At 31.2% G+C, this 144,179-nt stretch overlaps 1 protein-coding gene across 1 annotated transcript; it reads right to left on the bottom strand.

Annotated features, from left to right (window-relative positions):
• Window positions 1–15,905: 15,905 nt before the first annotated feature.
• Window positions 15,906–104,742, bottom strand: LOC132753524 (cell adhesion molecule DSCAM-like). The gene is given in 45 exon segments (XM_060744005.1): window positions 15,906–17,538; window positions 18,578–18,636; window positions 20,175–20,278; window positions 20,545–20,690; window positions 21,399–21,549; window positions 21,844–21,933; window positions 22,959–23,114; window positions 24,006–24,140; window positions 24,860–24,962; window positions 25,360–25,499; window positions 25,964–26,200; window positions 26,709–26,870; window positions 27,242–27,362; window positions 28,089–28,264; window positions 28,777–28,962; window positions 29,123–29,221; window positions 33,091–33,108; window positions 34,765–34,919; window positions 35,195–35,309; window positions 36,038–36,188; window positions 36,650–36,789; window positions 37,314–37,469; window positions 37,825–37,971; window positions 39,123–39,375; window positions 39,654–39,724; window positions 40,378–40,545; window positions 40,959–41,090; window positions 42,279–42,430; window positions 43,207–43,354; window positions 46,349–46,528; window positions 47,576–47,695; window positions 52,967–53,093; window positions 53,910–54,064; window positions 54,408–54,468; window positions 54,471–54,565; window positions 55,633–55,743; window positions 57,748–58,044; window positions 58,682–58,954; window positions 59,549–59,839; window positions 60,477–60,623; window positions 62,467–62,625; window positions 82,842–83,007; window positions 85,492–85,655; window positions 95,769–95,918; window positions 104,264–104,742. Coding segments are annotated over 44 exon segments (6,396 nt in total). The 5' UTR covers window positions 95,851–95,918; window positions 104,264–104,742; the 3' UTR covers window positions 15,906–17,441.
• Between the last annotated feature and the right edge of the window lie 39,437 nt (window positions 104,743–144,179).

The raw sequence follows: 144,179 nt of genomic DNA on the forward strand, positions 1-144,179 counted from the left end.
CGTACGTGCGTGTGCGTTACTTCTATTGAGTTTTAAAAGTGACATTTCATATGCCTCTGAAACATATCTTTTCTTTTGAGTATAGGGAATGTCATTTGTATGCATTTTAAACATGTTATTTCTATCAGTTCTAAATATGCGATAAGCAGCAGGTCCAAAGAGTGACATTTTGCTTGTCATCCGAACTTTGCATTTGTATTAAGTATAAAAGCAACATTTGATATGCAATTTCAAGCATTCATTTTTTATTCTGTTTCAAACAGTACAATTTGGTATGTATAATGAATGTTTTAACCTAATTGATTTATGTGATAATTGCAAGACTTGTCTGAGTGAAGTAAAAGATAGTGCTTTGACATATCGTTCATGAATATATATTTTGTATGTTTAAAAATCCAGAACACAAGAATTAACTAATAGAACATAGTGTTAATCAATAAAACACAAGATCATCAATGCTACAACCAGTAAACATGGATGTAAACGGAACTAGTTTGGTTGATTTTTAAAGCTTACAATGTGATTAGGATATTTGATTTATTATTGACAGGAGGAAATATCTCTTTATTTCTTTGCCAAAATATTATTGATTGAAATAATTTGAAGACATAATAATCGCTCAAAATATGTAAGACACATTTCCAACTACTAACATCCCATTGAAGTCCAAATATCATTTGTTTAGAAACCATCCATTTCTTAAATAACGAACAGGAGATAACATGTCTTAGAGCAATGTGTTTCTAATGAATTGCTCTGAATCATAAGGTAAATATTATCATAAAAATCGTCTTGTAGTCCAAAGTCAAGAAAAGTTCACGAAATTTTATATAAATGCCCTTCAATGCTGTTTAATAAAATTAGTATGATTTATATGTGGTCCATGTTTTCTTAACATATGAAACATCATCTTAATAAAAAGATATCATAAATGTCATTCCACTTTTTCTTCTATGTTATCACGTCAGCTAATTAGATAATAGAGTCGGACTGTTTTGTCAAGAAACAATTTGGCTTTTTTAAGAAATCGGTGAAGCGGTGTTTTTCTAATAATTTGTTTTGATCGTAAATGAAAGTGACGTGTCTAAAAGAATTTATCTACATTAATACTGTCGTTTTAACACTCATATTTACCGACTTGTATCCCATTATTTAGAATTTCGAAAAGGATAGGAACCCTTATTAAGCACTGAAACAAAAGCAAAATCTTGGTTTGATGAAGTATGATCATAACAGATAATGCAATATTTCTTACGCCCCATAGCACCGATTTTAGCGATATATAAATTGTGCATGCGAAACTTATGCGCTTAAATTGTGTTCAGAAGTGTTTTATTCACAATATTTTGTCTTATTTGAATAATTATTGCAAAATCTCTATTTTAGGAAGTTCAATGTGACATATAACCTGAATATGAAGAAGAATGAATTAATCAACAGTAAAACAAAACAGCGTTCTAAGAATGAACTTTAAAAAAATTCATAAAATACCAAAATACAAAATAGCATAAACGGGGGATGTTAGTCATTCTGTGAAATTAATTTTTAAAACTGATTTGTAGAGCAAATTATTATCAGCTTTATGTTGCCAGTCCCAATTTCTAAGGGTTTCCGGTCGCATGGCTTGAATCCCGATACAGGGCATGTCATTGTTTCCTTGAGCAAGAATCGTTTGATCCATTGCTTTTTACTGGTTGGTTCTAGGAACGAATTCGAGATTATTTTTACCTTATAGCGTCCTTAACATTCAACTAAAATATAACTAAGTCTATTAAAAACAAAACAGCTGTTTGCAAGAGGATTTTCTATAGTTTGACGTTCTGCCTTTATAACACGTGACGATTTGTGTCATAAAAACACATAATTATAGTCACAAAAAACATACAATAAAAACAGCCATTTGAATACTAGAAGCAAAAACGAATATTTTTGCTTTTGAAATTTAAAATATTTTATTTACAAGTTTTGAAAGCATTATTAAAAGTGGTATAAATTTGAGTTATTGCAAGTCATACGTAGTTAAATTAAGAACGGAGCAAATGTTACAGTCATTGTCGTAATTGGTCTTTTGAACGATAGTAGATAAGTTGATAAGTTTAGTAAATATGCATTAAAGTTTATAAAGATTACAATAATTGGATCAAATTTAATATGGGTTAACTTAGTTTTATTTTTTATTTTTTTAAATATGTTTAACGCTGACGTTTATGTTGTTTGTGGCTTAGGTTTCAATAACTATGTACTTCATGGTCCCTTTACTCTATGCTTTCAAAACTGTGCGTTTGAAAATTCAAAAGATTAATTTAATTTTGGAAACAGATTGCCCCGGCATATTAATATGTAGACCAATTTGGACTTTCCGTAACCAAATGGTTAATCGTAAACCCACGTTGCCACGTCGACTTGACAATAACTTTTAAATGTCATATTGTCAAATACCTTTTAAACTGCATTGCATTTGATAATAGAAACAATTCATTTGATTTGTAATACATTTGTATCAGTATGATTAGGATATTTGGTACACAAAGCATTGAATAGATCGAATAACTACTAAAATATTAAAACGTGTCAGCAGGTTCACAATTATTGTAATTCGCTGATCTAATTTATTTTTTTTGTTTCCTACCTATTGTTATTGATACGATGAGAGTCTATATAATAAAAAAAATCTGAATTATATTGGTCATGAATAATATTCTTCGTTTTAGTTCTCGACACAATGTTCGTTAAGTTAATTGTACCTACTGACATTAGGTTCAAAGAATACCCATGTTCTAATTATACTGGCACCGACTCAATGGATGATTTAGTTCTGAATCAATGGTTTTTTAATAACATTGTGCATTATCATTGTTGTTAGTCATATATTATTTGTTGATGACTTCAAAGCTGCTGACAATATTCAAAGCAGAAATAGACTTCATTGAGAGGACATACGACATTGTCTTCTATAACACTTATAGACTGTTATTTACAGTGACAATATGATTTACTTGGGCTGCAATCAGAAATTGTCGCTCTTGGATTTGTACTGAGTCAATAATTCAGAATTTTATAACAAGCTTAATAAAAAGTAATTTGCAACTCGTTCGTGACAAAATTCCATAAAATAATTCCGTGCATATTTCGTGAATAAACTTTAAACAAACGTTGCACCATTATTCAGTTCTTCAGACAGTCAACTGCACGAGGAACAAGAAGGTGTCACATTTACAAAAGTATTGTGAACTAGGAAAAAGACAAAATCCTTTCAGAGTCACTTTTTGAAACAAAAATCTTGGTTGTTTATAAAATGCAGCTAATAAACAGAGTAAAAGAGGTATGCGATTGCTATTCAAATGGTGCCGCAAGGTGGGTGTATGCATTTATGTGCGTGTGTGTGAAAAGAAACAAAGAGGAAAGACAACTGTCCATTACTTTTCAGAGTGTATATACCCTTACGTATTTCAAGTTTAGCAACTTCTTCCAATATTGACTGTTAAAGCGTATGAAACCTGATAAGTAACATTATCAGAATTATAACATTTTATTATTTTATTTTGATTAAAACAATGAATACACGTTTTCTTGTAAACTGTAAAATAGTCATTAACTTCTGATTCTAATTAAACCACACCATTTTATAGAATAAGATTACTCATAATGTTATAGTTTCAATATTGCTTAACTTTATTGTCATTTATTATCAAAACCTTAATGCTTTGAATAATTAATTACTTTAAAGGGAGACTGAACAATGAGGAAACCTACATAAAACATACTAAAGGTGTACAAAGAACAGTGTGTGAGCGACGTGTTTGGGGCATTTTTTATTGAATCACTAAAGGATTTAGAAATTACGACGGCACAAGGAAAACTCTTCAAGAAAGTGACATATTTTCGCATCCAGAAAAGGTGCAGAAACAATCATAAGAGTACACAAAGAAAGGCTAGCTAGGTGACCATAGTGCAGTGCTTTGCTGAAACCTTTGAGAGACGAATTTGAGTCTTTCTCTGACGGTATGAATCCATTATTGAAAGACACGTCAACATGTATTTAGTCATTGTCTAGAATTAATTGTCATAAGTAACATACGGCGCAAAATTACTAACTTATACTGATGCATTTAGGAATTATACTTATTCATAATCTTTCTGATTATGATATAGAAAGAATGATGACAAGTCAATCTTGAAAAATAAGATAAAATATTTTACCAAATACAGTAATTTATTTGATATCAAATGTCATATCGGAAAATAAAAAAGAACATTTGACAACCGCTAGACTTTGTTTAATTGTTCTGCCATTTCAGAAATAAAACATATTTTTGTCACATGTTCCTCTTACCAATGTTAAACTATTTCAATTTTTTTCGGTCTGAAGGCCGTTTAAGTCAGTTTGACTTCCCGTAAAATTTACAGAAAAGAGCTGAATATAAGTAGAATTTTCATTGGTCATTTTAAAATTACCGATTGAATTCTGGCAATCTCATTGGCTATTCTAAAATAAGAAAAGTAATATAAAGGATCTTTCTAAATGGTTTACGTGCTTCTTGTTTACTCTAAAGGAGTTATTGAAATGAACTTTCTTCTCAGGTTTCTAAGATTTTAAGTTCTTTCACTTTCTAGTTATTATACTTTTTCAGATATCTAAGTCCAGTTTAACCATGTTCCCTCCCAAAAATAATTTTACATTGCTTTTAAAGTATCATTATTGAGTTTAAAACTATATTTTGGACATCCTTGCGATCTTTTATCTGAGTATTCCGGATGAGTAAAAAATTTCGTTCTGAGAGATTTCTCTGCATTGAACATTATTTTCTTAATATGTTGTCCTATACTTTTAACCAACAATTATTTGTTTTATCAATTATTTGTATAGTGATGTTTTTGTTTTTAAATTTGTTAAATATGACCATCTATCTAAACTTGATGGTGGCTTTCTATGCGTCATTTGTCTTAAACAACTGATTTATATGTTTATAATGAAAATATTTCCAGCAAGCGGAAATAATGTAAGATTTTTTTTGCTCAGAGTCTATTCAATGAGAGGATATTTCAGCTTTGAGGTTACCCTAGTTCAGTATTTTAATTGAAACTGTCGTATAAAGTAAAAGAAACATGTACAATAAGGCTCAGTCGACATCGAATTATTTCTTATATTATTGCGAAAATGAGAGATGCATTCAAAATTCAATGAAAGCGAACCTGTCATATATTATTTTGTGCTCTTTTTTTTCTTTCTCTTTTGATAAGGTTTCCTATCAATATATTATATTTATTAATAAATGAGTATCAAAAGTCAGATGGAACTAATACCGTGTTTATATTGGTTTTTTGTGGTAATAAACTCTTCTGTAAACGATATGTAATGTTTTTATGTATCGTTTAATAAAATGTACATGACAAAAGAAAATGTTATTCAAGATATGTCTTAAAGCACTTAATATACTTTGCCCCTGGTTGTTTTATTCTGATGTGGACACTCAACAAGGATATTGCAGAATATAAGACATTTAGTGTAAATTCATTTGCTTCATATATTCTGTAATAAGAATGCACCGTATGCGCATTACTAAGATTGCTTTATAATTATATCCTTGTGATAGGCATGATGTGTTCAATTGTAATTATTCTTGTTTGTTTGTAAAATATACAGACTTCCCTGTAAGCTCTGTGATACTTGTCATTTTTAATTATTTTAATGCCCCTACATATACAGTTATCTTGCAGAGAAGAATTTATCAAATCATAAATCGCTAGTATTAAGTATACATCAAACGTTGTCCACATATATTTTAATACATTGTTCGCAGATGTTATGATACGTTGCCCGCAGATATTTTAATACGTTGTCCGCAGATGTTTCAATACGTTGTACGCATATATTTTAATAAGTTGACAGCAGATATTTCAATACGTTGTCCGCAGATAGTTTAATATATATATTTAATATATAATATCAGACCCATTCCGCATCAAGAAGCCGTAACATAAAGGTACACACAGAAAAGCTATTTAGTTGACCTTAGTGCGGTGTTTTGTTGAAACCTTTGAAAGAAGGCGAATTCAATCTTTTCCTCTTGACTGGATGAATCCAGAATTGAAAGACACTTTCATATGCATTTTTTCTGGGTGATATTACTATAAGACGCAATTAACCGACATATTTATACATCACAACAGTAGGTGGTAGGTGCTGTGTGGCAGCCTTAAGACGTTACCCCGTACTTCACTTCAATGTTGTTATATTTTTATGGTCCTTCGGGATCATTGAGTTCAGCACTTTTAAATGTTGAGAATCGAGTACCGCTTAAACCGGTGCTAGGGGTTGTGAGGGATGTTACACTTTTCATTATCACTCATGTACAGACTCAATGAAACCGAGTCTGCAATTTTTATGTAATTTTCTGTGTTTAATGCTTCAGAGGAATCACTTTATTTCAGAAATTGAGACGTTCATTGATTACAATTATTCGTACTTTTCTTAAAATGATACAAAGAGTAAGGTAGAAATTATTAATAACTACAATAACTACAGCTGTAACTTATTTGATATCAAATGCCATATTTAAAAAAACAAAAGGAATATATTGACAAATGCTACACGATATTTCCTTAGTAAATAGTCAATGAACTGTGCCATTACTAAAATCTTGACATTTTGAAACTAAGTAATAGATATCCGTTACCAACAATGTTACTTCAAGGGGATTACCCTTGAATAATGTATAAAGTGCCGACGGCCCTTTGATCGTGCGGTTAATATTATAGCATCAACTTGACAGAAAAATGAAAAATAACCAAATGTCTTTTGATATAATACTTTATAGATCTGACTGTTTAGTCTGATCTTAAAAGATTTTATTAATTAAATAGTTCATTGACTTATAAGATGGCCATTATCCACAAGACAGATAGACTGATCATGCAGATATCGTACTATTAAGGTTATAATTTTCAATTCAATCTATAATTAATTAATGACTTTACTTACCCAAGTATAAAATACAATCATAAGTATGAACTCACTATTTGCAATACATTAATGTAATTTTTTTACATATAAATTTCGTCAGTCAACGAAAAATAAAAATAGCAGAAATGAATTCACGATATAACGCAAAACAACAACAAAATTTGCTGTAGTCTTTGTTCGATTGACCCTATTTTCGTGACCGTAGATGTAAGACTGCCACGTCCATGCCCCTAGCACCGTCTTTATAAGTATTCAACATTTAAACAGAAAACGTAAGTTGCAATTCTTTAGCAGTACAACAGGAAATATAAGTAATTTAAAAGTTGAAATATATTCAGGCTTTGTTCGATTGAGTCTGTTTATGGACGGTAGTGATAAGTTTCATTCCATATTTTAGCGGTGTACTTATTCAAGTTTAAAAAAATTAAATTATTTTTATATTAATGCCATTTTAGTACTTAATCATAATCCTTGTCACATGTCCCTTTTAGCTTTGTAAAGCAACTTCAAAATTATTTTATAATGAACCGCAATATGAATGATGTCTTATCGTTTATTATCAGGTCAATCAGTATCTGGAAAATAGTGATCCATCGGAAGCATTTAAAACAGCACTATTACATGAAAATTGCAGACAAGCTTTGATTGAATCTGTACATGAGGAATAATATTCACGCCCCCTAGCACCGGCTTGAGCGGTACTCAATTCTCAACACTCAATGCATATTGAATGTACCCGCCAAGTACTAGTATGTTGAATTCTCCTTTGAAATTATTATAGCATGCTGCTGTTGCAGTTGTTAACATAAAGCGAAATTATGCTGTTTTCTCTGTATCTTAAGCTATGCGTCTTTGTCTAATATAACTAACTCAAATGTTTGAAATACACATGTATATTGAAAAAATTTCCAGCATAAAATGTTTTGTTCAGAAACCATTCAATCTAATGAAACCATGACCCCGAGATTACCTCAGTGCAGTATTTTAATTGAAACTTGCGTAGACATAATATAATTATGCTTAATATCTTGCACAAGCAGGAGGGCTATTTTTTATAACAGCCGACCTCAAATTTTCTAACATATTATAAAGATCTGATAAATGCATCGGAAACACACGCTGTACAAAGCTTATACTTAGTTTAAAGAAAATGCTTTTAAATAAAAATAACAAAATGCAGCCTGCCATTTGCAATAATACTGACTTATTACTAGTACCGTCTATTACCAGACAAGTAAGCCTTAAACAATTTCATTTGAATGTTCGTTTTAAGATAATATCTAGTGTATATATTTAAATGAACAACAAATATCAGATGAAACCAATTCTGTGTTTATATTGGTAATTGAAGTATGTAACTTTAAATGATTTCCGATGCTTTTCAATATAGTTTAATATGTAGTTCATAAATGAAAATGTCATTTCGAACATATCTTAAAGCACGTAATACCCTTTGCTAAATCTGACCAAAATTATATGATACAATGATGCAATAATTGCTTAAACCATTTGATGAGGACACTCAACAAGGATATTGCATAATATATCAATAATAATTGTAATAAGTTCAACGTTTCAATATTTGTGGGTTTTTTATTTTTCAATAATAAATTGATTGCGTCCATTAAACAGTAAAAACAAACACGTTAATGTCAAATTAATTCCGCAATTGATACGAAATAAAGAATGATTTTTTTATATGAAAAATAAAATAAGTCTCTCGACGATATATCGTACATATGATATGTTTGTTTAGTTATTTAGGAATTTACTTTATTCTGTCTCACCTTCGTGCATAATTTTCTTGTTAAACGTTGTCAAAAACATACTTATTCATAAGTCTTACTCATTTAGTTTTATAGATTGCATACATCGTGCGAGTTTAAAAGTCAAGGAATGTCTAGCAGATATGATTCTGAACATTGATAAAATTCACGACACGACAAAAACAGCCATTGAAGGATAGAAGATAAACAAACATTCCTGTGTCTTTTGTAGCGAAATATTGTCCTTTATCACATTAACATTGAACACGAATACCGTTCCTAATGATGATATGATGATTAAATCTATTGAGAATCTATTGTGAATTCTATTTTTGGAATGAAACGTGGCAATCATTATGCCACAAAACGTCATAAAGTCGTTTAATTAAAACAAGTTTAATGCGCAAAAACATTTAATACAATGAATTGCATCATCTTTGGGAATCAGTTTCATGTTCATTATTATTCTCGGTTATAGCTTAACCAAATACAAGTTTATTCTTATAATATACTGATTAATAGTTTCCTTTTTATTGATAAGGTTTTCTTGCACTGACAAGCACTGAATCGCAAATACATTTGAAAATTTATAATTTCGGTTACCGCAATCATAATAATAAGTATAAAACTATTACAGTATTGAGTTAATTTAGGTGGAAAGTTACATGAAATATTGGAGACAAAACAGCTCCCAGCATTTACTTAAAATTTGTCTAGTATATGTTTAGTTTCATCAGGTAGCTTAGACCTAAATGCCGTATTCAAAATGTTTCACATGTGTTCGAGGTCCCTATCCGAAGACTGACCAAAGAACCGTAAATTGCGATCATTGCAGAGGCATGGGAATACATACAGAGCGGTGCTTTGCCTACTTTTAACGGTATTTTTACGTACAGGATATACAAATACATCTACCTTTGGAGTATTTACATATTTTCAAACAGACATAAACTGTATTTAAAGCAACATAATCCAATGTGTAATTTATTCATACGTAAAACAACCATAAATCCTTGCTTTACAAATGAATACAAAAATGCTCTCTTTTACCTGAAGTATTGCATAATGAAATATTAAATAATAATACTTGTAGCACACATTGTTTCAGACACTTGAATGCAGTACTAAACCTGAATATTTTCAGGGGGACGATTTTTAGGATTGTTATATTTTTGCGAATCCAAAACTGAAAGCAATATCATAATTTAGTTTTAATTGCCTGGCCTTGTTGCAACATTACTGTCATGTAGTGATGCATTTAGAAATCTGTCACATGCAAACGTTTTCTGGTACTAATACAAACCTTGTGTGTCTAATTGTATGTATAATTAAAATTGAAATCAACCTGAAGTTCGGTTGATATTATAATTTAGAAGAAAAACATCTAACAGTATTGTTTCATCAAGGCGTCAAGACACCGGGCTGATAATGGATTTACATAAAAACCACTTGAAGGTTTACTGAATAGAGTTTGAAGTCATTGCTTTGTTGGGTCTTAAATGAAAATAGTTATAATAACGCGATTATTGTCCTCTTACGGTATATGCCAATTACTTGATAAATGTCAATAATAAGTTTTAAAAAAAGCAACAACAAAAAGCAATTAATATTGACTGTGCAGATTGCGGATTAAACATTAATATATATGATAATTGTTATTTTAACAGATTATTTTCAATTTATTTGTTTGGGTGTACTTTTATTTTAAAAGGCTAACCTTAGAACCAATTCCTTTCACAAAACAAAATCAACTATGGGTTATTCGTATAAACATGATGATACGATTCATTCAGTACAATATACGAAATGAAATTAGCTGTTTAAATTGCAGATTTATAGTATTTTAGTTACTTTTAAACTTTCGTTATGTAAGGCAAATATGTACAGACACTATTGTATTACAAATGCTGCACTGAGAAACTGCTAAAAATTCCAATGGAAATGAAATAAAGTTTAACGTTTTCACTATCTATCGATACATATGTTATAGACCAAAAAAGAATTGGTAACAATATACGCATCGTTTTCAAGAAATAGTTTAGTCGCGTGCAACACATAAACCCATCCGAAAGAATTATTTGAACGCTTCATTTTTAAATATCCTCTTTGACATTTTAAATGGTTTTAAATCATAAACTTATGCTCAAATGAAGAATTATTAATATTGTAAGTTCAAAAAAAGCATTATTTGTAAAGATATTACAGAATTTAACATTTCATGTAAACAAAGGGAGGTAATTAGAAACTTACTTTCGATAAAGTCTAAGCCAGTTCTTTTTTCTTTCTTTTTTTCAATAAAAAATGAAAAATGAATGCATTAATTTCAACGTTTAATTATAATGTTCGCTGTTATATTTATTACAACATACAGGATCTTTAATTTGTAAGGCTGACGTTTACATATATCATTTTGACAAATTTCGTAAAGACCAAATGTCATAATAAAAAGAGTAAACCTTTTAAACGAGAGACTGACTGTGACAGAGGTGTTTTATTTCTTGTAAGATTTCACTGTGATGGGGTTTCAGAAACTTAGATTTTTTTTCATATGATCATAAGTTAACATGACAAGTACAACACTTCTAGGACTTTACCTAAAAGATAAACGTCAGGTAAACAACGTACATAAGAAAACTATTTGTAGAACTAGGTCAACATAGTCAAGAAAACAGTTGGGCATACGCTTTTGTCATGAAAAAGACATTTTTGCAGATCATGCCTATAGTCGCCGCCTTGTCTGACCATCCGTTATGTCCGTCTGTGTGTCCGTATTTTGTCAAGGACATAACTCTGAAACTACAATAGGTATCAACAAGAAACTTTGTAGGTACATAGATCGCTATGAGTAAAAGTGGAGTGCATAAGAACCGTAACTGTGCCTTGCCTAATTTTGGAGTTACTGCCTTTTATTTAATTTTACACTTTGAACTTTGTCCGTGACATAACTCTGAAACTGCAACAGGTATAAAAATGAAAATTTGTAGGTAGATAGATCTCTTTGAGTAGAAGCGCAGAACATAAAAACGGTAACTCTGTTATGTCTAAATTTGGAGTTATTTCCCTGTATTGATTTTTACATTTTGAACTTTGTCCGGGACATAACTCTGAAACTACAAGATGCATCAACAAGAATCTACTTTTCTGTGTCCAAAACTGTCACCCGGTTCGACATTATCTTGTGGTTGAACTCTTTTTTGGCAATGTGTATTCATATCAAGTCTGGAAATCAAATCGAATGATTTATAATAAAGCAAAACAATACGTAGCTGTTTTGTTTAAAAGAAGGTATTATATAACGTATTTTAAATGAAATATCAAATAATATGATTAACAAAATATTGAATAAAATTTTATACAAAAGAAAATTCTTCTTTTCTATCTTTGTATGTCTCGATCATTTCATGTGCATTATTTTGTAGACTTTAATTTTAGTTTTCTTATTGGACGTTAAAGATAATCCATAACATTTCAAGCATTCCATGCCAAAAAAGGTCAATAACATCACCATAGCAACGTTCATAATTAAACCTTGATTAATGTATTATTAACAGAAATAGCCTGAACATTTTGTAATTATTTTCAAATGTTGTTTTTCATTGCATTTCTTGACGATTTTTTTTTCATTTTACACGAAAAAAATCAAAGCGCGTTTCATTCCTTAAGGTGACATTACTGGTCGACTATCCAATAATCTTATTTTATGACAATCTTTAATCGGATATAGTGTGCAAACTATTTCGTGACAAAACATCATAAAAGTATTGGTTGAAAATACATGTTAAATCCACCGTAACATTTAAGTGGGCGATTTGAATCAAACTGAATCAGTTCATTTACAAAAGTTGAAATTAATTTCAAACTCTGTGTAAAGTTTTGCATACTTTGTCAGGAAATGTGTTTATATATAAAGGGCCGTTTTAATTTTGTATACTTTAAAAAAACAAAACAAAACATACCACCAAAAACACTGTGGTCATTAAATCATCGAAAGAATCATTTTAGAAATACTAATAGCACTCAAGCGGTTAAAACAATCATTATCTTGGTAATGCACTAGATGCACAGTCAAATGTAAGTCTTAGCCTCATGGTACTCTTGTGTATTTCTTTCACTTATCAGCTAAAGAAAGCCTCATTTATACGCCACATTGTTATTAATCTTAGCCGTGCTTTAGATAAAATATTTAAGTATAATAACTCCTATAAGTTTTCCAAGGGTTCGGCTTCTCAAAGACTTTTGAAATGTTGATCTTTTATTAATGAAACTATCATTTCTCAAATTTCTCAAATTTCACAAAACTCTTTTCTAGTGAATGTCGTCTTAATGTGTTATTGGCAAGAAAAAAAACAACAAAGACGGAAATAAGCTTTATACATTTAATAGTAATTTGACAAACACGAAATTGTATTCTATGTTACAGATTACACGTATCGGAACTTCATTTGGTGTCACTCGGATACTACCATAGCTTTTTTTAATTTTGATTTGGTACTATCCGAATGTTTTCACACTGTTACAAATTTATCAGCGAAAAAATGATTTATTCTGAAATACTTCCCTTTAAACACTTGTATCATGTTACATGTATAACTTAGAGCTATATGCATACATTGTTATAGCGTTTTTATGTTTCAGAATGAATCATTCGTTCACATGATAAATATAATTAATCAATTAAAAATAAAAGAAATGCATGTATTTAATACTGTGAAATATATACAAAATTTTCCAAGTACAACTTTTATGAGCTCATCTTTGCTTTACTCGGTATAAATATTATTTTTATCATGTTGATATAATTAATCAAGTATAATTGCATATAGGAGAACGTTTATTCGAATGAAAATATAAAATTTAATCAGATTGTATATTTATGTGTGTTCTTATGTAACAATAAATGTATAATTTGCCGTAATACTAATCTTAAGTTACACTTATCTTAGATATGATGTTTTTGGATTCGGAATTCACGTGATACTACCACTACCCTCTTTCTGACGGTAAATCAGAACGTTCAAACATTACGGAAGCTCATTTAGCTAAACAGAGCAATATATTAAATACGCATGTGCCATTTATAAGTTACAGTAAAAGGATTAAAGCATAACCTACAAAACAATCAGCATATAAACTAACATATATATCTTAACAAGGTAATTAGCAGTAAATATGAAGCATATTTCAATCATGAATAATATATAAATAATATAAATAAAAAAAGACTAGAAAGATTAATGTAATGTTAGTGAATTTGATGACGTACTTTCATTAAAGTATGTAATGTGAAAATATGCTCATGGATCATATAATCATTATTAGATGGTGAATTATCCGGGCGTTTACATTTTAAGACAAATTCAATATCACAGTCAATAAATATGATGATATTTTTATATGAATGTCTCTAGAAAAAAAATGTTGTTTTTATCGTTTTCCGCCTTGCTTTACCAGTTAATTTACTTTAAAGAATATATGTTTTATATAAACATGCTGTAAATTCAATAAAGTATTTGATGAAATTGACTTGTAAAAATAGTCAAAGGCAACTTTAAATATTTCAGTTTCCATATTTGAATTTACATTCAAATGTTACACACGTTTTTTTATGTTGTTTCTTTTTCGAGTTTGAATTTTAAAATAACGCTTCACAATAAAAGAATTTAGTTATATTTAAAATATATGTAAGGATTGTATATGTGAAATAAATAGATATATAAATAATAAAAACCCTTACTTCTATCAAGACTGACTAGACAAATGTAAATCAAATAAGGGGAGGTACATATGTTAAGCATTAATATTTTGATTGCACGCCCCTTAAATGGCCTAAGAGACAATTTTTGAAAATCAAAATTCTATATTAAACTATATTTGTAAAAGTTGTAACAATTATCATGAAAGAATTCTATTGTACGCCATTCATGCATAAATATAGAATTAAACTACTGTTTGAACAACAATATATATATATTAAATACATGTATATAAAAACAAGGATATTCGCTGCGTTGGAAGTATATACATGTTAATGTTCTTTGTAATGAACTATTGGGACAAGATTCTCAGTTTTAGGTCTCTCACATTCTGATAAACCTTTATTGTAAAATAGTTTCAGATAGAAAAAAGAAAATCAGCAACCAGATTTAATACGTAACAATATAATGTGCTTAAATTTAAGATTTTAAATTAAATTTTATATATACTACTAACCTACGTCATTTCTTGCTCTGAAATTATAAATAAATTAAGCACACGTATAAATGTTAGTGGTTGGCTCATAATGCTTAGACATACCATTTGCAACTAATTTGTTATGGAAAAAAAATACGTTAACACAGATAAAATATTTTCAAATTAATTATCTATCAATTTTATGATTGCTTCAAAAATATGTGTAATTGTTTTAAAAGTCTAGGTAAATGTTCTTGACAAATGTACTGGTGCTGAAATCAGTAGAGAGACCTAATTTCAAATACAATACCCCTCATTTAATTATGAAAATATTTTTCAAAAACATCTTATATAATTATGATTATCAAACAAATACTGGGGCTACAAAAGTTTATTATGAAAATGAAGTGATAATGTGTTCTAATACTACGAAAACAAAATGTTAAAAACAATTGCATTTCACTAACACTTTCCCCTCGTGTTAAACATATTGCCAAGTAATGCTGCCTTGAACTCGAGTTTTCTCCAACTCGAAAATTGTTTTTTCTTTGGACAGAATCATAATGCTGCCAGTCGGTAAGGCAACTGGGTTGTTTGTGAATAGATGGGTTTAGTTTGCGCTGCCGAAAAATAAGGCATTAAGGTTTTTGTATACAACAACTGGGCTCCATTTTTGCTACCTTGACTTAAGGCATATATGCTTTATTACCGAATTGGTCAAATTGTAAATTGTACTGATTTATATACAGGTATGTTTTCTTTTAAACCAAATCAACTAAAACTGTTTGAACAATACTAGTACTTTTGGTTAAACATCGAAAAAATCCTCACCCGATTTCAGTACACAATTGGCCTTTGGCGCATCACTTTCATACTTAAGTTCTTCTTAACATTTGACAGGACAATTTGCTTTTACAAATAATATACATTTGATAATTCAAACAAATTTGACAATTCCATTTTTGCTTTTTGTAATTAAGGTTATTACATTCTTTTTTTTAAAAAAAACGTATTCGTTTAATACCAATTTCTCCACATGCCCGTGAATTTCTGATATGCATCATTGCAAGAAAACCCAAATTAAAATTGAAATTTATACATAATAAAATATAAAATACATTTCGAAAGTAAAACTTAGTAACAATTTTAGCAGAGAAATAAAGATATAAAATATATCACCGCAATAGTAACAGTTCAGCACATTAAGGTATTAACATAAGTAAAATTTTAATATGATATATATATCTATATACATGGTGTTAAATATTAAAATGTAGTGTGTATGTACAATGCTGTTTTTATAACAATAAAAAATCGATTCCTTTTTCTTGTGAGAAAATTATGTAATGCTTAGAAATAGTGTTGTGGAAAAAGCGTAATTTGCAATTGTGTATCATATTTAAGACCTTGAACGCAATTGTAAAAAATATTGTCGCTTCAGAGCTCACAAAATGGTATAAAATTTATGACAAATTACAATTATATAGAAATCGTTTCTTTATACAGTCTCCATTGACCACGTGTTAATAAATCAATTAAATAAAAACAGAGATTGAAAGAAAAAATACTATAATATTGAAATTCAAAATAACTTGGTACATTGAATAATTATGTTCACAGAAAATAGTCTAGAATGGACTATGAAGTTTTCCGTTCATCATTTATGATTTAAAACTGAAGATATTGTTTTTCATTATTGAAGTAATACTGTTACATGAGATTTTATTTTTTAGAAAACTTTAATACTGAAAGCAGCACGAAGTTCAAAGATTATAACATATCGTTGCAGCCACAGAAGCATATATAGCCTTCAGTTTTATACTCATACCAAAAACAACCACACAATACTGTAGCATACCGTTTATACGTTTTAGTAGAAAACTGCATTTAAATCTCAATCACTGCTATAAAATGTACGATAAATATATCCATAATGTATAGCATAAAACATAATTATCTAACATTCTATTTACATTATACAACCTTTATCGAAATCTAAGAATCTAAACAAAAAAATGTTACACATGTCATACTATTAATTTGTCCATTGGTCTGGTCCTGCATTGATTCCAAAAATATGGATGAAGCGTGTTCACTATTAATATCATAAAATGATGATCAACACATACTTATATCCAATGAAAGCAAATGATGATATTTATAGTTCATTTGTCTAAATTGATGTTACTCAAGCAAAGCTTTTGCGGATTAATTTGCTAATATACGGATCAAAAAAAATTTTGGCCCAAAGCCAAAAGAGCTCACGTGCAAGAAAGCCATGACAATATCAGTCTTCATCATGAACTTTTGAATACACATACATATTTATGTTCAATCAGTGTTGTTTTTGTTTTTGTGTTGTTTTTTTTAATCCGTCTTAACAACAATAACTTGTATCCATGTTGTAGAACATCACCAAAGGTTGTCCTCATTGTCAATCGATACCACATGATACCACATTATCGATGAATGGATACAAAATGCATCAGCATTGAATTACGGTTCAAATAATTTTAGTTTGTCTCAAGCGATATGAGGCCTCATACAACGGTAAAATTTTCAGTATATTCTCCTTCTTCATCATCTTCCATCATCAAAACATCACCACTTCTCCGAGCCGGCACTGGTCGATAATATCTATAAAACAACAAAAAAGTAATAATGTATACTTAAAGGCCCATAAAGTCTTAACATAATGATATTTTTATTTTTCAAAGGATTTTTCATTTTTGATGCTCTGTTACATTTTTCCAAAAATGATCATTTGTCAAGGTCATCTTTTGCTAATCTTGCGTTTGGACAATTACTTATATTGTTTTAATAAAGCTGTCAAATAACAATTGCATTTTGCTACCTTTATCATAAATTGTTGCACATAGAAAACTCTTTTCTTCTTTCAGGTGATATAAGTATCTTTTATGTCCTAAATCAAATATTACAATATTATAAACACACCTGTGCCCTTTTTATAGTGAAGGAAACAATTGTTGATTTCCGAGGCTTTACTTTCCTTTTAAAAGAATTCATCATTAATAAGATACACTTAAAATACAAAAAACGTTATATATCACCACTGGACAGGCCGATAATCACATATTAGAAATTCAGAAGAAATAGAAAATGCAAAACGATCATTAGCAATTAATTTTACCCTTACTCAAAGCAAACCATGGCTTGATATCATTTTTCCCGGGGTTTAAGTCTACATATTTAGTAAGATCTTGGTGCATAACTAAATGTGTAGACTAACGTATGTTACAGTGTAGTTTCTGACAATACGATTTCATGCATTTTGGACAAGAACGTGTTTGTTAAACACAATTAATAATAAAATATTACAAAGGCTGTATAAGAAAATTTAAGATATATCCAACGTGCTGGTTAAGGTTGACTAGAACTTGGAACAAGTCGAAGCTATAGTAATGTAACTTGCCCAGATCATGTACTTTGTGTTGATTAGTAAGTGAGTGAATTATAAAGCCCTCAGTACAGTGTCCGATAGAACTTAAGAAAAATCCAATTTGCCGGTTTAGGTTAACCTCATACGTACGGACGCACTGGCGGATGCCTGGGGACATGGAAATCGCCAGGGAAACACTTTGCTTTACTGATATATCCAAAAGCATAATATTTAAGGCGAATTCAAATAGTAACAAAATATGCATAAAATATGTACCTGTTTAATAGGCTAACAGATTCATCGTCTTCTGGAGAGTCGTCTTTAGGGTTCAACTCCTGGATAAATTAAATAATTTATCATTGACAGACATTTTAAATATTAAGTCACATAATTTACAGATAATTACACTACCTTTAAAAGGCCATTTACGTCTTAGAAATACTTTTATTTTTATTTCTCAAAAGTCTAATTTTTTTTTTTTTTTGTGCACTTCAATTTATAGATTCCAAATAATTACTCATTGGCCAATTACCTGAACCATCTTTTCCTCCTGTTGATTTTGACAAATAGTACAGATATAATGATTTGGAATTTTGCATGAAAGTCAAAATACTACTTTGTTTACATTTCTATGGCGAAAGCTTTTACATTCATCGCTATTTTTGGAGGTATCAAGCATCTATACTATGCTCTAATACCGACTTTTAAATATCATAATGATAATGTTTGCCCTTTCTAATGAAGTAAACAGTTTTATTGGTTTCTTAGGCATAACGTGCCTTTAAACTGCTTTAAAGCTATATAGTATCTGTTGCAAAAAATTGAAAAATAATACTTTCAAAATGCCTATCCGAAAGAAAATTGTTAGTATATTCCTTTAAGAGCAAATGGCGCATATACTAATCATTGCCAAACCCTACTCAAAATGCAGCATGAATTTTTGTATCCAAACATTTTATTCTGTTCACATACAACATTCATGTATGTTAAATAACAGACATGGTCTATGAGAAAGATACATAATTCGAGTATATACCATTAGGTTAAGAAAACAATAGACTCTATAATATTTACTGTTAATACATTTAATACAATGATATTTAATTAAGTATATCTTTAAACCATTCTAATGACAAGTCTATAAGTATTGTATTTGTATATACCTTTATGTACAAATATGTCATGTACCTCTTGTAGTCAAACACTTTGATAACAATATATTTTAGTACAAAACTTCATGAGAATGTTCTAATTCAACGACATATTTTCGAAGGTGCCAGTCAAAAGAGAATGTCCTGAACAAGACTCGTTTGAATTGAACAAGTATATCAAAGAAAGACACATTTGAAACGTGTTAAAACTTTGACATTATGGAAAACCCCTTTAAAAGCAATTATGCAAACTTAGTTTCGTGTTTTCATTCCTATGTCCATAATTTTGTAACCATAACATTTTATTGCCTGGTATAATGGAAAGCCCAATTATCAGCGAGTTTTGATTTTATTGTACTGCAACATTAATTATGAAAGTTTGCATGTATGAGGATAGCAGGAAAATATCTATCACACCAAGTGGTAAATTTTTATTCTGGTTAAAAGCATTTGAGCCGCATCATGACAAAACCAACAGAGTGCGTTTGCGACCAGCATGGATCCAGACCAGCATGCGCATCTGCGCCGTCTGATCAGGATCCATGCTGTTCGCCTACAAACCCTATTACAAGTAGAGAAACTGATAGGGAACAGCATGGATCCTGATCAGGCTGCGCGGATGCGCAGGGTGTGCTGGATCCATGCTGATCTCAAACGCACTATGTTGGTTTTGTTGCTGCGCGGCTCAATTGTGTTTTATCAATGATGATGAAGACGAGTACCTGCGCTGATACCAATGGTTTATTGTCGGCTGCTCCGGGCGTCTGTAGAGTGGTGTCGTACCGTGTCCTGGCGTGCGGGGTTCTACGACCACCTGGTAAATATACTAGCAAATACTTATCGTGATTAGGAAAGTTTTACAAAGTGAAAACACAAATTTTTAAACAGCCAAAATTGACGTTATTCAGCTTAACGTATGTACGGTAAAGACTAAGCAACATGGTATTGTGATATACTAATGTCAAGATTTTCTCTATTTCTAAATGAAACACGAAACAATTTTTGGTTTTCTATGAGTTACATATAAAAATAGTATATGCCATAGATTTTACAAAACTATTTTTATTGGACAGCGTTAAAACATTTGTTTACCTCTTCTCCAAACCGATGAACCTCTGTCTTCACGAGTACAACGCAATTTTTCTTCAAACGATTGTGGTTTTCTTGCTCTACTCGGGGATTCCTCTCCAGTAAATGTATACGTCACTTCCTCTATACAGCGCGGTCTGGTAGTCGTGCTAGAATATTCAATAGAATAGTCTCCCTTGAGTATCAAAGCAATAAAAGTTATAGTCTGGAGTTCCTTCCCCTTATACTACCGTAGTAATGTAGACAGGGAAATAGACTATAAAAGTTATTGCATTCTCTTTCTTGTAATAACTTATACATTAATTTTGCCTACACAAAATTAAAAGTAATAAAATATGATGCATTCTCATTTTCCAATAGATTGTATGGCAATCGAACTTTGTGCGTTTTTTTTTTACAAAAATATATATACATTTTTTCATATTTTTGATTATTCGCGTGCATTGTGCTATTGCATAACCATGTTTGAAAAATCTAAGATAGGAAAGATCCCTCATGAGCAATGAGAAAAAATTGTACATAGTGAAAATGCAGACACGGTTTGTTTGAGGTTAAAGTAAGGTGCAATACGCAATTGTCATAAAGCATACATGTATAAAAAGCAAAAGGATTTAGATCTAGTCATTTTTTTAGAAAACATAAATGACAGTTGAAGTTAAAAATGCAAAGTAATGATAGGAAAACGAAATAAGACACAATTTACGACAATAAAGAAGTTTCGATTCATCACGAAGTTAAGAGCAAACGGATAGAAATTCGATTTCCTTTAATTTTCCTTTGTTTGAAAAATAAAAATTACAATTCAAGGTTGCCAAGAATTATTTAAACTATATTTGTTTTCTATCAAGCTGTCTTACCGACTGATACCATTCCCTCTGTACGCAGATTCTTTATTTTTCTGAACAGAAGGGGGCCTACCACCCCTCCTTGGCGGCGTCCTTGACTCGTGATTATCAGCGGGTTTTGATTCAGCAGTGTGTGGCTCTTTATACTGGCATTCGTCAGGAGCTAAGATAATATTTAAAAGTTAATATTTTAAGGCTTTTGATCAGCAAAGAGCAATAATAAGTATTATGGTAAGGTATGGCAGTTCTGATTTGACCATAATATGCACACATATAACAGTTTTCACATCAATATAAGCATAACAACATTATTTTAATATTAATAAAAAAAACTTAAAATGTTCAGGATCAGAGTATCAAAGGTTTGTTAGAAAAACTGACAGTATCAAATAGAAAACGCGTCGATATAATGATTTATATTGAGTAGCATGAACTTTCAGGAGAAATTAAGTCTTACATTCATATCTGGGAACCTCACAAGAAGCTTCTCGACGTTCATTTGGCTGCGGGGGAGATTCTGTAAACAGGCAAATACCTGGCTCTGTACCTATAATATAAAACTTAACAGTGGAAATTTTATAAAACAAAGATCATGATAATAAAAAATAAAGTTAAAAAAGGACTCAATGCTGTCATCAAATACAGAGTTATTCAGCAGAAAGCTTTCTGTTTTGGTTTTGGAAACTGCAATAAGGAACAAAAACGAAGGTTTTTGAGAGATAAAAATGTTAGCATTTCTGAGGCATCATGGGTCTTCACTGTTTACACCATGTAATTACCACGTCTTTGCACAGTCAAATGTTATATATTAAGGTAAATACATCTCTTTTATTATAAGACCTCTATTCTTCTTCCCCTTTCTCTCCTTACTATAATTATCATCATTATTATTATTATAATCATCCTCGAAATCATCACCTTCTTCATTCATTCATTCATTCATTCATTCATTCATTCATTCATTCATTCATTCATTCATTTATTTATTCATTCATTCATTCATTCATTTATTTTTTTATTTATTCATTCATTTATTCATTCATTCATTCATTCATGCGCTCATGCATTTATTTTAACCATTCATTAAATTAATCATTCTCATTTCCTCATTTGTTCGTTCGTTCATTCATTCATTCATTCATTCATTCATTCATTCATTCATTCATTCATTCATTCATTCATTCATTTATGTACTTAAGATAACCTGCAAAAGGAAAACTAACTTTGAAATAGTGTTCATACTCAACTGTCCTTCAGTGAGGCTTCATCATTCATTTACTTTAGATAACATGCAAATAGTAAAATGAAATTAACTGTGCAAATATAAACAGCCTTCGTACTCGAACTGTCCTTCGGTTGTGATAACGAGTCAGCCTTTGTTCATTCATTTACTTATGATAACATGCAAATAGGAAAACTAACTGTGTAAGTATAAACAGTTTTCGTACTCGAACTGTCCATCAGTTGTGATACCGAGTCAGCCTTCATTCATTCATTCATTCATTCATTCACTTAAACAACATGCAGATAGAAAAATAAGATTAATTATGTAAGTATAAACAGTTTTCGTACTCGAACTGTCCGTCGGTTGTGATAACGAGTCGGCCTCTGTCTCATACACGACTGGCGGCGGCGGATTTCTATTTAGATTCTCAAACGCTTCCATAAGCTCATCCCTGGAGCTGGACACAGTTGTAACACTTGATATAAGACTGTGTCTTTGACTGCCTGCAATGTATTAATTATATCAAGTTATAGACAATTTGACTGATGACGTCACAAGCACCTGCTACCAGAATTTAGCAGATTGTCCGGTTGACAAAAAAGCCGATATTTATATACATTATATAGCAGCAGAATTTTTAAATCCTAGTACCTTTTTTATTTGTGAATGGATTTTTTTAGATTCTTATACGTATTATTTTAAAGTTCTTTAAATTCATATTTTGGGAATATAACCGGATTTCATTTTTTTGCTTTAAAAAAGAAGACACCGCTACTTGTCAACTGTATCTGTGTAAATAATAGAAAACAAATGCTTATGATGAGTTACACTTGATTCTGGCTGAAATAATTTAGAAGTCAAATAAACGAACAATACAATACTAAAAGTTAAGCAATGCTAATGAACTATCATTTTTGTAGGAGAGGGCTTAAAACAATTGAAATAGATGAGTATGATGATGTCAGATATATAGAAAATTTTAATATATAAACCTAACGCAGTCAAAACTTTCTCCCTCTCTTAACTTTTAATTTCATTTAAGGTAAAGGGAGGTAACTAGAAAAGCAATTCGTTATTTCACTATCATGTGCCATTTGACGTTTTATTAGATATTTCTAATAAGACTAAATTGTAAGGCCTAATAATGGGTAAACATAAATAGTTAATGTATTTTTGAGTGAAAAGACAGTTTAGTCAAGCACAAGCATTTTCATCATTTTAAAATTTGTATAATTTTAGATTATTATTATTATTATTATTATTATTATTATTATAATCATCATCATTATTTATCATTATTATTATTATTATTACTATTATTATTATACACATAAAACAATTATCGTATAGTTATTCTTGTTCCATGCATATCAATATAATCAGTAAATGCTTACCTTTCTCACTCGGTGTGCTTCTCGTGCCTTGACTTCTGTTTTTACTGTACGCACTCTGTGGACGCGGAGGGGCCATTTGGAAAAGCGCATGTATTTGATCAGCACTGGCATACTTCCGCGGGCTTAGAACTACGCCTACAAATATTGTTTTAATTTTATACATTGCTTGTTACATATCCCAATGCCTGTTGGTTTAAACACATTTATTTAAGCTCGATTGAGAAACAAGTTCTTGCAACCTATATTACGGTAGTCTTACTCAGAGTCAAATGCTTTCCCGCCAAAAAAATTCTAACATCGGCCAATATCGTAATTAATCGGTCATTTTCGGAATGTATTTTTCACGATTTTCGGTATTCAATAATTATTAACCGTTTATAACTGGAATTAAGTATAAAGCGATAAATGATGAGTGATTGTAAATCACCTGATTCCCAAGATTTTGACGGAAAAAAATCTTCCGATAATAATCGATTTGCTACGATATTGGCCGATGTTAGAACAATTTTTTTGGCGGGAAAGCATTACAGTAAAACTAGCTTAATCACTTTCGAGTCCGCTTCCTGGAACCAACTAGTTATGTATGTTATCCTTATACTAAGATAAATCATAGCATATTACTGAGATAAACAAATGATTCCGTGGAACTATTTTGTATCGCGGTATAAGCAGAAGTGTATGCTTTTAGTTCGTACAATTTCACCAGGACAATGTCTGAAAACGCATACCATCTCTATTCCTGCATTTTTTATCTTTTACTCTCTTTTTTTCAAAGCAGAGGGGTACCGTTGTAATCTATCGAATATGTTTTAAAATGATATTTTGAAAAGAAAACAACTGTATACTCGCCATACCTTGATTGTCGTAGCTGTGTTGCTCCGCCCCTCGTGTTTTATGTGGTATTCGGACATTTTGAACAAATTTGGAATCCTCGGAGCTGTCTGTAGTAGCTTGCATCTGTAATATAAAACATAAGAAACCTTTTAAATATACAAATCTACAAATATCGGTATATTTAAATATACATTGTATAGCTGTATAAAGATTGTGCCTTAAGAATGATATTTAAGTTTTATGTATTAAATAAATATGGTCAAAATATAATAAGAAATCTGTATGTAGCATTTTACAAAGAAAAATGTATTAAATATACAACAATTTATTGTAGATAAACATGTAGCAGCATTAAACATATCATTCAACGCTTGAAGCTTATCATTACCAAAGTGATAAGAAACGAAACCCAAAGAATGATAAAAGAAATAAAGACAAAATGATGTATAATTTCAACACAACAAAATAGCCGAGCTTTCGATAACAAGCGTTATATAACATCTCTTAGTAACAAACATACCGCTTTCTGGGCTTCAGCTTTTTCAAGACTAACCGAATCATCGTCAGAGTCCGGTTCAGCCTTATGGTAGGTTGGGTTTTCATTGAAAACAAGTTTCAACTCATTAAATGTCGCGTATGGGTTAATATTGGCATCCTCCTCTAAAATAACAAACGATGTACAAAAATGATAAAACTAGCATATAACTCTAAGTCGGTTGCACCGGTGTCTAGCGATAATACTTCTGCGACCAGTGCAGACCAAGATAAGCCTACGCATCCGTGCTGCTTAAGCATGTAGTGGTCATTGTTTAGTGCGTAGACATTTTGAAAATGTTCTCTAATCATGATGAATATCAATAACAAACATACACAAAATACCCCTTACTAAGTTAAAAGTGTCATCAAATCTTGGCAATGTTCTTCCTTAAAATGTAACACTATATGAAATATTTCCTCTAATTTACATTGTTTAGATATAAACGCATGTTATTAGTATCAATAATCGATATTAAAATCATTTCAAGCTACTTTTTATCCTTTTTTTCTTTTGTTAATTTACAAAAAAAAACTTTAAAAAAAAATGAAACGGTGTAAAACAAGGGAGGCAAATCTTGTAAACTTACCGTATCGCTCTAAGGAAGCGTTATCGCTCGTTGTTTTGCTGCTGTCATTGAAACACCAGCCGCTGTTATTACCCGACAGGTTTTCGTCTGACGTCAAGGATATCAATAGGTTTACATTACGACAATTAAACCGTGTGTCCTGGGGACTCTCCAGTTCATAATTTATATTTCTTTTGTCGAGGTCGTTCATCAGGGACGTCTCCGCAGTAATATCTCTTCTTATGTTAGAACTCGTCTCTACAAAACAACAAATGAGCCGCGTCACGACAAAACCAACATAATGGGTTTGCGACCAGCATGGATCCAGACCAGCCTGCGCATCCGCGCAGTCTGATCAGGATCCATGCTGTTCGCTATCAGTTTCTCTACTTGTTATAGGGTTTGTAAGCGAACATCATGGATCCTGATCAGACTGCGCGGATGCGCAGGCTGGTCTGGATCCATGCTGGTCGCAAACCCATTATGTTCGTTTTGTCGTGACGCGGCTCAAATTTACTTTGAAATTATTAGTTATGCCAGTGGCATGTAAATTTTGCGCGGGTCTTAATTATACAAATTGATATTTTTCTTCCCGGTTTTCTTTCATTAACCACATCTGTGAAATCCATCATCAAATTATGTTAAAACGACAAAATGCCAACTTTTTTTTAATTTAAAAATTTATAATTTAATCAAGAGAGAAGACCGTTTGGGGATTTAAAGGAAAACGCGTTTGATGTTGATAATATTCAAGATAAGGTCTCACCTTTATATCGCATGACGTGTCTTCGCCTTACACAAAACAACGCCATGCCCACAGACACGGCTATTGACACGACCAGGGCGGCGCATAATGGCAGCATGATGCGGAGATCCTCGTAGAAAACGGCCTCGTCTTTATGGACGACAAACAGGGGTTCGAGTGTACCTAAAGCATAATTGTGAAATACATTAATTAACAAATATGAGCAATAAACACTCAACGACAAATATGTTTCATTATGCAAAGATATTTCACGTACAACACATGGATACAAAATTAATGAAATAACTATTGCTTAGTTGTTTGTTTGTTTGTTTGTTTGTTTGTTTGTTTGTTTTTTCGTTCGTTCGTTCGTTCGTTAAAACGTTCGTTTGTTCGCTCGCTTGTTTGTTTGTTTCTATTTTTTGTCTTTCTAATCCATTTGAACAAATGATACTCAAATTGTTCATTTTTATTCTTCAAAATGGATGTTTCTATCAAAAAGAAGACAGAGGTCAATTAATGACACACGTGTAATTTGAAATCTAACTACTCACTTCCGGAAAATGTTAATGTAGAAAAAGAAAGGACACATTCGCTAGAGCCAGCATCACTGTAAGCAGTGACTAACATCTTGTATCTACTTGCAGGATGAAGACCTTCTACCGGCATCACCGTCTACAAAATAAAAAAAAAACATATTATCTATCTGAAGTACGTATAAAGTACATTAAGTGTCGTTACGTTACGTTACGTTTCAATGTATATATTGATTTGCAAAATAAAATATGATATTACGTAATATTACATTTAAACTATATTGCATGACAATACCTTACATTGCAAAGCATAAACAATTGGCTTATTTTCCTTTCCTCATAAGTTAATAAGACATTGCAAAGCGTCTTAACAAGAGTTTCAAGAGTTTATTTCAAAGTACATTCGGGCAATATGCCCATGCGTACACAGTACGTACAACAAATAAGCATACAATACTGTCAAATGGTCAATGTCAATAACTTTATAAAACAAATGTCATTAAGTTACATAGTATTTTTAGCAGTCAGAAAACGGTCACTATTTATAGAATATACTATCACTTAGTGACATAAGTATCAACATGTCTCGAATTATTTTACTGATAAATAAATAGCTAGGACAGATACCGGAGTGAATAGCAAAACAAAATGGAAATAAATGTATATAAGAAACAGTGATACAGCGTTTAGGACAAACTTTTGACAAACATCTAAGAACAAATTTATTCTTGGACGCTTTTAAGATAAATATAATATTACGGAAAATGACGTTGCCAGCCGAAATCTTACAAGTAAATAAAATGCAGAAAATATTAGATAATTATAAAATGCTTGATTAATAGTAGAATGTGAAAAAAAATCATACTGTATTCCAATTAACAGTGCTCGGCACCTCTTTCCATTGTTTCTTCCCCAGTTTTTGGTATTTTATAGAAAAGAATTTAATTGCGCATACATCCCGTCTCCATGTGCGCAAGTCTAGCTCAACGGAAGTGACGTTTACAGATTTTAATAATTCTGTTTCGAGGGGTGCTATCGGTGCTGAAATAAAAAAAGCACATTGTAACCCTTATAATCTATAATTAAAGTTACTGTTTTATGAATTTTAACAAAGATAGCTTTTAACTAGAACAAAGAAGTGATGAAAAAAGAGTTCTCCACTTTTTCTCTCCCGAGTAACAAGGTATATGTATAACATATTATGACACATATAAACATGACATGGTATATGCCATGACATGATATGATACAATATGATATGATATCGGAATATCATGGCATGCTATGCTATGACTATGACATGATATGATATGGTATGGTATGGTATGGTATGGTTTGGTATGGTATGGTATGGTATGGTATGGTATGGTATGGTATGGTATGGTATGGTTTTGGTATGGTATGGTACGGTACGGTACGGTACGGTATGGTATGGTATGGTGATATTATGATATGATTTATGATATGATATTACATGGAATGATATGACATGACATGACACGATGTGATTTAATGACATGTCATGACTTTTGAAATTTTATTTATATACTTACGTGAGCCGACTGTTTTCTCTTCAACAACATTGCTGCTCTCACTTCTACCAATACTGTTAATGGCGGTGATTGTGTACTTATATGTAGTGCCACATAGTAGGCCGGAAGACGTGTAGGTTCGATTCTTGGGTCCCACTGGAACTTCCTGCCACACGTCGTGCTCTTTCCGGTAACGTAGTAAAAACCCTGACAATAAAAAGATGTCTTTGTTCAATTTGATAACGAAAGTTAAAAGTTATGTCGATTTAAAGATTTATTTTTATGTAAATAGATTTTGTCAGTCTCGCTCTACATACAAAACAACAACTACAACGATTTTTTAAAGTATTTTTATCATATTTATTACCTAAAATTGGACTGCCGCCATTACTGGCCGACAACCAGTTAACTTGTACTGTTGATGACGTAATAGCTGCCAGGGACAGTATAGGTGCTCTAGGCGGAGCTGTAATGAAAATAAATATTATAAATATTATATAAATCAAAACAACGCAAATTCTTAACGCACGTTCACTGTCATCACAGATTTGATAGATACAAATAAATTAAGTATTAATTTAGACTTACACAAATGGCATATTACCGCTAGATATAACAAAAAAAACATTCACAGTTCACAATTATAAAACAATCGTTAATTTTAAAGGCCCGTTATGCCTCAGAAATGCTTTTATTTCTATTTTGCAAACACATTTTTATTTTAAGAATCTTGTTACAATTTCTCATTTGCCATAATTATGCATAAACTATCTTTTGCTGATTTTGTTATTTTGGCATTTGGTTATAATTATAGTAAAATCAGTATTTTGTATGGAAGTCAAAATATTATTTTGTAGATATTTTGCTACTTTTATAATAGAATAATAAATGTCTGTATGTCCAGTACTACTTTCTTCACTTGTTAAACATCTTACATGCTCTTAGCCCATTATCAAAATATTATTTAACACATGCCTGACGTTTCTAAAGAGTTACAAAAGTTTGGATTTCTGAGGCATAATGTGCCTACACATTATAATATAATAATTAATTGGAATACAATAAATAATATGTCTACACTACGTATAAACTACGTACAGCAACTAGTTATTGTCATTCAATGAATTTTATACAAAATGAAAATTAATGATTTTATTATTTTACTGAAAATTCTGATATAAGTTATGTAAATAATTTCTTCTATTACAGTTTTTTCATCAGGCGTTTAACTTGTTACTTAAATTAAACTATTTTAATAAAAAATCAATTTTTATTAACACTGTTTATGTTACATATATGTACAAAACTGGGCATTATATTTCCTTTTAATAGTGGACAGAAAAACGTGTTACCAACAATCAAATGCATTTTCAGTTTCAATATTTTGTATAGCTGTTCTGTAGGGTTATATACTTGAATATCATTATAACTCCTACAATTTACCAAATGTCTTAAATGGACGTGTCAATCGTTCATTCTGGACTAAACCATTTATCATTTTAAGGGAGTATTGACTGAATAGCGAACAGCTTGCAGACGATGATCAGACGACATAACTGTGTCGGCTGCTCTTGTCGTCTGCGCTGGATCAAGCTGCCGTATACATGCTCAGTGCTCAACATGCTCTAAGCACCGTTATTAAAGAATAAGCAACGAAAAGAATAACAAGAGACAAAAAGATTGAAATGATTATGCAATATTGATATGCAAAAATAAAAAACAAAATACAAGTAATTAGAAAACTGGAAACAAATATATGATTATTTTTCCACAACTCGACGTGTTTAAAACTTGGATTTTTAATCATTGCGCCTTCGACTAACTGATCTTTAAGTGACAATGTTGCCAGTTAAGGAAAGTATTCAGCATGACCGGAAGTCGTTGACACAGACAGATGTTGCCTCACCCACTGAGGTATCTTTTTTGAAAGTTTTTTCTAATACCCCGGTCACATATTCACGGAATACGCTCACGGAAGAGCCACGGATTAATTCCGGCATCGTCCGTAGCTACCCGTACTGGTCAGTAGCTCTCCGTAGTGTAACCGTAATCAATCGTAGTAGTCCTTGTATATCCGTAGCGATCCTTGACAATTTTTGAACATGCACAAAAACGGAAAAATCAACCGTAGCGTGTCCCTGCTAGTCCGTATTAAACCGTACTGATACGTACTGGTCCGTATGAAAACCGTACTAGTCCGTACTGATTCGTAGTCCACCAACTTGTCAAGGATTTCCACGGTTTAGTACGGAGAACTACGTATTTGTACGGTTACCCTACGTATAGGCTACGGTTTTAATACGGATTAATACGACATTGTCACGGAAAGCCACGATGGTAATACGTTGTACTACGGAGAGGCACGGATTAGCACGGTCTTATACGGTTTATTGCGTTGCAACACGAAACGGTACGGAATTGTACGGTCCAAGACTGTTTAGTACGGATGAATGTACTTTTTCAAGGGTATAAATACTACATTCTTGTTAAAAAACAGACATATTTGCGGGAACATTCAATAAATGATAATTGCCATTTATTGGCTGCAACTTTATATTGAAATGACTCAGAATGCAGGGGGGCAGTGGTCGAGCTGCTTGATGACATGCATAGAGGTAAAATATAATAATATCGTACTACACTTCATAAGGATTAGAATAACATTTAATGTTACATATTTTACAAACATTGGATCGTGAATTTGGAGTAAATATGTACATAAAACGAAGTGTCTCATAAGCCTGGGACGCTGGCCCTTGAGTTATTATAAGATTAATTAACAAGCTTTTTACATATTTTTAAAACATAAACATTCACGATAATTAATGTAATTGTAAAATGAACAACAAATTTTAAAATTAATAGAGAAGCAGTATTGATCAACATATTTCATTAATGCTTACTAGTCCATATCTAATCAGGTAAAAGAAGACAGACGAGATGGTGGACTAGAGACGGGCTTTTACAAAATACATAAATACAGAATAAGACCACTTCATGTTTAGTATGAGGCTCTCATGGCCGAACTTGTTGAGGATCCAGCGTCCTTTAATCGGACCTGATGTGTCTCGGGGGTCGGAGGCGGTTAGGCCGAATCCTCTCCGCCAAAATCATTGAACTCTGCAATTCGTGTTCTAAGTGTTCTTTGCTTGTGAGGCATTTTGAAAATGAGCATGCAAGAGGTTCTGGATGGATGTATTAGGTCCGTATAGATCCGTGGCAATTCGTTCTTCTCCGTATCAATTCGTCCTTCTCCGTATCAGACCGTACTTATTCGTACTAACCCGTGCTTATACCGTATCAGACCGTAGTGTATCCGTAGTGCGTCCGTCCTGATTCGTGTCGCTCCATATCAAACCGTGTCGGTCCGTAATAGTCCGTGTCTCTCCGGGATCTTTTGGTGGAAAATCCGTCGGACTCCGTACTCATACGGTTGTGTGTCCGTACTGGAACCGTAGCAGACTACGGAATTTCACATTTCCGTAGTAATCCGTGAACAATTAGACCGTAGCTCTTCCGTGGCATTATCCGTGAATATGTGACCGGGGCATAAGGCCGCTATTCCATTGATACGTGATCAGTGGTCCGCGTCCGTCATCCGTGTCCGCTACCTATTCGCTTATCAAAGAAAACGTTGAATCTATTCCTTTTGTCCGTTTACCATCCGCTTCCGCGACGGCATCCGCGACGTTTCGCAGGATGAGCGATTTTTTACGGACGCGGACAGTCACGGACATGTCTCAGCCCTACAAAATGCCTCGAACGAAATTAAATACTTTATCGATTTCGAAAGAAAATACTAAAGAGCTCACCAAAATAGTGTGGGAGAACCTATAAGTTTATGATGCAGCAATGACAGATTAAAAAAAAACCCAACATCTGGTGTTCGGTTGTTAAAGAGATATTTTTTAAAAACCTAACTTGTATTTAATGTTTGTTACCTTATTCGTTGATGTTACAACTTTTTTCGGTATTTGAATGAAATTATATCATATTCTACAAATAATTATCCTCTGTTCGCTATACTTCAATTAAAAATATATAGAAAAATACGTATCTATGGAATAATACCCACGGACATGCCCGGACACGGATCACTGACGCGGGTCACGGATCACGTACCAATGGAATAGCGGCCTAAAGCTTATTCTTTCCTTCCATCTAGTTACATGTATACGTTCTGGATACCGCGACAATATCATAAATGAAAATTTATATGTAATGTACACCATACAAATTGAATGGGGGGTATAAGAAAGATATATTTTCGTGCATTAAAAACACTGTACCACAAGGAGATGCAGACGACAACAAAACAAACATACATATACTTACATTTCGAACTAGCATCAACTATAATAACGGAAACGTTTAAAGAATCGTAATTTGTTAAAACATTTGGAATTGCCTTATTTAAATTATATATGCTTTTCGAATTGAGTGCAATTTTTTTAAAGCGGCCTTCAGATTTATTTTTTTCTGTTAAAAAAACATTTCTATGTTGTTTCAAAGTGAGCATTTCAGTAAACAGTGCATTTTATTACCCCTCACTTTTTTCGTAATGTTAATTTCCCATAGGCCTCTGGGAGTTATTCTTACTGTTAATGCAAGTGTACCACGTGACTACGAATTTTGTACTGTTACATAGGTAACAGTATTTTTTAACAGTATAAAATCTGGTCACGTGGTCTATTTTCTAAATAAAATGAAATAAAATGGCCGCCATTTTTCTCTCGATTCATTCTTATTTTCGACGATAGGGCATCGCCGAAGTAACTATTACTCTGATAAAATTTAGTTCTTTGCACCCTAGAGTCCCTTTCGCGTATTAAATATCTTTTTGTTTAATAGTCAACAGGAAACATCCGTTTTCAACGGAAGTAACTGTAATGTAAATAATTTTGTCAAACTGGAACATGCAGACAATGAAAGCATGCAACAAAGGATAATTTCACAATTTTAACCAGTGAAACGTTACAGATAGAGTTGGTGGACAGACATCTGTAGGATATCATCGTTATTTTCTAAATGCACTTTGTCAAAAACCATGCGAAGAATATTCTGGATGCAGAAGGATCAGATTTCACAGATCATAACCTTATAAATGGGTTAGTGTTTTGTTTTCTGAATAAAACACAGCTTATTTTATGTTTATGACTGGTAGATATCATCACTTGCCTAAAGAATAAAAGGAAAACAGCTTCTCAAGTAGGTCTTCAGTGCACTTAAAACTTGCAAGGTAAGGACAGTTTAGTTATTGCTTCTCTTGGCTTATTTTTGTTACAGTTAGATTTAGTTGACAAATTCAGATCATCACAGTATTTGTTCGGGGTAATAAAATAAATAACACATGGGTTTGTGGGTAACAGTAAAAATATCATCCTTCGTATAAATACTGTTACCCTCGGCTACGCCTCGGGTAACAGTATTTTCCTCGGGATGATATTTTTACTGTTACCCACAAACCCATGTGTTATTTATATAATATCGGTGTTATGCCTTCTTCTTCACACCTGCTATTTAAAACGCGCCCGTGACTTTCATTTCTAAAAATAGAAGATGCTTCACTAGTTTAAATATAGAGAGCGGACCGGTAGATTACAGGTATTGATGAGTTTCCTTATTGTTTATGTATTTTAATGTGGGCAAATTTCGCTCTGCACCTTCATCCTTTTGGTTTAACAATTATATGGAACGATATATGTAAAAATAATAAACCAATGAAAAAAAAAAACTGAAAACCGCTTTAATTATAACCTATTCGTTATATCCGAAATTCAAAAAGGGCTGTTATTTACAATGTGATCTTTTCACATCCTCTAAAAAAATGTGCTTCTAGACCTAGAATTTTATAGATCTATTTATAGACCGATGTTATTGTACCTGCTAATGATTCTACTATAACTTTTCAATACATGTAATTTTGCGAAGACCTGGTTATGTTTAATTTCATTTGCAGAAATAGCAATAAAAATGCAAAGAAGATTTCATTGAATGGTATGAACTTACCTTGCACGCTCAGACTGTAGGTAATGACGTCACTTCCGTACATGTTGTTAGCTTTACAAGTATAGTTGTCGGCATCGGAACCAATCACGGCGATAAGAAACAGGGAACCATTTTGAAGTATTGATAATTTGTCATTGTTTTCCAAGTCACCGTATCTGAAGTGAGATTCACGCATTTAATTATTATAAGCAAAATATTAAGATAAGTAATAAAATTTATTTGATAAATTTACTGAAACTTCCGAACATATGTCAATGTCTTGTGAAAAGTTTGCAACTTTGAAATTCAAATATTTGTATCAAATAAATTTGAAATATTATCTCATCAATGAAGACTTGTTGCTAGCGTGAATCTTTATTAGTGTTTATTCTATTTTAGCATAATTTTACATAATGTCTCTGTCTTCTGACGTCACATCCGTTCAACATACCTTGTCGACCACGTGACTTCCGGTTCAGGATCTCCTACAACAACGCATGACAGCATAACTGTGGCTTGCCATGACACAATAACCTCTTCTGAGAAACTGGAAATCCTTGCTGGGGCTATATATAGAATAGTCACACTTAATAATAATGTATAACTAGATCCAATCTGACTAAAGTTAAAGCTGCATTTTATAAATTTCATAAAACAGAAATAGCTACATTTTTTTTAAAAAAAGGGTTGCACAGCGGCCTCCGTTCTTATGTTGGTGTCCAGACGGAAAAAAAGAGCTTTATCAGCATAAAAGTCTGCATGTTAGAATTCAAATACAAACTTTAGTGTTACCGTGGGGTTTTCCATTTAAAATCATAATTTCTGAACAGTATTTGATAAGATTAACAACAATACTGTTAAAAATGTTTATCAACGTGTAGACTGATTGGTTCTTGGAAGACGTCAAAATATTTCTACATATTTATAAAATGCATATTTAAGATCTACTTAAATTTTTTCTTGTCTATAGCGTAGCATTAATTAGGAGATGATTTTACAGTTTTTACTCAGAATGAATTATATCTCTACTTAATAGTTCGTTTTCAATATTTATTGATGAAAATTTAATTATTGTAATGAAAAACAAAGAAACAACTTGGAATATATAACTGCCAAATACAAGCAAAAATTTCTAGAAAACATAATTTGGGGGATACCAAAAGAAAGTCATAATTAATATGAATAGAAATATTTCTATGTTAGTTCTAAAATATTCATTAACTTTATGTTAACCTGATAAAAAGTTATATTTAAAGGTTTTACGCATCTAAATATAACCTTTCAAGTAATATACCTTTAACTACAGGCATTACTGTTACAATTTGCGTGCTCTCTCCCTCGCCAATCCGGGTATTTGCGCTGACCCTCACCCAGTAGTTCACGTCTGCTTCAAGCTCGCGCAGAACATACGATGATTGGACAGGCGGTACATCTATTTTCATTTCCTGCAAAGAACAAGAGTATGCTTATATCAATAACAAAATCAAATACCATTCCTATAAATAAGGCCGCTTATGGCATTAACAAAATCAAATAACATGTCGTTAAGAAGCAAACACTTTTTCAAGTCAATAAAGCGGCGCTTAAACAACTAATATAGAATATGCTACAGCGTTCCATACATACAGATTGAACTGAAAATTAAATTAGCCCTGGCATGCACTTGTGTTTTACTGTCTTTAAAACTGTAGAAAAAAACTTTACATACTTTACATGTATGTGTATACAATGTAAGTTTCTAGCGCTAGTTCTAATAAATATGTATTAGCGTTTCACAGGTCATTTGTAACATTATAAAATTTGGAGAATTTTCAACAACGTTTTCTGGTCCAAATGTCTAGGTCCCCACTGCTTTCGGGGGATTTGAGCAGAAATTCAAAATGCAATTTGAGGGTTGGCATTTTACCTGCGCACTAGCAGACGTGTTACTGTAGTAAACACTAAATGACGTCAGAATGCCGTTAGGACTTTCCGGATTTTGCCATGATACAATTACACTTGTATTGCTTACGGCCCATGCTTTAATTCCACGAGGTCTTCCGGGAACTGTAAAGGCAAATGTATGATATTAACGAAAATGTTGAAAGTGTAAAATAAATCAACGAAAAGGTGAAGGTTGTTCCATTTGTAAATAAATGAAAACACTGCACAAAGTCTTCAGATTTTGCAGCATTTTTTTTGGACTGTGAAAATATAATTTTCTATGTTAAGAATATATAACATTTCTCATTTGCACATTTACGTCAATAATTCTTCGTTCAAAAATTAGGCTCCTTGCGGGTTTTATTTCAGAGGTAAGTCCAAATACATGCAAATTTTACTAAATAACAGTAATCAGAAAAGAATTTACATAATTATATTTATAAAATTACACCTTACTAGTGTAAAAATTGTATAATTATTATCTACATGAGTGTAATTATAACATTTGCAACACAGAACCATGCTCATCATTATCAACAAATTTTTTACACATCAATGACGCATTGGAATTTGATATTTTTAAAGGAAATTAACTTTGACAAAATATCTCTGTGACATGAAACAGGGTGATTAGTACGGCAAATTACCATCCTCGAGAGTGCGCACGAATATGGGACTACTTCTGACTCCTTCACCCTTGCGTGTATATGCCAATACTTCGATACTGTAATTTGTAAACTTTTCCAAGCCATCTAGTGTTACATCAACTCCTCGGGAAAGTTTTATGTTGGAGTCAGTCTCATCTAGAATTTTAAAAAAAGGTTTTGAAATCAGAAAATGTATATGCGTACAAGTATTGTTATCTCTAGATATATGAACGTTTCTTTAAAGACAAAAATCAGAAAGTTAATACCATTGAATTGTATGATATTTATAAATAAGATGCAACGAATATGATATTGAATGCTTTGGAATACTCTGACGTCATTAATTCATATAAATAATTATGTATCAATTATATCCGCTAGCATATTTGTGTTATTGTCGTTGCTTTTTTATTCTTGTTGTTTTGTTGTTTTTTTTCTTCAAAAAACTAATGTATAAAGCAATAATTAATGAACAAACAAATATATACATGTACCGGAAGTACTTATATACCTTCATCTTTCCTAACTGGTTTGAACAGGACTTTATACCCTTGGAGGACACCGTGCAAGGCGAACAAAGACGGTGCTTTCCATGCCACGTTGATTGCTTGTGACGCAATGGCGTATGCGCGGACGCCCTCTGGTGGCTGACTAGGAACTAAAATAAAATATGAATGATATTGCTTCGAGAGCCCAAAAAATTTATAAAATCGGTGATAGACATTGAATTTCATTTAATTAGAAAATTTCGAGCTAGCTTTGAACTTAAAGAACGAAGATAAATATTCATGAACTTTGAACTTAACAGCCAGCCAAAAGATTTCTAAGTAAAATCAAGTTTAAAATTTAGTTGAATATCATTTACTGTTGCGCTGAAATATTTTCTTAGAAAGAAGTTTCTGTTACAGCTATTGCGATGAAGTAATTTATACATTTGGAACTAATATATTTCAATGCTTTAACCAAATGTACTTATAAGTATCATTTTATCATGAATTGTAACAGTCTCACATCAAAGTGAGTGAACAGGTGAAAGTCAAAATATATTAACATAAAATATACTTCGCATAAATAATAAATAACTCACAGAGCCCATGGAAATTTCTATAAATATTCATCGGAATTTACATGAAACGTTCAATTTATAATAAGAATGGGCAGTCTTTTTATATTTTAGGCAGATTTATAGTTATCTAATCAATATCAACTGTTAGTCAATCAGTCAATCTTTTTAATTATATAGTAAAATCAGCTCAACTTGACAATGAAACATTGAGCATAATGTCACTTTCATAATGATTAATTGATGAATTTATCTTTAGAACCCAAAAAAAAACAATGTGTTGACTTTTTATTCCAATGCAATATGTCATTTGGACATGCTTTTAGATAACACTGGAAATTTGTCAGATTTATATTGCAATGTGATTTTATCAAATTACTAAATTGCGAACGTCAATATCTGTTCGAACGGGTACTTTAAACAAATACTGTTAATCGAGAATCATTATTCAATGTTTAAAGGTCCATTTAGCTCGCTGAAAGATAATACGGAAAAGAAACACAGCTTTGATTTGTTTCGTGATTACAGTTTTATCCTCTGGAGGGAAACATATTAAACTGTTTAAGATATAATCATTTGTTTAACACGTGATATGTTACCAAGGACAGTCTCGTTAATATTGTATCATTTAAAACCATGATTATCATTATATCAAAAACAAATCGTAGAAGACAAATTCATATCTTTCATAAATGCAACAAGCGTGAATGATGAATTAGTAATAATAAAATATCCGAAGCAATTACCATCTTCCAACGTCATTACTTTAACGTCAGTCGATGCAGGCCCCGGACCTTCTTTATTGTAGCTCTTTACGTTGACTAGATATTCTGTAAACTTTTTCAGATTTGAGATGACCACGAATACCTCGTCCTCGGGCTCATCTTTGTCAGGGTCTATATCTTTACTGATGACTTGTCTTTGGGAGGCAATATTCGTCTCTTGGTAGCCGATATAATAGCCGAGAATAACACCGTTACGATGGTCAAGGGCAGGAGGCTGAAAGAGGTGAATGGTATTTATTATTTTGTATGGTGCGCAAAGGAGCAAAATTCTCGTATCTCGTGAAAAATAAACTTTTGGTTAGATATACGTTGTGTAGGTCTAGTTATAAGTAACATAATTATGTAAAATATGATCAACATTTCTTCAATTTCTGGACCAAAAATGAAGCATTTGTTAATATATACATATGTTATTACCCTATGGTGTACAATACGGATCAAATAAACAGTTCGTGCAAATAACGATATGAAATGCATTAAATGTTAACACACCTTCCATGAAACTTTCAGTTTCTGGGAACCAAGAGCTGTGACATCGACCTCTATTGGCGGACCATTTGGCGCTGTAAATACAAAATAATTCGTGAGACAAATGCGTGGTGTTATTTCATACCACTGTCAATATTTGAATTTAATATTTTTTATTTTTTATTCTATTTTGGCCATTTTAATAAAAGTGCTCAATTGTTTAGCTTTAAGCCATGAAATGAATACAACACGGCTCTTATAAACATTGTTGAACAAGTACATTACACAACTACTGTTAATGTCACAAAGACTTTATCACGTGACATTTTGTGATCCGCTAGGAGTAGAAAACCAATATCCCATGAAATATTCCATGTATAGGCTATTCACTAGAATGACCGGGCTTAACAATATATCTGATATAAAATAATGATATATTCACAAAAGTTATAGAAGTAAATACTACATGGAACGTTATTTGTAATATTTTCCTGTCCCTACGTAGACAATCACGGTTCAGAACTGTTCACTATTTAGTGGAGAAGATGTGTAAGCGGCCAGATAGCTCAGTCCTCAGTTGGTAGAGCCGCGGTACGGTATACCGAGGGTCCAGGGTTCGAGTCTCGGTTAGGCTGCACATTTTTCTCACCCTGTGATATATATATAAAAGATACTACGCGTCGTTTTATTAACAATTCTACGGGTCCACAGAAACAAGTGTAATAATCAATAATCAATAATATCTTACGTTCTTCTAACATTTTCGTCGACACTTGGTGACTTGTCAACCCCAGACCGACGGCATTGCGGGCACGTATCCGGATATTATACAGGAAGGACGGGTGTAGGTTATCTACCGTGGCGGTAAGTGCATCAGCGTTGATAGATACATTTCGGACAGCACTCCGTTTTTCTCCTGAAATAGCATGATATTTTGTGTGTGAATGTGGAGTTCTGCTCAAGGTGGGGCTATGAGTGTTTAGGCGGTAGCCTAGCAATTACCACAACCGTCCATGAGCAGGCCTTTTTATGTGTTTGACTTACCTTTTTTTAGGTTTTCTTTTTTTTTAACCTTTTTTTCAGTACTCTTATAACTTTTTTATTCCACTATCTTTATTCGGTTAAAGTTGTGTTGGTGTTTTTGTTTGTCTGTTGTCGTTAATTGTTGTGTTTTTTTTTTGTTGTTCTGTTTTGTTTGTTTGTTTGTGTTTTTGTTGTTGTTGTTGTTTCAGAATTATTTTCAAAAAAATATTTTCAATTATAAACAGTTGTAAAGTTGAACAAAAACCTTTTCATATACAAGAATCATGAAATCTATTCAACGCTTACCCGTCGTATTCTGGTATTCTATAACGTACTCTAAAAGGGGCGAGTTTCCGTCAAAAGGCCGGGTCCATACCAGCACAACATATCGACTGCCCTTTTTGATCAATGTCAAGTTTCCGGGGGCATCCGGCGGCTCTAAAATAACAAATAAAAATTAATGACTATGATTTACTAGATAAGAAATAATCAACAAAGTGTGATTTAATCTGTAAACACAAAACACATTAATATTTTATCTTTTTGCATTAAAGGCACACTATGCCTCAGAAATAAATATGTTTTTACTTTCTTTACAATAGACAAACGTTAAATATAATAATGTTTGAATAATGATTTTAGTTAATGTAGATTCTTGTTACCAGAAGAAAGTAGCGATACATGTGAAATAATTTGTCATAAAAGCACAGATATACATACATATATTAAGCTCCAAGATAAAAGTAGCAAAATGTTAACACTGTAGCATTTTGACTTCCATACAAAATACTTATTTACTATAACTGTACGCATTGCCAGAAAGCCACAGATAGATAACATGGTTCAGGCAGTTAACCAATGATACTATAAAAGTACATCTAAATTAAAAAGCTTTTGAGAAATAAAAATAAAAGCTTTTCTGGGGCATAATGGGTCTTTAAAATTAAAATGTAAACAGTCCTTTTTTGTCAAGTTAAATATTCCAACATTCTGCGTATTTAAACAGGATTGAACCGGATTTAATCTCAAATAAATCATTACAATATAATAAAATCATACCAAAGTACATTCGTGTAATTAGAAAGAATGACGTTTGTAAATTTCTAAGAAAAGCAAATATCGCATTCTCGTGTTAATCTCTAAACTATAATGATTGAAGAAAATGGATATTTTTCAAAGGGAAATTTCATTATATTAACTAAATATGACATTCATGAATAGCTTTTTCTCTTCTAAAATCATATTTTTGAAAAGCGATCATAAATTATGTGTATAAAAAAACGCTCTGATATTATGATAATATAACTGTACATTGTTTTGATAAATATACAGTATGCAGCAATACCTCTGCTGAGCAAAACCCTTACAGAGAGTCTGTTGGGAAGCCTTATTTTAGGATGAATTGATACGGTTGTTGTAAAGGGGTTGTAACTCTAGAGAGTGTCGTTCTGCAGAGGTAACACTTATTTTTCACACGTTTTAAGCTTTATACTTCATTGCGATCGTATTTAATTTAAAAATTAAGATTTAATCATACTTATGATAAACAGTGATTGATATCGATTATATCTCATTGGTGACTGTGTGAAATATAAATGGTATTTTTTGACTGACATTTTAACTTACCTAAAACTGTGAGGTAGGTAGCGGTTGAATCTTGGCCAAACGCGTTGGCCGCTGAACATGTGAACATTGTAGTGTCCACTCTTTGTGCTGGATGAATGGACAGTTGAGACAGTTTGCCACGGTCAGTATTTACATCGGTCACCGTATATTGACTGGAAAAAAATATAATATTAAGTATTATTAAGAAGTACATCTGTATTCCCAAATGAGCCGCATCATGACAAAACCAACATAATGGGTTTGCGACCAGCATGGATCCAGATCAGCCTGCGCATCCGCGCAGTCTGATCAGGATCCATGCTGTTCGCTTACAAACCCTATAACAAGTAGAGAAACTGATAGCGAACAGCATGGATCCTGATCAGACTGCGCGGATGCGCAGGCTGGTCTGGATCCATGCTGGTCGCAAATCCATTATGTTGGTTTTGTCATGGCGTGGCTCAAATGAGATTGTAGGTTTCGTATCTATACCAAGAATGTTTGTTACAGAACTGAACATGTTAAACCGGAGCATGGACGCACCGGTCTCATTTACACACATATGTGAAATTTGATTATTATTTTACAGTAATCTTCATATACGTGAAGTGTACTTCTGTACATAATCTCGCATTTTGCTTCTGGTCTTATTGTAGAACACTTTTTGCACAAAATCACTTAATAATAAAATATTGGTTTATTATTATTATAATTACAATTATCATTATTATTATTATTATTATTTTAATTATTATTATTATTATTATTATTATTATTACTATTATCATCATCATCATCATCATCATCATCATCATCATCATCATCATCATCATCATCATCATCATCATCATCATTATTATTATTAAAAAAGAAGACATGATTGTGTAAGTTCATTTAAAAGGAACAACATTGAACCCAAAATAGTAATAATAACGTCATGTTACGTCACCTTCCAATGTTTCCACTTGCAATTGTCTGGTTATGAAAGTTCCACGACACTGATATTGGTTTATCACCTATGGCCTGACAACTGAGCGTGATATTTTGACCCCTTGAAACGCTTATGTTCTTCCGTGAAGTATCAAATCGAGCAGGTACTGCAAAAAAAAAATCACATGAGACTGACATATGCGGAAATTCCCGATATTTAATGATCGATTCCGAAGAACACAAAAAGCGGGAAAATATGTTAAACTTGATAAAAAGTTGTGTATATTAAATCTATTTTTCGTTTATTTGTTTTTTTTTTTGTTTTTTGTTTTTTTTGTTGTTTTTTTTTTGTGTTCTAAATCTATTATAACAACATATGTCTCCAACAATAACAAACAAACAAACATATAATCAACACGTAGAAATTAGATTAATAGCATCATTTGTTGAATGTATTGGTATCATGAAAACAGAAATGCTAGTAAAAAATAACATTCGTATAACACAAACGCCATGTTAAAAGATACCTCTAGGGAGTATTTCGTTTACAAATGTACAATGCACCTAGAAACCAACATTTATTTTTACGTAATATAGAGCTAATTCGTTGTTGTTTTTTGGCTCTTAGAACAAAACACGATCCCATTAATGAGCTAGACACAACAATATTTCGCATATCACCAATGCGATAGCGTGTATGATTCACAACTAAAATGGCAACTCAAAGGTTCCGCTTAATGAGCTATAACATGAAGTGTTTTTTGTCAATTTTCATATCGCGTAATGGCAATGTGAAACTAGTAACGCGGAGAAAACGGCAAAAAACGGTAGCAATCAGAAAGTGCGACACTCGGATCGCTTATCTTTAAATCATAAAAGCATTGCACGAAAAACAATGATTGCAGAAGTATCTCCCGCTAAAATGTTTTGTTTCGCATTGCTTGTTTCCGATTGTCTATTGAAAGAGGTTTAATAACCATTTTCTCGAGAAATTATTATATTTTCATTAACTACGATCACACAGATAAAGCAAAAGCAATCTTTTGTGTCTCTAATTGAAATTTCTGTCAGAATGAATGAATGATAACGCATGAAACTGTGTGACTGTCACCTTAACTTTTCTATTATAAAATTTAAAGCCTATACCCACTGGATTTGTGTAATGGATATGTCCTGTTTTGTGTTTGGAACCTTCCATTCAAAGATTAAGGGATTTCAATATGACAAATACCAAAAAAAATCACAATGGAAACGCAAGCAGATCTACATAGGCAAAGTACATGTATATCCCAAATCGCAACATTTCGGCATTTTCCGTCAAACAATTTCTGATGTCTAGCGAAATCAGCGATGTTCATGCGCACGTGAAAATGATATTGTCAATGAATGGTCTAAACACACGAGTAAATCATGTCTTTACGTAAGAATCACCTCTGCAGAGCAACACTGTTTGGAAGAACAAGATTTGAGCCGCGTCATGACAAAACCAACATAATGGGTTTGCGACCAGCATGGATCCAGACCAGCCTGTGCATCCGCGCAGTCTGATCAGGATCCATGCTGTTCGTTATCAGTTTCTCTACTTGTAATAGACTTGGTAAGCGGACAGCATGGATTCTGATCAGACTGCGCGGATGCGCAGGCTGGTCTGGATCCCTGCTGGTCGCAAACCCATTATGTTGGTTTTGTCATGACGAGGTTCATTTGGTCGTTTCTTACACATGTTTTCCTAGAGAGGGTAAAATTTATTTTGATTGTTACTCCGGTACTGTTGTCGACAGGATATTGTTCTATAGACGGCCGTTTAGAAGAGGTCGCACTGTATTTACTTTTTATTCAGAGTTCGATAGGTACACGTATCAAAATTTCGTACTAACCTGACCAGATATAAATTTTATTTTTTTTAATTCATTTTTCGCCATGACGTAAATGCATTTAAGCAAAATGGGTCAGATTTCGATCTCCCACAATTCATGGGAAGGAGAAAAAAATTTCTGTCCAAAGCTGCGGGACTCGTGAGAATGTCATTAACGATTTAACATTTCGGAAATGTAACATTATCATTTGAAAACATTTGCACGTGCTGAAAGAATAGCGAACATGATAAAAGCTGTTTGTTTTCGTGTTTCAATAATTGATGAAGGAACGTGCATTGAACGGAAAAAGGCCACGCAACGTAATTAATTAGTACAAGGGACCTTTGAATAAATAATATTACAAAATTTCATTTTGATTAACATCGGGTATTGCAGAAGTTGTATGGTCCCTGCGGCATATGTCATAGCTACTTGTCCATATTTTTTTCATATCAATTATGTTCATGGCATGAACGTAAGGGGCAAATTTGATGGTTTAGTTGTTTTTTTTGTGTTTTATATTTGCTATTTTCATTCCAGTTGCTTAATAGAATATGTGTGTTGATTTTTGTTGTTACAACCGTAGAAACGAGGGAAAAAAAACAACGATAAGACCACTGAAACACTGGAATATATTGCATTGTTTGTGTCGAACATGACACAATGGTCAGTCCATGACCATATAGATCCAGTTAGGTAAACAGTTTTGAAAATTTCGAGCATAATCATACAATTAAGATTTTTTAGAAAACATCTTCGCATGTTTACTTTATTATAATATGCATTATCTTTTATCAACATAGTGGTAATTTTGTGAACATTTAAGTAAATTGTTCACTGATTTACTAAACATACATGTTTCACTAAAAATCATACCATGTTTATTTAGGTAAATGTTCACTGATTTACTACGTTATTATATATTTGTTCCGGTAAAGATTTTACCATGAACATTTAGGTAAATGTTCACTGATTTACTACATTATCAAATATATGTTCAATTAAAGATCATACCATTATCATTTAGGTATAAAATCACTGATTAACGACACTATAACATGTATAAATCATTACATGAACATTTCGGTAAATATTCACTGGTTTATTAAATTATTACACATCTATATACCATTATGATTTTCAAACATGAACATTTAAGTAAATGTTCACTGGTTTACTTAATCATCATACACATTATGTTTTATCAACATAATGAACATAATTATCACTGATATAACGTGATTGTACAATGCAATTTTTACGGTTATATCATGAACAGTTTGACTAACATCAAAAGTTGCATACCATGAACAGTTAGGTAAATAATCTTGCTGATTCCATGCCCGATCCGGTTATCAGCGGTACAGAGATATTTGCCGTCATCCGCTTCCAGCGCGGATATAATCTGTAACGTGCCGTTCTCATACATCCGGTAATGATCGGTCTTACTAAGGTCTAGGGGTTCGTACTGGATCGGAAATCCACCTGCAATTAAGTAAATTAGAATCTGTTAATTACAATGTAATATTTGTCACTGATTTTAAATCTTAAAGACCCATATATTTTATCTCTCAAAAGCTTTTTTTTTATTTTCGGTTTACTTTTATAGTTTCCAAACAGTTACACATTGATCAATTACCCGAACCATCATTTTCTCGTGTTGCGTTTTGGCAATTAGTACAACTATAGTCATAAATTATTTTGTATGGAAGTCAAAATACTAATTTGTTAACATTTTTGCTACTTTCGTGGCAAAAGATTTCACATATAGTGCTGTTTCAGGAAACAAGCATCTAACATGCTCTAAAACAATTATTTTATGTCATAAACCTCGTGTTTCCCCTTTCTTTTAAAATTTATTTATTTTCTGATTCATTATGTGCCTTTAAGAAGTGTTACATACTTTTTATTTCCATGGTTGCGAGGGTAAATGATGTACTAAACTGGACCTGGTATAAGTAATAGGAAGAGCATTGAAACACTAGGTTATCTGATTTGTACGAGAGAGCGAACCCGAGTGTTTTGATGTTCTTTCTACTTTGTATCGTAGGCATAAATAATAACATGTTCCCTGTCGTCACAATATGAAACCTTTAAACAAATAACCAATGTAAGAGCATCTAAATATGACTTTGTCACAATAAGTAATAAACACCATAAAACATGAGCCAGTCAACGAGCATGCTCTATTTTTACTCCCTGCAGACAGTGGAATACATGCAGTCCAGTTAGCAAAATTGCATGTATGGGCTGGCATAATTATTTTCAGTAGAAAGGTCTCCAAACTATGATACAAAAATCATAAAAGAGTAACTTTACATATACTATTCAATCATTCATCGAATTATCCGCAATTGAAACCTTAACTAACTGGAACCAAAAGTCAATATACTTTGGCATCAGTACAGAGCCGGGCACCAGTACACTTTTCTCATCCTAATATATCCCCAAAATTGATAATGGACAGTTCGAAAAATGTAAGATGGACGAGTCTATTTTAGATATTTAGCGTAGTTTAAGGGCATTAATTACCTTTGTTTTCGCTCCATGTAATCTTTGGCTCTGGTATGCCGGTAGCGTGACAGTCTAACAGTATTGAACGTTGTCGGATAACGTACGTATCTTCCGGTTCTACAACCCATCTTGGAGGAACTATGGGAATAAAGACAAAAGTATGCAAAATAAGGCATGATTTATGGAATTGATAATAATCAAGCTAAGAGAACATTTTGTTTTTGTTATTGCTGTTGGTGGTGATGTTTGTTGTAGTGGTGATGGATGTTGTTGTTGCTGTTGTTGTAGTTATTGTTGTTGTCGACGTGGTCGTTGCTTTTGTTGTTGTTGTTGCTGATTATGTTTAGGTTTAATAAATAAGTTTTGGATACGTCCGAAGATAGTATAATATCTCTAGATATCAGTTTTCATCTTTGCAATACTTTACTTTAGGGGTTGTCTGAATTAAGCTATGCATGTATATTGTACAATTTAAATAACGCATGTTCTTTATTTTTAGTGTCCTTTGCTAGTAGGTACAGTACACGGACTGAGTTTGTACCATGTACTTATTTCACGTCATATTAAAATCGTGAGCGGCTCAACAACATAAAATTTATTTGTGGAACTGAAAATACACATTATTACACAATGATATTGTATTTGCATGTGTATGATATTACAGTCAGTGTTTGAAATCAATTAATTAATCAATTAATTAATCAATTAATTAATCAATTAATTAACTAAGAACAATGTTCTTCAAATAAGCCGAAACAATATACTTCACGTATTTACAGTCACAATGATTAATGAAAAATATAATTATAAATGACTTTGAAGCATGAATGCATGAAATCGCTGTTATCCTTAATTAAAAAGAATTTATGGTAAACTGCAAATCACCTTACGGGAGCAGATGAAAAATATGCATACCTGTTTTAAAATTGTCAAGCCAATCAACAATAAAGTTATGTTGAAGCATATTGGTTGGCAATCATTATTTCTTTAGTCAATAATTGTATCGAAACTGAAATACACATTTAATTAGTGTCTAACTAACTAATTTAGTATCCTTTCGTGATAATGTTTACAAACTTATCTAGTGTCCTTTAGTGATAATGTTTACAAACTTATCTAGTGTCATTTCGTGATAATGATAACTTATCTAGTGTCATTTCGTGATAATGATAACTTATCTGGTGTCATTTCGTGATAATGTAAACTTATCTAGTGTCATTTCGTGATAAGGTAAACTTATCTAGTGTCATTTCGTGATAATAATAACTTATCTCATACTCTGGTGTCATTTCGTGATAATGTAAACTTATCTAGTGTCATTTCGTGATAATGTAAACTTATCTAGTGTCATTTCGTGATACGGTAAACTTATCTAGTGTCATTTCGTGATAATAATAACTTATCTGGTGTCATTTCGTGATAATGTAAACATATCTAGCATTATTTTGTTATAATGTAAACATATATAGTGTCCTTTCGTGAAGATGTGAACTTTATCTAGTGTCCTTTCATTATAATGTAAACTTATCTAGTGTCATTTCGTGATAATGTAAACATATCTAGTGTCATTTCGTGATAATGTAAACTTATCTAGTGTCATTTCGTGATAATGTAAACTTATCTAGTGTCATTTCGTGATAAGGTAAACTTATCTAGTGTCATTTCGTGATAATAATAACTTACCTGGTGTCATTTCGTGATAATGTTAACATATCTAGCATTATTTTGTTATAATGTAAACATATATAGTGTCCTTTCGTGAAGATGTGAACTTTATCTAGTGTCCTTTCATTATAATGTAGACTTATCTAGTGCCCTTTCGTGATAATGTAAATTTATCTTGTGTCCTTAACATATCTAATGTCCTTTCGTGATAATGTTAACTTATCTAGTGGCCTTTCGTCATAATGTAAACTTACCTAGTGTCCTGTCGTGAAAATGTAAACTTATCTAGACTGAGTGTAATTACGTTATAATATAAACTTATAAAGTGCCCTTTCGCTAAAATGTAAACTTATCTAGTGTCTGTTCGTGATAATGTAAATTTATCTATTGACCTTCCGTGATAATGGAACTTTATCTAGTGGTCTGAATTATTGTGTTAACTATTATCAAGTGGCATTTGATAACACGATTTTGTTAAGTATGGCGGCGTGTGCGGTCCTTTTGGCACATGTTCTACACAAACCATCTTTTCACAGACTTTGCCGTATCCTGCATTGACAAGCACCTGCTACTTCCGGTCACTGTATCTTTCTCGGAAACTTGCATATTTTTACCTCGTACTTTTCTTGCGAAAATAGAAAAATGACTCGATTATTCACAGTGCACTTTCGGCTGTATCAATATTATTGCGTTTAATTAAAGGAGAAATTTTTTTACTATCTTTAATTACTTTATATGTTTAAATCTCGTGCAGCGTTGATGAAAGCATGAAACTTGAAAAACACGTGCCCTCATTATAGTCAGTAAATTGTGTTTATTGAAGTACACGTGGACAGGGTCTCGTAAACACTGTAATGCAAATTAAATGTTTGCACATGATATTGAGATAAAACAATGATCGCGTGATATGAGTCCAATGTTGTTGTTTTTGTGTTGTTGTTTTTGTGTTGTTGTTTTTTTTGTGGGTTTTTTTCTTGATAAAAAACAGTTATATTTTTTAAAGTATTAAGGCGTAAGAAGAAAAAAAGGTAACTTGTTAGTAAGTGAATGAAGATATTTTGGTAGGTTATGTTAAGAGCCCAAACAGTTGGATATATCAGCTTCACATGTACATTGTACCGTTTAATGCATCGTCAATAGCTAAATTGATTTTAAATAGATTATTGTCAGTTACTCAACAGACACTGCTCCGGTTGTTGCTGTTTGTTGTTGTTGTTGTTGTTGTTGTTAGTGGTGGCTGTATTGTTGTTACTTATGCTGTTGTTGTTGCTGCTGCTGTTATTAGTCGCCGGTAGAAACCGGCGACTATATTTGTTACAGTTTAATATTATACCTATGGTAGGAGAAGGCATTAATTTCTGTAAATAAAAGCATAACAATTACTGAACAATTAAAGACTGCAATTGTTTTCAGTAATCTCAAAAATTCAAACATACAATAATGTTGCTCAATGAAATGAAATATTCATATATTGACATCGTAAAAAGCAACATTACAATTTTTATAAAATGAATTAATGACGTATCCCTATGGATCAGTCATTGAATTTAGGGATGTTTTCCCTTTTTTCAAAGTGTCAAGCGTTGCTATTTTATGATAAATAAGACATGCATGATATTTGAAATGACACTTTTAAATTATCTGGTTGTTTGTATGTTATGAGACTTATTCTATTTTTTTATCTTATTTATCATAAAAGCTTCTCCCAGAATCACGTGACAACACGTTATATGTTACAGTTATAAAATCTATTAATAGTAACAAATGGCTTATAAGACAGAATTACAGGTAACTCGTGAATGGTTGGCAGCTGGTTAAAGTGCAAATCAACGTAATTTTGTATGAAACAGTAAGGGCCGGAATCGTATTGGATACACAGAGAAAACTAATAAATTAACTTTGTGTTGATAGTTTATCGCACTGAAAGGCAAAAAAACGTTAAACTATATCGTATGTAACGACAGGAATATTGAATTCAGCTAAATAATATATTTTTTCGATAGTGCATAAGAATAATTTTTTTATGCAGACACCACTTTTACAGCAGAATTGCATTGTTTTATGCAATAATTAAGCATATATATTTTCATAGTCACTTTGCAAATATTCGAGGATCGGTAATAATTTGTCGGTAATTATTGGATTCTGAAGTAAACCAGTAAACCATACGGAGTTCAAATGTATGGTACAACGGTATATTTACAAGTAGAATTATAATCATATCACTTGCTTTACAAGCCTCGATGACAAGGTGTTAGATTTTAAGTTAGTTTCTAATTGAAGACTGTAGGTTCGATAAAGTGATTTTTTATGTTTTCTTTTATAATACTTTTGTATATCGCAAAACTTGACCTTTTATCAAAATTATGAAATAAAAAGAGTGCCAGAAATGATACACACGATTTATCAACGTTAAAAGATATAATAAAAATCAATTTATGAAAACTACACACAGGATTTGTCCAAGATTCGAACTTGCGCCTACTACATGTAGGTTACAACTTCGTCATACTTACCACTAGGCCATCGAGCAGTATTAATTGATATAATTATACATGTAATTATACTTACAATAAAATCGTTAACATTAATCATAATAAGTTATGTAAGCTAACGAAACAGCTCCCGAAAATTATTGAGTCTCGGGTAAATATTGCCAAACAATACTTGCTTATTTAATAATGATAACAGTTTCTTGACAAAATTGCTAAGCAAGTTTGCTTCAAATATGATGTTTTATTATAACATAACATAAATTTATTGCATAAAACTCTTTTACAAAGTTTATAGCAAGAAAGATATAATTGTGGCAAGTACATGAAAACGTGTTTATGAATAAACATTACTCAACTTATTGTTCCTCTTTTCTTTATACTCGAACCATTAAACTGATATTTTCTTTTATTTATGATAATACAATCATATTTCTATCCGGCGACTTGATGCTTTAGCATCAAAATCTCTACTTGTTGTTGTTGTTATTATTGCTGTTGTTGTTGCTATTGGTAGCTGTATTTTTGTTATTGTTGTTGTTGTTTGTTGTTGTTGTTTTTGTTGTTTTTGTTATAATAAACAGTTTTGATGTAAAATACGGCAGCCGAATGTGAAATTCTCAATTTGTACGTTTTCCTATATTATCCGAATAAAATAACGTTTGTATTGTTTTGAATGAATGGGGATATTGTCCTTTACTATGTCGAGAATCGTGTCTTTGAGCTCTTTATCATACAATATTAATTGTTATCATCATAATGTATTAGATATTTGTAAACGATAAATGTTTCCTATAACTTGAAGGTATAATGAAATAGTTGTGTACAAGTTTGATCAACGTTTTGATGAACACTTTTACTTCTCGTCACGATGACGTCATTCCTTAACACAAAAACAATACAGTAACTAACATGTCACATTTTCTGTTGACAATAAAACATTTGTCACGATATTGCGTGACGTTTGGTTATTTCCTAGAAAGAAGGAAATAGATTTTTAAAGATTTACATCTTAGTGAAAGAAAAACATATCAATATTTAAGATCTTCAGTACATTTTCAAGTCAAAGCGGAGATTTGGCCATGACGTTTAAAACACTATTGATGTGTTAAGTGTTTGAAAGTCAAAAATATGTGTCACAGCGTTCGAAATTATATGGCTACTTAAATTTTAGCTTTGTAATATTAGAACCTTTTCTTTATTAATTTCATAAGTGTTTATTTTTTTAATATCATAATAAAATATAAATTACCGTCAACGTGCAGGAACGCCGTAAAATTTGTACTGGCAGCAGCATTGTGAGCATGGCATGTATAATTTCCGTCATGTACCGGACTGACGTCACCAATCTTTAGCAAGCTGCTATACGGACCTGAAGTCTGAAATCAAACATGAAATAAGAAATAATTAATTTAAAAGTCTTAGTGTCCAACTTTATTTGTCATCCAATGAAATTGCTGTATTTCTTAAAAAATATGTGCGTTAATTTTCATAGAAGAAAAAAAGTCGATACTATATCGAATTCCGTTCATAGTCGACTTCTATTTTTCATAGTACTTCATAGAACCACATAGTGACGTAATAAAGTGAATAATAGTGAGGCCAAATAAAGCTTGACACTAAATATGTTAGTATTCATCCGTAGCTGTTCTACAGAAATTAGAAACATTCTTCTGTCGCTATCGCTCCCGTCGAAGTTTCTTATTTCTGTAGAACAGCACGGATGAACACTAACATATACATAGTGTTGACAGTGATGTAAATGAAGGTGGTGGTATTTCATTATTGTTGTTGTTGCTGCTGCTATTGTTGATGTTGCTGATGTTATTATTGTTGTTGTTGTTGTTGTTGCTGCTGCTGCTGTTGTTATTGTTGATAATCAATTATTTGACTGATGTTTTCATTTATCACACAATAACGAAGAATATATATCAATTAGTGTTTTATTATACATTTCGAATCAAGTTTTCACCAGAGCATAGGAAACGCTTATAAATGAGAACGCAGGGATCAGTACATTTATACAGTAATAGGACGATCGAGAGGTTCCCGGTTCGATTCTTTGCCACGAATATCGTTTATTTCCTGAAGAACCTACGTGTAATTGTATTCTTAAAATGTCTTGTTTTAATGGGATATCCTATGGGGAGGGAATTGCTCCAAGGGAAGGAAGATGGGTCAAATACCAGACTTACCTCGACAAGAACACCTATATCTGGTGGTATTGGAAGGCCGTCTTTGGTCCAGTTTATATAGATAGGCAAGTCCCCACTACTGACGGCACACGACAACGTTACCCTGTCCCCTTGTTTACGTGGCGGAATCCGGAACGGATCGATAACAGGTGGCTCTAAAAGAAGTTAATCATGTAATTTATTTATTTATTTATTTATTTATTTATTTATTTATTTATTTATTTATTTATTTATTTATTTATTAATTTATCTATTTATTTATTTATTTATTATTCATTTATTTATTTATTTATTTATTTATTTATTTAAGTTGTATTTATTATTTTACTTTTTGCTAGCGGTTGAAGGACGGTAACTTATGTATATAAAATATTTATAATATTTGTTCTAATAAAAGAATAAGATTATACAAAAAAAATTAATACATGTACATTTCTGAAAAGTAAGAAGTATGAGTAATAATCAATGCCTTTAGATGAGGAAATACGGAATACTTACCGACTACTGTAACAAATACACTCTCCTGCGTGCCTTTTCCCGCGTTATTTACAGCGACGCACACGTGTACTTTCCTGCATCATTACTCTGTACTTTTAAGATAGTAAGTGTACCATTCAAAACCTGCTGCAGATGATTGAGTGGAAGTTTGCGACTGTCTAAAATTGAAAAATCAGCATTCGTATCAAATTTATAGAAAAAAAAACAAATATATATTGACATGTGAATATGACATCTACGGAAGCATACAGGGGACATTGAAACCTTTCTTTAATATCTCTTGATCACGAGAAAAAAATGTAACTAATATCAAAAATATACTCATCCATATACGAAGATATGTTTTTTGTTGTTTTTTTTTGGTTTATTTACTTTACCCACGAGAAAAAAATCACTAATATCGAAAATGTACCCATCGATATAGTTATAAAAGGGAAAAAATAGTACCTAAATGCCACGAGATAACAGACAGGAAGATAGTTAACTTAGATAAAAAAAAATATCGGATGTTCCCTCTATGTTTCCGTACAATAATGAGAAAAGGTTACCACGTGCAACAGCTGTTGTCTAAAAGGTCATGTAAATCAATCCGATATACGCATATTAAGTGTTGGATATACAATGAAGCAGACAATAAATATACCAATTACATCATAAAACATGAATGTTATACTCTTAAAAACATGAATGTTATACTCTTATATGCATGACAATAGATGAAAGACAAAATGACTTTGATGTGTTTTTATTTTGAATTCCAATACACAAAAAAGCATGAGTGGCCGACGCAAAAAAAATCAAACAAACATTAACATTTCCGATAAAAAATAACCCCGTTTAGTCCAGGCGGTCAATGATTTATATATTATATATTTGACGTATTTGTTGAAATTAGATGTTTTGTCATGGTTATGAATAGCAACACGGAGAATTTTCTAAACAAAAAAGATACTCGGTCGTGAAAAACCCTGGTTTAACCGAAAAGTTTGAGTTCTCCTTCTTGCAGATATATTGCCAATGCTAATAATAGCACACGGATTACCTGTCCGGTAAATACCGGGAAAAGGATTGCGAATAGTCCTTAAATTTACCGGAAGTCAAAGAGAAAATAACCTGTCTTTTTAATGAAATATAATACAAAACATTAAATAACTCTATAGAACATATTTAAAAAAAAATGCTGGCTATTCGATAATGTTATTTAGTTTAAAAAAAGTGTAAGTACCTTGGTACCAAGATATGGATTTGATTGGATATCCGGTCACGTGACATTTGATGAAAAGTTTTTCATTGGCTGTCGCAGTCACATTTCGCATCTTACGAATATAGGGTTCACCTGAAATAAAAAAAGATGTTGCTGGTGAACATTGTTGTTGTGTTGTTGTTGTTGTTGCTGCTGCTGTTTTGTTGTTTACAATACGCACCGTATATAGACATAGCATGAAAAAATCCGTTCCATTTATTAAAGAAAGAAAAGACATTGTCATTTCCTGTTTACTGTAATTTACAGCACAATTCATTTTCCCACATACATCATATAAAATGTGACAAAATATGTGAAAAAAATGTCGCTTTAATCTGTAAGTAAAAAACTGTACAGAGATACAAATAAACAAAACAAAGCAAAAAACAAACAAACAAAAAAACAAACTAGAGTATATTTAGGTACATGTATACAGTGCAATCTCTGTAGAGTGGTCAATAACCTCTCTACAATTCTTCCTAAAGTACGACTTCCCTCTCCAAAGCAACACCTCGCGGCTTCAAATAAATTCTTTATCTACCAAAGGGCATAGGATCTAGGCTATACACTGTTAAGTACTGCATGAATTGCAAATACATGTTTTTATAATACATATATTAAATTCTTTATACATTTTCGAAACCTTTCTTGTTTTTTTGTTACACTTTGGCAGCTAATCTGTAAGCGTGTTGCTTTTGCATGATGTCAAAACAAAGTGAGACAGATATGGCAATGTTTTAATGTAAAATGTTTCAAAGATAACATAATGGACTAATTGACACGAACCCATATCTCAGAGAGAAAAAGAAGCAAGTATTAATTGTGAGGCAGTTTGACTAATTGCTGATAAAGTAACGCATTCAAGATTTCTTAACTGCATCACGTGGTTTAAAAAAAAAAACGCTGCGTTATTTGTCATTTTGTCGTTTGGTCAATAGCAGACCATTATCGCCACAATTATCGTATCGTCTGCTAACGTTGAAATTTGAGTGTTTAATTCTGTTTTGTAATTAGAACTACATGACAAAATCGCCGGAAATATATCTGTTTTTTGCGTGTCAATTAAGGTCCTCTTTGCATGCAGGTTTCTGATGCAAGTAATATAATGTAACGCGATAGTGGCATATTACTTGATTGCTTTCTCGTCGTAGGACGAAATAATTGCACGCGAACAATACTCGAGTTGTGAGAAAATCGAGTCGTTTATGTGTATCTAGTGCCTCTGGAAACTTAAAATGCTTCCGCGAGATCGCTTCCTGAAACACGTCTGTTAAAATTTCAAAACATGAACTAAAATATCGAGCGTTTTTCAGTAAAGAAAAAAAGTTCTAAATCGCTATAAACATTACAATACCCTGAATACATCTGATCAAATTTTAAAACTTCAACTAAAATATCGAACGTTTCAAGTGAAAAGCTGTAAATTACTGTATGTAAACGTTATAATTTCCTGAGTTTGAAGCATTTAGTTTCAATAAACAAAAGAACAGATTGTTTTAAGATATTAAGTAGACTAGAATCGACAAATCATGGAACTTGATATTATGATGACGTCATGGTATATTTTGATATCGATTTAGATAAAGTGTCAAAAGAACATTTATACTTTTAAAGTACATGCTTACATGCTTAGCTCATTAGTACTATAGACCTTTTTACGACGCGGTCCGTTGCTATGAAAAATCAACCGGAATTAGTATTTCCCCGCACAAGCGCGATCTGCGTAGGGCAAAAAAGCATAGTCTAACATAGAAATATAGAAGAAGTTAATAACTGTTTTTTTTGTTGTTTTTTCTTTCAATTGGTAAAATTTTGCAGGTTAAAGTGCATTAAATAGTACTAGTATATAAATATTTAAGCCGTTACACGGTTCGTGTGAACACAATTTTAAAGGTTGTACGCAGCTGAAGTTGTACAGAACAGTATCAGTATTTTCATTTCATTGTTATTGGCACTATGTTTTGCTTTGTTTATCAATTATCTAGACAAACACTTTGAAAGATTTTAGTTAAACTTGCATTCTTGTCACGAAAAATTGTTTATTATTTGCTTTGTATTAAAAGTAATTGATATAATTATATGACAAGAAGCACTAACCATAAACATTCATTCGAGAAATATGCTCCGCCTCCCCGACTATATTTGTTGCAACACATCGATAATCTCCGCCTTCCAATCGCGTCACGCTGCTTATGTTGACGTAACTCACTACGTCACTAGCAGCCGTCACAAAACTTCCTAATCTAAGATGGCTACGTTCCGTGAGGGGCTCATCATCGAGGTACCATTTGATTGTAGGTGTAGGATTGCCGGACGCCACACAACGCACACTTGATCTTTGACCTTTCTGCACATATTGGCTTGAATATCCATTCAAAATGGTTGGAGTTGCAGCTAAAATTATATTTATTAATCACACGGTATCATTATAAGGAGGACTTGATGTTTTACACAAACCAATTTTAATCAAGACAAATGATAATTTTAACATCGTGAATTATTTTATACAAATACAAGGTGCATGGCGAATTGATTAAATTATTTATCAAAATAAATTGCCATGGCTTAACTGACTTGTGACCAAGACTTTTAACATATTACAAAAATGGATATAAAATTACAATTGCGAACAGTTACAAAAAAGCTTAAATTATTTTAAAATAACTCGTAACACGTTTATCCTATAGTTTCTAGATGTTTGCAATTAGATAAAGAATGAGACTAACGAGTGTTGGAGCACCACACTAAATACCATATTCCGGTATATACCGGTCAGGACGCTTGAATGATTAAACGCATAAATATCGCCTTTTCACCCTCCGAAATGCACTTTAACTGTCACATTCAACTGTTCATACCAATACAATAATGAATTAAAAAATGTATGAATCGGCGAAAAAAGCAATATTTTTTAACTTTATGATATCATGATTTCTGCAAGCGTCTAGAGTTATCACTCCAACACTGTAGTGAACTTGAATTAAATCCTTAAATAAATACATCTAAAATAAATCAGCGTAAATCAGGGTACCTCCTAGCAACAGTTGGGCGGTAGCTTGAGTCTCGACGTCACCGTCTAAGGCGAAGCATTGATACATGCCCTGGTCCTGACGTCTTACAGACGTTATCTCTAATAGGGTATCATCAGACTTAAACACATGAAAATTATCCCTAACTAAAGGATGACCATCTTTATACCAGTCCAATCGTGTGATGGGGAAGCCAAGGATCGAACAATTCAGGGTGGCTGGTTTTCCAGAATCGACGACCTGTTTACCAGGGGATACTGCAACCGTTAAAGGTACTGAAATAAAATGAAAAACATATGTTGTTGTTTAATTGTCAACTGACATATGTTATCTATAAAATAGAAAAAAATGGAAAGGTTGATGTGTCATCAATGATAAAAACCTACATGTTCCGAAAAATTGACGTTTTATTCAAACCTGAGGGCCTACTTTGTGGTGTTGTGGCCGCTTGGATAATATGTCAGACTAGGAATCTTAGGATTGTTAGTCACGTAGGTTCAAACTCTGTGTGGTGGAAGCCATTATTTTCTTGTCTTCGTTAATTAGTACTGGTTAGTTCTAGGTATGGGTTAGAGAGTGTGTCTGAAAGCTTACATAACCGAACTTAAATAAATTTTCTGTAAAAACTAAACCTAAAAGTTGTTTTCTTTCTTATTTTATTTATATCTTTTCATAGAACAATTTAAGTATCTATATCAGGCCCTGAGATGTCCGTACATTTCTTTCTTATTCGATTTGATGTCATAAATCTTAACAAAAGCGACAATTTGACTTTTTTTTGATAAATCATATGCAAATTTACATTTTTGGCAAAAAATCTGTTTCTAGTACAATACATATTTCTTATCTACGATGTCACAATTTCATACCTTTGACAATAAGCTTTCTAATTGCCGCCGCAGATCCCCTGGAGTTACTCGCATTACATCTATATTCCCCGCCATCCGACAGCTTCGTCGGCGATATCACAAGATGTCCTCCAAACTGTCGGAAACGTTCGTCCCCTAAATCTAAGGTTTCGCCATTCTTATACCACCGATACATTGGTAACGGCCAGCCGTCGGCAACGCATGGCAGTTGTACACTCTTCCCGACGCCGACGACGGTGTCTTGTATAGGATAGCCGTCAATAGAAGGACTTCTCCCGCCCGCAGGTGGATCTAATCAAATAAAATGTTTCGTTATCATTCTTACTATTAACAAACGTATATACATTCAGTATTAAATTACTAAACGTTTGTAACGTCACTTTTCATTGGATAATCGTGACCTTTATATAGTTTTATATACATGACTGCTATTAATTAAATATTAAGAAATCTCACTTTTTTCTCTAAAAAGGAAGATTGCTGTAGTATACAATCGTTATAAATACTTCTGACATATTATATGACCGTATATAGACTGTCGTTTGCAAAATAACCCTCGCTTATCGAATCGGGTTATATTTCCAAACAACCGATTATATATAAAAGGCCATATAACAGCTATCAAAAATATTTTATAACAAATAATATAAAGTGAACGCTAAAAAACGCATGTAATTTTCATTTTTCTTTGTCTTTTAGTTTGTGCAAAGTCACCATTTTGTTGTTTTAAGCACACATATCTATAGTTAATTAACAGGAAAATGTATGAAATAAAAATACTTAATCATAAATAGACATAAAACGAAAACGGTGTGACCCTGAACCAAAAAAATTTCAAAAAGGTATCGAAATTATCTCAAACATTCGTTATATAGATATCCAACCAAATTTATTGATAATTACATTGTTTACGGGCGTTTATATTTACCATGAATTAATAGCTTTGCTGTTGGACTTGACTTTTCAATATTTGTTACAAAACTGATCCCCGTGCACCGGAAGTCGTTATACCCGTCTGTATCTCTGACGTCACGCAGATGAAGCTCTCCATTTGACGTAATACTAATCCGATCACCTGAAAGAGATTAAAAAAGAAATTCTGAATAACTAAGATCCGAACTAAGCTAAATATTTAGACTTTTAACCAGCTTTGAATTTTTGTAACAGTTTGTGAATTACTGAAGGGGATTTTCATATCAATATGCAAAACTGAACTTCCAACAGTATAGAGCCTTATCAGGCTTAACAGATGAGCAGGCAGGCCTAGGTTTGCCTAGGCAAATCACTTAAGATTCCAGCACGTTGAGGGTAAACGTCATTTTATGGTGCACGCTAATGTTTTAAAGGCCCATTATGCCTCAAACATGCTATCATTTTTATTTCATAAATACTTAAATTTGTTTATCTTGTTTCCAAAAAATACTCATTTACCACATACATGAACTATCTCTGCTTCTTTTGACTTGTTGACAATTGTGAATTAGTATTTTGTATGAAAGTCTAAATACACATTGGTTTACATTGTGCTACATGTACGACACATTTCTGCACATTAACCAGATATAGATTTCTGGAAAAAATAATATGTCTTTAAATATTTTGTTGGAGAATAAAAAAAATTACAATATCACTGTTCAAAAGTATATGACAGGCACTTAAAAAATCAAATATTGACGCTTGAATGCAATCAAAACATCAATTGTGGTGTCACGAGCGATTCAAGATGCTTCTGTCCTTAATTTCGAAATCAAGCCGTAACTTGTCTTCCATACTTTTTAATAGTCGATTTTTATCATACTATGAAAATGACCCCTAATTGATTTTTTATATATATAATGGCGACTAAAAACTACAAAATTACTTTCATTGTATGTACCATAGATTTCTAGTTACCCCTTTGTTCTTATCTATGCTACTGGCAGTTAAAACTACAGTCCATTGTATGTTAAATAAATATATGTTTGGCTTTTATTATTTTTCTTTTTTTTTTTGTTCATTTCTAGAATTCCCGAAGCATTCCGAATGACAAGATCACATGATCAATAACCTGGTAGTTTAATGATTTCCCCCGGGGCAATTAGCACTGTAATCATTAATAATTATCCTAATTCCGCCAGTTCTTCACAATAAAGTGCGCATGAAAAGGCTCTTTAATAATATCCGAATGCTATACCACAATGCCGAGCTATACTATATAACATAAAAGCATGATTCTCTAATACGATTTCACGATTAAATGATAAATAATAAAAATAATGAATATCAAATCAAGGACTATTCATATATCTCTTTTAACATTACTTGACTAGCACGTGATATGACATGAAATGCGCCGTATTTATCGGCGTTGTATTTTAATATACTTTAACAGAGATGCACATAACTGATATACAAATGTACAGTATTTCCAAACAACCGTGACACAGAAGCAAATGTGTCCGACTTTTAATTATTTCTTTTATAACTAAACAAGTATATCCATATAATCTGATTTGACGGACTTTCCATACACTATGGAGCTTTTGTTCTGTATGATAAAATGCTAATTTTAAGTTCGCAATAAAGAAAATTACGATTTATCAGAAAATCTTTGATTCGATTTTTGCTACGTTCAGTATAAGTCATTCGGAATAGAAATATATTAACTGTCACAATGTTTGTTCTTTTTTTAACTTGGACCTATCCATTTTGATTTATACAGAATGTGTTGCCCCTGACAAGGTTTGACCCTTCACGTATAGCGATTACTAGTCCAACGTGTTAACTACTCGGCCATACCGCCACGAAAAGATTCTATATTCAAGCATCAAAATTAAGGTAAGACAGCACGAACAGACAGACAGACGGAGAGCCTGGCTTTATACTGGTGCCACAGTAAGTTCATCCCCCTCTAAGCGTTAAGTGGTCTGGGTACAAACCTGGTGTAATTTTCACGGTCCCTTTCTGCCAAGATGTTATGTTCACATAGTCTTTCCAGAATGGAGGGTTAATCTCACATTTGAACACGGCAGTTCCTCCACGCATGACCCAGACATTGTGTAATTGTACGGTGAATCGCTCCAGTTGTTCTACAATCACTGTCATGAAAAAAAAAATCAACATGAATATTGTTTTATCAAAATTCTAAATTTAAAAATGAAAACAATTTGGATGAATTAAAGAATAATACATGTATATGAGCCGCGTCACGACAAAATCAACAAAGTGCGTTTGCGACCAGCATGGATCCAGACCAGCCTGCGCATCCGCGCAGTCTGATCAGGATCCATGCTGTTCGCTTTCAGACCCTATAACAAGTAAAGAAACTGATAGCGAACAGCATGGATCCTGATCAGACTGCGCGGATGCGCAGGCTGGTCTGGATCCATGCTGGTCGCAAACCCATTATGTTGGTTTTGTCATGACACGGCTCAATTATGTGCAACTAAAATGAGATGATAATGATGACGGTGATAATGAAGACTGATGAAGATAACGACAGATGATAACGGCTGGTAATAATGACTGTTGATGATGATGAAAATTATCATAATTATCAATTTTATAAAGATTTTTACAATTAATATAAATTTTAGAGAAAATGTTGAAGATTCAAAATCGTTAATGAGAATGTTGTTGATTATTATCTTTATTATTATGATTATTATTTTAATATTATCATCATCACCATTATTATTATCATCATCATCATCCTATTCATTATTATTATTATTATTATTTATTATTATCATCATCATTATTACTTTTAATATCATCATTTTTTTAATTAATATAATAATAATAATAATAATAATAATTATGTTTATTATTATTATTATTATTATTATTTTTACTACTACTACTACTACTACTACTACTACTACTATTATTACTACTATTATTATTATTATCATCATTCTTATTATCGTCATTATTATAAATACCAAAGAGATAATGGAATGTAGATAAAGTCCATCGGTAAACCAGTTCAACATTTTCATGTTAAATATCTATTACGACTTAAAAGTACTCGACAGCGTCATCAAGTCATCATACTCCAGACACGAACATGTACTTTTAATAATGTTCATGCAGTTAATTTGCTAATGAATGTTGCTGTTCTGTTATAATTATATTCTTTCATCTGTTTTATTTTTCTGATACTGTATGCTTTTTCTACTATATATATATTTTTTTTTTTGCTTACACGTCAATTTCATCGTTATTAGGTGTCACGTAATAATCAAAAGTCATGAAAATGAGTAATTGTCCATGCCATGTAACACTTTCATTTTTGATTTATATTTGCCATGTAGTACATCAGTATATTTCGTGGATATCTCTTTATGATATGTCATATTATATGTATATATTATTGTATATGTGACTGATGCCTCTAAGAGGCCCAGCATTTTCAATAAACTGTTCAAACTGTTAAAGTAAAGTCAATCGGTTAGGGAGTCTTATTTAGATCCCGATTTTTTGAGTATTTTTTATACACAATGATTTTTTTATTTAATATGAATTATATCTATTTTCATATCCAGCTTTTCTATACTTATTTGCCTGAACTAACCTATCAGTAGTCGTTTTTATAACAAATTTACAGAGCTGTAATTTTTTATCATTTTTAAAATTATTTTAAGCATATTTATTGCTTATTTACAATGATTATGATAAAATTCATTTTATTATCATTAAATTTAAAGTCATTAAAAATACAAACAAAATGGATAAAAGTTAAAAAAAAAGTGCTAAATCAAAGGTAGACAATTATGAAACAAAAGAAAAAAATGATGGGAAAACAAAATTTGAAAAAAAAGGTATTATTGAAATTATCTATTTCTATCTATTGTCACACATACGAGTATTTTCAAATAATTGATTACATTAACATGTATGTGAGTGTTCAAACTAAATCATAACAAAAAGCAGTGTTATTATATTATATTTAAAAGGAAGGCCTGTTATGAATTTATTTCCTTCCAACCAATTTTTCTTTTTCGTGCGCCACTTCCGCTAAAGCCGTAAAAATAGTACCACATTGCATTGCAAATCAATTCCAATTTTCACTTAAATTGGAGAATTTCTACGAGCTGTAGTGTTGTCAATTTCATTTAAACTCAAATGGGATATTTCCCTCTGCTCTTAACAAATGAAATTTTGCCATTAGGGAATTTAATTCGGCAATGTGTCTTTTACTGGGTTTATTTACACATTAAAAAGTTGACGCGCGACCCCGAGCTAAGTTTTTTCTCCGGGAATTACAACCCTTGTCAATTTTTCAACGATCTCGTTGATAAATACCAAATGTATTTCATGAGAAAATATGACAAATTGTCCAAATCAACTTCCATCTTAAGAAAAAAATTCGTTTTGGACACAAGCTAAAATGAAAACGTCAGTCAGCTGAAAAAAATCTTTCATCGTATAATGACGTTGAACAATAGCTATGTTACATTTCTTGTTTAAAAAATTACTGGGGCTTTTACTTCATTATTGTAATGTCTTTTCATTGGATTTTTAAAAAAGTTTCCCTTGAACTTTAAGCGATTATAACAAATGTCTTTAACTCACTGCAACTACTTTAGATCAAGCCAATATTTACAATTTTTTTTTGTCTTTTTGAAACATGAATGCCATATATTTCGGTTAGCACCCACTTTCGGACAGCAGTTTGTTTCACTTTTCATTTTAAACGTTTTAAAACAATTTGGTGCGGGGGAAAACTGGTCAACACATTGTTGCTTGTATTGCACGTTATTCTCGTGCAAGGGCATGATATTGATCATTTCTTAATTACAAAATAATAGCGAAATTCTCTTTCATGTTAAAGCAGACTGCACAATTATGATTAAGTCTCTTACATTGATTTCCTGTATGTTCAATCAGTTGAAACGCTGCCTTATTAAATCTCAATATTCTCTGCCTCATTTAATGGCAATGATGTATACGTCTACTCGTGTTTAATAATTCATGACGTCATTGCACGTGCATCTTCAGACGCTCAAAATTTTCTTTTCGTTTTCAATGAAGCTTCGGTTAAATGTATATACATGTACCTTTGATTCCGATTAAATAGTATTTTTTCTTATTCTATTATAACTATCATTATCATTATTCAAGAATTATCTTTATTGTATTTATTTTTTTTCTTTATTTATTATCATTTTTATTATTATTTTTATATTTCTATTTTTATAATTATTATATTTGTTATTATTATTTATTATTTTATTGTTTTTGATATTATTATTATAAACCTCATCATTATCATCATCATCATCATCAATTATTATTATTATCATTATCAATATTATCATTATTATTATTATTATTATTGTTGTTGTTGTTGTTATTATTATTATTATTATTATTATTAAAATTATTATTATTATTATCATCATTATTATTATTGTTGTTGTTGTTGTTGTTGCTGCTGTTGTTATTATAATTATTATTGTTGTTGTTGTTGTTGTTGTTGTTGTTATCATTATTATTATCATCATCATCATCATTATCACCGGCAACAACATCATTACCATCATTTATCATAATCATTATTTTATTATTTGTTATTGTTTATGTTTTCATTACAATCCCCAATTGTGTTATGACTACCAACATTGCAACGCCGGGAAACGCAATTGTATGATAACCAATTTTCAAAATAAAATTAAAAAAAATGTACACTTTAATTTTTTTCTTTATATGCAAACACATTAAAAGCTTAACAGAGCCGATAGAGGACAATGTTTTGATTGTTTTACTGCTTTGCACTTGATTTAATTTGAACAAAAAATCGTGTTTAAAATAATTTCCCCACATTTAACCACTGGAAACTGCTTTATGATAACATCGCGGAAGGTTATGTTATATAACCTGAATGGGAAAATGAATCTGTTTAAATGACGTACAGCATCTGATAATATCTAACCTTCCATTCTGTGTTTTAAAATGTGTTTTTTAGAATCAAATAATCATTTTATCACGTGATACAGTAATAAATCAGCACCGCTTTTGAATTTCGTCTATCTGCCTGACCAATCTCTTGGATACTAGCCCGTGCTGTGACAGTAACTAAATGGATTTTATATTAAACAATTATATATCATGACATTGCTTTCAATGGCACAAAAGTGGACTTCCTGATTTATAAACGCTGTCTAAATATTGAAACAATCGGTGTTTATAGTGCCCTTTAACGTTTGAACAAACCGAATTAACATTGTTTATTAACAATCGAGTACATGATTTATCGGACTGTGCGCCCATATATTTTGGTCATTAAACGTTGCTTTTCACTTAGTCTTCTGAAAATTAATTCAATTGCCCTCCACGGAGCGATAAATTCCGAAAATATTGGCATTCGCAATGAAAACTTGTTACAATGTTTAAAATTCTGAGCAAGTTTTCAACTGCGTTCTTGCAATTTATAACATTAAGGAGAAGGAAATTTTTAAAATTTCCATTAGTCTTCATTAGAAAGCCACCGTTGTTTTTTTGCACAGAATCTCTAAAGCCAAGACAAAGAAGTTTGGCCTCTCTTTTTTCTTATGGCTGTCAGAATACCACAGACCACTAAATTCCGTGTCTTAAGACATGCGCTTTACACATGCGCAACTTTCAACCGCATGGCTTGCTATTGTTTAGAAAATACTTGTAGTTCAAATTTCAGAAAACGTTGCGTGTCAACGTATATCAAACTCCTCATTTTCAAAATAACTTTTTTTGATGAAATTTGTTCGTTATCACATGTGAAATATTCAAATTAACATGCTTAAAAAACAATTTACAGACTGTTTGAATTTGAATAAATGTGTTTTGTAAATATTGTTTACAGAGCCGTGAACAAGTGTCGTAAACTTTAGCGTAAATACAAAATGCGTTCTTGTTAGTATGTAAATTACGTAAAATATGTTTTAAAAGTACTTAGTATTATAAATATTTACACACACTTAAAAAGTTATTATTCTGGTAATGTGTATTTCATCAAAACATGACATTTTTGTTGTTGTTGTTGTTGTTGTTGTTGTTGTTGGCGCTGTTGTATTGGTGGTGGTGGTGGTGGACGTTACTTTTTGTAAGCTTCATTTTTTTAAGGGCGTCGTTGTGTTTTGTTGTTGTTGTAGTTTGACTTCTTCCATTATGTTTTAATTAAAGTTTGGCGAATGAAGTCTTTGTTTGTTTGTTTGTTTGTTTGTTTGTTTGTTTGTTTGTTTGTTTGTGTCTCCTCTTCTTTCTTTATATTGCATTGGAATGGACGGTGGACGGACGTTTTGGTAGATAAACATTATTATTTCAACGTTGTTTCATAATATTATCAAAGAAGTACAGTATCATTGCGGGCAATGTGTTGATGTAAATGCATTTTTAAAATCATCAGCCGATATCTCATGACAAATTAGAAAATCACTTTAATGGCACAATTAAATAAAAAGACTTTTGCAAAAATTCGCGTTTGAGCAATTTAATACCGTATTGTTGTTTTTAAAAAATATTATTTCAATTTTAACAGCTTAACCTTTGTGACGAACAGAATTCATGACGGCTTTGAAACAATTTCAAATCAATTTTGAATGCATGCATTAGTGTTTCGAGTGTTCCGAACGCTAGGTCCTCTCAAAACAAAACGGTCGATCCCTACGGTATGATATGTCATGTGTGCGGAAGCCGGTTCCTTAATGGATTTCTTCACAATTCAATTTAAAATATCACCCTCATGCTGATTGCATTTTGTTGTGATTACGTTATTTCCCAGGTTCATTTTTTTTTCAAATAAAAAAGCCCCGGAATGCAAGAAATGCTATAAAGGTCAAAGTCGCTCAACTAACAAATAATGATAATTTGATTGATAATTGTAGATTTTTTCTTTTGTACAGAAAAGAAGTAAGAAGTTCTCCATTACAGTTACAAATAAGTATGATATTTCCATATTTCACTTTTGATATACAGGGATATTCGAATAGCGTGTTAAATGTACAGTGATTTCTAAATTGCACTTTTAATAAACGGTGATTTTTAAATAACACTTTTGATTTTGGTATTGACATTTAATTTGCAGTGATTTTCAAATTGCTTTTCAGTTAACAGTGTTTTTCAAATTGCGCTTATAATATAGTGATTTTCAAATTTTACTTTTATTTACCGTTTTTATTTATTTACAATTCAGTTTACAGTGATTTTCAAATGTACTTTCCATTAACAGTAATTTTCAAATGTTCACTTTCATTTACCAGTGATTTTCAAATTGTATTTTCCATTTACAGTAATTGTCAAATAGCACTTTAAGTTTTCAATGATTTTCAAATTGTACTTTCCATTTACAGTAATTTTCAAATACCACTTTAAGTTTTCAATGATTTTCAAATTGTACTTTCCATTTACAGTAATTTTCAAATGTTCACTTTCATTTACCAGTGATTTTCAAATTGTACTTTCCATTTACAGTAATTTTCAAATACCACTTTAAGTTTTCAATGATTTTCAAATTGTACTTTCCATTTACAGTGATTTTCAAATAGCACTTTAAGTTTTCAATGATTTTCAAATTGTACTTTCCATTGACAGTGATTTTCAAATAGCACTTTAAGTTTTCTATGATTTTCAAATTGTAATTTCCATTGACAGTGAATTTCAAATAGCACTTTAAGTTTTCAATGATTTTTAAATTCTACTTTCCATTTACAGTGTTTTTCAAATAGCAATTTAAGTTTTCAATGATTTTCAAATTGTACTTTCCATTTACAGTAATTTTCAAATAGCACTTTAAGTTTTCAGTGATTTTCAAATTAGCACTTTTAGTTTACAGTGCTTTTCTAATTGTACTATCCATTGACAGTAATTTTCAACTGTTCACATTTAGTTACCAGTGATTTTTTAATTGTACGTTCCATTTCCAGTAATTTTCAAATGTTCGCTTTTAGTTTTCAGTGGTTTTCAAATTGTACTTTTCATTTACAGAGTTTTTAAATAACACTTTTAGTTTTCACTGATTTTTAAATTGTACTTTCCATTTACAGTTTGCACTAAAAAAATAGAGCATTTTTAATTTGTGATTTAATGACTGAAAATGCGTTGTTTATTTGCAACTGGTAAAGTTTTCATCTGTCAAATGTCGTATTACAAATTCTCATTACAATCTTGCTATTCTAATGATTATTTATTTATTTTTTATTTATTTATTTATTTAATTATTTATTTATTTATTTATTTTATTTTATTTTATTTTATTTTATTTTAATTTATTTTATTTTATATTATTTTATTTATTTGTTTATTTATTTTATTATTTATTTTTTTATTTATTTATTTATTCTTTAATGCGACTTTTCATTCATCATTTTTGTATATGATTTGTTGTAATTATTATTTGCAATTAAATGTCTTGAATTTTAAATAGTTGACACACTTTTTATCAATTTCTGTATATACTGTATATATTGTTGTTGTTGTTGTTGCTAGACTCCGCACGCATATGAGTACTTGGCAATAAAATGGCGGAAGCCCCCCGGTTAGAATTTTTACAACAGCATTTCAATTTTCATTATTTTCATTAATTATTTTGCTACATTTACAAGATTTATACTTGTCCTCGTTACTAGTTCACTGACCAAACGTCGAGAATTTACGAAACAAATCAGCCACCATACGCTTGATCATCTTGAGATGGCAAGATATTCAATCCCGTCAGCAGTCTTAATAATTAATCGCATATATAACATGTTGAATCGCATATATAACATGTTAAGTAGCATTGTATTTGCAAGTATTTATACATTTCAGAACTCCTTAAGTAGCGATTTTCTTTTCTTTAAGTTTGATTTTTCAACCATTTCGCTCTTTCGAAGTTTTTCTGCGTGTGTGGCTTCAAAGATGAATAAAGAGGTTTAAAACTTCAATTATTAAACGATTTGACTTAAATTTAGTTTAACTATGCGCATTTTAGTAGAAAAAAAGTTAATTTTCACTAAGTGCAGAACAGTAGTTTTAACAGTCACTCACCACGTGACCTTTGTCTCAATAAAAGATTGTACAATTATATCTTTGCCACCTTCTAATCTTAATGTTGATTACGAACAAAGAAAATGAAACGATCCGATGAGCTAAATCGTGTGTATTTTTTTATGTTCGAGCTATAATTCTGTTTCATTTGAATTCCATGAATTCTGTCACTGTAACTTTTCCTCACTTACAACATTTATGTTCTCAGTTTTAACTCCGAAAACGTCTCCCGCGTCATCTGAAACCAATCAAAATTTGAATGCGGAAAAAATTCAAATTGCGATTTTATCCCCAGCGAGAACTCGTTGACAATAAATGACACATTAAACACGTGTGTGTTAAATTAATTCATTTAAAAGAAGTTGCAATTACGTAAAATAGAATTGCGCCGTTTTTCCTTATACCCCCTGAATCATCGCGTGCTAGATCAATAAAACGGGCACGATGTGTTTCTTATAACTCCTCTATTTCTTAGAACTACTTTATGTTCACATTTTTCTGGGGTATAGATATTGCAACACGTTACGGTTCAGTACGACGGTTTACTTAAAGGAACATTATGCCTCAAAAATCCATCTTTATTAAATTCTTCAAAAATGTCAAACCTGTGTTAAATAATGTTTTAATAAAGGATTAAGAGCAATTTAGGTGTTTAACTGCTGAAGAAGGTACTGCTGAATGTAATCAAGTGTTGTAAAGATAGCAAAATGTAAATAAAAGACTTTCATACAAAATACTTATTCACTACAATTATGCCATGACTTGCGTTCTGTTAAAGGCACATTTAGCACAAGAAATGCCTTTATTTCTTATTACTTAAAAGCTTTTAGTTTTTGGTATCCTATTCCAGGTTCCAAAACAAATCCTCATTGGCCATTAACCTGAACCATATTTTGCTTATATTGCTTTTATTGGCAATACGTACAATTACAGTGAATAAATATTTTGTACGGAAGCCAAAACACAAGTTTCACATTCAGCGCGATAAACACTTAACCTTATGTTATAAAACTCATGTTTTAAATTACTTTTGTTAGATAATGCCACAGAAACAAACAAATGTTTACTTCTTTTGAAAGGGCAAACATAGGATTTATAGTGTTTAAATAATGGTTTTAGATAATGCTAGCTATTTGTTACATGAAGAAAGAAGCGATAAATGTAAAATGATTTGTCAAAAAATGTAGTAAAATGTAAACAAAGTAGTATTGTGACTTCAATACAAAATACTTATTCACTATAAATGTGCTTATTGCCATAAAACAACAGAATCAAAAAGATGGTTCAGGTAATTGGTAAATTAGTAACTTTTTGGATACTATCAAAGCATACATGTACTCCAAAATTAAAAAAAAAGCTTTTGGGAAATAAAAATAAAAGAATTTCTGAGGCCTAATGGGCCTTTAAAGAAAGAGTGTTCTTTGCAACCGGTTAACATGTTGTCGCCATGTTTCTTGTTTATGGAATATTTCGATCAGATAAGCATCTTATACAAAAACCGCTTGCATTCGCGATGCATCTGCTATTAAACAAACATCTTTGATGTTCTTTCCCGTCAGCTATTTGTGCAGTACACTTAAAAACCGTAAACAAATAGTCGGTATTTTGAGATCAAAGATTTAAATCACTCTTTTAAAGGAAATGTCTCTTATAGAATGATTCTTTGCGCAAATTGATTCCACCAAGGCCGTCTTTTTATGTTTTGTAGATCACTCGATGACGATGAAAGGATTTTAGATATCGTGTGAAATATTAATAACAGAATTAATGACATGTATACATACAAAACTGCGTTTAAGGTCTCGTTAAAAAACCAAAGACAGCAATGAGAATTCGTGATCTTAAGAAAAAAAGTTTCTACGATCTTACACCGGAAACTCACGATCTTATACCGGAAAAAAACACTATCTCAAATTGAAAACTCACGATCTTACAACAAAAACGCACGATCTCAAATTGAAAACTCATGATCCTACACCGGAAACTCACGATCTAACACCGGAAATAACAAGATCTTATAATGAAAACTCACGATCTTATATTGAAAACTCAAGATCTCACAGTGAAAACTCACGATCTTACAACGCAAACTCACGATCTTACAACATAATAAACACTGTCTTACAGTAAAAACTCACGACCTCACATCGAAAACTCACGACCTCACAGTGAAAACTCACAATCTCTACATTGAAAACTCACGATGATATATTGAAAACTCACAATCTCTACATTGAAAACTTACGATGATATATTGAAAACTCACAATCTCTACATTGAAAACTTACGATGATATATTGAAAACTCACAATCTCTACATTGAAAACGTACGATGATATATTGAAAACTCACAATCTCTACATTGAAAACTCACGATGATATATTGAAAACTCACGATCTTTCAACGAAAGCTCTAGAAAGCTCTAGACTGTGAAATCTAGAAATTTTAATCTTTAAATATGATTTCAATAACCTAACAGTAAATTATTGCAGTGCAAAAGTAAGAAAATGAAAACATACACGATTTTTCAGTGAGGAAACAATATCAGATTGTTCAATGCATTTTAACTACTAACTGGTATTATTGAAAAATGAAATACATTAATATATGCGTGCACTCTTTTAATTAAAAATACTTCTCATTTAAGGAGGCAGTTTATGCAACAGACCGCAAAAAAGTAGAACAACATAATTCAATTAAGGTGTTCATAATCCTTACCGCGGCAATAAATTGAAATCCAAGTACACTTAGAGTAATTTGTTTAGTAATAAACGACAGATCTTTACTTCATTTATTCATGAAGTTTTCTTTCTTAACATTAAACAGATCGATATTTTAAATCAATCATCACGATCGGAACCTTGCTTTTGATCGTTTGACAATCATAGTACATTACGTTTCACCAGCTTGTGATTTTTATTCGTGTAGAAAGAGGGAGAGAGTAAAGAAGCCGGTAGAGTGCGCTTCTAAGTCTGGAACATTGTTATACAATGATTTGTAAATGAATATTTATAGTTGGTTTAAACATACATGTATTTATTAAAGCTCGACTGCGAAACAAATCTTTGCAACTTATATTAATCACTTTCGCGTACGCTTCCTGGAACCAACCAGGACCGGTGTCATATGAAGAAACATGGTTGTGACCCGATTAGGGCTCGATCCCATGATCCCTGGGTTGAGAAGTAGATACCTTAACCATGTAGCCACTGCTCCCCTTTTGTATGAAAATTTTAAAATATTTATATTTATAATATACATGTATATAAACAAAGTCGAACAAAAGATAAATATAAAATAAACAATGACATTATTGCATAGAAGTTTTGTATTCTTTGTTGTGTTTTTGTTGTTGTTTTAGTCGTCGCTTTAGTTGTTGTTTTTGTGTTGCTATGTCTGTTGTTGCTGTTGTTTCTGTATTTGTTTCTGCTTTACAGATTTCATTAAGATTCAGGATGGCTTTGCTTGCCGGTCACATGTCACATGGAAAGCTTACATGCTGTTCTGCTTTTTTCTTATGTACACGTGCATTTTTTCTATATTTAGACAATAAAGATTTGTACAAAAACTATCGAACACAATTCAATATTAAATCTGTAATATCTAAAATCAGTTTCAGATCAAAAGATTCTGTATTTATCTAAAAGCAGAGATGAAATATTAATATATTTTGCCAAAAAAAAACTTTTAAAGAGCCTTTATTTCAGATTCATGTTAAGTTCATTGAAAAGTTTGAAAATGTATTTATAAGTAAAATATTGTGACGTGAACAAAGAAAGTTTTATATATGCAACAAGCAGCACTTTCAGTCCACGTAAATTACTAAAAGGAGGTCAAGATAAGCATGCATAGCCTTTACTGCTTTAGTCACGCAATAGAAATGTGGTGATAAATACTGCAAAATATCACAATCACTAATCAAACACAACATGTATATCAACACTGAATCTTGAATCTGTTTACTTTTCTTTAAACCTTAGTAACTTTTTCTTAAATTTGATTTTCTTCAAATAGTCTGCCACATCTGGAAGCACGTGCACGCTGCTTTAAAATATGTCAAACTTGCTTGTCATGAATGCAAAATAGGTCAAACTTGTTTACTGACATAGTTTCCGCGCGTTTCTCGTATGTTAAATTTATTGTAATGAATAAACCTAATCAAATTTACTTTTTGACGATCAAAATAATTTGATATTTTTATGGATTCCTATTCGCTCACTTCTCCTGTGTATGCTATCGCATAATTTCCATAATTAGCGGGAGATTCGCTTTTTCAAGGGGGTTCCATAGAGCGTCTATCGATCATTGTAGACGCTTTATTTATTACTTCCGATCTTAAAAGCTTCAATCGAATAAAGCATGAATACAGTTCAGTGTTGATAAGGCCTAAATTAGTTAAAAGCAGAAGGCTTGTTAGAACGTATGGCTTTGATTCATCGAAATATAATTGCGTAATAACGTTATAGTTACGGGGTCGTATGTCACAGAGATTGGTTGGTCGTGCAGAATTGATTCTGATTTGATTGAAGTATTTTTGTTTTGGAAACTTTAGGGATATTTGAATAAGCATAAGGTTGATATTTCAGACCGAAGTTTATAATGCGCAAAATAAAACTTTAGAATATGAGCACTTAATTTTTGTCACTCTAAAGTGTAAAAATGTATTAATTTTTGTCATAAATTTGTTATTTGAAAAAATAAATAATGTCCTCATTAAAGGCCCATTCAGCCAAACTAATACTGTCAAAACACTATATCTTTGGTGTTTTGTTTAAATAACCATAAAAAGTACACATTGCCCATATACCTATATGCATGTAGATTAACAATACTTGCTATTTTTGCTTTTCGGCTATAATTAATATTATAGTGATAAAATATTTTGTTTGAAAGTGAAAATACCACTTTGTATACAAATTGCTACCCTTTTTAAACAAATAATTTCACAGCGCATACATGTACATACATACCTCCGATGAGAATCATAAAAACAGCTTTAAATATGTTATTTAAACATCATTTAAGAAATGTTTGCCGATTTTAATAAAAAAACAAAACATTTCTAATGCATACTGTGTCTTTAAATCTGGTATCAGCTTGTCAAAGACGGCATATAGGGCGTTGACTCTATAAAGTGTGTGAATCCATAAATAAATGAAATAAACATACATCCTAAACAAAGACAGGATGTCCTTTGTGTAAACTTAAAACGTATCTGGCCTATAGATGGATAGATTTTTTCCATCTATGATTACCCACAAACCTGTCGCACTGCGATGCATTCCAGATACAGAAATTGATTAAAACAAACAAGGTTTATATTGTTTTGTTTTACTACATTCCATTCTTTATAACCATTTCATATTCAGTGTGTCCATTACAACATCATTCCTCAGTAGTTTTGGTTTTCTTTCATGTTGCACTAGATACCAGACAATACATGTTCAATGAAATGTCATCAGCATCAAATAGTACCCAAATGGCCTCTCCTAAGTGACGTCATTAAAGAACAAGACGGGTGATTATTTTCCTATTTTCCTCATCATTTTCATACTGTTTGTTTGTTATACAATGTATATAATAAACATTTTTCATCATTAATTCAAGGTTGTATAACAAGTTCTCGCCGTATTAATAAATCGCGTACGAGTTATTTAAACGGCGCCATATGACCTAAATTGTGTTGGTACGCCGTACAACCAAACCAAACAAAACTTAACTGGCCAGAAATTGAAGTCATATGGCAAAACGATATGTAATGTCAAACTCAAATGTCAAGTATCTGATTGGTCAGAAATCAGCACGTGATATACACTGTCCAATGAAAATCCTGAGATTTGAGACATAGCTCCGAAAAGTGTTTTATAACATTGGGGTCAGTACTTGCAGAATTAAGTCGTTACCCTAGCAGGGTTTATACCTACAAGCTCTTAGCTGCGAGACCTGTTACAGCACAACTGCCCTTATATGTTGCTACTTTGTCGATTTGTTCCACAATTTGTTTTATAAAATGACAGGCACTCGTTGAAAAAATATCTGTTACTAGTTCGAATACGAAAATCTTCGCTTGGTCATAGCCAGACAACCAGGAAACTTTCTTTCGGTAGCCAAGTACAAACACGTATGAGTTACCTTTTATGGACGATAATTAAATTTATTCACATACAATGCAGCTGCATTTGGATATTTCAGTTCCTAAAATGTAGATATGTAGTTTAAATAGATTGTTTATACGTTTTGGAAAACAATAAAATATTATTCTAATTATAGGTCTAATTAATATTCATTACGCCGTTAAAATATAAAACAGTAGTACGAGTATGCTATGTAAATTAAAACAAAATAATCATTTTACGTTATGTAATTACAAATTTGACTTATTTTTCATCCGGTCTGTCATGCAAATGAACTATCAATACAGATGGTAATCTCACAAAATACTTCCCTAACGAAATACGCAGTTACTAATTATCTTGTAGAAAACAATACTATGCTATGTGTGTTCGGTGTCAGGGTGAACTTTAGCAAGAAATTAACATGAAACTAAAACAGGGAACACGAACAATCTTTTAGGTAGTTAAAACTCGGTCGTTTTAAACTTCAGCAAAAGTCAACATTTATCGGAAAAGGTTGTTTTCACATTAGAGTCATTTTAAACTTTAGAAAGGCAAAACATGTCGCAAAACAAGAAAGAATGAAATATGTTCGGGGTAACTAAAACCACTGCCTGTTTTGATTTAAGTATACAACAAAAATAAATCCTGAACTTTTTTCAGGGTACAAATGTATTTAAATATTTCATTTTGATACTGATGCAGAAACATAAAACTGGACAAAACTCTTTTTATGATAATATGAAACATCCTTGTTGATCGAAGTAAAAAAATAAATTTTGTTGGTTATAATAAATTTGCAAAATCCGCAGGACAATACATTTACCCGGTAGGAGAGAATAAAATAAATATATGTTCATTAAATGTATGTGTACCAACGATTCCCTTTCCAGCACCGGCTTAAGCACTTACGTAAAACGTCGGAAATGTTTACAGCTGTCATAAAATACTTGACACGTGTTGTTATAAACGGATATAGGAATTCTTACTGCACTTTTTAGTGTTTGTCAACAAGATTTCATTCTCCTTGGGGCAATTGGTGTTTGAGGCATCAGAATTGCAGAACTTCGTGATTCTAAGAAGTGACTAAATAGGTTCGAATCACTAGAGTCTATGTATTTCTTAGGTTTGGCAGGAGAAGTGGTTTTAACCCCTTGTGTTGCCTTCAGTGTTACCACCCGAGTTATAATAACAATTTTTATAATGGTCACAACAAAATGTTCCAGTGACATTACCCACTCGGATACAGCGACACGGCCACTATTCCAACATTGTTAAATATGGAACAACAACTGGGCTGTTGTCACCTACTCACATAATCCACGTTTCATCTCTGCGTGACAATTTCTCTCAGACGTCTAGGGTCTTCAACCCGTTCCCTTTTTTTCTGGTCAGAAGTTTGCGAATATGCGAATCAACGGGCGCACACTTAATTGTTACTTTTTCTTTCAAGATGTGAATCAAATATGGCGCATTAAGGTCCAATATATCACTTCTCTCATCCATTTTGTATTTTGACAGTGCTGGCGTATTCAAATTTAGCGGCAATTGTTTGCTGTTCCATTATAGTTTTTGTTTTTGTCTTTAGTTCGTTTAATGTTTACTATGAAGATGTATCTGTTCTGTTTTGCCGGTCTGTTTATTTGTTGTTCCGTTTAGTCCTTGTTTGTTGTTTTGTCAGTCCTGAAATCCGTTAGTTCTTCTATTAACGATCCTCGTTTCCTCTTCCATTTTATGTTTGCTGTCTGTTTCGCGTCCCGCTTTCTGATGTATGTCTGATACTTCTTGATATTGTCATTTTCATTGCCTTTTTTCCTGTCTAGTTTGTTGTTTGTCTTGCTTTGTGTTTTAAGTTCCATGTTTTGCCGTCTAAGCTAGGTCAGTGTTCAGTGTTCGTTAGATCTGTTGTTGTATGTTTCGTTAAACCTTTTCCTTTGTTAGTTCTTTGCTGTCTTTAACGTTGTTTTCTGTCCTGCAATGTACGTTGCTGTATGTTCCGTTGGGTGTTTTCCTACGTAGGTTGTTGTTGTATGTACTGATCTGTCTTTATTTGTTGTTTTGTCGTCTATTTCATTCAGTGTCTTGTAGAATGACCCAGGCCTGGGACCCTTTTGATGGTTTTGTCTCTTTGGGTTCTTTTCCGTTACATTTTTTATTGTATTCAGGTCCGATTAGTCTGTATATGTATGTTTTTGACATTTTTGTCTCTGTATTTATGTTCTGTTCATTACTGTTTTTCCTGTTAAGAACTTGTTCTCTTTTCGGTTGTTGTTAGTCCGTTGTTGCGTAAGTTCTTCTGTACTATTTTTTGTGTTATGTGTTTTCTCTTTTCTTTTTGAAGTATCTATTTGTCTGTCCCATTGTACTTGTTGTATTGACTTTTGGATACTCTTAACGTATATATCTCTTTGTATTACCGTTAGATCTATTTCTGTCTATTTCGTTACAGTATTTCGTTGATTGTTAGGAAGACAGTGTAACCACTAAGCACTGCACCATAGCGCCCGCTGTTTGAAAGTCCTATAAACATTATTACATCAATAGCTTACTATGGGCAGGTATTTCAATTATATTTTAACACCTTTTCGTATGGTAGCCAACCCACGTGACTATATATATCGCTTCGATTTCAGAATTTTTTTTATAGATAACTTTGCTGTTACTTTAAGATATCCTGGAAATTTGGTAGAGCGTACCCGGAACTTTATGTATATCAGACGGTGTGATAATCTTTTTGTAGATTGTTCTTGAAACCGAGAATGAAATCCCAAAATTGCAAGATATACATTGCAATATAGATCAAAGCGCTAAAAGCACTGCAATAGACCTATTATAACTCATATTAAACAAATAAAAGAATCTGACTTGTCATTGCGTCATACTGAATTAGTGTCTTGTACGTCTCTGTCGTTATGTAAATTAAAGGCTCCCTGAAGGTGCTATATTTCATGCTGTTCCGTTAGAAATTTGAAGAATTAGCTTTTTCATACACAAACTTGCTCTTTCACCACAAATTCTGTTTAACATGAATATTTACACAGTACAACTTAACACTTCCCATTTCTCGTTATTCAAATTTGAAAAATTGGTCCATGCAACTTTTAAGTTAAATTTACATTCTTAAATACACCGCAGGTTTCGTCCGTGACGTAAAAACTTAACTGCTTCACGGTGCCTGACAGAACAGCTTGAAACTTTGTGGGCGGTTACGTCTTATTAAAGAGACAAGCAACTCAAGGAGAGATGTGAACTATGGAGGGGAATATCCGCCAAAAGTACATGTATCTTGAACATGCTCACATCTAAATGTTACAATCCATATGTGTTGATTGCATTCTTATTTACACATATTACATTTGTTCATCTTTGTATATTGATTTGCATACAGGAATGCAGGATTTCAAATGCACACAAGCCATTGTAAGGAATAGTGTTGAAAAGTGTTAATGCAGAACTGGAACAATTGCTTTTGATATAAGTTTTGCCGAAGAAGACAATTTACTGTCTAGAATACATGTCTTATAATGGTGTATAGTTATTTCTTGTTTATGTTTATGACATAAGCAAAATGAAAAATGCTTCTATATTTCGTTAATATAAAAGTGTATGTGTGATGATTAAAATCCATATCTTACGAATGTTTTATTAAACGTTTTATTACCCTTTTCAGGCATACATTGCAGGTATTCGTTGGAAAATGGATTATGTTTTCTATTGAGTTTTGCTTTACATGTATATTGTCATTTACACAAATTATGTTAGGCGAGAAGCAATGCGCAATCACGCGATAGCACGCATGCTTTGAGATTATGATTATGTTAAATATATAGAAATGTGTAATGAGGTAATAACGTATACTATACACGTTTTTTAATATATAAAAAAGAAATGGATGTGCAATCAGAGACATAGATAACATGCTTAAATCTCTTGTGCGATGAAGCAATATCATAAAATTAACATCCACAATGCATTCAACATATATAGATTAGTAACATTCAGATATAAACATGTCATCAAGATACATATACTTTTGGCGGACATTCCCCGCCATATGATACACGTTCTTTTGGAGGATATTCCCCGCCATATATAGGAAAACAGTTTCTACTTGGTTTCGTTGCATGATACCACTTTTAAAATGCACTATGCCCTAATGACGTTAACATGTTTCTTTTTTACTTAATTTGTTTCCATAAATGGTCTAACATCTCATTTATTCTTATTCATTACGATTTTTTGTTTGTTTGGATTTTTTCTAATTATTGATCCAAAGTTAACTGCCATGTTTATTTTGAACAGTCAGAATAATTTTGCTTGAAATGATAATTATAAAAATTAAAGTACTTGAAGGCAAAGTAAAACATGTATGGCCATTGCTGAAAATAAAGAAAAACCCTTGATTATAATGATGAATTGTGGTAATAGTAATGATGATCTTATTGTTGTTGTTGTTGTTATTGTTGTTATTATTATTATGGTGATGATTGAAAAATTACATTTTGCGATCTATTTTCTCTTTAATTATTTAATTTACACCAGGCATTTTAATTAATACGTCCCAACATATGATTTCTACGAAAAAACCAAAATATCGAAATATCGTAGAAAATATTTTACAATTTATCTGTCAACTGTGCCCACCAGAGACGTTAGACTGTATTAAACTTTTACACGATGACATCACACATTCTGACATTTTATAAGACTCATCCGATTATGAATTTTGCATGTCATGCTATCAAATTCATTAATTGTATTGGCAAAAAGTCAGGAAGTTGTTTGTCAGTGTAGGGCATTATCACTAAATTCCGTTCTCCGCAGATTCCGGCCATAAACCGTAATTTGTTTAATCGGATTAGAAAGTGTTATCTACAATCTTTAATTAGAGGAGCCGATGCATCATTCATTACAACCCCCCCCCCCCCTTTATTACAATATCACTTTGTTGTAAATACCGCCTCTTATCGTTAAAAGTAAAAGTTTTTATCGTTTCCTTGTATCAGACTTTATTCTTAATGTAGAAAGATAAAGTTTGCTAATGCTTTATAGCAAAAGATGAAACATAAGAACGGTTTCTAATTCTACCTGAAAAACCCTGATTTTGATCTTCTATTACTTTGACTTAAAAGAAAAAGCCTAAAATAGCAACGATGTTACTAACCCGTTTACATCTCAAAAATCCAATGGCCTTATTTGATAAACGTGATATTATAAATATCATAAGTTACAAAAAAAAACATTACTAACAAAGATATGTAAGAAAAAAATGCTAAAAGGCAGTGGATCTTTAATAATTATTGCAAGTTATGAAAACGTTAAGCATACGGTATGCTTATATCATAATGAAGCGATGGCCATGTGAAATAAAATATATTTTTGTAAGTTTTTAAAGCAATGAAAATCAATGTATCAATGTGTGAACGACAACAAATGTTGTTATATTTCCATATTCAAGGACTTAATTTCAATTTCTAATCTAAACTTGTATATTCATGTCACTACATGTGTACATGTATATGTAAATACATTTATATTCAAGTAAATATGTACAGAAAAAAAGTTAGCAAAATAATAATTACGTAGCATGAGATGGGGCACATATTATACCAAAATGATCGGCCCTCCAAAACTACGTGCATTTATTTTAATGATACGTTTCAAAACCATCACATGATATAAGATTATTTTTTTTACATTTCTTATAAGTTCCTAAATTGTATTTAAAAACTGGGATAATGTAACTTTTAAGATACAAAATGTTGTAAGTTATATTTACATTATTTACAAATAACTATTATTTATATTTTTTTTTTTTATTGTCTTCAAATCAAACTTCACATTCTAAATAGTGACAAATAACTCGTTTCAAATGTTCAGGGAATTAGGTCCTATATGTCATTTATCTGGCACAAAAAAAATCATATATCAAATTTCATTTAATTAATAAGTAATACCATATGAGCTTACATTGTGTATAAATCATATTTATTATTCTTTTCCAAAAAAAAAAATATGAAAAAAAAATGATAAAATCTTGAATCATGCTGGGCAGTATGTTTGTCACATATATTTAAGTGTTACGGATAAAAGACGCTGATTTTTGTGGGGATCTTTTTCCAACAAGTTAGCTAAAACATATTAAAAAAATAAAATAAAATAAAAATTGTGCACTACTTTTTACCGAATAACATACCTGCTACAGTGTTTATTTTCCGGCTTATCACTTTGCCAATGCGGTTCCTAGCTACACACCTATATTCTTGCGTATGTATTGCAGGGATTACATTGGATTCGTCAAACGGTTGAAAATACAGGCTCTCATTGTGCAAGACTTCTACGATACCCGGTCGTGTTTCCACCTGTAATTATTTTATAGAAGAGGACGTTATTATACTTATTCATAAAATATTGAGAAATATTGATGAAATGAAATGTGTATTTTCATTTTCCGTATTTTCACTGCAGTGAAGCATATTTTCCGTATATTCACTGCAGGTAAACATATTTCGTATTTGCCTAACTACTTTCTGCTAAATTCAGCTAATATACATGTACAAAATTTAATGGAAAGTTTTTCAAACTGCGCGGTTAAAATAAAAGAGAAAAATGAATATATAATAAACAGAAAATTCAAGTTTTTTCTATAAATACAGGATTTATTTTCATCGTGTGCTATGAAAATGATCATATTTCATACCACTCGATGAAAATAAATCCTGTATTTATAGAAAAAACTTGAATATCCTTTATTTATTTTGGTTTACAAAATATTTTTAAAATAAATATCGCCAATTCAGTACCACAAGTGAGAAGAAAGTATGAATGTATTTCTTTTGTTTGTACATATTTCATCTCAATTGCATCTTATATTAATTATTTTCAAAACCACGTACTGCATGGAACTAACCAGCACTGGTGGCATATGGGTAAACATGGTCACGGCCAAAATAGAGCACGAACCCACAACCACTGATCGTACATTTCAAAGTGGGTGGGGGTGAAAAGTGTAAAATTTTTGTGATTATGAAAGTTTAACGAGTTGGAAATATAGTATAATAACATTCGTGTAAATAATATATATAATAATGTTTTAAGGATAGCTGAGTGAAAAAAAAAACAACAAATGAATGGATCAAAGACTTGCATGTAAGATTTGGAAAATTATTTATCTTTTATGAGAAAAGAATTTGATGCAGTTTTCATATAAGAAAAAAAACTACATTTCTCATGAACAGTTCAAATATGTTTTGTGTTATTTTTTAGTTTCAGTTTGTGTACATACTGATCTAGTAAACAGTCACGATCAGCATGTTTCAAATAATTTTTCACCGATTATCGATGCTAATTTTGTATTCTATGAACATAACGCCCGGAGAAAAATCTCCTTTCAAAACAAATTTATTTACGTTGTTTCCAATCGCGAGACAAAACAAACATTGGGCTCAGCAATACACCGTCAGTCGAATTACTGTTTACAAATACCTTATCAACTTTTATATATTGCGGCGATAAATCCCTCCATTATTGCAATTTGAGAACAAAAATCAATGTTTTGTAAACACAATTCAAACCGCACTTTTGATTCAGGGGCTTTTAAAATTGATCAAACGTTTTTTGCCTAAAAGGCTTTTAACGACAAATTCCATAGAAATATTTAAACTGTTTCTTCACTTTTTATTCACTCGTTATACTTTAAGCATATGTCATAAATTTTTCTACAGAGCAATAATTACGTCCGTGATTTGTCAAAGATCTATTGAAAGTTCGGACGAACTTGCTGACTTTTTCCCCAGAATTTTTTTTTAACATAAGCAAACTAAATATGAGATTTGATGGAGAACTTTGATTTATTATGGTACAAATTGCAAACATTGCAAGTATTGTTACGACACAGTCTTGTAAAACAAACTATTACAGGGGGTGAGGCCCTAGGAGAGGGATTGGGGCTGGAATATACGTACATCATTTGTAAATTGTGTGCCAATGCTATGCTTTTGCGTCAATGTTTTCCATATGAGCAAACTGGCAACAGACGTCAACATACCAAGTTTTCTATAACCAACACATATTTGACTGAATACAAAAATCTTCAATAATGAAAGAATTGGTAACTTAGGCATTTTTCATGAAATGTCGTTGTAAGTTTGCTAAGAAAATGGTTGGTATTCAAATTGAGCAAATTAACTTAAATTTTCAGCAAGGCTTGATGTGAATTACCACTTTAACTCCTCAACAAACTAGTGCTTTCTTTCGAAAGCACTCGAAACAGTTAAAAACTTCAACTGAAAGTTTTGTAATCATTTAAGACATCTTAAGACAACGTTTCAGAATTCATGTCCAATATTCTTCAATAAATATTTGTTAGTGTGTGATTTGATTGGCCAATAGTGGGCAGATTATTACGCTTTGTTGGTCCATGTTGCAACACTTTCTTTCGAGTGTGTATTACTCCATCTTTTTTGCCTAAAGAATTTGTAAAAGATTAGGAATAATTCCTTAAGTTGAATGGGTTTTTTAGATCTTGAAGTGTACAAATTTAACTCTAAAATATTCTTATAACTCATTTTAAGCCTTAAATAAGCATCAGATGTAATTGGTTTTGTTCTGTTGGTTCTATAAAATAGAGAAATACGGAATCCTTATAAAGAACGCCCCAAACGACAAAATTGAAAATGTTGCAGGCTCGGTCTGATTGAGCCTGTTCATGAACGGTAATGGGAAGTGCATGTTACCCTCTACCCATCTCCCCAGCACCGACTTAAGCAGAATTCAAAATTTAAACACGAAATTGGTGAAAGTTTGAATTTAGAAACATCCGCAATTTTTTTTGTTTGTTTAATTACCTCTTCACCGGTTCCGGTAATCCACGTGACTAATGGCGCGGGATTTCCGTAAACACCACAGGGTATAATGGCGCCTTTTGTGTTCGGTATAACCACTGATGTCGGAGGTTCTGACAGGAAGATCGGACCTCGTATTCCGTCGTCGGGAGATTCTGTCGTAGAACCTGAAAGAAGTGTTGATAATTTGTTTTTAACTCAAGGTCATAATTATAAACAAAAGAAGTACTGTTCTTCCCTTTGTACTCTTGAAATATATAAAGTTATTTTTATGATTATTTATATGGTGATGATGAATATTATCATTATCATTATTTTTCTAATCATTATTCTTATTATTATCATTATCATTATTATTATCATTATCATTATTATTATCATTATAATTATAATCATTATTATTATTTTTATTATTACTATTATTATAATTATTATTATTATCATCATCATTATCATCATTATCATGATTCCAAATCATCATCATCATCATCATTATCATTATTCCAAATAATCATATCTTACATTATACATATTCCAAACATAGAAGTCTAGGATCTATTTGTTTATTAGTGTAATACATTACAAAAAAATATATTGTATCAAATGTTCTGTTTACAAAATTATTTAGTAAATCTATTTGCTTTGTCGATCATTGTAGCTCTACTTACAAAAACATGATTAGGAAAACACTTTTTGACACCCCGAATATTTCTTTTTAAAAAATTCAATTTTTAATTTCTTATTTAAAATGCTTATTTCCGGGTGAAGTTGTATAGGTTGATACATGTTTTACTTCATATATCATGTCAAAACCATTTATACATCAAATATATACATGTACATGTGTGTTTAAGTCAACTTTCATTCACACTTTAACTTTTAAATTTTTCTTCGACTCATCGCATAAGCCGCGGAAATGTTTTGCAGATTTATATTGATTTTCGGAACTATTTCTTTTAACAGAATTAATCGGGTGTTTACAGCCTTCGCCACGCTTTATGTTTATCCCCCTAGCACGAGAACTCCGTGCTTGTAAATTTTGATTATTTCTGATCGAGGGAATTGAAATGAAATAAACAACTACTATCTCAGCGTTGAATTCTAATCTTTTTGGTTGTATTTTAACAACTGTGTCCCCATAGACAATAGCTTCGGAGTAATTGTTGTGATTTTTGCAGAAATTCCTGTCATATAATGCAAGTTTATTCTGAGCTTTTTACAATGCATGATTTTAAGTCATACCGGCCTGGCGATTTTGTAGCTTTACGAGCGGATCGACACGACACGTGACTTCCTATATATTAAGCCATGAACGGCCGAGATTTTCCCCCAGTAAAGTGGAAATCGTCCTAAATTGAAAGTTACTGATGGGTTTTAAACACACAGTAAAGTGACCGGCAAGTGATTCGGGGATAGTGACAGAAATGTCACAGAATGATTCAAAACTTAAAGGTATCCCAATATTGCATAACTGATCGACACTTTCCATTGATGACATCAACATCCCGCCGTATTCACTTCCGCTTCCACCGCCCTACGCTCCCAACCCCATACCTTCCACCCCTCAACCCTTTCCCCCAACCAGCACACACAAGACTTTGTCTGCAAGCTTGGTAACTCATGTACATGGACCCTTATATCTTAAGTACTAACGATTATCAATAAATAGAACAATATGACCGGATTATCAACAGAAATATGTCTTGTACGATTTCAAAAATAGCAGCATATGGTCAGTATTGGTAAGGAATCAGCAACAGATAAAGTTCTAAGAAGTGATGTAAACATACTAGGCCGAATGAACTCAAACACGACATAAAAGTTCAAGTGGTTATTCCACAAACAGTGACGTCAAAACATGAAAACAAAACACTGTATTCACAAAATATTCCATTCATATCAAGACAAATGTTACAAAATTTATTTTGATAACAAATTGAATCAATTAGAAAGGTTGAAACAGTGCCATGTTGTGATAAACATCTTGAGTCATTTTACAGACAATCCGGTGCAATTCAATATTAAACATTTTTGCCATATTTGCCATATTGCTAACATAATTATAATCAAAGTTAATGTTTCTTTTAAAGGGAACCCGCCGAGGCCTTTTTCATGACGGGACTGGAAATATTTTACCGACATTGATGTAGGTCTGTAACTTGTGCTCATTCTCTCACCCCTTTTTATCGCGTTTTATCATTTTCATTGTGAAAATAACCCAAAAATGAATAGTGTCTCAACGTCATGTAAGCTTATGGGGATTTACATGGACATTGAAGTTCCTAGTCAGAATGCAAAAACGATATGTCTGACCTGGGCTGCATTTCATAGAAAGTCCCAAGTGTATCGTAAGTCTTGGAACATAAAACCCTGTGCTTTGCAAGTATTGTGTCCGTCAGCATTCAAATGGTTACCCGGTAATTCAAATATCCAAATGAAATGATGATTTCTATGCATAGTATTTAACAATAGCGCACGGGTCTCTTAAACAAGAAAAACGCCTCTTGTAAACCCTGATTTTGTAACAACATGGGGTTTGAAATAAAATAAATAACCCTAAGCTGAACGACAATTTTAATCTTTTAGTAAAGATTTTGACAATCTATTCCCAAAAGACGATTCATGTTGAGTAATCTAAGCGCTCTTTTACGGGAATTCCTCTCTTTAAGTAAAACAAAGAACATATAAAAACAACTGAAATAACATTAGGAATTTACCAATACGACTGTTACTTTATGTTGAGAAAACAGCAGTATGTGGTCAACATAAAATGACATTGTGTCAGCGTTACGAGGTACCATAAATTTAAAATTTCAAATAAACAGATCAAGTGGTAAAAGACTTAAATCGAGTGCTTATTTCCCATGGTTTAATAGAAGCCTCGTTCCCTATTCCTTTCCCTTTTTTGTTTTTATTTAACAAGTGAAGAACAGGGATCAAGCTCGTTGTATCTCAATAAATTTGAGCAATGCACCGAACAACTTTTGAATAGGAACCAGTCTATTGTTAATTCAAGAAGAAGTTAAGTGACAAAAAGAAAACAAACAAACAAACACACTAAATTCGAACAGTCACCGATATAAGATCGAAAAGTTTTAAGTTCGACGGACATGGAAGAATTTTAAAAGGTTTCCGGCCAGATTGTATTTATCCTTTTCACGGACGGCAAATGTAATGGCAAGATACATTCAACACTCCCCCCCCCCCACACACACACTCCATCCCCGCCCTCACCATTAAGCAGAACTCGATAATTGATTGTTTTTTAATTTAAATACAAACTCGTAATACTGCATCATAATTTTGACTTTATCTATCACGGTAGAGTAGGCAGGGCACAAAATGGACCAATTCAACTGTAGCATATTACCCTCGAAAACTAAGTTTAAAGATTATTAAGGTACACGTTATGTTTGTTATAATATCACTCTAAACCATGGGGATACTGTTAAATTGGTAACCTTATTAAATCACGTGGTAATGCTTTTTAAATTTAGTCAACAGTATTTCATTGACTGTATGACAAAAAATACATACAATAAATACGCTTAACATAATACATTCTTTATTTAACATTATATGGTCTTTACGAATACAGGGTGATCAAGTACATTTTGCACGTAATTCACGAAATTACAAATAAGGATGTGATCAGCTGTTTTAACTTAAGCTAGGTTTTAACAATTCATCCTTCAGGGTTTCGTAGTGTTGAGAACAGCCTTTTACATGAAACTAATTTGCCAAATTGTTCCCGTTAACAAATCTTAATTATTTTTCTTGACTCGAAGAAATTGCCTCCTTTTGGGGTTAAGTTTGAGGCGGAACCTTTTTTCTCCATTCCCCGTAGAACGGGTGTTAAATTGATCTTTCGAAGAGCACTTGTTTCTGGTAATGGAACATTTACTGTCAGTAAGGGGTAATCATTTGATAAATGGGAGCACAAGTGTTACGATAATTATGTAAATGGATGTGCTAATAAGAGAAAAAGGGGATGTATTAACGGAATGCCGTAATTTGGTTATTAAATTATTCGCGAACCGGTTAAGCGCAACAGCGGGGAATTATTCGGGCCATAAAATTCCGTTAAACTTTTTTTTTAAATTAGATGTCAACCGTAAATAGTGCGGTAACTAGGTCATTGTATTATTTATTACATATTTAGAAGAGATACATATATATATCTCTTCCAAAACTAGGAACAAAAGAATTTCATTCTATTTTTGTAAAAAATAACAAAACAGAAAAAGAACAGTTACTGTTTATAACGTAATTTTTTAAACACATTTACAAAGATGAGGGGGAATAACGCACCAATTGGAAATACGGAATACATGAAACTGCCCCTTATATCTATACCACCTTCCGCACCTCCCACCCCGGCACCGGCTCGAACAAAATCAAATATCAAAATATGAAAATGACATGATAAAGTATTAACAAACACATAAAAGGTGAATTCATACAGAAATGTTCTGAGCTAACCCTAATTAACGGATATTTAGGATTGCGGGCCAATCGCAACTTTTCGGCACTTTCCGTCAGCCTTTGTGATTATTCTTATGATTAATAGCGGAGGATGTTCCGATTGGACCACGGGCTACCGTCTATGAACCGGCTCAATATAAAACTGAGTCGAGCCTGCAACATTTTTAATCATACCGCTTTTAGCGTTCTTGAAAGATTCTGTTATTTTTTAATTTAAAATCAAACGAGCCTAGGACAGTGTTACGTGTATAAAGCAGACATGACGGTTGTGGCAATATTGTCGTAATTATTGTAAGTTTATATAAAATTATAACGATTGTAAGATTCGTTTTATCACATGATACCATAATACCAGAAAACATGATAAAAACAGACAAATGCATTTGACCGGTCATTTAAATATTCAATGTGTGCAATATAAGGAAATACATAATACTTAAAATTAGATTCAAAACATGCAAAGTCATGTGACAAAAGCAGATGTGTCCATTATTTCAGTGGAGTAACACACATGTACATCTACCATAAATTGATTTCAACAGATGTTAGGGGGTTCTTAATGGAAATAACCTAGGTAAACCGCAATTTGTCATTAAAAAACAAGCAAAGTATGAGTCATAGTGTTTTGTCGTCTGCTAGATAGCTTTTCTGCAAATTATATCTAATAATCGTGGAAATAAAAAGCTAAATATGAATTCAGCTGAATTATGGCAATTAAATCGTCAGCATGTGAAAATTTTTGTTACAATATCAATAATTTGACCATAATAGAGCAATAGATGGTAATGAATTACGTTGCTGTCATCAAGTCGCTGATAACAAGTGAACAAAGCGTTATATCAAATCAGCCGATTTCTATGGGAAACTGGCATGATGTTCCATAATAGATCGTGCCTGGGCAATTTATCACTGATGCAAATAATACATGTTTATTCCTTGAGCAAATACACATAATGGTGAAGATACATTACCACTGTTTGTCGCTAATGCACCAGAATAAACTGTACCTAATAAAGTCAGTGATGAAACAATGAGGTAACAGATAGACATTGCCAATGGTTGTGAACCATGTTAATCAATAGCAATTGAGAAGGAAATAGGATATTGCGTTGATCGGTTTTGTACATGATAATGCATTTGTATAGAGTATCTTCAGCATTCAATTATATTGAACTGCATGGCGGGTTTTGTTAAAGGGACAATTTCAGGCATTAAAAGTTATTAAAATCGGGTTTGCAGATATTTCCGTTCATTTTTCAAAGTCCCTTTTGAAATTCGTGATAAGTTTTGTTTGGAAAAAAAGAGATTGTGGAAACGTGATCGGTGATCAAACGTTAAGTTGTTTCTATAGTTCGCGCATATTGTCAAAATTTATGACATAATTAAACAATCAATCAAACAGTGCATTAAGCAACGTTATAGTATTTCATACCAATACAAATTCGTTAATTTGCAATAAATATTTTAGTAAGGGTATTCAGGAATGTGAAACTAATACAATCAAATTAAATAACACGGAAAATATCATGCTGTGTTCGTACCAATAAAACATGTGTGACAAAATAAATACTTGACCTAAGTAACCAGCATTGATGCGCGCACGTTGATATTTTAATCTTCTGTAAGAATTATTCCAGAGAATTAAGATCAAGCGTAGCCAAATATAACGTAGACCTTAATGAAATGAAAAGAAACTGCATTCGGACCTCAAACTGTTTTTAACCCTTAACATGCTGAATGTGTGTAAAAGGTGTGCCCAGCTTTAAATTTTAAACAGTCCATTAGATTGATAAAAGTTAAATCAAAGAATAATGTTATAAAATATAGTTAGACAGCAGGGGCGATAGCATCAAAAATACAATCACCGAGTAGACAAATAATAGCTAAATAACACTTAAAAACTCAAGTGCGGGTAATTTTTATTGTTGTTAAGATATTTTTTATGAATTGATGCTTTTGTACATTTGTATAAAAATGCATGTGTTTATACATTGCGTGCTTTGGAGAAGCCTAGAGACCCAAATGCTAGTATTCAACATGGAATAACGATTAAAATAATTGCATATTAGGGTAATCACTGAGACAGAAAGATTACAAAGGTAATTGGTGATATGTTTGAAGGTGTATACAGAAACATCAATAAGTCTATAAATATAGCCGATAAACCAATTATATCATACACAAAACGCAATTGAACCAGTAGCTTACTTATAATGCTTTTTAACATTTGAGGGCAAATATTTCAACTGAATCCATAGCCAATTTGCCAACGTAAAATGTTTGCATCCTAGTTAAAATCAAGGCTTAAACTTTGATTATGTGACATGCAATTCTGGTTTTGTTAAACCAATGATGCATATCGGATATCCATTATTTTTTCATGTCATGTCCAGAAAAACGTGACTAATGCCTAATGTATCCTAGTAACCTAACCCCAAACATTTGATACACCTTCAATATTCAGCACTATGTAGGCTGGATATATTAACTAGACTTGCCCAACCTTCAATCTGGCCTACATCTATATTTTAAGGAAAGCAAACGGTGCGAGCCATGATCTGACGTCACACATGACGCGGGGGGCTGACCTTATGTCGTCTGTGGCTTAGTCTGTGATTTTACTTTTAATCATGTAAATGTCAGTTTATGGGTTAAGCATTACAATTCCCACTTTAAACTCAGCTGATAGTCCTAAAAGCCCAATTTTACGCCTAAACTTTTAAAATTCCCTATCAGTATGCCATTATATCACATTAATTATTCAATATTTCAGCTGTCTCTGTTGTGAGTCAATACACCATGAAAGTGTTGGGATATAGATAAGAACTAATTATAAATAAATTATATACATGTATTCGTAATGAATACATAATTTAACGCAGTATTATATAGCAGTTCTATTTATAGAATTATCTTAATAGTGATAATCACGAACACTTAATGTGTCAAATTGTTTTTGAAATACTATCATTAAAATTTAAGGCACATTATACCTCAGAAAAGAATATATTTTGACTTCTTTATATCAGGCAAGCATGAATTATTTAGGATTTAGATAATGGTTTAAGAGCATGTCTAGCGAGTGTTACCTGAGGAAAGTAACGCTAAATGTGAAATCATTTGTCATAAAAGTAGCAAAACGTAAACAAAAGAAATATTTTATCATCCATACAAAATACTTAATCAGATAACTAATTGCAAAATAACAACAGAATGACGATTCGGGTAATTGACCAATGGATAACTTTTTTGAAAATTTAATAATACACAAAAAAATAAAAAGCTTTTGAGAAATAAAATGAAATACTTTCTGGGGCATAATGGGCCTTTAAGTCAGTAATGTCCAATATTATTAAGTTAAATTGTTTATTTATTTGGGGGTATTTATGTTAATTCTAGTTTCATTTCCTTGCTGAATTTATTGTCACGTGTCAGCGCTTAAAAAGTTTGTCGTTTGAGGCTAGTTGGTTCAGGAAAAAAAATCATCGTATATCGAGTTTAAAACGGATTCGGACCTTTCTGTAAGTAATCATAAAAGTGTCAGACCCGAGTAAACCAACATATATAATTCATCTTTAAGGCGAACGATAAACTTTTCAGAATATACCAAAAATAAAAAGGTTTTGAGGAATAAAAATGGTACCAGTTGGTGCTTAATAAGTCTTTAATTAGAAATTATTTCATTTATAGCAACAGCTATATATCATATAAATCATAAGATCATGATAATTAAGAATGCTATCATTAAAGATGATGTTATCATTAAATTTGTCAATTTATTTCTTTTAAGAGCATGTCTCTTCATTAAGTTAATCATGCATATCTATTTAACAGCCATGAGTCATAATAACTCAATTCATTAAAACAATAATCGGAATTATTGCCCAAGCTCTAAATGACATTCTGTTGAATGTTATCGTAGCAATAATTCATTTTATATCGCAACAAATGTCTCAATGTACTCGCATCTTCTTTACCTTATTCAATCACTCAAAAAGAAAACACTTGCTTTGGAAGTGAAAATCGCGTCTTGATTAAAATAAAATTGGACATCGGGCCCTAGAACAACTCTTAAATGTTGAAATTTCCCATAATTCCGTTCTGGAACTCATCGGAGATACCATATCTCTCATATTTATCCACGAGCTGGGAGATAGGGAGAAAATTAAATTCACCCCTCCTGTTTTCTCATTTGCCTAACAGCTAATTAAAAAATAATATGAGAGAATTGTAATGAGGAATTTTAGTATGAACTATAGAGAGTTGAATTTGTTGACTCGATGTGAGTGATATTAACCAGGCATCGCTGCTGTATCGTCCAATGAAAACATTAAACAAATATAGGGAAAATTGGAGAAAATATTACAGAGAATTTCTAATTTAATTAACTTAGGATATTTCCAGTCACAGTACAAAAGAAGGCATAAAATATTTTTAAGTGAACTTAATTCAATAAAATGGTAGAAATATGTTGTAATATTGTTAATAATTGATTGAATTCGTCATGAAAAGCCTTGAACCGTTTAAAAATGTGTGTATACTCGGAATGAAATTGCATGAAACATCTTTTTCGTTAACACCAGTTGTGAGTTCAAAAAAGGAACTTGTAGGCGCGAAAAAAGTTCATCACAAAATATCATAAGCATTTTCTATAATTATGATATTTTCGTTCAATCGTTCGTGTTCATCTCGTTATTTTTTCGTGTTCTTTTCGATCATTATTTCCTGTTATTTTCGTTCATTCTTTCCTGTTATTTTCGTTCATTTTTTCCTGTTATTTTCGTTCATTCTTTCCTGTTATTTTCGTTCATTCTTTCTTGTTTTTTTCGTTCATTCTTTCTTGTTATTTTCGTTCATTCTTCGTGTTCTTTTCGTTCATTCTTTCTTGTTATTTTCGATCATTCTTTCCTGCTATTTTCGTTCATTCTTTCTTGTTGTTTTCGTTTATTCTTTCTTGTTATTTTCGTTCATTATTTCTTGTTTTTTCCCTTCATTCTTCGTGTTCTTTTCGTTCATTTGTTACAGGTTATTTTCGGACATTTTACACTTTTTCACTATATTTTTGTTAATTTACTACGTATTTATTTTCATCCATGTTTTAAAGTTTTATTTTTGTTCATTTCCGACACAATATTTCCATTAATTATCTATGCGTTATATTCATTTTTTTTCGAGACATGTAATTTTCGTTGAATAAATAAATTCAATTTACTACTATATTTCAAACGTAAGATTACGATTTGGAATAAGATTCACCCAGGCAAGCATATGCATAGAGTTATATTTAATAAAAATCTCTGGCATAGTTATTTTCTTCTTTTTAATGTTATGTTAATAGCATCCTTATTTTTGTTTTTAAATGTTACCTTTAATAGCATCCGGTAACTAAGCAACTAATGAGTCTAATAGGCAACAGAAATACCGGAAGTTAAAGGCTGGTAATCAAGTAAACTTATCAATATGTTTATAAATGAACCAGGCTACTGTAGATAAAATTCAGATAGTTCAGATAGCAACACACATGGATTTCCTTTAGCATTTTAAAAGTTTATTTCGTCCGATTTAAGAAGTATTTTATAAGTCTATATTAAAATACGTGTCAGTTCTCTTGAACCAGGTGTTTAAAAAATCTTATTAAAGACGATATTTTCATGACATAAGCGATTCGCTTACGTGAGCAAAAATCAGAACTTGCGCGCAAATTCTGTTTTTGCATTTTTTGAAAAAGACTATAACTATTGATTACGCAATAATGTTTCATAGCACAGTTATATATACATGTATGTAATATTTACCTTCGCTCGCTTTGAATATGCTGAGAAAAACTAGGGCCCCGCAGAAAAATACTGATCTAGTTATAAGAACAAATCGGTACATCTTCTAAACACATGACGTCACTTGGAGATTCTCAGCGTCGTTTGGCCCACAATCACATGGTCGTAATCCTGAAATATTTAAATTCACCACGCTGTTGTATACACACATGATATTGAAACACTGAGAAAAACAAGGTATCCAGCCTATATATGACTGATATAATTACGCAGGTAAATGAAAATCATTATCATATTTATTCCCTCTTCCCTGAAACAAATATCTAATTAATAATAATTTCCTTTTGTGTTTAATTTCCTTCTTAATTGTACACTAAACCACATTCTGACTCAAGTCTACGTATTTCCTATAAAGATAAAGAATTAAAACTACTGCAGAGCGTTGGACGTACAATGATATTCAATAAAATTGTCTCCACTCACATAATTAAATACACAGAACAACAGGTGTTAGTTTCCAACATCATTGTGTGCCAAGTAGCTGAAAGCGCGTATTTTTTTACAACTTGACATAGGAAAAAAACACACGTTGGGTCAATAAACATTATATATTTGTTCTTTAAACAAACAAATTGAGATTTTTTTATATAAAATGTTTATTAAAAAACACTATAAAAATATAACTGGTGAAAACTATACTCGAGTGGTTTTACATGCCAACAGCTGTTTAATTGTGCGGCACGTGTCGTGGGATACTTTTTAAATCATATCTGAAATTGTTATATTAATATCAAAATTTCCTGTACAAAATTCAATAGGCAAAAATATAAACCACGCAACGTGTCAAACATAAACATATGTTAGTTATTTGTTGCTAATATTGAAAATTAAATGTATGTCGTGAAGTTGTATTGTATGTTGTTTCATATTGCACGGTTCATTTTTTTACTATATAATTATATTTGAATAATTTTTGTATTAAATATCAATCATATTCTGTATAGTGTAAAGTGTTACAAGTTACAATTAGCCGAGAAGTATTGTTAACCAGTATGAACAAATGTTATGATATATGTAACAGAGTTTGCATAAGAAATACTTATAAATGTAAGAAACAAATGTACTTAAACAAAGAAGAAAAAATATTTGTTAACGTTGCCGATAAGTATTGTTGACAAATATAAACAAAGGTTACGACATAATTGCATAAAAAATTTAAAAAACAATTTCTATGAACTCAGAACAATGTAAATTATGTTTGAATCATTTTTGCATTAAATATAAATCGAATAAAGTATGGTTACCAATCAATCAATTTACATGTATGCATATCACTATTTTATACATGTAAGGTGATATTTATTATAATTATTTATTTTTTAATAAATGCTTACACTTTTATTTGAAAGTTTAAGATTGTCAGAAATAAATAAGATATAATGGTATTTACGTTGCCATTATTGTATTTTCTAATTACTTTTCAAAAACACTGATGTTTACAGATTTGAGAATGAATTATCGTTTATAATTAAATATCATGATGACAATCAGTAAAACCCACCAGATTGGAACCATTGTGACAGTCTCCCCTGACAGCACGTGATTCTCGTGCTGATGACGAAATCAATGAAGCATGTAGCAGTCTAATTAGATAATATTCGATAGTTTCACCAGTGTCGTGTTTTATTTCTCCAAGGAGATGAGAAATGAGCTGTGCAGATTTTGCAGGAAAATCTCTGGTATTTATTTTGTTACAATTTTTTCATCATTGTCGCTGTTTGGCCAAAATAGCAGTGTATTCTATGTAGTAAGTTTTTGTTTGTGTTTTTAATGTCATTTATACTTGTATACTGCAGTGAAAAAAAGGCCAATATTGTGTCAGAATAACTTTATTGTTTTCTTTTTTTATTTTATTCAAATATAACATTTACCGTGTTCATGGTATAGGAATATACTTATATTACAACATTGTAGGTGAATTTTTTTTATCCACAGTACAATGCTGATGCATTTTCCAATATATAACATAACATACACATACACATACACATAACATAACATAACATAACATAACATAACATTTAACAGAACATAATATGTTAGTGTTTTGTTAAAATTCATTTTAAAAATGGGTTGTAACAATCATATATATTAGCATTAACTCGGGTAAAATTGAATCGAAACCAATCGATCATTTTTATTATTATCATCGTTTATATTATTTTTTTTTATTTATTTATTTATTTATTTATTTATTTATTTATTATTATTATTATTATTATTATTATTATAATTATTATTATTATTATCATTATTATTATTATTATTATTATTATTATTATTATTATTATTATTATCATTATTACATTGTATTATTTTTTCTTTTTTATTTTATTACTATTTTTCTTTATTATTATTTTTCATTGTCTTTTTTTTTTGCTGCAAGCGCTGGGTATAAAAATGGTCATGAACGTGCAGGCGAATATTTTGAACCATAATGTAATGTATGATTTTAAAAAAAAGTTACGTATACAAGTAAATATATGTTATTATGTAATCTTGATCTGGCTAGATTCATTGCTTTATATCTTATAATTGGTTAAAGGCATCGTTTATGGCTATATGCTGAATGAAAAATTAAACAACTGTTTCAAATAACATTAGAAAAGGTCATCGCTTTGTATGAAATTGTTATGCCACACAAATTGTGAGTCAGAAATTGGTCGCTACCTAATAAAGAGCATTGGAAATATATTCTTAAAATGAGACCATTTAGTATTTAATCGAAATTTGTTGCGAATCGAGGGATAAAAAACTGTGACGACAGTGTCATGTTGAGTGAAGTGCCATTAAATGATTTGAAAGATATATTTATGAATTCAGAAAATCGTACAGCGTGTGATGTCACGATAATATGTGATTCCTTAAAGATATGTAAAATAAAATTAATGCATATCAGAACAAGATTCAAAGTTACTTTTCTTTCAACAGATGAAATAAATAGTAGTTATAATATACCAGTAATCGGTATACCTTGCCATTTATGAGGCGACGTTTCACAAAATTTAGTGAGTTTTAAATGCACTACGTATATCCAATAGAAAAATGTTACTGCGCAGACGGATTTTAAACCGTGTTACATAAATACGTTAAATAAATTTTAAAAAAACTATTTGAATTTACGTTTCATGAAATGTTGTTAATGATTGAATTGAAAAATGACACTTATTATTAAAAAAATAAATAATTAAAGTGATACTAAAAGTAGCAGTATCACGTATATTTTAATACTGAGGTTATAGAGATTTTGATAAGACAAAAATGGTAAATTTGTCTCAAAATACAAGATTCATTCTTTTTTAATGTTGCATTTTTAAATTAATAGGAGAGCTCAACTGAAAGTTTGACTCTGTGCTAAATATATCGAGTGCAACTATATTTTCATTTGTAAATCGTTAAATAAGTAAAATTGACACGAAACATAGTAAGTCACTGAAAAAATAAAATAAGATACAATAATTATCAAAATATTTATTGCCCGAGTATGTTATGAATATAGTGGTATATAATTGTATTAAAACGTAACTATATTTGATTTATAAAATATTAAGGTCCACGTGTAATAAGGTTAGAGATAAGCATAATGTAAAGATAGCGTAATGATAATAAAGAGATTTCAAATGATGTCAACCAGTTGTGATATGAGGTTCACAATTTTAAGTTTATGATACACATACAATATTTTTCAATAAATTTAATGCTTTATTTTCTAAAGGTTAAGATATGCTATACTTTCCTGAATTGTTAAATGTTAAAAAAGAAAATATGCTTAATGTTAACTTTTATGTTAGTATTTAGTTAAGATAAATATCTTATATCTAAGATATTTTATTTTAAAATATGATTTAATAAACGACAAGAAATGCGATTAAAAATTTCAACAAACTTACCGCTTGAATGGCAACTTATATGAAAATTGCGTATTCTGTGTATATGAATGCATGGATATCGTTATACTCAAAACTGGCGACATTGTATGATAATGGAATGATTAAAATAACAATGTAAAATCAAAGCATAATGAATATTGTAAAACACTATTTCTATTTTAAATATATTTCTAAAGATATAATTTAAAGTCTAAATCATAATTGTATACAGAGTACCTAAACGAAAACAAAATTGTTTAAAGTCTTTAATATTCCTGTTATTTGCCAGTGAGTAAATCAAAGACCTTCAATGATTTATAATAATTACTAAATATCAGTTTCAAATACGATCGCGTCCGTACAAATTACAAAAGATATACATCTAGTTAGTTATTAAAATGAAATGGCAATTATTTCAGAAAATATATGGTTTAATGTCAACATAAAGTAACATCTTCGAAATTACATTGAACTGTATATAACAAAACATGTTTCGCAATCATGCACATATGGCGAGATATGGGTTTGATGTTGTCGTTGTTTTTTGTTTCAAATTGAAATGCAATGTTTATCAATTACCAATTGGAGGCAGCTGTTCTTGGGGAATAGCAATGTTTTACACTAATACAAGCTAGCAAATGTTATAATGATGTATTTCACTCCAAACAAATCAATGAGAATTTCATATCTAATGAAATTGTAACGTGATATGCACGCATCGTCTTAATGAAAATTACAGAATGATACGAGATACTGCAAGCTCGCATGTGCCCCTTTTGTTTTCATTACAAAAATCGTATGAAACTTTGTACGGCATTACGGCACTGATACTCGTGAGGCATTGAGATCAAGTACAAAACTGTTATGAATTATTTAGTATATAACAAAATAGAGAAGCCAGGGTCTTGTCAAGTTACTGTACATTCCGTGACTAAATGTAATTTAGAAAGAAAGCCCCGTGCATGCACGTTGACGCCCGGTAGCCTATTGTTCTACTTTAGATGACGATATACTGTTTTGTTTAGTTTTTAAGTTGTGTTTTTACAGGATTCGTTTGAAGTACCAGCCGCCGTTGAAGTGTGTTTCAAATGCCAGAGGTTCGGGAAAAAATGTTCATGAGGGAAAATTCCATCTTTGATCTTTGATAATATCCTCTCAAATTAATTGCATTCGGTAATTTAATAAAGCTAGGATATAGACTCTGCTATGTAAACATTTCGTGATTAGCGGTAAAGAAATATTACTAGTACTTATTTTTTACAACAAATGCTATACTCACAATATCGTTATTGGGCATAATTGTGTTTGTTTTGACCATACTTTTGCGTTATATTATTGTTTTTTCTTTTGTCATTTTATCAAATTGTATGTACATGTACATTTCATTGTTTTTTATCGGTCATAAAATAAAAGTAGAGGAAAAGTTGTAGAACAATGTGGCACAAAAATACACATGTATCAATCAATACGTAACACTTTTGTATCTGAAAGTTCAATCCTAACTCTTCGCTATTATCATTCCTGTAACTTTTTTTCCCCGGACTATTCCATGAAGCCGAGGTATCGACCTTTCCTATTCATATAATCTAATATAAAATCAAAATATTTTGTTGATCCAGATCAAAGTATAGGACAATTACCATGGTTTAAAATAATCATTGGGTAAGTTTGATTTAATGGCGACTTACAAAGGGCAATTTCCCTTGTATAAAACAATAATTGGGTAAGTTTGATTTTACGGCGACTGGACACACAGAAAATGTCCAATGTTAAAATGACAATATTTTTATAGCCGAGTGCATTGTTACGAAGTATTTGAAATATTCGATATGTAAGACTTGTATAAGCATGGTAATATTAATCAAATGATTAAGAAATCATTTTTGAAATGATTTTATGATATAACATTGAATTATATACTGTACCGAATATTTGTACTATACCAAAGTGTTACTAGAATGAGTGGCAATAAGGTAACATCTTACAAAACATTGCACCACAATTATGATACAAAGAATAATTTCTGAAGCAAGTAACTATAGTATTACACGATACCAATGCATCGACAAATCTAATATAAAATCATACTATTTTGTTTATCTAATTTAAATATGTAAAATAGTCCTTGTGTAAGTTTGACTTTACGGCGACTGGACAAACCGACAATGTCCTATGTTAAAATGACAATATTTTTACAGCCTAATGCATTGTTTCGAAGTAACTGAAATATTCGATATGTAAGACTTGTATAGGGAAGATGTTAAATCATGGTTATATTGATTAAATGATTAAGAATTTATAGTTAAATGAATTGATTATATTACATTGATTTATATACCGAATATTTGTACGATCAAAGAGTGACTAGAATGAGTGGTAATAATGTAACATCTTACAAAACATTGTACAACAATTATGATACAAAGAAATAATTTCTAATACTTGTAGCTATTACATGATACCAATGCATCGACTGATCATACAAATTAAAATCTAATATAGAAATCAAACTATTTTGTTTATCTAGATCAATTTATAGGACAATTACCATGATGTAAAATAATTATTGGGTAAGTTTGATTTTACGGCGACTGGACACACAGAAAATGTCCTATGTTAAAATGACAATGTTTTTACAGCCTAATGCATTGTTACAAAATAACTGAAGTATTCGATATGTAAGACTTGTATAGGGAAGATGTTAAAGCATGGTAATATTGATTAAATGATTAAGAATTCATGGTTAAATGAATTGGTTATATTGCATTGATTTATACCGAATATTTTTACGATCTAGGTGTTACTTAAATAAGAGTCATTATCTTCTTACAAAACATTAAACTACAGTGATACAAAGAAAAAATTTCTGATACATGTAATATTCTCATAATGATATTATAGATAAACATATCATACACTTATTTTCTCTGTCTGCAAGATAAAATCAAAATAATTCGTATTAATATTAACAATATTTGCGATTTAAGTTCTAACGATAAATTTCTTTTTTTAAACCATAAATTACCATTTTTACATTTGTTAGATTATATTGTATACAAATCTGAACTTATTATTTCGTGCACAACCAGCAAAAGTTTTGTTTTTTATTCTTCTATTATTCTATCATTTTGTTTCAAAGACATAAACCGAAATGCACACCGTTGAATTAAACATGTTAACATGCGTTCGCATTACCCTTCCAATTGTTTATTTATTTATATTTTCTGTTATGTTGACTGTAATGGAAATATTAAATATTGTAATAGTTTATTTTGTAACCGGAAGCTATGAGAATGGTAAGACGATAGCAGACGACAATATTGCAGCTTATATTTTGTGATATATTATTTCGGTACTTCAAACAAAATACTTGCTTGAAAGCTTAGATTTATTCATTATTAAAGCCCGTTTAGTTTCTGAATAAATCCCCATTCTTTACGATGCATGCATTATTTATAGTTTTACTTTTGTTTTGCCTCTGGAGATAAGGACTATTTGCAACACGATAGCACGGCAAGCATGTTTTCAAATATATCAGAATAACATCGCAAGGAGTATTAAGTGCATTTCCATTGTTTATCTTTCTAACATGATCTTTCCCCATATTATTATGTTGCTAACTTATGACTATTTTATATCGACATATATATTACAAAATGTTCTACGCAATCGCATCGTTTAACTTGTTGTTAGGAAAAGTTATCAAGTCATTTGAAACTGTTTTGGCTATAAAGTGTAAGCGTACAATACAGTTATAATTAAATGTTGATATCTTGAATAAAATATATGTTATAATAAATGTTATTAAATAGCATTGTAAAATTTAATGTTGAATTAAATACATGTTATTTTTTCTATTATTAAATAAAAACAAATATTTCATTTACCATATCTATTTATAAGGCGTATATTTACATAATTATAACACGATCCAAAACATTGAATTGCTTAATTTTGACTTATATCACAAACTTAATAGCAACATTATTAGTATACGTTTCCAATGTTTTATTTTTATTAAAGTCATTTACGTTAAAACGTCTGTTTCCTTATAAAGTTTTGTTGTTGTTGTTTTCTTACGTATATCGTAACCGTTGTAATTATGTTCTTCTATTTATAAAGTTTACATCTGCTACAAACTTTTGATGAAATCTAATTTCAGATATCAAGACCTTTGAACTTTAACCAAATTTTATATGTCTGAACAACCGTTTCTAAAGATATGACGACATAATAATAGTGTTGATATAATTAATTTATCATTTTGATATGCTTTAGATATATCTCAACCATGATTGAAAAAGGAAATAGATAAATAAAAAGCACAGAAAAGATCTTCGTTACTCATCCATTGCTTTAATTTTTATACGTAACTATTTCAATTCATATTAGATCTCACAACATACAATATTTCGGCAACTGATATATTTAATCTATAGGCATTATTTCTTTTAGTTTTCTCAATAGTTTACAATCCTTTGATCTCTGTGAAAATAAGCGAATTTAGAGTATATAATAGTAAAAATAAAAACGGACTGAAAGCTCGACTGTCTTCATGTATTGAAAATGATGAAAAGAAATTCTTACCATATTCTGTAAATAAAAATCCATTCCAAGAACATAACCTTTAACATTTTGGAATTATCACAATATAAGCAGATGTAAAAACATATCACTTCATTTTTCAGTACATAAATTGGTTTCAGCACGGAATATTGTAAGAACTTTGCCTTTTTTAAAATTCCACTGTCAACGCGACATTCAACGGGTTTATTTTCGATGCAAGAAGAATAAATCAAAAACGGATCAAAGTTTTCGAAATTTTTGTTACAGAAAAATGTATCCAACAGGGCGTATGAATATTAAACATGACTGTTAGTATGCTAGGATCATTATCAAATTAAATATCTAGATGAAAAGTTGAATGTTACTGCACGAGATGTAATTAGTCGCCCGTCTCCGTCTGCTGTAATGGAACATTGGTGTATTCGCGCGCGTGTCACTGCGCGTCATGTTTCGGATATTGACCAATGATCGACTAGTGACTCTCGTTTCATTGCCTTTCATACAGTGGTGAAAACAGGCGCGTGTCATCTAAACTTAATCTTTTTTCCCAACCGGCACCTATTTCCTTTTAATTACAATTTCATCACTAAGTTGACAGAGGAGCCGTATTGGAATGGAATTGGAAACAACTTTAATATCAATCGAATTCTAGTTGATATCAAGTTAGTTTTATTTCAGATTTACCGCGTGACCTTACATAAAAGGAAATAGCAATAGTTCAAGGGAAATGTATCTTTTTTTTCCTCATATGGTTTTCGCTCAATCAAAAATATTACATCTAAAAGTACGTTATTAAGTACTATCAATTAATATGTCTATTTAGATGCTATAATACAAATATATATACCTTACATTAATATGTACTTTTTTATTTATATAAATGTCAGCATTCCTTTAAATAGTATAATATTCAGGATGATGTCAGTGGTCTATCAAAAAGGTATAGTGACCGCCTGAGCGGGGCATTATTATGTTTTTGTCGGACCGCTAAAATTTAGTGGCGTGTAATCGCGAGGACTGTTAAAAAAATCGCGTTATATAAGCTGACTACCAACATTTTTTGTACATTTAACAAGAAATTTTGTGATTGAAACAATATGATTTCAAACTATAACCACGATGTTCTAAGAAAGTGCGGTTTAATATAAAAATAGCACACAGTACTTCAGGCCTCATAGCATTAGTGACCTCCATGTCAGCCACAAACATTGATCGGACCTTAGCCTTTTGAGGGCTGCCTCATCGGTCATTATAATGCTATGATACTCTCAGTGCCGTGTACGTTTTTATATAGATATGTCAAAAAGAGCTTAAGATAGCACATCAGGATCTCTAAGTTAAAGCTTATTTAACGACAAAATTCATAAAATTGCTCTGCAAAATGTAGAGATGTGTCAAATATACTTAAGGTATGACCATCATAACGCCAACCTTTAAAAAACAAAAATTCTCAAGATATACTTTAAAGTCATATCGTCAGATCATTCAAAAATTGTTTTTACTTAGTTACAACTTACAAATGGTACTGAAATAACAAATGAAGCCATTTGTAACCAGGAAAAAGCCAAGCGTAACATGCTTGTTTAAACAATTTAACGTTTATGAAGGAAGCGTTTAATATGAGAAATTCTTTTTTTAGATTATTTTTCTTTTAAGATATTTTGAGATTATTTATTAACCAAAGTATAAATATTTGTTGTTTTTTTTGTTGTTGTTTTTGTAAAATGTACGTGTATAGCTTGACCATACTAAGTATTTGTTAATGGCCAAAGGCATTTGAAATGCCGATTTGGCAATAACAATATGATAAATAATGTTAACATGAAAATATTTCCTAAACTGTGTTCCTATGTTTTACAATTTTCAATGTTTTGTTGATTTATCTGTAACTGTGCAGCTTTAATAACATATTGATACATCTTGTGATAAAAAGAAGTTTAACATAACGATTTTAAAATCTATGTTAAATATGTGTGTACACAATTCAGTAAGAAGTAAAAAAATATCAAAATTTTGCACTTACCCACTTTATAACCAGTTGATAGTCTTTCGTGAAATTATTAACATATTAGTTTATAAATATTTGGATAATGTTGCGAATTGGCTTGCTACTTTGTATCATTTTGATATTTGAATAAGGTAGTTATTTGGTAACCGCAATAGGGAAGACAAAACATCGGATTGATTTTTATGATAATGATTAGGTAATCGCATCACATGACTCATCGCAAAGTTTTTTTTTGTTTTTTTTTGTTGTTTTTTTTGTTATCATTTGCAGTTTTAGTTAGCTTTGTCATATTTCTTAATTCAGAGTTAATCATATATTTATATATTTAAAAATCCCTTCTAAAACATAATTTATATTTGTTTTACAATGGCGCTACATTCACCAAACGCTACATAATAATGTCAGAATTCCGTACATTTAAATCTTAATAGTACTTTTCTAATTAAAATCTAGAGTATAGAAACTTCACAGGATATCAGTCGCTAACCTACACCGCCGGTGCAATGCCAATGATTTCATTACCTCACAGCGTAATCAACGTTGCTGATAAAATTCAAATTTAATCATAAGACGCCATGTTACATGCATGGCTGATTGAATTTATGAGGACACCTGGAAAATCTCCGCAAACCAGGAAAATAGGAAAATTCAATCAATAGGGTCATTGATAATATAGATCTGGCACTCTAGCGCTGTCTAATTGCCTCTAGATGTCGCTGTAACCGGTACTCCGACGACAGGCAGCGTCACTCTGCCCTGCATTAAAACCCGTCCGTTTCCGTACTTGTTTGCAGACGTAATAGATATTTATTGTCGCAAAGCATACAAAAGTGCATTAAAACGCGTCCTTATAGCTCCGCGTGTGTTTGCTTTTACGTCGTAAAGTATGCACATAATGTATAAAACAATGCTGTTGAAGCCGAGATTCAGTTTCCTGAAACAACTGATTCATTATAGGACAAATTAGCAATTACTGGTGACAATTTATATCGTGATGAAAACGTATCACAAGTGAAAATGTCATTTATTCCCTACGTTTTTATGCACATGCATGGTTTTATGTTGTTGTTTTTTTGTTTTTTTTTACTGCAACGCATGAGAACGTTTTGTAAAGCAGGTTGTGAAGGTTTGTTTGTTTGTTATTGTTTTTGTTGTTGTTGTATTGTTGTTGTTTTTGTGGTTGTTTTGGGGTGGGGGGGAGGGGGTTCATGATCCATGTTGTGAACCTAAAGTTCATGACGAATGCCCTGCATACAACATTCTGCATTTACACTCTCTTATGAAAAGTTTTATGCTTAATACACTAGTATTTACATCTTTATTTTAATCATATTTTAATTATTTATATATTATTATATTTTTACTAATTATACTAATATGATATTGTAATTATGATATATAAATGTATATACATGACTGTATATACTTAGTTTCAAAAGAATCTTTGCACTCGATTACAGAGATATTTAGTGTACTTATGTAAGCAAATACTGGCTCATTTGGTATCATAATAAATCAGAAATATACACGATAGTTCACATTGTATTGAAATTTGATTATTATCAGAACTGAACTTTGATAACGTGTAAACAACTGAGGGTAAAAACTTGCAGAATTGTGTTTTTTTTGTACATGCGTTTTTGCCTTTTGATACTTGAATTTTTGGAACTGGACATTTATCAACACCCAATTCAATATGAGGTGACGTCAATCCATGCAGTGTCAAACATTTTCGTTTATCCATTGACGAGATGGACGCAACAGACACTGATTTAACTGTCACCCCCATCCCTTTCCAAATAAAAAAAGAAAGAAAGGAAAGAAAGAAAAGATGAAAGAAAACAAGTTAAAAAGTCACAATTCTGCAACATATACTTTTCGCCCTTCCGCTATTTACGCGACGCCACAATTGTGATAATTATCAAATTTCAACAAAACGTAAACCATTGTGTGGTCAATAAAAGACACCACATTTGACAGTATACAGTAATGTCAATACAGCTCAAGTCAGTATACAGAATGTCCAAGTAACCAAGTTCAATCTTTCTTTTGCAAAAAAATATTGTCTCGAACTTTAAATCTTATGTCCCGGGTATGGTATATCGGTTTTGTTGGCATGTAAATGTTATTCATACTTTAATTATTTATATATATCACAATACTATTTTTTCTAATTATACTAATAGACCACATACTATTTAATATAAGTGCGTTTGTATTAGTATACAACAACTGTAGGGTTATTATACATACGAGGCAATTGGTATAAATATTCACATCATGTTTTATTTAATCTAATACGTAAAACAACACATGCCCTGGGAAAATAGAGTATTGATTCAATTAAAGTAACATCATAGTTTAATTGGAAAAAAAAACAGAAAGCTCCACGAATAGAGGTTGTTTTGATTGGTTTGTGATATTAAGAACAATTAAACAAACACTGAAATTAAAATTAAAGCTATACATAGTCAAGAATAAGATAAATGGAAACGTGCACAATTTCTGACGCATACGTATATTAACCGATATGAATAAATGCAGACACAACGAACATCTGCTGATCACCGCAGTGGACTGAGCGTTTACAAAACTTTTGGTTAAAAAAATTGATAAAAACAGAAATGTACCAATTAAAAAAAAACAGTCACATAATAGTTATAAATGTGTGTCCTGCGGATGTGGTGTAATGGGCTCGTCCTTCTTTGAAGTTGGATCAGTCCTATAGTGTTTAAGGGGTTTCAAAATTAAAATAACCTTTAATTCAGTACCTATATTGTAGGTATAGCCTGTCCAGCCGCTGCCACATACATTACGAAGTTCTTGACAAAAGATCCGTGAATTTATTTTTAGTAAACATAAACGTGAGTTTTTGGTGTTGATGTCATGGCAAGTTTATTTTACTGTATTATGTAACCTTTTGTAATAAAATAAAGATATATCTATTCAGTAAATTAGGAATAATTATATGTATTTTTACATTATATATTTTTCTTAAAATAAATGGTTGCAAATAAATTAAACAACCGCCGAATGTCAATGTTGTATATAAGGTTAAATAATTAAATCAACACGCTGTGTATGTTTTTTTTATTATTATTATTTTCTATGTTGAAACATCTTCCATGTATTATATCAAAACTCATGAAAAGGGACCAGTACAATACGCCGATATTTCTGATGACCTAGGAAATAATAATGATAAAAAAAACAACAACAAATAAAACACGAACTAAGTGTTGACCTATGCAGCGTGTCATTTAACCTTTAAGTAGAAATCGCTGTTTTGTCGTGTACTTTTAAAGAGAATTGTTTATTTTTCCCACAGAACAGAAATTTCTTTAAAAATAACACTTATAAGAAATCGATGAGAAACCGGGTACCATTATTGACAAATCATTGTATCAAAACGTTTGCTTTCCACTTCTCAGCGTCTTAAAGGTATCGAAATATCACGAGGAAACACAAGTGTCACATGTCATGGTCCTGTTGAAATACGCTCGCATTATTTATGACGGGAGACAAGAGTTCGCGCAGAATGCACATCACGTGTCGCAAATGCTGTTTTAGAACTTGTCACTACAACAGAATGCAATTACATTACACGCAATGATGCAAGGATCACGGAGGTGGGGAATTTGTGAATCATGAAAGTCATAGTCCCATGTGTTATTGCACATTGTTGAAGAATTCCCCGTATTTATTTATTATTTAATATCTTATTACTGCCCAGTGCTCTCACCTAAACGGGAATAAATTTGGTCATACACTACCCCTACTGTCCCTCTCCGCACGACAACCCTAAAAAACGAAAAGTAAAAATGCTTAAACTTGGCATATGACAGTGTATTGTTATGCATTTGTTATTTTACCCATTTTATCTGCTAAACTGATAATAAAAACATTTTGTACCATATTTTTGTAAATATTATCTACGGATAGTAGAAAACGCGTTCAGGGTGTTATTTGTTTTACAGTGAAATAGTTTCAGATAATCAAGACAATGCTGATGCATTCAATACTTTGACGTCTGCTTTATCCAAAGCTGTCGTCTGCTTGCATTCATTAACTTTTAACAAGTCGTGTATCTCTTTGTCATAGAGTAAAGAAATTAATGTCAATTTGTCACAGCGGGAATCTGCCCGCGTGTATCGACTTTAATGCAGACGATAAAATATCACCAACTTTTAACTTCCGGTGAAAACCCAGTTTTAAAATAACTTGCCTCCCTTAGTATGATACAGTAATTGAATCGGATAGCCGATACGCTGGCTAACTAGAAAAACAACAACAAATGTTAGAAAATAATATATCGGGTATAAAACTTTTTAGTTCTTTGTTTTTGTTGTTGTTTACCAAAGATTCTTGTGTTATATCGTATGACACCGTTGTTGCTAAACACATTTAAGTATCTGTGAAAAAAACATCTATTTGTATTTGTCAATATTTCATTAACTTTTGCTGCGTGAAAGAGTTTTTTTTCTAGATTTAAATAACCTTTTTTGTGAAAGAAAATGTTGACTTTATCAAATGTATATGTTTTTTATGAGATGGGTTGCGTTAAATTACATGATACACTTGAACTTGCAAAAATACTGAGATGTTATAACGTTATACATGCAGAATATAAATTACAAAGAAGTATGCAGTAATTTAAAATCATAAACGGGTGGATTTTATTTTCCATGAACAATAAGCATAAATTTCACAGCCTTCCAATACTTATAAAATTATATGTATTTTTTCACAATCGAAGGGGTCAGTGCAAGATGGTACCTAACGTTATTTAACATTATTTTGAGAAAAAGGTCATTTTATGAAATTTTAGTTTTAATTGAAATATTTTAAAATTAATTCACTAATAAGTAATGTTATTAATAAAAAGAACATTTGAAACCAAAGTTGTATGTTTTACACCATTTTTAACCATTTTATTGAAAGAAAAGTTATTTTTATCAAATGTGCTTATGCAAAAACGGTTCTAAATCCTATGGAGTTAGGACCTTTGTAACTTTTAAAACAATTGCATAAAGTATTTGAGCTTAAAATTTACATATCTTTCAACTTTTCAATCAACTAAAAGGTTATCATATAACCCCTAATGTATTTGCACATTAATATTAAGCTTAAAAAACTTAAGGCGTATCAAACAATTCATCAATTGTATAAATTGTATTTGTTACACATCCTTTAGTTGATAAATTGATGAATATTTGATTGATTAACTAATTGATTAATTGACTGGCTACAGGAAACAAAAACAAATGAGTTTTAAACATATATTCTTCATAGAAAGAAACAAAACTTTAACATTCAAGCCAGTTCAAATATAAAAGAACCTATCTTACGAATAAAAGTTTTGTTTTTAATAATTCAGAATATAATTGCATGTATTTCAAAAATATTGTGTGAAGGAACTGTAACAAACGTATTTTCACTAGACGACTACATTTAAATAACCTAAGTTACAAATATTATAAAATACATCAGCTTTAGCTGTATAGTTTCAATATCTCAGAATATGGTCTCGAAAAATCAAACAAAAGCTACCAGAACATGCCTTTGTCGCTAAAATGTAAAATATTTAATACAATTAACATTAACTACCTAAAGCATCCTAAATGCTCAAATTTAAACATTTCCTCTTAAACAATAAATTTTTTGGTGATATACATGTATAGAAAAACTCTAAACAATATTTTTAAGACTTAAATGTCTTCATGCAAAATTTTAAAAAGGGATGATATGGTATATGTGCAACAAAGGTTCTATCTCCATGAACACAAAATTCACATAATAATATTTGTAATAATTTTCACACAAATGAACATTTCTGCAAATTAATTTGACAAAACATAGAAGAAAACATTGTTGTTGTAAATTTCCATGCACATTTTGACATAAAATCAAAATATAATCACATTTTCATATATTTTTTTTCGCCTCAAAACAAGAAAAAATGGATAGATTTAATGTAACAAAGGTCTCAACTCCACCTCTGGAGTTAGGACCTTTGTAAAGTTCCTCCAAGAACCATTTTTACCTTAAAAACAAAGAAATGAGTAACAAAGGGAGGTTATTCTAATTCCAAATAACGTTCTTTAAATCACAAAGGTCCTAACTCAATTTCATCCAAAATTGTAGTTAGGTACCTTGTTGCACTGACCCCTTCAATTATCAGTAAGAAGAAAAAAAAACATTTGGGGTGGTAAAACACAGATTGTAGATATACAAAAAAAATGTAGTAAAATATTGCTCCCCCTATTTCTTAACCTTTTGACAAAATCCTGTGTTTAGACATGTTAAAACAAACACACACATACGCTCGCACAAACAAAAACTATATATCAAAATATATATAAGAAGTGTGATTTTCAAAATTATTGTTATCCATATTTATCTTGTCCAATCAGATTATCTAAATTTGAACATTTTCGACAGTCTATTTCGCATAAACACCCTCAATAGTTTAATTCAGTCAGAAGTTGATAAAGAAGACTAAAACGTATTAAGCAACTATAAGTCCTTACTTGCTGTTTATGAAGAGCTTTCTGAATTGAACAAATTCCTACTCGTAGTAGAAAGTATATCCTAACTTTGACTTTTTGAACTTAAAACCCTCTTCGGGACAAGATTACATATAACCCAATAATAAGAATTATAAATTTCTGTGTTACAAATTCTTAATTATGAGTTAATTTCTTTGAAGAATTTTCAAATTTGTTCTAAGAAAAAATCAACACCAAATTAGAAGAAATTATAGCTGAATTAGGACTTATAACTCCTATTACTAATAAGGTGAAATAAAGTGAAATAAAATACCTAATTAGAATATTGTTACGCTTAATAAGGAGTTTTTTTAAATCATCCGCATAAGTAGAAAATATATACTTATTAGAATTTTTGACTACTAAATATAAAAAATTCCTAATAAGGACAGTTTATGTCCTTATTAGAAGTTTAAAAAAAACTTATTAGGAGAAACAAAATCCTATTTAGTAACTTGTAAAGAAATCTAATTGCATGTAGGAGTTACAAAGTTCAAAATATGATTTTATTTCTCCTAATTACGCCTTTTAATCTCCTATTTATGGCTTACAAAGTTCTAATTGAGTCCTTAATTGTACTATGCCATAATTAAGAATTAATTTCTCAGCTAAACAACGTCATGGGTATAATTTTATTTATGCTAATTAGGCCTTTAAGAGTAGAAATAAGGCTTATTTTTCTAAATAGGAGCTAGAATACTTGTTAGTTCTTATTAAGTTCATTTTTTTATTTTTACTATTTAGTAGTAGCAAAGTTCTCAAACTTCTAATTTAAAATAGGCTATTTTGAATCCTAACTAAAAGTAATAAAGTACGTATTAGACATTTCAAACTATTATGACAAGTATTGTTTTCTGAAAACGTTTAGACATTGCGATGGCGACAATGCGATAATGCGATGGCGAAAATGCGATGACGACAATGCAATGATGCGACAGTGCTTTAACGCAATGGCGATAGCGCGATTACGTGATGGCGACAGTACGATACAGCGATGGCGACAACGCGATAGTATAATCGCACTATCGTATTGCCGCCATCCCATTACTGCACTGTCGACATCGCGTTATCGCACTGTCACCATCTCACTATCGCATTGTCGCCATCACACTATCGCATTGTCGCATTATCGTACTGTCGTCATCGCGTTATTGCATTGTCGCCATCCTACTATCACATTGTCGTCATCGCACTGTCGTATTGTCGTCATCGCACTATCGCACTGTTGCATTGTCGCCCTCTGGATTATGAAGTATAACCACGATGGTCCTAACGGTATTCCGAAGTTTCCTCACCCACATGCATAATGCTGATGCAATTGTCATGCAATATGCTACGGACAATGCCTGTCGAAAAGTAAATAAATCAGGTGACGTCACAAAAAAAAAGATTGAAAAGCTGTCATACGTCAATGACGTCATTAGTCCTCAATACGTAAGTTATCCTAACACTTACTGCTAACGTTTTTTATTACATGCTTTTCGGTGGTTTATAGAAATATATCAGTGATACAAAACTGGTAATTTCACTGTTTGAAACAGTGAAATTACCACTTTGATAATTTCACTGTTTTGAATTTGAGCCCCTTACGTTGTTTCAGTGAAATACCAGCGTGCACAGTACTGGGTACCAACTTAATGACGTGACGTCGTAAATGACGTCACGTTGTATTATTATTTGGCGCGCTTTTCATTCAGTATTAGATTTAATGTCTTTTTAAAACGTTTATTTGCATATAATAAAAAGAAAATTTGTTTAGTTTAGTGTAAGATAGAAATATATTTCACCTTGTGAACACCAAAAGTTCATATTTCACTCGTGGCTGCGCCACTCGTGAAATATACCTTTTGGTGCTCACTCGGTGAAATATATTCCGATCTTACACTGCACTAAACAAATATCCTCTATATAATAATGACTGAATAATAAAAAATATTTTTTATTACCACTTTAAAAGTAGTATAATTATATCTCTTATGTACGTTTTCGTTTTCGTTTTTCGTTTTCGTTTATTGATATCAGCTCAGTTTGCATATATACAAAATTTTTATACAGGAGCAAAAACATTATATAAATAAAACATACAAAGTCACAATGGTGAACAGCATGCAATATCTCAGAGGACAACTTAAATCATGAGATTATATACGGTAACCATTATATAATATAGTTAGCTATCTATTACATAATAAAAATGCGTAAAATAAACAGTACAGGAGAAAGTAATAATAATAATAATGACAAGATCTATATATATGAAAATCAGCTTCAGAGGTAGTATATAGTATAGAATTATACTACTTAGTAAATTCTGAAGAAAAGGGAAAAAAAGGAAAAGAAAAGTATTTCTTTTAGTTTGTCCAGAGCGGAATCGGACCACAGGGAAAGAAGACTTTATCGGTCTTCCATAGTTTACCTGTGTTACTAGTTACTGATTGGTCAGTATCTACCGTTAAAATTACGTCATATGTAAGATTTGATACGGGTGGCATTAAAGTGACATTTGCAAATTTTATTTGTTTTTTGTTTTTCATACTTATTTTTTGTTTTGTTTTTCATACGTATTTTTTCTCTTTTTCGTACATATTTTATTCTAGTTTTGCATACATATTTTATTTTAGTTTTGCATACATATTTTATTCTAGTTTTGCATACATACTTAAGTTTCGCATACATATTTCATTTTATTTTTTTTCGTACATATTTTATTTTTGGTTTTCGTACATATTTTTAGCCAATCAAAACAGCCGTTACATCTTATAACGGCCCATAGTTGAAAATAGGGGTTTTAAAAATAACGCCATTTGAAACACGACGCCATTTGCAAAGTAGAGGTTTGGATTGTTACACCATTTGCAAAACACCATTTTCAAACACTTCGACATTTGTAATGAAATAAAATATGTATGCAAAACTAAAATAAAATATGTATGCAAAACTAAAAACAATTATGTACGAAAAAAAATGTACGAAAAACAAACAGAAAAACAAACAATACGTATGAAAAACTAACAAAAATAAATATGAAAAACAAAAAATAAATAAATCTGCAAATGTCACTTTTATGCCACCGTAGTCAGATATTCGAGCAAAAACTTTATTCATAGCTGTCATCTGCTTATATTCATAATTTCCTTTACAAATTTATTTTCTCTTTTGTCATAGGGTGAGGAAATATAATGCCCATTTGTCGCAGCAGGAAGTAGTATCGACTTTAACGCAGACGATAAAACTTAACCGGCTGTTTACTTCCGGTGAACATTAAACTTCATTTAAACTGCCTTTCTTTAGGCAATAAATACATAAATCAACGAAGACCAAAGGATTGTATCAAATGACGCAATTTACCTTATTAGGTAATACATTTTTTATAATGATTTCTTCCCATTTAATATTTTTCAAATCGATTGATGTGATACCTGCATGGAATTACGAAACAGACAAGACAGTGATGTGCTAGAAATACACTGAAACCTCCATTTACTTTACATACAATCACATTTACAATTACAAAGACATACTTTAACATAATTTCAGTATTTTAGAATATCGATTTTTCACAATAATTGCAAAACATAAGAAAAACACAGTATAATTAGCTAAGTTGTAGGAATGTAAATTATCTAAGAGCCTCGAGTTCTTTAATGCATGTTCTGTATTAAGAATATGTTTTTTTCTGTATCAACTTTGGTTAACCAATTACTGCATGAGCATTTTGTGAAAAATGGCTGTTTCATTGAAAAGTCTCCCGTTACAAGTTCAAATTGCTATAAAACTATGAAAACTGCTTCAATACTAATCAAACTTGGCATAAAAGTTGACTGGACCATTGCCTTTGTAAAATATGTTAAGTCTTTTTTCGATCAAAATTGTTTTCAAAGTGCTGCAACTTCTTAATGGATTGAGATAGAGTCAAAGGCTTTTCAGCTTTGGATGCACGTTACCTTATGACCGACCTCGGGTCATTTTTAGCCTCTCACAAGTCCAAAATTTCTTCAATTCTACAGTTCCCGAAAATCTTACTTTTTCGCCGTATAGCTAAGCAATCTTTTGCTTCCTTTGCGTTTAGCAATTAGAACATTTAAAGTAATTTCGTATTTTGTATGGAAGTTAAAGTACCACATTGTTTATGAGGCCCAATGTACCTTTAATGGAGATAAAAGCAAGTATGTACTATGCAAATTACAATGAAAATTGATATAATAAAGGAGTTTGTTTAGGTAGGCTATTTTTATTCATATTTGTCAAACTCTTTTTGTTATTTTTTTCCAATGACACTTTTTCTATTCTTCCTTATGAATTGTATATGAGTACATTTTACCTTCACTAAGGAAGGCAAACGTGTCGTGATTTAAAGAAGATACGGAGTCTATGTATTTTCTACGAAGTCCCGTTAGGGCTATAGCGACACACACATAATTCAAAACGGTGAAAAGCCGAAATAACGAACTTACGATGATGAATAGTCGAAATAATGAAACCATGATGGTGAAAAGCCGAAATAACGAAATCACGATAGTGAAAAGCCGAAATAACGAAACCAAGATGGTGAAAAGCCGAAAGAACGAAACCACGATGGTGAAAAGTCGAATTACGAAACCACGATGATGAAAAAAGTATATATTATAAAAAGTATTTTTTTAACAGTGTGAAAACGTGCATTGCCAAGTTTAGAAAAAAATTAATATCTTAAAACACACAGTATATTTACAATTTTAATACAAACTTTCAAGCAATAGTTTAACTGGTTTAAATCTTATCTAACTTTTATGTATTACAAAGTGGTGTTCGTAATATTGAGATAATTATCCTCTCTTAAATAGAAAGGAATCTCAGCAGTATGTGTGTTCTATTGTTTGACCAAAATTACCACAACATGCCTAAAACATATAAATTATACCATATGAGCAATATGATTAAGAGTGTATTTTTCTTACGGATTGCATTTAAAAATATTTTCTTATGTACGTGCCGCTGTCAACATGGCCATGCCAGCGTTGAAACATTCCAAACGCCTATAGCTCTGTAGTTTGTAATTTAGTCCTTGAGAAAGAATAACATCAGAAGTTTCAATGAAACATTGAATTACCGATATAAAAATCCCAATTGAATATTTTATCACAGAAAGGAATTGAATTATATTGATTTAACCCAGAATCTAGGTTTCTATGTTAAACCTATGATATAGATGTATTTGTTCAGAGCAACGTTCCAATAAAATTGCTCTTAAACAAAACTGAATAAGGACGCATTTGAAATATGTTTACAGCAGAGTTAATTCCAAGGTCGTTCATACGTTCACAATAAGAATATAAGAAAATGTTTAGAAAAAACATAAATCTGCCTAAAGTATAAAAAGACTGCACCACTTTTGTTCTAACAGGTAAATTTCGATGGATAATTACAAACATTTCCTTGGGCAACGTGAGTTTTTATCATTCACGCGAAGTTAAGGAATAATGACAAAAAAAAAATATTTTGACTCTCACATATTCACTCACTATATACCCTTAAATGGACATTATGCCACTTTAGGCAAAGTGTTCTTTGTATTCTTGTACATTATACATGCATACGTATAAACACATACAAACAAAAGACCGGGTCAAAAGTTTAGCCATTCGTTATATTAGTTTTCATATGATCGTTATGGTAACCAAATTCATTTGTAAATAAGTTAGAATTTTAGAAAAAAGAAGAACTTTATTAATATAGCGATAATATTTTCACATACATTTTGTTAATTTGATAAGCACCGCTTTGACAAATGTTAAAACGAGCGTTTTACATGTATAATAATTAAATTATATGAATGCCATTTCAATTCTAATGCGATTTATGCACCCTTCTTCCCTACTAAGAAGTATAAGTCATCATAATATAGACTATATCATTTCAAATATTCTTCCATGAGGGGTATGTACATTGAAATAAAAGGTAAACATTTCAAGGAAAAAATCCTTCTACATATTATAGGAAAGTATGTAAAATGTTTTAATTTTTTTTGCACCAATTTTTAAAACATTCATAAGGTGTTGTGTTGAAGTGGTAATTTGGTTTGGTTTGTTAGATTTTGGGTAATTTCGCGTGTTACTAACTTAAAAGTGTTAATAATTAAAATTTCACCATATTTAAGGCACATTATTCCCCAGAAACATTTTTTTTTTACATTTTTACAAAGGGAAAACATCAGTTTATTATAATTCATGTAATGGTTTTATAGCATGTTAGAAGCTTATGATCTGAGGAAAATAGAACCAGAAAATATAACAACATTGAAGTGAAGTACGGGAAACTATATGCACACAAAAAGAAGACTTTTTAAGGTCCAATTGTGTAGTGATTAAAGGACAAAGGTCTATGTTGTTCAATCTCAGCCATTTACCCTATTAAATCATTTTACCATTGTAAGATTGTTGATTTCTTTTAGCTTCAAACCCGCAAATATCTCTCAATGAAACATCTGATTTTTAACCTAGTTACATATATAACACGTGATGAATTCATTGCTTTAGTAACAAACGGTCTCGAGGGAACATTACTCCTCTTGCACAAGCTCAATATGATATAACAGTGTTTATTGAATTTACCAGTTACACCACATAATCCTCTATCCTTTCGGTAAAGAATGCTCACAATTCCCAAAGGTAAAATAACAACGTATCACTTTAAATGAATTCAAGTGTTAGGGTATTAGAAGAGAAATTTTTGTATGATCTAATTGTGTAAAACCTAGTTCAATGTCCTTTCATATATGTGACTATATGTGTTGTTTGATTTGTTTGTTTGTTTGGTTGGTTTGGTTGTACAGCGCACAAACACAGTTTAGGTCATATGGCGCCGAAACAGAAAAGACAATTTTGGCTAACCTCGGGTGTCAACACCAGGGATAAAAACCACCTTATCTGCTGCAGCTAAGAGATGTATAAACTTAAATTATTCGAAATCATTTAGTCGCCCTTACGATTCCACAGGGTTAAACGATGGATGCAATTTTGATGCCTCACACCTCACAATGAGAGATGTGTGTTGTGAGTACAAATAAAAAACATCAACCATTTTCCTGCAACAATCTTAGGGTATAGACGATGCTTCTTTAAAGAATGACAATCATTCCTGATGAAAATACTTTTGTATAATACCAAGAAAATAACAAGCTGTTAAGTTGAGCCTGATATTTCGTGAAAAATATATCACAATGCACATGCTTTTTACATAAAGTTATTAAATACAAAAACAACATATTTGTTTACTTGGTTTTTACGAATCAAAATAAAACTACTTAACACAACATGACATTAACTGGTAATAATAACAGCTCCTTCCATAGGCCAAAATAAAAAGCATCCCATAAGAGACGACGCCGCTCACCGGCGTCGCCAATAAATATATTTAGGATTTTACCCGCTTAATTTGTTAAAATTGGCTTTACCATCTTCCATTATTTAAACTGCTCATCGTCAATTCATAGAGCATCAAGATGAACATTTTAGATAAGTGAAACAACAGTAAAGAGCCTGGTCAGTAAGTGTTAAGGCAAGGCTCTATACTGGTGGCAAAGACTTATTTATCACTTCCGGTTTCAGTCTAGTGTTATATGTTCATGAAACAGTAATATTGTTCATACAATTCTTTTGACAATACAATTTTAATAAACCAGTCACAAGGTCATATTTAACTGAAAATAGATACTTGTTGTCTGTATTGTAAAGATTAGAAAGGCTACAATGACCTTTTTGATTTCTTTTTTACAAAATTCAATTCCAATGACAAGATACACAAAGCAAGGCTTGTTCAAAAGTCACTATTAACCGAGCTATTGTTATCTTCTTTTGTGGCTTTTAAGAATTTGTCTTTAATGGGAAAAACATGTTTAAACATCAATGTTTAAAAGGACGCATTAGATTAGTTTTTGTTGAGTTGTTAGGAAGTGAAATCATATTGTGTCTTAATCGCTTTTATCAATGCTATCTGCGTCCTGATGTTTTACTACGATCAAGAAGAAACAAACATGTGCCCTTCACTGTATGATGAGTAACAAATTTTGAGAGGTCGTATATTAAAACAAAACGAGACAATGCGTATCTAATGATAGGTTGATAAATGTATACATGTACTTATATTTGAATATATTTGTCACCTGCAGTGTGTAAAATGTGAGCAAAGACAAAGTTTGGAAAGAAGTCTTTATTGACAAAAAGTACAAAACTGTTATCGAAATCATTTTTATTTTACCTATAAACACAAAAACATAAGAGAAGGTATGTCATTTGTAATCATAAATGCTCTATCATATCTGTGTCATATGCTTTTGCCAATTCATTCATTCATTTTTATTCATTCATTCATTCATTCATTCATTCATTTCCAATGAACAAATATCATGAAAGTAATAACAAGTTCTCAGTGATCAAACTTAGTCATCGAATGAGTGTGACCAAATTATCAAGAATAGATAACCAATGATTTAAGAACAACCCAAAATGACTGTACCTGGCAACTTTACATTAATCATTTTACATATTATAGTATAAATACTATTCACATTCATGATTAAGGCGTTTATATTCAATTTCTTTGACATTTTTAATTTATGTTTTAGTCGTTGATAGTTGCCGTAAGTGTTGTTAGTCAATAAAACCGTGTACATATATTTTTGGTATTTGTCCGTAATTATGGAAAAAGAACTTTAAATAAGTAACAATTTCTTTTTGATTCCATGGAACATTTAAAGTATCGGTTTTGCCATAGAGCAGTATTTAGAGGACATAAACTACGTTTTTAAACATGTCACAGATCGCAAAGTTTTCATAATACTTTTTTTTTATCTAACATGGAAATCAAAATTAAAAATAATACATTTTATTATTTTCCCTCCTCTGGGAATAGTGTGCATTCTTCACTGATAAGAAGAAAAAGATTATTTGATGTAAATTCAATAAACACTCCAGATCATAGCAAGGTTACATGTATAGAAAAGAAGCTTGTGTCCCATGGGACTTTCATGTCATTCGCAAGGAATTTATTCCCCACAAAATTGATTAGATATCGCGCGAAAATTAGGTAAGTAAATATTTGAAATTGCTATCAAACATATCTCACCGGCAAAAAAAAAACAGCATTGATTGTATAAATTTATAACAGCCATCTTAAATCATCATTAAAATGGTAGTTAATACATATGGACACATATAAGTAAAATGTAAGTTATTATTAGAAAAGAAAAACGATTTTCGTGTAATTTTGTTGTGATTAATGCCAACGTAATATCATCATTTTCCCATATCTTTATATATTGATTTCTTAACGAGGATCCAGTTGCCCTTTCACACACTTGATGTACAGATACCATGCTCCTCCGGTACCAATTATAACGTTTGCTCTACTAGATGCCAAACTATTTCCCTGCCCCCTGCCCTTCTCTACTGAAAAGGCTTTGGTGATTTAAGCAAAATCATGACACAATCGGTTCACGCCAGAACGGATCACCCTTTTCTAATCAAGTTAGATAAATCTTTTCTTAGCGTTCTAGCGGCGATGCCAAATCTTATGCATAGTGGGAATGGGGTATTACTTTTCTCTCCCAATTTGTGATACAGACTTGAATTTACAAATATTACCAGTTGTTTATACAAATAAAATTGTAAAGATGAAGACCATTTAAATTAAGTTTTTTTTAATACATACATTTCAACCCGAAAACCACAGCAATAATGCAAAATCTATTTTATGCGATACAAACTTAATCTTGGTTTGTTTGTTGTTGTTGTTGTTGTTTTTTTTGTTTTTTGTTTTTTTAACTTTGTATTTTGTCTTCATTAAATTGTAATATATATCTGGATTGTAACCAAACAATTAGTGTTGTTGTGTTTTAAGTCACGCTGCAATGGTCATATGGCGATTTTCTATCTTTACCTTTTAGAGGACATGTTAATTTCCCCTTCCAGCAGGCATCCGAGAACCACCGCCGTTCCATTAGCTAGCTGGATAGCGACCTCACAAGACCAAATTTGTACAAACGAAATTTTGCTAGATTCTGGATGCTATTGGCGAAGTAGGAGAAATATTAAAAATACAAATATATCTTTAAAAATATCAGAATAAGAAATAATTATTTATGTAACCGAAAAATGAAAAAAAAAGTGGATCGGGATGACGTCCTTCAATTTGAAAAAATTCGACAAAACAAGATAATAGCTTCTATTCTCTAAACATTTTTTTTGTTGGAAAATAAACTACTTAAATGAAAGTTTCTGAAAATCATAAGATAAGATAAAGTTAATATTAATAATGAGGCTAGTTTTATACAAGAAACATTTTTAACTTCTATATAATGCAAGTACCTTTGTGTTGTGTCCTATTATACTTTCTAACCCGGCGATTGCCGAGATATTTAAACGTCTATTCGTTGAATTTGGTCCAGGCTTTTGTTAAGTACCAGGTATAGGACGAATGAAATGAGATCTATATAGTTATTGAAAATATATCAATCATAAATAAGCTTTTATCAGTATAATATCGACATAGATTGACATTTCTGTATATGTATTTGAATAAAGTTTGGCACAACATTACTTGAAGTAGAGTTTAAATGTGTACAAAATTCAGCGTGAAGATGTAACCCCTTTCTAGGCAATCACCTGGGTCTATGACCTTCTGGAAAAAGGTAAATAAACTTGTTAAACTTACGATCCCACAGGGTTAAACGATGGATGCAATTTTGATGCCTCACACCTCACAATGAGAGATGTGTGTTGTGAGTACAAATAAAAAAAAACATTAACCATTTTCCTGCAACCTTAGGGTATAGACGATGCTTCTTAAAGAATGACAATCATTCCTGATGAAAATACTTTTGTATAATACCAAGAAAATAATAAATATATTTAGGATTTTACCCGCTTAATTTGTTAAAATTGGCCTTACCATCTTCCATTATTGAAACTGTTCATCGTCAATTCATAGAGCATCAAGATGAACATTTTAAATTAGTGAAACAACTGTTAAGAGCCAGTGGTCAGAAAGTGTTATGGCATGGCTCTATACTGTTGGCAAAGACTAATTAATCACTTCCGGTTTCAATCTAGTGTTATATGTTCATGAAACAGTAATATTATTCATACAATTCTTTTGACAATACAATTTTAATAAACCAGTCACAAGGTCATATTTAACTGAAAATAGATTCTTTTTTGTCTGTATTGTAAAGATAAGAAAAGCTACAATAACCTTTTTGATTTCTTTTTTACAAAATTCAATTCCAATGACAAGATATACAAACCAAGGTTTGTTCGAAAGTCACTATTAACTGAGCTATTGTTATCTTCTTTTGTGGCTTTTAAGAGATTTGTCTTAAATGGGAAAAACATGTTTAAACATCAATGTTTAAAAGGATGCATTAGATTTGTTTTGAGTTAATAGAAAGTGAAATCATATTGTGTCTTAATCGCTTTTGTCAATTCTATCTGCGCCCTGATGTTTTACTATGATCCAGAGGGAACAAACATGTGTCCTTCACTGGATGATGAGTAACACATTTTGAGAGGTCGTATATTAAAACAAAACGAGACAATGCGTATATAATGATAGGTTGATAAAGGTATACTTATATTTGAATAATGTCACCTGCAGTGTGTGAAGTGTATACAAAGACAATGTTGGAAAGAAGTCTTTATTGACAAAAAGTACAAAACTGTTATCGAAATCATTTTTATTTTACCTATAAACACAAAAACATAAGAGAAGGTATGTCACTTGTAAACAAAAATGTTCTATCATATCTGTGCCATATGCTTTTGCCAAATTCATTCATTTATTCATTCATTCATTCATTCATTCATTCATTTCCAATGAACAAATATCATGAAAGTAATAACAAGTTCTCAGTGATTCAAACTTAGTCATCGAATGAGTGTGACAAATTATCAAGAATAGATAACCAATGAAGAACAACCCGAAATGACTGTACCTGGCAACTTTACATTAATCATTTTACATATTATAGTATAATACTATCACATTCATGATTAAGGCGTTTATATTCAATTTCTTTGACATTTTAATTATGTTTTAGTCGTTGATAGTGCCGTAAGTGTTAGTCAATAAAACCGTGTACATATATTTTGGTATTTGTCCGTAATTATGGAAGACTTTAAATAAGTAACAATTTCTTTGATTCCATGGACATTTAAAGTATCGGTTTGCCATAGAGCAGTATTTAGAGGACATAACTACGTTTTTAACATGTCACAGATCGCAAGTGTTTCATAATACTCTAATACTCTAACATGGAAATCAATTAAAAATAATACATTATTATTCCTCCTCTGGGAATAGTGTGCATTCTTCACTGATAAGAAGAAAAAGATTATTTGATGTAAATTCAATAAACACTCCAGATCATAGTAAGGTTACATGTATAGAAAAAAAGCTTGTGTCCCACGGGACTTTCATGTCATTCGCAAGGAATTTATTACCCGGTACATTGATTAGATATCGCGCGAAAATTAGATAAGTAAATATTTGAAATTTCAATCAAACATATCTCACCGGCAAAAAGCAACAACAATGATTGTATAAATTTATAACAGCCATCTTAAATCATCATTAAAATGGTAGTTAATACAAATGGACACATATAAGGAAAATGTAAGTTATTATTAGAAAAGAAAAACGATTTTCGTGTAATTTTGTTGTGATTAATGCCAACGAAATATCATCATTTTCCCAGATTTTTATATATTGATTTCTTAACGAGGATCTAGTTGCCCTTTCACACACTTGATGTACAGATACCATGCTCTTCCGGTACCAATTATACCGTTTGCTCTACTAGATGCCAAAACATTTCCCTGTCTCCTGCCCTTCTCTACTGAAAAGGCTTTGGTGATTTAAGCAAAATCATGACACAATTGGTTCACGCCAGAACGGATCACCCTTTCTAATCAAGTTAGATAAATCTTTTCTTAGCGTTCTAGCGGCGATGCCAAATATTATGCATAGTGGGAATGGGGTATTACTTTTCTCTCCCAATTTGTGATACAGATTTGAATTTACAAATATTACCAGTTGTTTATACAAATAAAATTGTAAAGATGAAGGCCATCTAAATTAAGTTTCTTTTAATACATACATTTCAACCCGAAAACCACAGCAAGAATGCAAAATTTATTTTATGCGATACAAACTAAATCTTGGTTTGTTGTTGTTGTTTGTTTGTTTTGTTGTTGTAGTTGTTTTTTTTAACTTTGTATTTTGTATTTATTAAATTGTAATATATATATATCTGGAATGTAACCTAACAATTAGTGTTGTTGTTTTTTAAGTCACGCTGCAATGGTCATATGGCGATTTTCTATCTTTACCTTTTGGAGGACAAGTTAATTTTCCCTTCCAGCAGGCATCCGAGAACCACCGCCGTTCCATTAGCTAGCTGGATAGCGACCTCACAAGACCAAATAAGTACAAACGAAATTTTGCTAGATTCTGGATGCTATTGGCGAAGTAGGAGAAATATCAAAAATACAAATATATCTTTAAAAATATCAGAATAAGAAATAATTAATTATGTAACCGAAAAATGAAAAAAAAGTGGATCGGGATGACGTCCTTCAATTTGAAAAAAAATCGACAAGATAATAGCTTCTATTCTCTAAACATTTTTTTTTTGGAAAATAAACTACTTAAATGAAGTTTCTGAAAATCGTAAGATAAGATAAAGTTGATATTAATAATGAGGCTAGTTTTATACAAGAAACATTTTAAACTTCTATATAATGCAAGTACCTTTGTGTTGTGTCCCATTATATTTCCTAACCCGACGATTGCCGAGATATTTAAACGTCTATTCGTTGAATTTGGTCCAGGCTTTTGTTAAGTACCAGGTATAGGGCGAATGAAATGAGATCTATATAGTTATTGAAAATATATCAATCATAAATAAGCTTTTATCATTATAATATCAACATAGATTGACATTTCTGTATATGTATTTGAATAAAGTTTGGCACAACAGAACTTGAAGTAGAGTTTAAATGTGTACAAAATTCAGCGTGAAGACGAACATTTTCTAGGCAATCATCTGTTAAAGCAGGAAAATAATGAAGTAGGCCACTGGTGTACCTGTATAATATACAAGTATGGATATTTTAAGTAATAAACTAGCGGCAATATTAAAGTAGAATTTACCAAATTTTGATATTTTAATGCTTCTTGCATAAATCTTTATTCAAGTATTTTATTTTCGAAATATTGTTTGAAGAAAGATAGCTGCGTCCGTGGCCGAGTGGTTAAGGTCGTTGAATTCTATCCGATTATCCCTCGCCGCTGTGTGTTTGAATCTCTCCAGGATTCTTACATGTGAGTGAAATGTCTACTCAGGTACTCGCTCGTGCTTAAAATAATCCAACAAAGCTAGAAAGACAGCTTCTGTGTTGGTGCAACGTAAAACTCAACCAACAACAAAAACAAAACCAACTCATTTTTTTTGTCGGATGATAATATTTCTTTTCATATTGAAGGATGTCAGCGTGATCTAAATTGTTTTCTTTGCCTTCAATTTGGCCTTGCATAATATTTTAGTTGTCTTACAAGGACGTGTCTTTATAAATGAATCAGATTTATTTACATTCCTGATATTTTTGACTGTTTCATCTATAGCAATAACCATAATTTTGAAAACTTTCATTTTTTTTTACTTCATTGTTATTGTTTTTGTATCTATCGGGGACATTTATTTCTATTGACGTGTGTTTTAATCCTTCCGTAGTAACTTGCAAAATAGAAATTACTGGGAATAAGGTTGATTTAAAATGACATTTAAGTTACAATGTATTATCTGAAAGTTTTGTAATGTTGAAAAAGTGTTCCTTTGCATTTTAAAATAAGTACGTAGAGTTGAGTCTCGTATTTACATGTATATAACTATCATTTTTGTTAATAGTGTACTGAACACACATAACAAAAAAATAATCTTGATGGAAAATTACATTTTAATTCAATTAATCTAATTTACAGAGATAATACATTTGTTCTCCTTGCAATTTAAACATGAAACAATGGATATTATTTAAATGGCATTGATTTAGTTTACTTTGAATATATTCGTTTAATCATATTTTCTCTTAAATATACGGTAAGCTTACTACAAACAATTAAATTTGTAAATAATGCAGTTTGTAATTTCTTTTTTGGCCATTTGAGTAAATATCATATTTTTGTTCTTCTCTGCTGAAATATCGCTTGTCATCACCATCCACATTGGACCTTGGATTCTTTCATTTGCATAAGCTATCCAGCTACATTTTGGAACGACAGTGCTTCTGCTTTGGTAGCAGCTTGTGCCTGAATGCATGATGGAGGGCCAAATAAGTAGCTTCTCCATAAGTAAAGCTGGAAAAGTAACATATGACCATCAAATCATCAGTTTGACGTAAAGCACAACAAAAACAACTGTTTAGTTACAATTCAGAAACATAGCACAGTTGCTTAAATACAACATACGAAGTTTAAAATTAAGTCAGCATTACAGAAAAATAATACACTTTGCATTCCTGCTATTGTGTCGAGGTGCAATGTTTATAGAAGAATCAGAAATTAATGGACATTACACTAACAATTTTGTATAATGTTAACTACTGATAATATTTAGAAGAATCTGCCCTTTATCACAAACTGGGAGAGAATAATATTGTCCCATTGTCATTATGCAAAATTTGGCATCGCTTGAACGTTGATAAAAGTTTTTTTCTGACTTGTTTAAAGGACGATCCGTTCTAGCGTGAACAGATACAGATATTGTCATGCCGAATCATTAATGTAAAAGGTTTAAATCACCATAGTGTTTTCAGTAGAGAAGGGCAGAAAAATATTTTGGCATCTAGCAGAGAGTGGGATAAAACTGAAAACCGTTAAATTTTTATTCCATAGTGTGTATGGGGAGCAGGAAAGGAGAAGCAGGGGATGTCCGTAGCCTTAGAGCCCGAAGATGCGGCTAGACCTTCGTTAGGATATATTTTTACATTAACGAGCCGTATGCAACAACTGCTATTTGGAGGATGATTTAAGATTGCTATAATAAATTCATGCAATTAATTTCTTTTTTAACCGGCTAGAAATGTCACTGAAAATTTCAAATACACACAAATACAACCTCATATTTTCCCACTATGTCTAATCAATGTAGTGGGTAAAAATTCCCTGCAAATAACTTGAAAAAACTATGTTTTGAAAGCTACGTTTCCTATAATCGGTCAATTTAATCGACTCTCGTCTGAAAAAAAAAAGCTAGTTCTTTTAATGACACTATGTATTCATAACTGTGTTAACCTATAGTGTGTGATTTTTAAAACATAACATATCTTCTCTGTATTTACTCAAAAGATGTTTATTTAACATTTAAAAGGAAACTGTATAGAAATTATCAGTAATTCCAAATATCAAATTTGAGCATTTACATATATAAATATGTGTATCACAATTGTAGGCTTACATTTGTTTTTGTTGGATTTTAAATTACACTGACACTGTAATGGTCGTCTTCCAATATGTACATTATTTCAGACACAGTCAAGCAGCTAAGTAGAACCACTAACGTTCCGTAATTTAGTTGGAAAGCTTCCCCACATGAAAGAAATGTATTGCGGGTGGTTAGTGTTAAATTATTTGATATCACCGACCTTGGCAGCGGACACCCTCATCAAAAAGAACAAATATGTGATGTTACTCAATAATTTTTAAGAAGTAGCCCTTTCATTGTTTCCGTTGTAAGATAAATCATTTGGCAGCCAATGAGCATTGTTTCGAGGAAAACATGTCGCGGATCACATAAATTTCATAATACTCTAACATGAAAATCAATTTAAAACAATAAATTTTTATTCTTCCTCTGGGAATAATGTGCATTGTTCACTGACAAGAAGAAAATGATTATTTGATGTAACTGGTAAATTCAATAAACAGTCCGGAATACAGAGAGGTTGTGAAAAGGGAAGTTGTGTCCCACGGGATTTTCTTGTCATACGCAAAGAAATTATTACCCGCAACATTGATAAAACATAGTGGGAATATACAAGGTTGTATTCGTGGGTATATTTTTTCTATTCTCGCGTATATTTCAAACCTATATAGTCGGTAAAAACATTGATTGCATAAATTTATAAGGGCAATTTAAATCATTCTTTTTCTCGCAGTTATTCCAGATCGATTGTTAAAATAAAAAAAATATTTATTTTTCATGAGGTCCAGTCGCCAATTCAGGTAAAAAATTCAGGTAAAAAGACTATGGAATATCAATTCAATTAAATTCCATGCTCTGCTTGATGCCAAATCTTGTTCAACTTGAAATGCTTAGGGTCATTTTACACTTATGATTCGTCATGACATTATCGGTTCACGCCAGAACGAATCACATTCTTATCAAGTCAGATATTTCTTCTCTGAGCGTCCTAGTGATGTCACGTTATGCATATTGGTAAAATGGTAATACTTTTCTTTCTCAAGTTGCGATACAGAGCTGAATTAGTTGTTGACATCAAATAGAATTATTAGGGTGATGACCAATATATTTTGTTTCTTCCAATACATACATTTCACTTCGATAGCAATAGCAAGCATGCAAAATGTATTTTTTTGAGATAAAACTAAATCTATGTTTGATTGTTTGATTTTTGTTTGATTTTTAGTTTTGTGAACGTAGTATATTGTATTTACACAGTCGCACTATACTTCTACTAAACAGTTGTTGTTGTGTTTTAATTCACGCTGTCATGGTAATGTGACGTCTTTTCAGCATTACTTTTGGAGGACGAACTCATTTGCCCCGACCCTTCCGTGTATTTTTTAAGAAGAAGCAACCGTCATTCCGCAAGCTGGCTGGATAGCTCCTGCATAAAGTCAATTACTACAAAAAGGCGAAGTAGGAGAAGTATCAAGAATTGAAAAAAAACAACCCAATGACAACCGTGTAAGAGTATTATTACATGTTTAAGCTGGAAGATGAAAAACGAAGTGAATCAAGATGACATCCTTCAATATAAAAAGGAATATTTTCGTCAATCAAAACCAGTATTTTCAAAATAAATACTTTAATGCAAATTTCTGCAAGATGAATGAAAATCTTAAAATTAGATGAACAGACCGACAATTACGAGCTATACGTCGAATGAAAAGTGATCTGTTGAAAATAGTGAAAAGTTTTATTGGTATATTATCGGCATAGATTGATGCTGAAATACATAGAACCCTTTATCACACACCCGTGCCGATTTTGCGACTCCGTAAATATGGTATTGCACGGCCGTGCATATATTTTGACGTTACTTCATTAGCGTTATACAAACATATTGTAAAGACGCGCTAAATGTTAGCGTTATACCACAGGCGCGTCAATGAAAAATGACTCTTTTTTGAATTTAAATGGTCTTTATTTAGGGCATGTGATAAATAGAATATTAAATTCGTGTATGTTCATTACTGAATTTATTGCACTCATTGAATAAAATAATATTATGCTCGCCAGAGGCTCGCAAAATATAATCTTATTCAACTCGTGCAATGAATTCAGTATTGAACTTACACTCATTCAATATCCTCTATGTATCTGACATAACTGACAGATATGATTAATTTATCTTGCAATTAAACTTCTGGAGAATTTATGGTTTACTTGCTCGTCAACTGTTAGGACAAACTAGTGGGTAAACCTCATTATATGAAATCAAATTTACATAGAATAGTGTCAAGCACTGACATAATACAAACGAGAAATTTTTTGTTGACATTTTTATTCTGTTTATATCTATTTTTATTTTGTGTAAATATGATGTGCTTGATGAGTTACAAATTTTGAGAGGTCGTATATTGGAACAAAGCGAAACAATAGGTTTTTGATGATAAATTGATAAAGGTATACTTATATTTGAATAATGTCACCTGCAGTTAAGTGAAAGAGTAGTCAAATACAATATTGGAAAGACGTCTCTTTTGACAAAAAGCATATTTGTGTTAAATAAGTACAACACTTTATTTATAATCAAATCATTTTTATTCTAACAATAAGCACAAAAACATAAGATAAGGCATATCATTTTTAAACTAACATGCTTGTGTCATGTGTTTTTGTCTATTAATTCATTTATTCATTCAACCATTCAGTCAGTCAGTCAGTCTGTCATACATCCCTTCATTTTCAATAAACAAATATCATGAAAGTTATAATAAGTTTCCAGTGATTCAAACTTAATCATCGAATGTGTGTAACCAAATTATCAAGAGATTATACCCAATGACTTTAGAACAAGTCGAAATGACTTTAACTGGAAAAGTTTACCTTAATCTTGTTCATTCATCATTTTACATATTATAGTATAATATTATCGCATTCATGATCAGTTAAATGAGCCTTTGGGATATCTATTTAAGTTCAGGCGTATATATTCAAGATCGCGATAACCGCGAATGTTCCAAAGTTAATACATTCACATTGTGTATTATGTTTAAGTCGTTGCTAGTGGGATTAGTGAACTCTCATTTATTTGTTGTTTTCTTTTGTTTTGTTTTTTGTCTGTAATGGATGACTTTAAAGTAGTTACCATTTGGTGTTTTTTCTATTGTAAAGTTACGTATTTGACGGCCAAACAGCATTTTTGCAAGGACATCACTACGTTTTAAACATGTCACGGATCGCAAGTATTTCATAATACTCTAACATGAAAATCAATTAAAAATGATACATTTTTATTCTTCTTCCGGGAATTTTATGTTTTCTTCTCCGAAAAGAAAAAAAAAGATTATTTGATGTAAATTCAATAAACACTCCAGATTATAGTAAGGTTACATGTATAGAAAAGAAGCATGTGTCCCACGAGACTTTCATGTCATTCGCAAGGAATTTATTACCCGCTGCATTGATTAAATATAGCGGGAAAATTGAATTGGTAAATATTTGAAATTTCAAGTCAAACACTAATAGCCGGTAAAAAAGACATTGTATAAATTTATCAAAGCAATCTTAAATCATCTTTCAAATGGTAGCTAATACATATGCACTCGTTCAAGTTAAAGGTAATTAATTGTTGATTTAATTTTCCTGTACTTATGTTATGATTAATGCCTCTGAGATATCATCTCTTTTCCAGATTTTTATATATTGATTTCTTAACAAGGATCCAGTTGCACTTTCACACACTGGGTGTAAGGACGTCATGCTCTCCCTGGTATTCCCTATGCTCCATATACCCTATGCTCTGCTAGATTCAAAAATATTTCTCTGCCCTTCCAAACTGAAAAGGCTTTGGTGATTTAAGCATTTTACACTTATGATTCGTCATGACACAATCGGTTCACGCCAGAACGGATCATCCACTTATCATGTTAGATAATTCTTTTTTTAGCGTTCTAGCGATGCCTAATATCATGCATATTGGGACTGGGGCTATACTTTTCTCTCCCAATTTGTGATACAGAGCTGAATTTTCAAATATTGCCAGTTGTTTACATCAACTAAGATTCTAAATGTGATGACCATTAAATTTTGTTCTTTCAAATATCTATATCTAACCCCGATAGCAACAGCAAGAGTGCAAGATGTTTTTTTATGCGCTTCAAACTAAATCTTGGTTTGTCTGTTTGTTTTTTGTTTGTTTATATTTTTAAACTTCGTATATTGTATTTATACAATAATATATCAATATTCTCTTTAGCAATATTTTGAAAATAAATATTGAGGCTAATTTTATACAGAATTTGTTTACTTCTATATATTAATATAATTAATATAACTATTGTGTCCTACTTAATTTCCTAAATCGACGATTGCCCAGAAAAATGTCACCGAATATTTAAACGTCTTTTCAAATTGAAGGATGTCGTCATGATCATTTTTTTTCTCTTTTTTTTCTCTTCAATTTAACCTTGCATATATAAGTTGTCTTACAAGGACGCTTTTCAAATGAATAATATATGTTTGTATTCCTGTTATGTTTTCTTTTTCTCCAATAGCAACAACTTCTCTTAATACAAATTTGTTACATTTCTATGTAACGGTGACCTTTATTTCTATCGATGCGTGTTACAATCCTTCCGTAGATACGTGCCAAATAGAAATTACTGCGAATTAGGTTGATTTAAAATGACATTTAAGTTATAATCTGAAAGTTTTGCAGTTACACTGAAAATTCATTTAAATTATGTTTTTTTTGCTTTTTAAGATAAGTACTACGTGCTACTATCATTATTATATACAGAGTACCGAATATACTCATTAGAAAAATAATCTTGATAGAAAATTACATTGCTATTCGATTAATCAAATTTACATATACAATTCATTTGTTTTCGTCATGAAATTTTAAAAAGAAAAACTTGAAACTTATTTTAATGTCAATGATTTATTATACTTTATATATATTCGTGTAAATGTATTTGTGCTTTTATGTAGTCGGCTAATATACAAACAATTAATTTGTACAAAATGCAGTGCATAAATACTCTTTTAGCTTGAAATACAGACATTGATAATTAATATAATATAATTGTTGTTTTTTTTCTGCTGAGAGCGTTCGTGGCCAAGATCGCTGACTTTAAACCATTGCCTCTTACCATCCGCAATGGACATTCGATTCTTTCATGTGAGTGAGCTATTCAACTTGCTTCCAGGACATCAGTTGTTCAACTTCAGGTACCTTCATGTGCCTGAAATAATGCACAAAATGGCCAAATGAGTTCTTTTTGCACCAGAATCACAAGAAAAGCTGGAAAGTCGCCATATGACACTTACAGGTTCAGCGGAACTTAATACACAACAACTGTGCAACTACAATGAATACATAGAGTACAACATGTGAAGTTGTAACAAATCAAACCAGGATTAAATTAGCATTACAGAAAAATAATATACATTTTGTGTTTTTTTGCAATGCTTTTATTTGAAGAACCAGAAATTAATGGTCATAACACTTACAATTTTAAATGATATTAACTACTGATAATATTTTAGAAAACTGCAATGTATTACAAACTGTGAGAGAAAAGTATAATCCAATTGCCATTATGCAAAATTTGGCATCGCTAGAACTTTGGTAAAAAAAATCTGGCTTGATTAAAGGGCAATCCGTTCTAGCGTGAACAGATATTGTCATGCCGAATCATTAATGTAAATTGTTTAACTCCCCACATTATTTTAAACAGAGAAGGGCAGAGAAATATTTTGGAATCTAGCAGAGTATGGGATTAAATTGAATACCGTTAAATCATTTATTCCATATTATGAATGTGGAGCAAGGAGGAAGAAGCAGGGGATGTCGGCACCCGAAAGTGCTATGCCTTCGCCAAGCCAGGATATGACTTTATATTTTTACTTAAACGAACAATATGTAACAAATGCTACATGAAGGATGATTTATGATGCCTGTAATAAATCCATACAATTAATTTCTTTTCGCCAGCTCGATATGTTTGATTGATAGGCGATACTGAAAATTTCAAATACCTACAAATGTAACCTCATGTTTTCTTGCTATGTCTAATTAATATAAAGTGTAATAAGAACAAAAATGTCTTCGACACTCTACAAGAAGTCACTTGGTCTAATGTTTAAAGTTTGCTGTTTTTTTAACTAGTTTTATAAAGTTTGATTCCGTCGCACAGCAATAGTACGTAACTGGAGAATACTCACGGGAAAACCGATAATCTTTGATTTTGATTATTTTTAAGGAAACCGTAGAAAACACAAATTAAAAATAAACATCTTCAATACCCAAATTAAAACAATGGCGCTTATATTATACAAAGTTATTTTTACAAGTTGTTGACTTTAGCAAATGTTTTTGGTGTCTATCTAAAACAGGTGTCAATAGAATCTTAACAATACTGATGTTTTCAACACTTTTAACGGCATCTTCCATTTAATCATACTATTTTCTATGAGTGCCTTTCAAATCATAAAAAAGTTAAAATCATATGAATGACAACAATACCGAAATACATTTACATAAAAAAGAAATATACAAGATTTACAAAATCGTTTGTACCATCGGAATTGATTTATGTAAAGAAAAGAAAATGCATTAGCACTTTCAACTTTCCACTTCTCAAGTATTCAAAATATCATTGAAAAAAGGATAGAATTGATCTTCAGTTACATATGAAGTGTTTTACTTTTGTTTTCTATTTTACTCAATGAAAATAATAACAATCTTTTCAACTGAATTAAGTTAGTGCTTGACGCTCTTCAATTGAACTTGTTTTGAGATAATATGCCATTATACGAAAAGTGTCTGAGGGTTTTCCGCCAGCCTTTTCAACGCAGTTGACGCGGTAGTACACCATAAATTCACCAGAAGTTAAGACATGGTTGCGTTTTAAATTAATCATATCTGTCAGTTATGACAGATACATGGTTCTCCGTATTTCAGTATCAATCAATGTCGATATTAAACTGATAAAACCTTATGTATGATTGATATATTTTCAATAGAAAATTTTGTATTCGTCCTAAAGTTCATGCATAACAAAAGCTTGTACCAAATTCAACGTTCACACGTTCTATTATTCATTCATCTTTTTCTTGGTAATTGCCGGTTTAAGAAGTAACATATTGAATTATGACACATCAGTACATGTATAATATTAAACTATAAATATTTCTTGTGACAAACTAGCGTCAATGTCGTAAATGTTAAGCTAGTCTTTATCGCATTTTTATATAAAGGGTTATTTTCGAAATATTATTTTAAGAATATCAACTTGTTCTGTCGAGTGAAAATATGTCTTTTCAAATACAAGGATGTCATCGTGATCAACTTCTTATTTCAGCTTCACTTTAATCTTGCATAAAATATTTTATAAGGACGTTGATTGTAAAAATAAATTTGTATTTTTAACTATTCTTCTACTTCTCCTATAGTAATTATAATTTTACAAACTTTCTTTTTGTACTAATTTGTTGTGTAACAAACCCTAAAAAATCTAACCAAGATATCTATGTCTCTGATCTTACCACAACATCTTTTTTCTTTCAATGCGTGCTACAACGTTTGTGTAGAGAAGTGCCATAACGAAATCATTTGTTTTGCCATTAGGTTTATTCAAAATGACATTTAAGTTAATATCTGAAAATTTTGCAATTACACCGAAACAAGATAAGCGTTTGTTTTTATGGAACTTATTTGGAAATTCAATTGAATTGGAGATTTTTATTCTAAGATAATTACGTCGGGGTGAGTCGTATTTACAAGTATAAAAATATTGTTATTTTGAATATAGCACCGACTATTGACATGAAATAAAAGACATTTATAACTTATTCCCTTGAGCTTACATAATATAATGTTTATTACCGTGATGATGTTTATGATGTAAACTAGTGGAAATATGTACCAATGCAGCACTGCTTCAACAATTTGGACAGAAAAAAGTATTGCCTCATTGTCACTATGCATACATATGCATCGCTATAACGTTGGATAAAGGTTCCTCTGATTTGAATAAAAGGCGATTCATTCTAGCGTGAAGAGATACTGTCGTGGCGAAACATTTGTGCAAAAATACTTAAATAGTAGAGAAGGACAAAGAAATATGTTGGCATCTAGCAGAGCATATAATAGAATTAAATACCGCTAAATCTGTTATTCAATAGTGTGTATTGGAAGCATGATTGCCCTGAAATAAATTATGTTTTACGTAAACAAGCTGCGATTTGAAGGATAATTTAAGATTTCTGTAATAAATTTATACGACTATCTATGTTTGATCGACAGGCGTAACTGGAAATTTCAAATACATACCAAAACAACCTCATATTTTCCCGCTATTTCTAATCATTGTAGCGGGAAATAAATCATTGACAGTCCCATGGGACACAAGCTCCTTTTCCACAACTGTACTATAATCTGGAGCGTTTATTGTATTTACCAGTTACATTAAACAATTTTTTCCTTCTTTTTAGTAAAGAATGCACATTATTCCCAGAAGAATGAAAATGTATTACTTTAAATTGATTTTCATGTAAGAGTATCATGAAACACTTAAGACCTGTGACATGTTTTTACGTAATTATATCCTCGAAATAATGATCTTTGGCAAATATTTTATTTTACAATAAAAACTAACAAATGGTTACTACTTAAAAGTCGCCCATTGCGGACAAATAAAAAGACGACAATAAATGTAAATCCGGTTTTATTTAAACTTTTCACTTATAGCAATAGCAGCACCTTGAACATAATTCAAAATGTTAATGTAATTGAAACGATAATTAACTTTGAAACATTCGTTTGTTGTTTTCGATGTCTTGAATCTAGGCTGAAACTCATATATGGCTAATGGCCATAAACCAATGGCTCATTTATATGAATTTGATATAATTGTATTGTAATAAGTAAAATGATAGAGGAACAAGATTAAGCTAAATCTTTGTAGTAAGTTTAAGTCACTGAGAATTACTTTCATTGGCATTGGCGACACTATTTATATAGAAGTATTCATTTATCAACTTATCATCAAATACGTATTGTTTCGTTTTGTTTCAATATACAACCACTCAAAATGTGTTACTCATCATCCAGTGAAGGACACATGTTTGTTTCTTCTGGATCATTGTAAAAACATCAGGATGCATATAGCATTGACAAAGGCGATTAAGATACAATATGATTTTCACTTCCTATCAACTCAACAAAAACATCTAATGCGTCCTTTTAAAACAGTGTTGTTTAAACATGTTTTTCCCATTAAAGACAAATCTCTTAAAAGCCGTAAAAAGAAAATAACAACAGTTCTGTTAATAGTGTTTTTCGAATTCTTAGATATTTAACAAGGATTCAACTGGCCTAAAGTTTTAAGTAACGTGGTTTTAAAATAGTTCTGTAAAGTATGATTCTAGGTTAGTATACAGCCATTTATACATACTTAAAAATATATACTCAAACAGTTTATCTTTGATTATTTTGATTACAACAAAGGAAATCAGACAGCAGTTATTAATCGGCAAAAGGCAAACTAAAACGAAATGGAGCTTAAATTATACAAATAAATAGAACTGAATTTAAATCATGTATTTTATATAACTTTTAAACAGTTGTCACAAGAATTATAAAAACTCAGATGTTTTAAACCTTTAAAGGGTGTCTTTTAATAAATCATATTGATTTCTGTAAGGGAATTTAAAATAAATATGTTAAATAAAAAAGTTAAAATACTATCAATAAGAAATAAATGTATATTCAAAAATAGGATTCACACATTAGAATAGAAATGAAGTGAAAAAAATATATTCATTACCAGTTTCACAAATTAGAAAAAAGAACTAATCTTCAGTAGATATAAAGCTTATTAAATTCTACACTCTTTTTTAAAACACACTAGAAAAAGATATGAATTATCTAACATTATCAGAATAGAATTTTTATCTTTAGTTGCATACATGTATGAAGTTTGTTATATTCTATATTCTTTTTACACACACTATAACTAGATATGAACATAAAAATAATGTCAACAAAGAATTTCTTAATTGTATTATGTCAGTGTTAGACGCTGTTCTGTGGAATTTGATTTAAGCTAAAATACCGATGCCTGAGGTTTCCCACCAGTTCTTCTAAACGGTTGACAATCTAGTAAATCATAAATTTAACAAATGTTAAGACGTTATTATTGCGTGTAAAATTAATCATATCCGTCAGTTATGACAGGTACAGGGTTCTGTGAATTTCAGCATCAATCAATGCCGATAATATTGCAATAAAACTTTACGTTAATATGTTCAAAAGAACACTTTTCATTTGTCCTATAGTTCGTACATAACAAAAGCCTGGGCCAAATTCTACGAACACGAGCATATTTATTCATTTTGTCTTGGTAATACTCGGTTTTGGAAATAGAGTAGGGTACAACAGTACTTGTATAATATAGACATACAAAGGTTTCTTGTAAAACTAGACTCAAATTTGATATAACCCTTTTCTAATTTTAAGATTTTCAGTGATCTTGCAAACAATTTCATTAAAGTAGTTCATTTTCAAAATATTGTTTAGCAAATATTACCTTGTTTTTATGAACGAAAATATTGCTTCTTCAAATTGAAGGATGTCATCCCGACCCACTTCTTATTATTTCATTTTCAGTTTAATCTTGTATGAATTATTTCACTTACATGTTTTTTATAAATTCTTATATATCTCCTACTTCTTCCATAGCCACCATATTCTTGTAAACTTTCTTGTACAAATTTGGCTTTGTGAGGAAGGTATCCAGTTAGCTTAACCAAATCCAGTTGGTCGTTCTCAGGTGGTGCTTGTTTCTTCCTGAAATAATGCATGAAAGGGGCAAAGAGTTCGTCCTACAAATGTAAAGCCGAAAAGTCGCCATATAACCAAAATAGGAAGAAATAACACAAAACCATAACAACTCTTTAGTTACAATTCAGATATACAGTCATGTATAGTACGATTATATAAATACCATAAATTAGGTTTCCAAAATAAAAACAAACAAACCAAGATTTAGTTTGTATCGACTAAAAATACAGTTTGCATTCTTGCTATTGCTATTGAAGTAAAATGTATGTATTGGAAACAACTAATTTAATGGTCATCACCCTAATAATTTTATTTGATGTCAACTACTGATTCAGCTCTGTATCACAAATTGGGAGAGAAAAGTATTATTTACCAATATACATAATATGGCATCGCTAGAACACTAATAAACTATTTCTCTGACTTTATTAGAGAGCGATCCTTCTGGCGTGAAGCAATTTTGTCTTGACGAATCATGAGTGTAAAATGCTTGAATCATCATAGCCTTTTCATTTCAGAAATATTTTGGCATCAAGCAGAGCATGGGATTTAATTTAATTGAAATTCCGTATTCTCATTACCTAAAATGGCGACTGGACTGTCATAAAATATAAATGTTTGTTTACTTTAACAAGCAATTTGGAATAACTTTCAGTTTGAGATAGTTGTTATAAATTTATGCAATCAATGTTTTTACCGACTTTATAGGTTTGATAGACACGCGTTACTGGGGAAAAAATATACCCACCAATACAACCTTTAATTTTTCCAGTATGTCTAATCAATGTGAGGGTAATAAATTCTTTGCAAAATGACATGAAAATGGGACAAAATTTTCTTTTCACAACCTTACTGTAATCCGGACTGTTTATTGAATTTACCAGTTACATCAAATAATCATTTTCTTCTTGTCAGTCAACAATGCACATTTTTCCCAGAGGAAGAATAAAAATGCATTATTTTAAATTGATTTTCATGTTAGAGTATTATGAAACACTTGCGATCCGTGACATGTTTAAAACGTAGTTATGTCCTCGCAATAATGCTTTTTTGCAGCCAAATACTTTATTTTACAATGGAAACAATAAAATGGTTACTATTTAAACGTTGTCCATTACGGAAAAAAACCAAATGAAAATCCGGTTTTATTGAAACTGTTCACTTACAGCAAAAGCAGTGTCTTAAACATAATAACTAACTTTGAAAAATTCGCTTTTATCGCAACCTTGAATATAAGCCGTAACTCAGATATATAAACCAATGGCTCATTTAACTGAATTTGATAGAATTGTATTTTAATAAGTAATAGGATGAATGAAGAAGATTTAGGTAACACTCGCCAGGTACAGTCATTTCGAATCTTTCTAAAATAATCGGTTATAATCTCTTAATAATTTGGTTCGTAAACACTTATTCGATAACCGAATTTATTATTACTTTCATGATATTGATGGACTGTAAGTGAATGAACGAACGATTGATTGATTGATTGAATGAATGAATGAATGAATGAATGAATGAATGAATGAATGAATGAATGAATGAATGAATGAATGAATGAATGAATAGACAACAACATATGACACAAACAGATATAATAGAATGTCTTTGTTAACAAATGGTATGCCTTGTCTCATGGATTAGTGCGTGCGATTAGAAGATAACAGTTCTGTACTTATTTAATACAAGTTTGCTTTTTTGTCAATAAAGACTTCTTTTCTGAATCAACATTGGCTTTGTCTTCTCTTTCAATTAACTACAGGTGACTTTTATCAAAAACGCATAGTTTCGCTCTATTTCAATATACGACCAATCAAAATGTGTTAATCATCATCCAGTGAAGGGCACATGTTTGTTTTTCTAGATCATAGTAAAACATCAGGATGCAGATAGCATTGATAAAAGCGATTAAACACAATGTGATTTCACTTCCTATCAACTCAACAAAAACATCTAATGCGTCCTTTTAAAACATTGATGTTTAAACATGTTTTTCCCATTAAAGACAAATCTCTTAAAAGCCGTAAAAAGAAAATAACAATAGTTTTATAACTAGTGACTTTCGAAAAATTCTTGGATATTTAACAAGGCTTCAATTGGCCTAAAGTTTTAAGTAACGTGGTTTTAAAATAGTTCATTCCATCACAAGCCATTGATACGTACATCAAGAAATGTTTTTTACACTTATGGGAAAACAGTTAATTTTTTATTTTCATTTTTTTATTACAACACAAATATTATTAATGAACATCGGCAATACCCAAATTAAAACGAAGGAGCTTAATATATATTATACTAAGAAATAATTACAAGTTGTTGACTTAAGTTCATATTTTAAACACTTTTACCAGCATCTTTCTTTTAATCATATAATTTTCTATGTGTCAATTTCAAAATGTAACATAAAAAGTTATAATCATATGAATGACAACATAAAGAAGAAATAAACAAGATTTACAACATAGCTTGTACCCATCGGAATTGAAATTATGTCAAGAAAATAAAATACATCAGCACTTTCAACTTTCCACTTCACAAGAATATAAAAACACATTGAAAGAAAAAGAATAGAATTGATATTAAGTTTCATGTGAAGTTTGTTTTACATGTATATGTATTCTATTTTACCCACAATAAAAAATATATAAAAACATAATAACAATATCAACAGAAATTTTCTCAACTGAATTATGTCAGTGCTTAACGCTGTTCAACTGAACTTGTTTTGAGAAAGTACACCATTTTATTCACGAAAAGTGCCTGAGGTTTTCCTAGCAGATTTTCCAAACTGTTGACGCGGAATAACACCATAAATTCACAAGAAGTTTAGACGTTATTGTTGCGTTTTAAATTAATCATATCTGTCAGTTATGACAGATACATGGTTCTCCGTATTTCAGTATCAATCAATGTCGATAATAAACTGATCAAACCTTATGTAGAACATTTGTATGTCCTCTATAGTTCGTGCATAACAAAAGCCTGGACCAAATTCAACGTTCACACGTTCTAGTATTCATTCATTTTTTTCTTGGTAACTGTCGGTTTAAGAAGTAACAAATTGAATTATGACACAACAGTACATGTGTAATATCAAACTATAAATGTTTCTTGTGATAAACTAGCGTCAATGTTAAACCAGTCTTTATCGCATTTTTTATATAAAGGGTTATTTTCGAAATATTGTTTAAAGAATATCAATTTGTTTTGTCGAGTGAAAATATTTCTTTTCAAATACAAGGATGCCATCGTGATCGACTTCTTATTTCAGTTTACCTTAAATCTTGCATAAATAAGATATTTAATAAGGACGTAGCTAGATTGAAAAAATAAATTTGTATTTTTAACTATTCTTCTACTTCTCCTATAGTAATTATAATTTTACAAACTTTATTTTTGTACTAATTTGTTTTGTATCTAACCCAGAGATCTATGTCTCTGATCTAACTACATCATTTTCTTCTTTCAATGCTTTTTACAACTTTTGTGTAGAGAAGTGCAAAAAAGAAATTATTTGTTTTGCAATTAGATTGATTCAAAAGGACATTTAAGTTGATATCTGAAAATTTTGTAATCACACTAAAAAAGAAAAGCGTGTGTTTTTTATGGAACTGATTTGGAATTTCAACTGAATTGGTGATGTTTTGCATTTTAAGAATAAATAAATAGAAGTGCGTCGTATTAACATGTATATAATTATTATCATTATTTCAAAGATAGCACCGAATATTGATAAAGAATTCATGACATTGATAACTTATTCCATTGATCTTACAGAATATAATGGTTATTACCCTTATGGTGTTTATGATGTAAACTAGAGAAATATTTAACAATGCAGCACTATATCACATACTTGGAGAGAAAAGTAGTACCCCATTACCATTATGCATAATTTTGCATCGCTATAACATTGGATAAAGGTTCATCTGATTTGTATATAGGGCGATTCGTTCGAACGTAAATAGATACTGTCAAGGTCAAAATACTTAGACCCGAGTTTTTTCAGTAGAAAAGGGGAAAGGAATATTTTGGTATCTAGCAGCGCATACAATAAAATGAATGTATAGGGTATGGGGAGCATGGTT

This window comes from Ruditapes philippinarum, unplaced genomic scaffold (genome assembly GCF_026571515.1).
Source record: "Ruditapes philippinarum isolate M1 unplaced genomic scaffold, ASM2657151v2 ctg2530_1_1_1_1, whole genome shotgun sequence".
NCBI classification, from domain to species: domain Eukaryota; kingdom Metazoa; phylum Mollusca; class Bivalvia; order Venerida; family Veneridae; genus Ruditapes; species Ruditapes philippinarum.